We start from the raw sequence: 144,179 nt of genomic DNA, 5'->3' as shown, positions 1-144,179 counted from the left end.
GGGCCATCAGGACAAACCAAAGCGTCGCACTAACGGTGGCCACCAGTTCAACCATAACGATACATGTCGTACAGGCTCCATGGTCTAATGCCACATACCTAAGGTACACTAGATCCGGGTGTAGGATCTTTCACACAACAGAATACCCAAAACATCCTTTAGAATATAAATCAAACAAATCAAACAATTTAAAGTGATCCTAGCTCTAAGGTAACCCCTCTTTTATTCGAAAGCATCCCTAGCAGAGTCGCCAGTTCTATAACACGGTGAACTGACTTTATTTGAAATGTGCGGTAAGCAAGAGTCGCCACCGACTTTTATTTTATCCAATTTTTAGAAAGGCTAAAAGAACCGAAAAAGACCTTTTGAAAAGATTTTGAGTTCGGGGAGTAAGTTATACAAAGGGAAGGTGTAAGGCACCCTTTGCATCCATGGTTATCCATGGGCTCTTAATTGCTTACCTCACTTTGTTTTTAAAATGTTTGAATTGTTTGAAAAGTATGGTGTGAATAAAAAACCTTTGAAGAAGAACTTTAACTTGTAAATAAGCGTAGTCTTTTTGAATTTGATTTTGAAAAGAAGTGAGAAAATATATGATTTTGATTTGAATGGAGCAAGCAATTAAGAGTTACCTACGCTAACTTTTGAAAGATCGTTCTTTTAGCATTTTGGGCGAAAGGGTCTATTCACACCATGAGAAGGCAGGAAGTCTTCCAATTGGATATTGAAGGGTCATCAAGATTATCGTTCGCCATAAGACTGTCCCTACCATAAAGAGGGCAGGTAGTCTAAGGGATGGATAGAATAGTCATTGATTTTTTAGGCATCATGCGAGGATACCTTAGCAATTAGGACAATTATCTTTTACCGAGGCAACTTCGAGGGACTAGATGATTTTTAATCTCTTAAGGCAATCTTACTTTAGGTATCCTCGGAATCGAGGGACTTGACTATTATTTAGTATAATTAGAGGCAACATAATCATAAGGAAACAGGCAACAAAGGCAACAAGAGGGATTACCCTAAAGGTGTGTGGGTGCAACAATCACGTGGTTAACTTCGATGATATTTATCTTGTAAATTAGTGGTCTATATTACACTACGCCAAATTTAAGTTTTAGCAACACCCCTACTAAAGCGCTTCTAGTAAAAAGCGCTGGTATAGGTTGCACTAAAAACAAAATAAAAAAAACACGCTAAAAAAGCGCTCTTAAAGGGGGGGGGGGTAATGAAAGCGCTTTTCAAAAGCGCTCTTATAGGGTGTGGGTATGAAAGCGCTTTCTAAAAGTGCTCTTAAAGTGGGGGGGGTATGACAGCGCTTTTTAGAAGCGCTAGTATAGAGTGGGCTACGAAAGCTCTTTCTAAAGCGCTGCTATAGGGGTAGGCTACGAAAGCGCTTTATTCCTAAAAAGCGCTGGTATAGGGGGTTCTTCTAAAGCGCTTTTCAAAAGCGCCCTCGTAGGTGTTTTAAAATTAAATTAATAAAACTTGCCCCAATTAATTTCTCAGTCTCTCTTCTTCTTCTCGCGACAGAATCCCTAAATCAATTTCTCAGTCTCTCTTCAACCCTCCGCCACGACCTCCAGCCGTCTCCGCCTCTCGTTTTCCGTCTCATCCGCTTCAGTTGCCGTCCCCGCCGCTTCAGTTGCCGTCTCCGCCGCTCGTTTGCTGTTCTTCGTTCTCCCTCCGCCTCTGGTTTGCTGCATGTCCCTTTAGGTAATTTTTATGTCATGTTTGTGTTCTCTTATGCTTCTATGTTGTCTCTTCTGCTTCTTATTCATATTGAATCATCTGGTTCATATCATTATGTATTCTAGTGTTCTCTTTTGCTTCTTATTCATACAACGAAGCTTAATTACTGCATTGGTCTCTTCTGCTTCTTATTCATATATTGTCTCTAATGTTCTGATATCATTGTATGAATTAATGAATTCTAATGTTCAATTGAGTGTATGTGTTTGTGAGTGTATGTGTTGGTAACTTTGATTGCTCGATTGATGCTTTGAGTAGTGTCGGTAGTTTTTTTGAATTTGATTAGGTTTTTGAAAATTCCCGGATTATATTTGGTTTGGAAATTGGATTCTTGTTGAAATATATTCATAAAAGAGTGAAGATAATTTGAGTGATTGTAGGTTATGTGGTGTGTAAATACAACACGACACCGACAAATTAGTGAAGATATTTTGAGTGCTATCTTATTGATTATTAAGATTTAATAGTATCCTTTGAAATTAACGATAGAATAACATTCTTATTTAGATTTTTCCAACTAACATGTATATAAATATTGTTCACATCTTTTTATTGTTAATGAGAAATATTCAATATTCAAGTAAAAAGAAATTAATATCACTGATGTTAGAAGTGACTCTTAAACATAACTTAGGCACTATTTAGATAAACAGTTTAATTAAGTACTATATTACATTAGTGCATATCATATAAGTGCCTATCTATAAGCTATTTATATAACAAAAGATAAAGATAAAGCATCTAGCCAAAACATATTTGAGCATTTCGGTTTTGTAAATTCGGGTGTTTGTAGTTACTAGCTAATTCATAATTGATTTCATATCATTTTAAATAATTGAGTTCTATATTGGGAATATATTCTATTTTCTCTGTGGGAAACCAAACGGAAAAGAAAGAAGTGTTATGCTGCACATATAGAAATTAATGGTCTATTTTGTTTGAGAATATATTCTATTTTCATATTTTGCTTTCAATTTAAACTATAAAATTATAATTTTGTTTTCATTTTATTTACCATTTTAAAATAATTGTACAGGAATCAAGTTTATTGAACAAATAGTTGAATATGCTACAGTTTGCATATACTTCCTCCACTTTTATGATATTTGTATTTAACTGCATCGTGTGTGTGTGTTTAATTTTACAGTTACTTTGAAGTCTCTGGTTTCTACTCGTACAACGCCGATTCAAACCTACCCATCTCCCACATCAAGTCTAACTCAGGTTACTATCCCTTTCTTCTTGCTTATAGTTTGTTATTTTCTACTTATAGTTTATTGTTTATGGTTCTATTTAATATCAATTTAATGTCTCTCAACAAGTTTTTTGGTTTGTGGACTTATATTACCTTGAAATAAGGTAATGTCTTCTTTAAGAAATCGGGTATTCTGATTAGGTATTCTATTATGATGATAGCTATTTATTATCTTGACAAAATTCCTTAGTACCTGATAGAGAAACCAAGAAGCATTTGTTTAGCTTAATTAAGACATGGATAAGACATGGATGAATTCAAACCGATTGTCGAAACAGTACGAGAAAGGGGTATGGGAATTCGTTGAGTTTGCGGTTAAGCACTCCGAAGACCCGCTTCGAATGCCGTGTCCTTGCTTGGGTTGCTGTTATGGGGGTAAGGTTGACGGGGAACAGTTGGGATCCAATTTACTACGGTTTGGAATTGATAGAAGTTATACATGTTGGACAATGCATGGTGAGAAAAGTAACGGGAATGCTGAGTCGAGGTGTAATAGGAAGTATGCTTCAAACGACGATTGCACAGACACATACGATTGCGATCGAGTCGAAGAGATTGCAGAAGCGCTTGAAGAAGATCTTGCGGATTGTCCCAAAATGTTTGAGAGGTTGGTAAGCGATGCAGAGAAACCGTTGTATGATGGTTGTTCAAAATTCACAAGATTGTCTGCGGTGTTAAAGTTGTACAACTTAAAGGCGGACAATGGATGGTCGGATAAAAGTTTCACAGAGTTATTAGCCCTTATGAAAGATATGCTACCAGAGGATAATGTTCTTCCCAGTCGAACGTATGAAGCCAAAAAGATATTGTCCTCTATTGGCATGAGCTATGATAAGATACATGCATGTCCAAACGATTGCGTTTTGTTTCGAAACGAGTATGCAGCGTTGAATGAGTGTCCTAAATGTGGTGCCCCTCGATATAAGAAAAAGTTGTCTCCTGCTAAAGTCTTATGGTATTTTCCTATAATTCTGAGATTTAGACGCATGTATCGTAGTGAGACCGATTCAAGACACTTGACTTGGTATGCAGATGAAAGAATTATTGATGGAAAGTTGCGACATCCGGCAGACTCACCACAATGGATGAAAGTTGATACTGATTATCCTGAATTTGGAAAAGAAGCAAGAAACCTTCGGTTGTCATTGTCTACTGATGGAATGAACCCGCATGGTATTCAAAGTATCTCGCATAGCACATGGCCTGTGATTCTTATGATCTATAACCTACCTCTGTGGCTCTGTATGAAGCGTAAGTACATGATGTTATCTATGCTAATTTCTGGGCCTAAACAACCAGGGAATGACATAGACGTATACTTGGCACCGTTAATCGAAGATTTAAAGTTTTTGTGGGACAACGGTGTGGAGGTTTACGATGGGTATAGGAAGGAAAGTTTCAACTTGAGGGCGATGTTTTTTGGAAAAATTAATGATTTTCCAGCATACGGAAATCTATCTGGGTACAGCAATAAAGGTCAAAAGGCGTGTCCCGTTTGTGAAGATGAAACTGATACGAGACGATTGGAGCCTTGTCAGAAGAATGTCTTTCTCGGCCATCGTAGATTCTTAAATTCTAATCATCACTACCGTGGGTGGAGAAAAGCATTCAACAGAAAGGCCGAACATGGTACAGCCCCGCCTTTTTTGTCAGGTGATCAAATTTTTGAAAAGGTGAAAGATGTGAGCACTCAATTTGGCAAGCCTTTTGCATATTCACTTGTCAAGGGTGGGTGGAAGAAGAAGTCCATTTTTTTTGAACTTCCATATTGGAAGTTGTTGTACGTAAGACATTTCCTGGATGTTATGCATATTGAAAAAAATGTATTTGACAGCGTCATAGGTACGTTACTCAATATACAAGGAAAGTCTAAGGATGGCCTTAACATAAGGAAGGACATGGTAAACATGGGGATGAGAACTGAATTGGGACCCGTGACGAAAGGAAGACGAACATATCTGCCACCTGCTGTTTACACTCTATCTAGAAAGGAGAAGAAAACATTGTGTAAGTTCCTCAGTGAAGTTAAAGTTCCAGAAGGCTACTCTTCAGATATTAGAAGACTTGTGTCCATGAAAGACCTCAAGTTAAAGAGTTTGAAGACGCATGATTGTCATGTTATAATGGAACATTTTTTACCAATAGGTATACGTTCTATTCTGCCAGAAAAAGTAAGAAGCGCAATAACTAAGCTGTGTTTCTTCTTCAGGTCAATTTGCAGTAAGGTGGTCGATCCCGCGATCTTACCAACATTGCAAAAAGAGATAGTTGTTACTTTATGTGATCTTGAAATGTATTTTCCTCCCTCATTTTTTGACATAATGGTTCATCTAGTCGTTCATCTTGTGAAAGAGACACAATTGTGCGGACCAGCTTATATGAGATGGATGTACCCTGCTGAACATTATATGAAAATATTAAAAGGGTACGTGAAAAACAGAAGTCGACCGGAGGGTTGTATTGCCGAACGATACGTTGTTGAAGAAGCGGTTGAGTTTTGTACTGAATATCTGTCAAATGTTCAATCAATTGGACTCCCCAAATCTCATATTGTCGGAAAAAAAGAAGGAAAAAGGCTAATTGGAAATAAAGTTGTGACAGTATCAATGGTCGAACGGGATCAAGCGCACTTGTATGTTCTGCACAATGAGATTGAGGTTGAGCCGTATGTTGAAATGCACAAGGTTGTTCTCCGAGATTTAAATCCAAATAGAAATGAGAACTGGGTAGTACGAGAGCACAATCGAAGTTTCATACCGTGGTTTAGGGATCATATTTATTCAAAGTATCGTTCAGATCCTGCTTCAGTAACAGAAAGGTTGAGATGTTTAGCCTATGGTCCAACTGTAATTGTGCTTTCTTATAGCGCATACGCTATTAATGGATACACATTTTATACCAAAGAACAGGATGATAAAAGTACTATGCAAAATAGTGGTGTTACCTTGGTAGCTGAAGCAATGCACATATCAAGTGCGAATGACTTAAATCCGAAATTTGCAAATTTGTCATATTTTGGGGTTATCGAGCGCATTTTAGTGTTTGATTACGCGAAGTTTCAGATTCCTGTATTTGGTTGTAAGTGGGTTGAAAATAATAGTGGCATACGAATGGATAAGTCAGGATTTTTGCAAGTGGATCTCAATAGGGTAGGGTACAAAGATGAGCCTTTCATTTTAGCCTCTCAAGCTAAACAAGTGTTCTATGTCAATGATCCGACAAGTACGAAATGGTCTATAGTGCTTTTATCTAACAAAATAGTAGATGAAAACATTGAAGATCAAGGTGATATTGGTGTTGGCATTGAATCTTGTACAAGAAACGATCAAAATGAGAATGAATCTTGTACTAGAAATGATCATAATGAGGGTATTTGGATCAATCCAACCGTCCGCGTTGTTAAGAGACGCGTAGAACACAATCCTACCAAGAAAAGAAAGAGACGTTAGTGATAAAGGTAATAGTATACATATTCCGACTAATTTGTTTTATTCAATTTGTACCGACTGTTTTAATCAATAGTATAGTACTTATTCAATTTTGGTGCATATTCTCGTTTTGTACATAACTTTTGAACCATGTATCCGTTTGTCGACTTCTTTACATGTAACTATAATATTTTGACGATTCCGGAGCTGCTCATGCTCTTATCTTTACATTTCGGGACTGTTTTTTTATCGGTTTTGCTTCTGCCCATAATCAAAAGTCGGGCTTAGGGTCTGAATTTCGGAAAACCGACTTTATTTTTGAGTCCGTGGGGACGTTTTACCATAGCCATGTAAATTTTGTTCAATTCCTACAACTTTCTTTTTTGACGCTTATTTTGATTTGTACCGATTTCGTTTCCGATACACTTGTACATGCATGGTTTGACTTCCATTTGACTTGTATAGATTGTTAGCTTATTAATAGTGTACTAATGTGCTTTAGTTTGTTTGATACAGGTTAAATGGCTCCGGATAGAGATGCTCCACCTGAAAACTCACAAGAAAACTCACAAGAAAGAGATGCTCAAGAAAGAGATGCCACGGCTACAAATGCTCCACCTGATACTGAAGCAAAAGAAGTTGCACGAGGCATCACTATAATGAAGGGAATCGTTCGACATAGAGACCAAGGATTAGTATACCGTTTGGATTGGAATTCTGATAAACAAGCAATTGGTCCTAATTATGCAAAGTTGACAAGCTATATTGGTACACTTGTTCGTATGCATATTCCGGTCTCCATAGCTAAATGGAATCTGAAAAGCGAAGAGTTGGATGCGAAAAAAAAAAGCGATTTGGGACGAGCTTCAGGTATATATCATATATATGGTTAATTGTTGTTATTATCTTGACGATAAATTGTTTAAATTACTTATACTAACACACTATGCATATTTTTTTTGCAGAGGACTTTTGAGATACCAGATGATCGTAAACGCTACATACTTAGTTTGGCCGGAAAAAGATATAGAGGGTGGAAAGCCTTTTTGACAAACACCTATCTTAAGGATAAAGATGGAAACTTTCTTGAAGAGGCACCGGGACAGCCAAAAAAGTATGCGATATTCATTGGTGAAAAAGATTGGGCTGAGTTTGTAAATCAAAGAGATGAAGCTTTTCGGAAAAGGAGTGCCACGAATAGTGCGAGAGCATCCAAACCCGCGTATCCATACAAAAAGGGCGTATGGGATATGCACGCTTAGCGGATAAACTTGTAAGTAAATAGAAATGCATTTTAATTAATTGTCTAAATGTGTTTTATTTGACGATTTTATCATTTGTGTCAATGCATAGTTAGAGGAGTCTAAAAGTGAGGACAGCTCACTTCCTGTACATGTGTTGTGGAGGGAAGCTCGTGTGGGCAAGAGTCAAGCTGTCGATCCCGAAGTTCAGAGAGTTTTTACTGAATGTGTAAGTATAATACTGTGTCTTTAATTAAATCAAATGTTTTTTAATATATAAATGATTTTTTAATGTAAATGAATTACAGGAGACCTTGTCGCAATCGGCATCCACCGGTGAGGGGAGCGTACTTAGTAGAGCACTAGATGCTCCTGAGTATCCCGGTCGGGTGAGGGGTAAGGGTCATGGTGTGACTCCAACCTCTTTTTACAAGAGTCCTAGGAGAAGAAATCCTTCAAATGAAGAAGTGTTGCAAAAGTTGGCGGAATTGCAAGCACAAGTCTCTGACTTGCAAAGAGAAAAAGAGATGTATATGAGAGAAAAGTGCAACACTTCATCGGTGAAAGAAACTAGTGATAAGGCTAGTATCAACTATCAAAGGAAATTTCCCGAGGTAATTATAATTTTTTTCCTTTTAAATTGTTTTATTTTATTAATGATAATGACTTTATATTTACTATTGGTTTAGGGCATTTCATCTTGCCAACTATACTTATCGGAACCGAATTATCGACTAGTTGGCAAGGGAAAAGTGCACAACACTTTGGGAGATTTACTTCACAAGAGACCGCTCCCGGATGGACACCTGAAAGTATCGGTGGATGTTGTAGTAGATCATGATGCGATGCTACCGGTACCTGACATGGTCTCAGAGACGACATTGCTGCGAGATGCAATATAGGATCATTTGTTGCATGGCCCTCGGAGCTCATTACCATTAGTGATGAGGTATATTGAAAACGATTATGAATCATTCAGTTTTCGAATGTCAATTCTAAATCGTTTATTAATTATTTTTTACATTTTAATTTTAGACTGCTCCTATAAAACCCACAGTTAAGGGTAAAGGGATTTTACAGGAGGAGGAGTCCGTTGCATCACTAAAAGAGGTACATTTAAAGTGTTAATAATTAATCTGAATCTAAATCTGCATGATTTTATATTTTACCTAACTTATATGATTTTTAGGAATCCACTCGGGAGTCACAACAAGTGACGCAGCAAGTTCGTACCGTACCACCCACTGGTCCTCCGAAGCCAGCGGGAAAAAAAGGCGGTGCTTTTGTGCCTCAGTACCGGTCGACGCTCGCAACAATGGTTGATATGTCCGTTTTGAAGGATGGTGCTTTACGTGAAATCGATATGGATGAAAGTGTCTTCGGTATTGAATTCAAGTCACTTATTACAATTGATGACTTGGAGGAGATTTTTAAGCATGATCAACTAGGCGTCACTAACATGCACTCATACATCCGGTAATATTCACTCATCCGATATATTATTTAATTAGTCCCACAATATAATTTATTTACACATTTCAATGAAAATAATCTAATGTTTATTATGTTTTTATTTAAGGTTGTTGTATGACAGAGTGTTGCGCGGGGATCCATTAATGTCTAACAGATTCCGTTTCGTGTCTTCCGCCTACTGCAGCGGAATGGCAATTGCTACGGAACGGTAATCAGTTAGACAGCGATTAGTCGATAGATTCATGTCCACCGGCAATACAAAAAGTCTGCATCTTTGGGCGTATAATACCCGACCAGTAGGGTTAGTTTCTCATTCTTTGTTCATCTAATCTCTATTTCTTTTGTGTATAGCAAAATTTTCATATAACCTATTGTTTTAATTTATAGAGCACACTGGTTGCTGCTTGCTATCAACCCTATAAGGGAAGTCGTGTATTATCTGAATTCGGTAAATGGTGAATGGACCAATTATCCGGCCATGAAGGACATCGTTGATTTGTAAGTGGGATCGTTCTAAATATATATTCGTGTATATTTATATATTTACTTATTTGTGGGATTGATCTAAACATATGCTTTTATATATTTGTTAATTAGATCAATACAAGTGTTCTGAAGTCAACGGGACGCACAGGTATCCCGAACTAAATCTAACAACATTACTTGGATCCAAGTGCAGGTACATTATTTTTCACAATGTTGCTTATAATATATTTATGCTACTTGATAAAACAAGACAACTATAGAATCTTATTTGTTTTTCTATGTAGTGTCCGCAACAGCGAAACAGTTACGATTGCGGATACTTTGTATTGAGGTTTATGAAAGAAATCCTTCAGGCAAATCAATTAGAGATTCCGCTCACGGTATGAATTTATAACTTAAGATAATTTCATATAATTTATTACATTTAACTAAATGTATCATTCATATTATGTTTTTGTTTTGTAGTACCTTGACGAATTCCGTACTGCTGGGTACCCGAGACTTAAGTTGGAAGAAATAAAAGAGGATTTGTGTCAATTTTATATTAAGCGCTTTTTCATGTAGGATTTGTGTCGATTTGAACTATAATATTATTGATGTTGTAATGATGTATATATATAATTTTGGATATTATAATGGTATTATATTAGTATATATATATTGTCTTACTGATGGCTGAAATAATATCGTCGAAAATAAATTACAGGTCGAAAATATTACAGGTTGAAAACATATTACAGGTCGAAAATATTACAGGTCGACTGGGAGGATTAAATTACAGGCTGCACATTAAAATACCTCATTTACCTACTAAAGCGCTTCTTTGTAAAAGCGCTGCCAAAGATTAATAAAAAAGCAAAAAAAATTAAAAAAAAAGCAACATACTAAAGCGCTTTTGTAAAAGCGCTCTTATAGGGGGGCTATCAGAGCGCTTTTTCTGGAAAAGCGCTTTAGTATGTTGCTTTTTTTTTTATTTTTTACTCTCACAGGGGGCCTATCACAGCGCTTTTCTGGAAAAAGCTCACTTAAAGGGGGGGCTACCAGAGCGCTTTTTCCAGAAAAGCGCTCTTAAAGGGGGGCCTACAAGAGCGCTTTTTCCAGAAAAGCGCTCTTATAGGGGGGCCTACCAGAGCGCTTTCAGAAGCGCTTTTGTTAGCTACGCCAGCGCCAGCTTTCACAGCGCTTTTAAGCGCTTTTAAAGGCTATAAAAAGCGCTTTAAAATCCCTTCCTTGTTGTAGTGTTAATTTGCAGGCTTGCACTCCCTCGGATTACTAACCACGCAGTTTAAAATTGTAGAAATTAAAGGCAGAAAAAATAAAAGTTCCTACGCTATTACAATAAACACCTGCGAGGAAGGGAAATAAAAGCAGAAAATAAGAGGGATAAATAATTAATTTAGATATCTTGAATGTCTTGATCTTCCTCAAAACTTGAAAATTAAAAGGAAAATAAATAAAGGGGTGAGTATAGGAGAGATTCATTGACGATTGAAACAAACTCTATTTTAATTCAAAAGGCAGAAATAAACCAAAATGATATTTAAACAAAAGAAATTAGAAACTTAGCTTTTTCGATCTGGTAAGGCGGCTGAAGAATTTTGGCTAACCCTGAAAAATGAAGAAGAGAAAGGTAGAAAATTTTTTGTGGCAAATAAAAGGCATTGATAAGAAATAAAAGAGGTTCTGAAAAAGACAAAGGTTTTGGAAACATTCAGGGTAAACCCTGATTTTTAGGGAATGAAGATTTTATGAGAAAACTCGACACACTAAGTTAATGGACAACATCTACCTAACAATGATTAGTGGTCATGATGAAAGGCTAAAATAAAATCAGGGTTTAAAGCATAAAAATAAATTTAATTAGCCTAAAATAATTATTATCTTAAAAACCTAAAAAAAATAATTATTTTTAATGTTAAAACTAACTTTAATGAAATTAAAAAACGAGTTTTCGATTAAAATTAATAATTAAAATGAAACATTGTTTTTAGTTAATATATTTTAAAAAAAAAGAAAAAAAATTAATAAGAAAAAAGAAAAGAAGTTAAATAAATAAAAAAGAATTGTGTAATTAAAACAAAAAAAGAAACAAAAAGACTTAGCTTTGATCCTGTGTGGAAGAGCTGGGATGGTCCACCATGAGCTTACATTCTGGGTCTTCTGATTATGTGCCCAGGAGATCCAATGGCATAGATGTGAGGGAGAACCATAGACACTTGCAGTTGCGTGTATCCGATTGGAGATCAAACAAATTGAAAAAAAAATAAAGGTCTTGGACGGTATCGAACCCAGGACTCTAAAGTTGAAAATTCCTTTCTCTTGCCAGTTGTGCCACCTATATATGGTTGTCAAAACTGCAAAACCAAAACAATTAATATTAAAACAAAATTTAATGGTAAATTCAAACACAAACTTAGACATGGGCCCCGGTGTTGCACGCATGAGCCAATGAAAAACAGAGAGAGAATCATCAAAAATTGATTGGCCAATTAAATTGGGAGAGAGGTTTGGAATTCGTGGACCAGCCAATCATTCATTCCCACACTTGGTCAACGAGTCATCACTCCCACGTCATCATCTTCTTCATCCGCCCTTGCGGATTTTCCTGCGGAATCAGGTATGGAATTACCTGCGGATCCTGCTTTGATTTACCATGGTCTCTCAATCGGTTCTTGCACCAACCTGTAGCCAATGGTGTAACCGAGGGAGAACGTTCTGGTATCACCTGAGTTTCACCAACGGTTAGAATGGGCCCCTGGACGTTTGAAGAAGACGACTCAACGCTTGGAACTAGTCGATAATGGCTGCCACGAAAATTATCTCTTACCCTAGTTTCAAATGTATTTGCCTATGTGAACCCCTGTTTCTTCTCTTTATTTTTGTCCTCCAAACCTTGCCTTAGCATCTGAATATGGTGTCTTTATATAATAGTTGAACTAGGTCAATAAATATTGGCCAAATCCAAATGTTTGAAATAAGTGAAATTTGATTTTTCAATCATGAAAATTATGCTATTTTTGGATCTAATCTTGCTCCATTGAGTCTCCACGAAATTGAATCATATTATGGCCCTTTGAGTGATTGAAATTGATTAGAATATAGAACCCAATCAAATCTTTATTATTTCCTTTCAATCATTTGATTTAAATTGCATTTTAAATGAATAAAAATTCAAATAAAAATGAAATAAAATCATATGGGCGTGGGAATGGACTTGGAGATTATTAGCAACCTTAGAAACAAGTTTGGATAAAAAATATTGGGTCCATTTGCATTAAAATCCAATTTGGCCCTTATTTGTTTCATGCACCTCACCCAAAATCGACCAACTTTGACAATGCATATCGCCCTCAATTTTAAAAATATGAAAGAGTTCTAGAACTTTTTGGAAAGCTAAATATGTCCTCTACAAGCCACTTTAGGACATATTTTGAATTTGAATATTTTATCTTGATGATATGGCTCTTGACAAAAAACTGCGTTTTGCAATCTTCAAGAAGGACCTGTAATGTATTGGCTCATATCTCTTATGCGGAAGCATTTCTTGACCTTGGGCCCAACATCAAAGTTGTAGAGAATCAAATTTCCTTGAGAATAAGCTTTGGTTGAGGAATTTCTGATAAAGTATGAGAGAGATATGATCAGTCAAAGTTGGGTTGACTTTCTCCTAGAAACCCTAATTTTGCAACTTAGGTTTTTTTGTGGATCTTTGATCTTTTCTTGATGAGTCATGATCAAACCTTGATCAACTGATGGATCTAACATTAGGATGTTGAAGTTGACCAAAAATCAGGAGTTTTGACTGTGCTTTGACCATAGTTAACTTTTAGGTCAAACTAGTCGACTGTTGTATATTTGAGCAGTTGATTGATCAATCTTGTGAATCAGAGTTTGAAAATTGGCATGAGGATCCTTTGAGGCATATGAGAGACCATGTGTTACATTTGAGGTCTTAGAACTTGATTTTACTTTGAGAAATACAAAACCCTAGTTTAGAGGCTGTTGTTTAGGAGAGAGACTGCATGCTTCCTTCTTGTGTATCTTTGAGCATTTGAAAGTCAGATGGACTGAAATATGATTAAATAAGATGGGAAAATTTTGGGGTATGACAGCAGGTTTGGATTGAAGACTTGGAAGTGATGATGCCTCGAAGACCTTATTAGTTTCATATTCCGCTGTACAGATCCATTGAAGACACCTGTTTTGTAATTGTGAATAGGATTTCATGTTGTGTTGTATTATGGATCTTCTTGTATATTTAGCTTTTGTATGTACTCAATATCAATTTTTAACGTTTCATGCATAATATACTAGTCATTTATGTATGGGGTGTTACAGTTGGTATCAGAGCAGGCCGATTCTCGGCCGAGCCATGAGACATCACTAACAATTCCTTTCCTCCTTAATGTGTGCAATATTTCTAGCCTGATTTTATTGATATCTCATTGAGTCGTTGAACTTGATCAACTCATCGACTAGGTGTGTGACAGTAGAATTACGATAGAGCCGCCACGAGGACTCATAAACCTGTAAGTGTTATGAACCCATGTAGTAAGAGTTGGATGGATGATGGATTGATTGTAGACATAAGCTGGATTTATTGGATAACATAAGTACAAGGGATGTTAGAGTTGTCAAGCTTAAGAGGAGCGTTTGGCGCGAAGTAGTGATAGCTAAACTGTTAAGGTGTGGATTGAGACAACTATAACTCCTAGGGTTTCGATTGGACGAAGTAAAACGTCCTCTAAGTCTCGGTACCAGTGAAGGAAGTCCACGAAGCATCCGAGCAGGAATGTAATAAGAGAAGTTATCCAAAGACGTTGAGATGGGAATTAGTAGGATTTAGTACCGATGAGGATACTGGTGATAGATGTGACTGATGAACGGATGGGACGAAAGGAATTTTGGGAGTGCGGACACAGAAGTCAGACCCTTCTGATTACGCGGGTTCGGACAGTAATTGGATGGGTGGAGTATTAGATCCTAATTCAACTTGGTGTATCTTAAACGAAAGTGGTTACCTAGTTAAGGGTTGGTAGGACGTGCGAATTTGGTAGCTTATGATTGGGTGAATCTTGGATACCTGATTGGTGGGATATGGCATGCATTTCCGTTCTTATCATTTTGTGCTTGAGTTCTAGAACTACGCTAGATGGAAGAAAAAATGATGTAGAAGCGTGAAACGCCGTGAAGGATAGAAAAACACTTAGAAAGGGGGGGTTGAATAAGTGTAGCTTTAAAACTTGTAAGATAAAAACAATTTGCACAATGATTTTTATCCTGGTTCGTTGTTAACTAAACTACTCCAGTCCACCCCCTTGGAGTGATTTACCTCACCTTAGGATTTAGTCCACTAATCACACAAGATTATAATGGTTTTCCACTTAGATAACCTCTAAGTCTTCTAGAGTATTCTGATCACAACCTGATCACTCTAGGAACACAATGCTTAGATACCCTCTAAGACTTTCTAGAGAATCCGATCACAACTTGATCTCCTCTAGTTCTTACAAATGAATGTAAACAAAATTCTTATAAGAGTTACAATGCTTCTTAATAAGCTATTATCACATCTGTGATTTTTCTCTTAAGTTTAAGATTAATCTCACTAAGATATTACAACAGTAATGAAGTGAGGTTGAAGATGAAGTTTGAGAGCTTTTAGAATTTGACAGCATTTCGGTATGTTTGCACAAAATGTTGTATTCAGCTTCTTATCAGAACTTCTATTTATAGGCATTTGAGAAGATGGCTGTTGGGAGCATTTAATGTGTTGCATGATCCGTACAGCATTGCATTTAATGTTTCACTCTTTTGTCAACTACCTCGAGCCTTGCTTTTGCTGTGTCTACTGACGTTGCCTTTAATAGCTTCTAAAGTTCCTTTTATTAGTCAGCATAGCCTGCCATCTTGTACTTGCTTCTGATCTGATCTTTGAGTAAACAACATTTGAATATAATCAGAGTCAAACAGCTTGGTGTAGAGCATCTTCTTGTCTTCTGACTTTGAAGTGCTTCTAGCGTGATACCATGCGAACTTCAGTGCTTCTGCTTCTGATCTCAAGTTCTTCTGATGCTTCAATAGACCATGTTCTGATTCTGCTTGACCATCTTCTGATGTCTTGCGAGAGCATGTTCTGATGTAGCATACTTGAACCTTCTGAGTCAGTGCTTCTTGCGCTGATTTTGTGCATACTCTTTATATATTTCCTGAAATGGAAATTTCATAGGATTAGAGTACCACATTGTCTCAAGCAAAATTCATATACATTGTTATCATCAAAACTAAAAATATTGATCAGAACAAATCTTGTTCTAACAATCTCCCCCCTTTTTGATGATGACAAAAACATATATAAATGATATGAATTTGAAATCAGAATATCAGACTAAAGACAATTACACAGTTATAGCATAAGCATATAAACATTGTGTGTGAATATGTTTCCCCCTGAGATTAACAATCTCCCCCTAAGATAAGTAATCTCCCCCTGAAATAAATACTGGAAGAAATTTATAAATAAAGGACTTCCCTGAGTATTTTCTATTTCAGTTGAGACGATCACATATGCTTAGAACTTCAGAACATTCAGAGCTTCTGCTTCTTGCTTCCATAGGACATCTTCAGAGCTTTGAATTTCTTCTTGAATCATTGCATGCTAGATTGTATCAGAACATTGTTGAATGTACCAGAGCATCATCAGAGCATCTCTACATCCTGAAATGTTTCAGAACAAACTATACAAAAAAAGTCAAAGCATGAATGAATCAGAACATAAAATATGTATCAGAACATATAATATGTATCAGAGCATAAAAACAATATGTATCAGAGCATATAATATGTATCAGAACACATAAAATGCATCAGAACATAAAATATGTATCAGAGCACATAGAAAAAGTGTATCAGAACATATAAGGAATAAGAATGTGTTAGAGCATATTCTGCCACGAGAATATTAGAACATTCTTCCTTCTTGCTTCTGATCTTTGAAGCTTCATAGCACTCGGCTTGCTTCAATTTCCATGAGCTTGTTTCTATATAGAATTGCTTTTCCCCATGTCTTTGCTTCTCATGTTGAGCTTTTTAGAATGTCTTCAATCCTGCAAAACACTCAAAGACATAGAACTTGCAAATTTTGTTAGAAATGTGGAGACTTACTCCCAGCAACTGATAATATAAATCATATCATTTATCACATTTTCTCCCCCTTTTTGTCATAACATCAAAAAGCATAAAAGATTCAGATGAAAAAACAAAAAATATGAGAGAAGATAAAGATTTCATTCATCAGAATTAATCAGAAGATACAACAGTAGATGCACAGAAGCAGATGCAAGAATAAGGAGACCACTAAGACACAAAAGACTATGACTAGCCTAGTTTAGACATAATCTTGGCCAGCATGTCGTGAATCCCAGCATTGCTTTCCTTTTGTTCCTTCATGAAGTTTTTGAACTCTTCATGTGCTACATCATGCTTATCCAGGCGAGAAGCAAGAACATCTTGATTCTGTTGAATAGCCTTGATAGCACTCACAAGGACGAAGGGTTCAGCAAAAGAAGATGGATTGCCATCATTTAGAGGAATAGCATTGCCAGCAGCAACATCCAGAGTGAGAACTTCTCCTTGATTTTCCTGAGTAGGAACTTCTTCAGTAGGATGATTTTCAGCATCTTCCATTTCAACATATGAGTCTGATTCAGAAGTAATCTCAGCATATTCTGGATTCGGAATCACAGAAGCTTCATTCTCCAAAGCTTGAAGAATCTCAGCGAGATTCTTTGGAGGAATGGGAGCAGCAACTTCTGAAGGGTAGACAACTTCAGGAATGACCATATCTGGTGCTTCCTCAAAAGGATTCACCCTTATCCAGTTGAACAACCATTGGAAGTCTCCAGTCAGAACCGGGTATTGAGGCTTCCAAACCACCATAGTTAGGCATGGTTCATCTTCCAACTCATCAGTGAACTTCTTCTCCTCAAGAGTTCTCCTGTTTCTGATTTGATGAGGATACTTACCATCATCAAGATCCAAGCAATAACCAGAAGATCTAGATGCTTCAGCAACACATCTTCTTTGGATGTTCAGTGCATCATTCCAAAATTCCCTTCTGAAAAGATTCCATAGCCTTCGAGTAGCAACATGATCCAGCTTGGAGTCATAAGCAGCTCTCAGAACTTTCATCCTTTTGTTGAACTTTATGTTGAATAGAGCAAGATTAATGGGAATGGTAGGTTTAGGAGCATGATCTAGCTTGGAGTCATAAGCAGCTCTCAGAACTTCCATCCTCTTCATCCAGAGCATCTGTGTGCTACAACCAGCAGCAACATATTCTGCTTCTGTTGTTGAGAGGGAAATGGTAGCTTGCTTCTTGCTGTACCAGGAGATCAGGTGACTTCCAAGAAATTGACAACTTCCAGAAGTGATTTTCCTTTCAACTCTATCTCCAGCATAGTCAGCATCACAAAATCCTACTAAGTTGTACTCTTTAGATCTTCTGTAGACTAAACCAACATTAGTAGTACCTTTCAGATACCTCAGAATTCTCTTAACAGATGTTAGGTGAGATTCTCTAGGATCTAATTGGAATCTTGCACACAAACAAACACTGAATAAAATGTCAGGTCTAGAAGCAGTTAAATATAGAAGAGATCCAATCATAACTCTGTACAACTTCTGATCAACCTTCTTACTTACCTCATCCTTACCTAGGACACATGTTGGATGCATGGGATTTTTGCTTCTTTGCTTTCATACAGATTTAACTTCTTCAGAAGTTCTTTTAACCATTCGTTTAAGAATTCTTATTTTAAAGTCAGCAAATGGCAGTCTCCTCCATTAGAAGACAGTTTGCTCACTTTTTCCTAAGATGGGTCAACGAATGGCAGTCTCTTTCAGCAGAAGACAGTTTGTTCCCTTTGAGATAACGGATGGCAGTCTTCTTCATGAAGACAGTTCGTTTAAGAATTCTAATTCCAAAGTCAGAAAACGGCAGTCTCCTCCATTAGAAGACAGTTTGCTCACTTTTTCCTAAGATGGGTCAACGAATGGCAGTCTCTTTCAGCAGAAGACAGTTCGTTCCGCCTAAGGATTTCTCGACAGGGTCGGCAAATGGCAGTCTCTTTCAGCAGAAGACAGTTTGTTCCCTTTGAGATAACGGATGGCAGTCTTCTTCATGAAGACAGTTCGTTTAAGAATTCTAATTCCAAAGTCAGCAAATGGCAGTCTCCTCCATTAGAAGACAGTTTGCTCACTTTTTCCTAAGATGGGTCAACAAATGGCAGTCTCTTTCAGCAGAAGACAGTTTGTTCCCTTTGAGATAACGGATGGCAGTCTTCTTCATGAAGACAGTTCGTTTAAGAATTCTAATTTTAAAGTCAGCAAATGGCAGTCTCTTCCATTAGAGGACAGTTTGCTCACTTTTCCTAAGATGGGTCAACGAATGGCAGTCTCTTTCAGCAGAAGACAATTTGTTCCGCTTAAGGATTTCTCGACAGGGTCGGCAAATGGCAGTCTCTTTCAGCAGAAGACAGTTTGTTCCCTTTGAGATAACGGATGTCAGTCTTCTTCATGAAGACAGTTCGTTTAAGAATTCTAATTTTAAAGTCAGCAAATGGCAGTCTCCTCCATTAGAAGACAGTTTGCTCACTTTTTCCTAAGATGGGTCAACGAATGGCAGTCTCTTTCAGCAGAAGACAGTTTGTTCCGCTTAAGGATTTCTCGACAGGGTCGGCAAATGGCAGTCTCTTTCAGCAGAAGACAGTTTGTTCCCTTTGAGATAACGAATGGCAGCCTTCTTCGCGAAGACAGTTCGTTTTGCTTAAAGATTCCTCAACAAAGTCTGCAAATGGTAAGTCCCTTCATCAGAAGTGACAGTTTGCATCCAGTTCCTTTTCTCAAACCATGTCCTTGAAGAAGTTGATCCCTATTCTTAGCGGCAACTTATTGTTCTCAGCAGCTTATCGTCAACTATTGAGACGATGATTCAATTTCCTTCTACCTTCAACTATTAAGTTGGTAGCCTATCGTCAACCATTGAGGCGGTAATTCAGTTTCTTTCTACCTTCAACTATTGAGTTGGTAGCTCACCTTCAGTGGAACGTTGGTGTATTTTATATCTTCATCGTCAGTGGAACGAAGGTACATCTCTTCATATCATCAGTGGTACGATGGTGTGTTTTCTGTCAACGGAAGATTGGCATTCTGATTCAAGATGCATACTTTCTCATCCCCGGTGAAAGAGGTTGATCCCCTTTTCTCATCCCCAGTGAAAGAGGATGCTATAACCTCTCTGACGCGAAGTGTTTTCCCCAGAGAAGTTTCTTTTCCCACTAAAGTTCCATCTCTCCAACAAAGTCTTGCCTTCCATAGTGGAGTTTCTAAGATGTTTGTTTCCCCAGCGGAGTTATAGCAAGACATTTGTTTTCCCCAGTGGATTCTGTTACTCCCCAGTGTTGTCATGCTTTATTATCATCACATGCATTCATTAACATTGCATTGCATCTTAGGATCAAAAATTGTGTCTTATATATTTAAGTCTCTTCGATTTTGTCAAAACGAAGATTTCCAATCATCGTATTTCCAAATCGAAGAAACTTAAATAGGGGCATCTGTCATACCCCAATTTTTGACCCTAAGATCCTATATCCTTCATATCCCAATCACTAATCAAGAACTCCACTTGGAAGTTTTGTTTATGGTGTTGCACTCACCTCATCAATAAGAGGGACCATCAAGCGCCAATGATTGTTTATCTTGTATGCATATTATACTAACCCAAATACCAAAAATATTGCTTTGTTTATTTGTAGGCTTTTGTTTTGTAGGTACCAAGCCAAGACATGCAATAAACAAGGCATTTTCCACTTTTCTGATTGATGAAATCGATTTCCCTACTGGGTAAATCGATTTCCCTGCAGCAATCTTCACCAAAATCACATTCTGGACAGCATGAAATCGATTTCCCTCCTGGGTAAATCGATTTCCCTAGTGTATTTTGCGCCAATTTCTCTTCTGGAACAGAGTGAAATCGATTTCACTCCAGGGGAAATCGATTTCCTTAAGGCGAAATTCAAAAAATATAAGGAGGGAAGCTTGACATCATTTTGGCACCTTTTTATTTGATCATTTTACCAATTTTCCACCTCATCAAAATTAACCCCTTCATTAAACCCACTTAAACCTCATTTTACCATTTCTTACCATTTAAATACCACTTTAATCACCAATTAAACACAAGCTAATTACCAAATGCAAAAAGACCAAACTACCACTACTCTTGATCTCATCCTATAAATAGAGCCCTCTACTCTCTCATTTCTCAAGCTTTGAGAGCCAAAAAACCCCTTGCAATTTCTCTCCTCATCCCTACCAAATTCACCAAAGCTCTTTGTTCTTTCATAAAGTTTGTGAGTCACATCTTGAACCTCACAAACTTTGAGCTAAGCCACCATCCATTTCACTCTTTTTTCTTCAATTGTTGAGAGATCAAGATTTGTGTTGGTGATTCTTGAAGTAGATCTAAGTTTTGTTCAAGATTTGGTAATTTTCTTCATCCTTTTTGTATATCACAATGTGATTCTTTGTTGCTTGGTGGAAAATTCGTGCTCCAATTGATGTGTGATCATAAGGTGTTTGTATATTTGTTCAAGTCAAGTTTCATGTCTTTAAATGCTATTTTTGCTGGAATTTACACTGAGGAAATCGATTTCCTTAAGGCTGAAATCGATTTCCTGCTGAACGTAACCTATTTTTTTGAAAATTGCACTATGGAAATCGATTTCCCCCTGCATGAAATCGATTTCCTGCTGGCAGAATGTGGTTTTTTGCCTTTTTTATGCTTGTTTTGGTTTTCTACTTCCTCCACTTCATTAATATCATTGGATCTAGGATGTTGATAGGTTTGAAATGACCTAATCCATAATATTAGATGAATGATATTAATGATAGTGTGAGTTGATTATCTTTTGTGAATTTTATTCTTCTTCCTCCATTTCATTAATATCATTGGATCTAGGATGTTGATAGGTTTGAAAGAACCAAATCCATAATATTAGATGAATGATATTAATGATAGTGTGAGTTGATTATCTTTATGCATTTTATCTTCTCTTTCTCTTTTTTCTTTTGATCGATGAAAGTCTTAATACTTTGAGAATTCTTATGGATTCTTAGTAAAGACTAGATCGTTACCTATTTTCTTTTCGTGCGGTATTGCTTTCGGAAGGCGATCTACATATCGTTCTTCTCGCATGCATTAGCACTTAAAGTTTTGACCGGCCTCGTTGTAGGGTGATTTCTACATAAATCACTTGGAGATCTGCTTAACATAGCGCAATATTTCGCGTCCCGAATAAAAAAGATCAAATATGGAAGAGAATTGTATGCGGTTGATTTAAGACTTGTGGAGGTTTTTATCGTGTAGTCGCTATGATTTTATCAAGCTTCTGATAAACCCCATTGAATTTAAATCCGAGTACATCATTCACTCACCATAGATCTTCCTACTAACTTTGATAACATACTTGACAAGTTTCAAGATGGTTATCTTTAACATCTAACAACTAACTTTAATTTCCGCACCTTTACTATACCGCTCTTTATATTTCTCGCTTTATCGCTTTATTTTATCATTTCATCATATTTACTTTCCGCCATTTTCTCTTTGTCCACTTGGACATATGTTTATGCTTCCGCTATTTTTCTTTTGTCCACTTGGACCATACTTTACTTTTATGTTAAAACACTAATAAACAACCAAAATCTAAAAAACACATAAGGCTCTCTTTGAACTATTGGTTACTATCCTGAGCATTTTGGAGATTCGGACTTATGGACCTAGTACCTCTGGACCCATTCTGTTACTACCCTGTGATTGTTCTGTCTGTCTGGCATTGTACTGTCGTATGTTTATGTGTGCAGGTATTTCCTTGAAAGCCCTTGATGGTTAATTCCAAGGCATTGATATAAGGATTTTACCCGAAAACAGCCGTTACTCTGCCCGATTTTCGTCAGAATCTTAATGTGCTTAATGAAAAGTGGTGATAAGACAATAAGTTCATCTGGATCCCCAAGTGTTAATGTGTTGGTATTGATAAATCCAAAGGATGGGAAAACTACATTGACTCTTAATGTCAAGTGTTGGCTTCTTATTTGGTTAGACCGTTTCTTTCCTTAGCTTTTATTTTATGCACTAGGTTAGCCTCTTCATCTCCTCCTACTTCTTAGATTTTCAAAATCTTCTCTCTTTTTACAAAACCTTCTTATGTTTGCAACCTTTTTAAAAAACCTTTTCTTTTAAAATATCTTTCGCCCTTAGTGGCTTTTTTTTCAAAAGTTTAGACACCGTTAATTGTCGAAACGAGTGGTTATACCCCACGATTTTGAAATTGATTGATAATAACGAGATCTTTTCTGCGTGAGAGAGCTAGTGGCATACTCGTTGATTTTATCCGAGTTGGAGCCCTTCTTTCATTTGCGATGCAAAGAACTTGTTTGTTCTCATGCTCAAGATCAATGGCTGAGTATTTCTCTCCGACGATAACAAAGTGTTTATTCGTTTTAAAACCTTTTTCCCAAAAGCGGAACTACATTAGCTCTGACTTCTCCATTGCACCGAGGAGGTATGTAGGCCCAAAGCTTAACGCTTTGCCGAGCTTATTTTAAAAATAAAACAAACTCTTTTTAGCACACACGACACAGATTTCCAAAAAGGTTCCCGTGGAATACCACGGATATGAGGGGTGCTTTAAACCTTCCCCTCATATAATCAACACCCGTACCTGAGATCTCTTTCTTGTTTTAAAAACAAAACTTTGGGTTTTACGTTCTTTTCCCTTTTCCTTTGAAAAAATAAAGCGCGGTGGCGATTTCAAACGGAATATTGATTCGAGTCAATCCCATGGCTTCGATGTCAGATTTTCCCCGCTACAGAAAAATGGCGACTTTACTGGGGACCCAGTTTTAAGTGTGTTAAGCCTATTTTTGTTTATCTGTGTGTTTTATTTGTATATATTGTTGTGTGCTATGTATGTTTATTTTCTTTTTTCTTTTTGGTGCTCGATGGTTCCTCTGTGATGAGACAAAGTTCTAACCCGAACTTTGATGAGTAACTTGAGATAGGAGGTGGTAAGACCAATAGTTGCATGTCAGGAGCAATCCTTAACATGAGCATCATATGGTGGAACCCCAATCAGTGGAGGCCTCATGGAAGGTAGTAGAGGTTGTTACGAATCATCGTGATAACGCTATTACTTTCAATAGTGAGTGTCCGTAGAAGCTGAATGGCCTAGAACCTTTTTAACCAATCTAAGCCTTTTTAGGATGTAGTGCAGAAACAAGATCAAGTACCAATTTGAGCTTGTTGTCATGCGATACTACGCTCAGACGGGGTCTTTTTAGGCATATTATTGGCGCCCATGAGCAATTGTGCGTGCCGGTAATATCCGATAGAAGATTGAAAACTCTGGGAACCTTTGTAGAACCCGATTGGCAGGTACAAAATTCCCTAGATCATACCTTTTGGGATGGTTAGACCCATGGCTCCATGCTCGTGACGTCGAACTTTTGAACCTGTGAACTATGATCTTATGTAACCTTGCATGCTCTTGATTGTGGTTGATGCATAAAGCATGCATTCATGCATCCATGAAAACTCTTTTTCTTTTGGTTTTCAAGGAACTTAGAGGTCTTTCCTTGTAAACATCATAAGTTTCATCAAACTCAATGGATCTTGGGTGTTGATAGGGTGAAAACTCTAATCCACCAAAATGGATGATTGATTTTGATGATAACTTAATCAAAGCTTTAGTCCAATGTTTGAGTGTTTACAAATTAATATCTTAAGTTCCTTGAAACTCAAAATTAAAATTAAAAAAAAAAACAAATTACTGCATTGCATGCATCATTCTGCATTTGGTCCTGCTTTCTAAAGAAATTCTCCAGAGCCTTATTTCCTTTTTCCTGGTATCATCAGTACAACATTCGTGCTAAGAAGAAATGGAAAGCATTAAACAAGAGATTCGTGAACTCCGCAAAGAGGTGGTTACTTTGAAGGCTGGTATGGAGCATCTGACTGCTCTGGTTGAGGCTTTAGTTGCTGCTCAAGTCAATCCTTCTATGAAGGAAGAAAGGATGGCGAAGGTCTTTCTTGAAACTCTGAACTCATCCTTTCCTAAGGGGATAGTAGTCCATACACCTACTGACTCCCGTGGAGAGGTGGATATGAATGCGCTTCTAGGAAAGGATGTCCGAAAGGAATGTTTGCTTGAAGAAGGTAACTCAGCTGGTAGTGTGAAGAAGTTTGGTAATGACTTTTCAAAGAAGAGAATCAGGGGAGGAAACAATCATCATCAACATCAGCATGTTTCCTATGTCATTCCTATATCCAACTCGGTTCATGCAATTCCAGATTATCAGCAAAGTACTCGTCAACAAGATTCTCCACCGAACGAGCAAAATCAACCTCAAAAGGGGAATTTTGATCCCATCCCCATGACTTACGCAGAATTGTTCCCTGCTCTAATTCATAAGAATTTGGTTCAGACAAGGTCACCATCTCCAATTCCAGAGAAGATTCCTTAGTGGTACAATGCTAATGTCACTTGTGCTTTTCATCAGAATGCTCCTGGACATGACTTAGATAATTGTTGGCCTCTAAAAAATGAAGTTCAAAGATTAATCCATGCTGGTATTTTGACTTTCCATGATGTTGGTTATGATGTTCAAGCCAATTCTTTGCCAAAGCATGATTGAATCACTATTGATGGTAGCTTGAAGCTCGAAAGATGTTTCGTTCAGCATATGCCCAGATAGAAAGAGCCCTCTCATTTTTTTAGTATTCTTACTGTTTGTCCATTTGTAATATTTCTTGTTTTTCAATGCATTGTTTGCATGTAGAAACTTGTTTATTTTTGAATGTTAATGCTAATGCAATAATAATGTTTGTCTTGAAGTAATCCATTCGCTTCACTCATGTTTATTTGTTTTCATGCATTATGATACCAATTGCTTTTGCCAAACTCTTGCTTATGCAAAGATTGGAGCGAGGATGATGATCTGAAAACGCAAAATTTCTGGTTGTATGCTCTTGAATAAAACCCTGCTGATGATGTACAGGCATTGTTTCAAATTCCCAAACACCGGAGATATAAGGAAGATAATCCTTTGTTAACCCCTTTGAGCCTTGAAGTAGGAGTTTCTTTTCTAAACGAAAAAACCCTAATTTTTAACCTGGGGCAGGGTAGTGTTCAGTTGATTTGGCCAAGTTTTCAAATTTAAAAAAGGATTGTGCATCCAAAGGACAAGCATGTCATATCCACATCAAAGGTTGGATTATGTGAAACCACAATGGTTATCCCGCGCATCAAAAGGCTGGAAAATGTGAAACCACAATGATTATCGCTCATCCGCCAAAGAATGAGGCAGTCACAACCCTCTCAACAAGTCAAGAGAAAGTCAATGTCACACGATTTGTTCAAATCAAAAGAATAAAAAGGAAAGAAAAAAGAAAGAAGAAAAAATCTCGCTAAGTCAAAAACTTGAAAACAAGTGACTTAGGCAAAAGTTAGAGCATCCCGCTGGACGACCAATTCAAAAGAATTAGTCCAGGCAAAAGTTAGGGAAAATAAATAAAAAAAAGTGAAAAGTGAAAAGAAAGGACTACAGAGCAAAAGTCCTCAACAATGAACAAATCTGTGTGAATACAAAAAATGAAGACAAAAGGGTGACTGCTATCCCAAGAAAGCTTCATTAGGTCTTTAATGGCACAAAATCCTTTTGAGAGATGAATACTCATGTTGAGTTAACTGAACATAGGACTGGAGAACATCACGAAGATGGGGTGGGCTAAATAAACTTTGAGCCTAAAAATCTTTTTTTTCTGAAAACCGTGAACCAGGCCACGTTACAACCCTCAAAAGTCCTAATTGAAGCAGGGTTTATTTCGAAAGCATACTTAAACAAGAAAGCGTTCCTGACTCCTATCGGTTATGCTGAAAACTTGTGTTGGTATCATATGCATAAAATACAAAAATCAATGTCATCTCTTAACTAGTGATTCATTCACAAAGTTATGCGACATCTTTTCAATAAAACTTCAAGACTTACATAATTGTTGCATTTTCATTATCATTCTCAGAATAAACATTTTTCTGCTTGTAAACATTTGTTTGACATCCAGGAAGTTTACATCTGATCATCAGTAGAAAACTAAAACATTGCCAGGGGCATGTTGTTTTCCCAGTATAATGCTTTTGCAAGTTTGATTACCATCATGGGGAAAATCTCGAAGACTTTGTCGAGTAAAAGAATGTGCCAAGTTTAGTCAATCTGGGGCAGTCACGTCAAGATTTGACAAATCTCTCAAAAAAATCTGTTGATCCGGGGCAGATTATTCCAAGTCTGCATGACGCCAAGGATCTCTATGAACCTTTTTGAGGTAGTTTCCTTTCATAGACCATGTAATCTGGGGCAAGTTGTGAATCCGAAGTTACCTTGATCACCTCATTAGCTTGAAGTACAAAGGTTGTTGCCATGATCAATCCAGAGTATGTCACTCTCTACCAAGAAGTTTTGAGACAACGGTTGACTGTTGGGTTTTCTTTCTCACCTTGTGTTGAGTTTTGAACTAAAATCCCCCGCATGTTAACTTGTTTGCTTTGATGTTAACTTCTTAGTTCCTCTGCAAGTTCGGAATGGTGATTTTCTCCAAAGAAATTTTCTCTGATTTCCCATAATAGAGCTTGATGTGTTGTCCAATCTTTTTGATAAGAAGAAGTTGATCTGTAAATTCCTCACAGAGATTGATTAATCCCCAGTTGAGTTTATTCCTCAAGGGGCAAAGCTTTGTTTGACCGTTTCTATCCAGTTTGTTCTTGGAGTTGAACTTTGGTCTCTTGCAATACTATTTTGAACCTCTCTAGGCTGGGAAACCTAGATTGAGAAGGCATTTATTTTGCACCTCTTGAGGATTTCTTCTTTCCTCAACAATGGAAAATTCATTTGTGATTGATGTTCTTATCAGAGACTGAAATATTTATTTTCCAGCAGTGTTGTTATTGCACTCCCTTGGAATTTGTGCTTGAAAACAAGGGGCAGGTTTTGACTTTAAGCAACTTATGTTATCCCCATCATGTTTTGGCTGACAACAAGCCTCTTTATTTGAGCAAGTTTGTACGTCTCCACATATCAATCTTATCTTCAAAGCAAGCAAAAATCTCCCTCAAAGAGTAAGTTTGTTCACTACTTTTGTTATTCCCAACGGGTCAGTAGACGGCAATCTTCTCCGGAAGATAGTTTGTCCATTTTGGACTTCCCAAGCAGGTCGATAGTAGACAATTTTCTCCAGAAAATAGCTTGTCCGCTTTCAAAGTCCCCCACCAAAGTGAGCAAATGGCACTCTCGTCCATTAGAAGACAGTTTGCTCACTTTTTCCTAAGATGGGTCAACGAATGGCAGTCTCTTTCAGCAGAAGACAGTTCGTTCCGCTTAAGGATTTCTCGTCAGGGTCGGCAAATGGCAGTCTCTTTCAGCAGAAGACAGTTTGTTCCCTTTGAGATAACGGATGGCAGTCTTCTTCATGAAGACAGTTTGTTTAAGAATTCTAATTTTAAAGTCAGCAAATGGCAGTCTCCTCCATTAGAAGACAGTTTGCTCACTTTTTCCTAAGATGGGTCAACGAATGGCAGTCTCTTTCAGCAGAAGACAGTTCGTTCCGCTTAAGGATTTCTCGACAGGGTCGGCAAATGGCAGTCTCTTTCGGCAGAAGACAGTTTGTTCCCTTTGAGATAACGGATGGCAGTCTTCTTCATGAAGACAGTTCGTTTAAGAATTCTAATTTTAAAGTCAGCAAATGGCAGTATCCTCCATTAGAAGACAGTTTGCTCACTTTTTCCTAAGATGGGTCAACGAATGGCAGTCTCTTTCAGCAGAAGACAGTTCGTTCCGCTTAAGGATTTCTCGATAGGGTCTGCAAATGGCAGTCTCTTTCAGCAGAAGACAGTTTGTTCCCTTTGAGATAACGGATGGCAGTCTTCTTCATGAAGACAGTTCGTTTAAGAATTCTAATTTTAAAGTCAGCAAATGGCAGTCTCCTCCATTAGAAGACAGTTTGCTCACTTTTTCCTAAGATGGGTCAACGAATGGCAGTCTCTTTCAGTAGAAGACAGTTCGTTCCGCTTAAGGATTTCTCGACAGGGTCGGCAAATGGCAGTCTCTTTCAGCAGAAGACAGTTTGTTCCCTTTGAGATAACGGATGGCAGTCTTCTTCATGAAGACAGTTCGTTTAAGAATTCTAATTCCAAAGTCAGCAAATGGCAGTCTCCTCCGTTAGAAGACAGTGTGCTCACTTTTTCCTAAGATGGGTCAACGAATGGCAGTCTCTTTCAGCAGAAGACAGTTCGTTCCGCTTAAGGATTTCTCGACAGGGTCGGCAAATGGCAGTCTCTTTCAGCAGAAAACAGTTTGTTTCCCTTTGAGATAACAGATGGCAGTCTTCTTCATGAAGACAGTTCGTTTAAGAATTCTAATTCCAAAGTCAGCAAATGGCAGTCTCCTCCGTTAGAAGACAGTTTGCTCACTTTTTCCTAAGATGGGTCAATGAATGGCAGTCTCTTTCAGCAGAAGACAGTTCGTTCCGCTTAAGGATTTCTCGACAAGGTCGGCAAATGGCAGTCTCTTTCAGCAGAAGACAGTTTGTTCCCTTTGAGATAACGGATGGCAGTCTTCTTCATGAAGACAGTTCGTTTAAAAATTCTTATTTTAAAGTCAGCAAATGGCAGTCTCCTCCATTAGAAGACAGTTTGCTCACTTTTTCCTAAGATGGGTCAACGAATGGCAGTCTCTTTCAGCAAAAGACAGTTCGGTCCGCTTAAGGATTTCTCGACAGGGTCGGCAAATGACAGTCTCTTTCAGCAGAAGACAGTTTGTTCCCTTTGAGATAACGGATGGCAGACTTCTTCATGAAGACAATTCGTTTAAGAATTCTAATTTTAAAGTCAGCAAATGGCAGTCTCTTCCATTAGAGGACAGTTTGCTCACTTTTTCCTAAGATGGGTCAACGAATGGCAGTTTCTTTCAGCAGAAGACAATTCATTCCGCTTAAGGATTTCTCGACAGGGTCGGCAAATGGCAGTCTCTTTCAGCAGAAGACAGTTTGTTCCCTTTGAGATAACGGATGTCAGTCTTCTTCATGAAGACAGTTCGTTTAAGAATTCTAATTTTAAAGTCAGCAAATGGCAGTCTCCTCCATTAGAATACAATTTGCTCCCTTTTTCCTAAGATGGGTCAACGAATGGCAGTCTCTTTCAGCAGAAGACAGTTCGTTCCGCTTAAGGATTTCTTGATAGGGTCTGCAAATGGCAGTCTCTTTCAGCAGAAGACAGTTTGTTCCCTTTGAGATAACGGATGGCAGTCTTCTTCATGAAGACAGTTCGTTTAAGAATTCTAATTTTAAAGTCAGCAAATGACAGTCTCCTCCATTAGAAGACAGTTTGCTCACTTTTTACTAAGATGGGTCAACGAATGGCAGTCTCTTTCAGTAGAAGACAGTTCGTTCCGCTTAAGGATTTCTCGACATGGTCGGCAAATGGCAGTCTCTTTCAGCAGAAGACAGTTTGTTCCCTTTGAGATAACGGATGGCAGTCTTCTTCATGAAGACAGTTCGTTTAAGAATTCTAATTCCAAAGTCAGCAAATGGCAGTCTCCTCCGTTAGAAGACAGTGTGCTCACTTTTTCCTAAGATGGGTCAACGAATGGCAGTCTCTTTCAGCAGAAGACAGTTCGTTCCGCTTAAGGATTTCTCGACAGGGTCGGCAAATGGCAGTCTCTTTCAGCAGAAGACAGTTTGTTTCCCTTTGAGATAACAGATGGCAGTCTTCTTCATGAAGACAGTTCGTTTAAGAATTCTAATTCCAAAGTCAGCAAATGGCAGTCTCCTCCGTTAGAAGACAGTTTGCTCACTTTTTCCTAAGATGGGTCAACGAATGGCAGTCTCTTTTAGCAGAAGACAGTTCGTTCCGCTTAAGGATTTCTCGACAGGGTCGGCAAATGGCAGTCTCTTTCAGCAGAAGACAGTTTGTTCCCTTTGAGATAACGGATGGCAGTCTTCTTCATGAAGACAGTTCGTTTAAAAATTCTTATTTTAAAGTCAGCAAATGGCAATCTCCTCCATTAGAAGACAGTTTGCTCACTTTTTCCTAAGATAGGTCAACGAATGGCAGTCTCTTTCAGCAGAAGACAGTTCGTTCCGCTTACGGATTTCTCGACAGGGTCGGCAAATGACAGTCTCTTTCAGCAGAAGACAGTTTGTTCCCTTTGAGATAACGGATGGCAGTCTTCTTCATGAAGACAGTTCGTTTAAGAATTCTAATCTTAAAGTCAGCAAATGGCAGTCTCTTCCATTAGAGGACAGTTTGCTCACTTTTTCCTAAGATGGGTCAACGAATGGCAGTCTCTTTCAGCAGAAGACAGTTCATTCCGCTTAAGGATTTCTCGACAGGGTCGGCAAATGGCAGTCTCTTTCAGCAGAAGACAGTTTGTTCCCTTTGAGATAACGGATGTCAGTCTTCTTCATGAAGACAGTTCGTTTAAGAATTCTAATTTTAAAGTCAGCAAATGGCAGTCTCCTCCATTAGAAGACAGTTTGCTCACTTTTTCCTAAGATGGGTCAACGAATGGCAGTCTCTTTCAGCAGAAGACAGTTTGTTCCGCTTAAGGATTTCTCGACAGGGTCGGCAAATGGCAGTCTCTTTCAGCAGAAGACAGTTTGTTCCCTTTGAGATAACGAATGGCAGCCTTCTTCGCGAAGACAGTTCGTTTTGCTTAAAGATTCCTCAACAAAGTCTGCAAATGGTAAGTCCCTTCATCAGAAGTGACAGTTTGCATCCAGTTCCTTTTCTCAAACCATGTCCTTGAAGAAGTTGATCCCTATTCTTAGCGGCAACTTATTGTTCTCAGCAGCTTATCGTCAACTATTGAGACGATGATTCAATTTCCTTCTACCTTCAACTATTGAGTTGGTAGCCTATCGTCAACCATTGAGGCGGTAATTCAGTTTCTTTCTACCTTCAACTATTGAGTTGGTAGCTCACCTTCAGTGGAACGTTGGTGTATTTTATATCTTCATCGTCAGTGGAACGAAGGTACATCTCTTCATATCATCAGTGGTACGATGGTGTGTTTTCTGTCAACGGAAGATTGGCATTCTGATTCAAGATGCATACTTTCTCATCCCCAGTGATAGAGGATGATCCCCTTTTCTCATCCCCAGTGAAAGAGGATGCTATAACCTCTCTGACGCGAAGTGTTTTCCCCAGAGAAGTTTCTTTTCCCACTAAAGTTCCGTCTCTCCATCAAAGTCTTGCCTTCCCCAGTGGAGTTTCTAAGACGTTTGTTTCCCCAGCAGAGTTATAGCAAGACATTTGTTTTCCCCAGTGGATCACCTGTTACTCCCCAGTGTTGTCATGCTTTATTATCATCACATGCATTCATTAACATTGCATTGCATTTTAGGATCAAAAATTGTGTCTTATATATTTAAGTCTCTTCGATTTTGTCAAAACAAAGATTTCCAATCATCGTATTTCCAAATCGAAGAAACTTAAATAGGGGCATCTGTCATACCCCAATTTTTTGACCCTAAGATCCTATATCATTCATATCCCAATCACTAATCAAGAGCTCCACTTGGAAGTTTTGTTTATGGTGTTGCACTCACCTCATCAATAAGAGGGACCATCAAGCGCCAATGATTGTTTATCTTGTATGCGTATTATACTAACCCAAATGCCAAAAATATTGCTTTGTTTCTTTGTAGGCTTTTGTTTTGTAGGTACCAAGCCAAGACATGCAATAAACAAGGCATTCTCCACTTTTCTGATTGATGAAATCGATTTCCCTACTGGGTAAATCGATTTCCCTGCAGCAATCTTCACCAAAATCACATTCTGGACAGCATGAAATCGATTTCCCTCCTGGGTGAATCGATTTCCCTAGTGTATTTTGCGCCAATTTCTCTTCTGGAACAGAGTGAAATCGATTTCACTCCTGGGGAAATCGATTTCCTTAAGGCGAAATTCAAAAAATATAAGGTGGGAAGCTTGACATCATTTTGGCACCTTTTTATTTGATCATTTTACCAATTTTCCACCTCATCAAAATTAACCCCTTCATTAAACCCACTTAAACCTCATTTTACCATTTCTTACCATTTAAATACCACTTTAATCACCAATTAAACACAAGCTAATTACCAAATGCAAAAAGACCAAACTACCACTACTCTTGATCTCATCCTATAAATAGAGCCCTCTACTCTCTCATTTCTCAAGCTTTGAGAGCCAAAAAACCCCTTGCAATTTCTCTCCTCATCCCTACCAAATTCACCAAAGCTCTTTGTTCTTTCATAAAGTTTGTGAGTCACATCTTGAACCTCACAAACTTTGAGCTAAACCACCATCCATTTCACTCTTTTTTTTTTCTTCAATTGTTGAGAGATCAAGATTTGTGTTGGTGATTCTTGAAGTAGATCTAAGTTTTGTTCAAGATTTGGTAATTTTCTTCATCTTTATTCATCCATCATGATGTGATTCTTTTGTGTTTGTGTGTGATGCATCTTTGATGCTATATTGGTCCTATTTGATGGTGAATTGATGGAAAATTCGTGTTCCAATTGATGTGTGATCATAAGGTGTTTGTATGTTTGCGTAAGTCAAGTTTTATGCCTCCTAATGCTGATTTTTTGAGTGTTGTGTGCAGGAAATCGATTTCCCTCTGTAGGAAATCGATTTCCACCTTATTTTTTTTCAAAATTTGAACTCCGCACTCAGGAAATCGATTTCCTACAGAGGTAAATCGATTTCCTGCTGGCAGAATGTGTTTTTTTGCCTTTTTTATGCTTGTTTTGGCTTCCTTCTTCCTCCACTTCATTAATATCATTGGATCTAGGATGTTGATAGGTTTGAAATGACCTAATCCATAATATTAGATGAATGATATTAATGATAGTGTGAGTTGATTATCTTTTGTGAACTTTTATTCTTCTTCCTCCACTTCATTAATATCATTGGATCTAGGATGTTAATAGGTTTGAAAGAACCAAATCCATAATATTAGATGAATGATATTAATGATAGTGTGAGTTGATTATCTTTATGCATTTTATCTTCTCCTTCTCCTTTTTTCTTTTGATCGATGAAAGTCTTAATACTTTGAGAATTCTTATGGATTCTTAGTAAAGACTAGATCGTTACCTATTTTCTTTTCGTGCGGTATTGCTTTCGGAAGGCGATCTACATATCGTTCTTCTCGCATGCATTAGCACATAAAATTTTGACCGGCCTCGTTGTAGGGTGATTTCTACATAAATCACTTGGCGATCTACTTAACATAGCGCAATATTTCGTGTCCCGAATAAAAAGATCCAACATGGAAGAGAATTGTATACGGTTGATTTAAGACTTGTGGAGGTTTTTATCGTGTAGTCGCTATGATTTTATCAAGCTTCTGATAAACCCCATTGAATTTAAATCCGAGTACATCATTCACTCACCATAGATCTTCCTACTAACTTTGATAACATACTTGACAAGTTTCAAGATGGTTATCTTTAACATCTAACAACTAACTTTAATTCCCGCACCTTTACTATACCTCTCTTTATATTTCTCGCTTTATCGCTTTATTTTATCATTTCATCATATTTACTTTGCGCCATTTTTTCTTTGTCCACTTGGACATATGTTTATGCTTCTGTTATTTTTCTTTTGTCCACTTGGACCATACTTTACTTCTTTGCTAAAACACTAATAAACAACCGAAAAGCTAAAAAATACATAAGGCTCTCTTTGGACTATCGGTTACTATCCCTAGCATTTTGGAGATTCGGACTTATGGATTTAGTGCCTCTGGACTCATCCTGTTATTACCCTGTGATTGTTCTGTCTGTCTGGCTTTGTATTGTTGTCTGTCTATGTGTGCAGGTATTTCCTTGAAAGCCCTTGATGGTTAATTCCAAGGCATTGATATAAGGATTTTACCCGAAAACAGCCGTTACTCTGAAAACCCACTTTGTACCAATGATGTGAAATCCTTTTGGTCTTGGAACAAGATCCCATACATCATTCCTTGTAAACTGATTTAGTTCTTCTTGCATGGCAATTATCCAGTCTGGATCTTCTAGAGCTTGATCAACAGAAGTTGGCTCGATCAAAGAGACAAGACCTAATTGACATTCTGCAATGTTCTTAAGGAATGCTCTTGTTCTGATAGGATCATCCTTCTTTCCAAGAATGACATCTTCTGAGTGAGCAGAGGTGAGTCTAGAAGATCTTCTGACTGTTGGTTCTTTAGAGATCATGAGATTCTCTAAAGATGCAGCAACCTGATCTTCTGATCCTTTGCTTCTGAGATCTTCAGCTTCTGATACTTTGCTTTTTGGTTCTATAGCTTCTGATATATCAATATATATATCTGCAAAATCCTCAAACTGCTTTGGTTTTTCAAGACCAAGCTTATCATCAAATCTGATATTGATTGATTCTTCTACAACCAATGTTTTAGTATCTTATACTCTGTAGCCTTTAGAGCATTCAGAATATCCAAGAAGGAAACATTTTTGTGCCTTAGAATCAAACTTACCAAGATGATCTTTAGTATTCAGAATGAAACAAACACATCTAAAAGGATAAAAATATGAAATGTTGGGCTTTCTGTTCTTCCACAATTCATAAGGAGTCTTATTTAGAATAGGTCTTATAGAGATTCTATTCTGAATATAACATGCAGTGTTTATTGCTTCTGCCCAGAAGTGCTTAGCCATACTGGTTTCATTGATCATGGTTATGGCCATTTCTTGTAGAGTCCTATTCTTTCGCTCTACAACTCCATTTTGCTATGGAGTTCTAGGACAAGAGAAATCATGGGCAATACCATTTTCTTTGAAGAACTCCTCAAAGAATCTGTTCTCAAATTCACCACCATGATCACTTCTGACCTTTATGATTTTACACTCCTTCTCAGATTGAATCTGAGTGCAGAATTCAAAGAACACTGAATGAGAATCATCCTTGTGTTTTAAGAACTTTACCCATGTCCAGCGGCTATAATCATATACGATGACTAATCCATATTTCTTCCCTCTGAAAGATGTTGTTTTGACTGGTCCAAACATATCAATATGCAGAAGTTCTAACGGCCTAGAGGAAGAGACAACATTCTTAGATTTGAATGCAGGTTTGGAGAAATTTCCCTTCTGACATGCTTCACAAAGAGCATCTGATTTGTATTTCAGATTTGGGAGTCCTCTGACCAGATTTAGTTTGTTAATCTGAGAAATCTTTCTCAAACTAGCATGGCCTAATCTTCTATGCCAGACCCATTGCTCTTCAGAAACAGACATAAGGCAAGTCACCTTCTACTTCTCAAGATCAGAAAGATCAAGCTTATAAATGTTGTTTTTTCTCTTCCTGTAAATAGGATTGAGCCATCCTTCTGACTTACAGCCTTGCAAGACTTTTGATTGAAGATTATGTCATTACCATTGTCACTTAATTGACTTATGGATAATAGGTTATGCGCTAATCCTTCTACAAGAAGTACATTAGATATAGAAGGAGAGTTACCAATACTTATGGTTCCAAAGCCAATTATCTTGCCCTTCTGATCTCCTCCAAACTTGACTTCTCCACCAGACTTAAGCACCAGGTCTTGGAACATAGAACTTCTTCCCGTCATGTGTCGCGAGCACCCAGAGTCCAGGTACCATGACATGTTGTGCTTTGTCTTCTTTGCTGCCAAGGATATCTGCTACAAAAATTATCTTCTCCTTAGGTACCCACAACTTCTTGGGTCCTTTCTTGTTAGTTTTCCTCAAGTTCTGATTGAACTTGGGTTTAGCATAATAAACAACAGGAGGAACAACATGATATTCTTTAGGTTTGGCAGCATGATATTTTCTAGGTTGTGTCACATGCTTCTTAGTGTGTGTAGCATGAAAGCTTTTGGCATGTGAAGTGAGCCTAATATCATGTGAGTGACCATATTTGAACTGATCATACAATGGCTTGTATGTGATTTTCAAATCATCTACAGGTTCAAATTTTTGTGGGATATCACCCTCATAGCCAACGCCAATCCTTTTGTTTCCAGAAATACCATATATTATAGAAGCAAGATGACTTCTGCCAATACTTCTAGATAAAATCTTTCTGAAGCTCGAGTCATATTCTTTCAGAATATGATTGAGACTAGGAATGGATTTTTCTGATTCAGAAGGAGATCCAATATCTTTGGATAATTTTAAAACTTTTTCCTTCAGTTCAGAATTTTACACTTCCAGTTTCTTAGTTTCAGAATCAAATAGCTTTTTTTAGCTTTTTGTATTTGATACTAAGATGAGTCTTGAGTTCCAGAAGTTCTGTTAAACTGGAAATTAACTCTTCTCTAGATAGTTCAGAAAATACCTCGTCAGAATCTGATTCTGATGAGGATTATGATCCATCATCAACTGCGGCCATCAGTGCAATGTTTGCCTGCTCGCCTTCAGAGTCTAATTCTGAATCATCCCACATTGCCATAAGACCTTTCTTCTTATGAAACTGTTTCTTGGGATTCTCCTTCTGAAGTTTTGGACCCTCATTCTTATAGTGACCAGGCTCATAGCATTCATAGCATGTGACCTTCTTCTTGTCAGATCTTTTGCTTCCAGAAGATTCTCCTTTTTCAAGCTTCTTAAAACTTCTGAAGTTCTTGAACTTCCTTTGTTTGCTCTTCCAGAGTTGGTTTACCCTTCTGAAGATCATGGACAGTTCATCTTCTTCTAATTCTGATTCTTCAGAATCTTCTTCTTCATCCTGAAAAGCGTTAGTGCATTTTTTATAATAAAATTTTAATGCAAAAGACTTACCTTTCTTCTGAGGTTTATTAGCATCCAGCTCTATTTCATGACTCCTCAGGGCACTTATCAATTCTTCAAGAGAAACTTCATTCAGATTCTTGGCAATCTTGAATGCAGTCACCATTGGACCTCATCTTCTTGGCAAGCTTCTGATGATCTTCTTGACATGATCAGCCTTGGTGTATCCCTTGTCAAGAACTCTCAATCCAGCAGTTAGCGTTTGAAATCTAGAGAACATTCTCTCAATGTTTTCATCATCCTCCATCTTGAAGGCTTCATATTTCTGGATCAAGGCAAGAGCTTTGGTCTCCTTGACTTGGGAATTTCCTTCATGAGTCATTTTTAATGATTCATATATATCATAGGTAGTTTCCATGTTAGATATCTTCTCATATTCAGCATGAGAGATAGCATTCAACAAAACAGTCCTACACTTATGATGATTTTTGAATTGCTTCTTTTGATCATCACTCATTTCTTATCTTGGAAGCTTTACACCATTAGCTTTAACTGGATGTTTGTAACCATCCACCAGAAGATCCCATAAGTCACCATCTAGACCAAGAAAGTAACTTTCAAGTTTATCTTTCCAATATTCAAATTTTTCGCCATCGAATATTGGTGGTCTAGTATAACCATTGTTACCATTTCCATTATGTTGCTCAGCAGAGCCAGATGTAGATGTAGGTGTTGGATCTTCACCAGCCATCTTGACTTAAGCGTTTTTCTCTTCCTGAATCTTTTCTAAACACGGTTAAGTGCTTGCACCTTAGAACCGGCGCTCTTATGCCAATTGAAGGATAGAAAACACTTAGAAAGGGGGGGGGGGGGTTGAATAAGTGTAGCTTTAAAACTTGTAAGATAAAAACAATTTGCACAATGATTTTTATCCTGGTTCGTTGTTAACTAAACTACTTTAGTCCACCCCCTTGGAGTGATTTACCTCACCTGAGGATTTAATCCACTAATCACACAAGATTACAATGGTTTTCCACTTAGATAACCTCTAAGTCTTCTAGAGTATTCTGATCACAACCTGATCACTCTAGGAACACAATGCTTAGATACCCTTTAAGACTTTCTAGAGAATCCGATCACAACTTGATCTCCTCTAGTTCTAACAAATGAATGTAAACAAAATTCTTATAAGAGTTACAATGCTTCTTATTAAGCTATTATCACAACTGTGATTTTTCTCTTAAGTTTAAGCTTAATCTCACTAAGATATTACAACAGTAATGAAGTGAGGTTGAAGATGAAGTTTGAGAGCTTTTAGAATTTGACAGCAATTTTGTATGTTTTCCAAAAGTGTTGTATTCAGCTTCTCATCAGAACTTCTATTTATAGGCGTTTGAGAAGATGACCGTTGGGAGCATTTAATGCGTTGCATGATCCGTACAACATTGCATTTAATGTTTCACTCTTTTGTCAACTATCTGGAGCCTTGCTTTTGCTGTGTCTACTGACGTTGCTTCTGATCTGATCTTTGAGTAAACAACGTTTGAATATAATCAGAGTCAAACAGCTTGGTGCAGAGCATCTTCTTGTCTTCTGACTTTGAAGTGCTTCTAGCGTGATACCATGAGAACTTCAGTGCTTCTGCTTCTGATCTCAAGTTCTTCTGATGCTTCAATAAACCATGTTCTGATTCTGCTTGACCATCTTCTGATATCTTGGGAGAGCATGTTCTGATGTTGCATACTTGAACCTTCTGAGTCAGTGCTTCTTGCGCTGATTTTGTGCATACTCTTCATATATTTCCTGAAATGGAAATTGCATAGGATTAGAGTACCACATTGTCTCAAGCAAAATTCATATACATTGTTATCATCAAAACTAAGAATATTGATCAGAACAAATCTTGTTCTAACACGCTATAGCCTAAGTTCCTTTCTAGTTATGATTCATCTGACTCCGAGTGCAGCCATAGAACTACGCTTGGCGTTGGGCGTTCAGGTGAGTAAGAACTAGCATCTACCTGGAACATCAGTGGGACAATCATGATAGTGTTGGTTGTTTGGAACAATAGTATTCTTATCCGAATTGGATTATCCTTGGAATATCTTATGCATGCGTTGGACGAGTGAGTACGCGCATGGTAATCTAAACTGGAATCTTAACTCTTTGTTCCTGGCTTATTGCCTTCCGAGTGAGTGAACCCTGAATGTGTAGCACCCTTAGGTTTTAGCATCCTAAGGAGTGTGATTAGAAGGAATCATGTGGCACAAACCATTGGAGACCTGTTCAGAAACTTGTTCTTTGTGACTATAGGGTATGCGTGGAGATCGTTATACGCCACTAAGGTAGGTTACCTGGATACATGGCCTCGGAGATGGACCACCATGTTGGTACCATTAGACAGGTATAACGCTGCAGTATTACTATTGTGCACAAGGTGCGTGAGTCATCCTTTCCGACTCGTGTGGGACAGGGATAAGTTGGAGCTCAAGGTGAGAATCTGGTTTGGTACTCATGAGACATAGATCTAGACTCTCGTAAGGTATGTGAGATAAGGATCCATATATCACGCTCAATAGTAGATGGCTAACTAGACAGGCGATGGTGAAATGGATTAAGATCCGATACTACACTTATGAAGACTCTGAGTGATCGTGATCGCGTGAGTTAGTATCACATTGTACCTTGTGGACGTTCTTGTTTCGTGAAGTGTTAAGTTGCAATTATGCACACATGTTTAGAATGGGACTCCTGTGTGACCATGATTTTCCCGTCAACACATTGAGTGGTTGTTCCTTACATTGGGGAATGTAGCCGAGGAAGTCAGTTTAGTGTCAGGATCAGAAGCGAGAAAGGCATTAGATGACTATGTGAATGTAGTGTGACTGTGGGAGGATCGTTGATTAAGTCCCATGAGTTGTCAGAGGTATTAACACACCAAGAGAATGAAGGTGTATGGTTGGGTAGAAGTTGTGTAAAACTGTTAGAGTTATCATGAGCTACAATATATTTATGAAGGATTCATTATACCGGTTAAGCAACAACACTTGTTGGAAGGGCAGGCATAGCATTTATACACTGAGGAAATCAGTAACGAAGGACAAACCTCCAAGTTAGTGAGTATCCAGTTTTCAATGTCCTGAAATTGAAGCGTGTGCCTAAGTTGTGGTAGATGGATCTAATCTGGAATGGAAGAGTAAGTAGAGACTTGATTATGGAGAATGCGCAACCTCGAAGAGTAGTCGACGATGGGTGGTATGTGAAGTTCCGACCCGTGTTGTAATTGGACACCTGCAAATAAGGAATTATGGTGTATTAATGGGAACTAAGTGAACTATGGATGTAGCGTGACTCAGAAGATTTTGGGACATATGTGATTGGTTAAAATATGAGTAGCGCAATGGATAAAGGAAGAACCAGATATGCCTGGGGTAGGAACGGGCGGACTAATTGTAGGATCTTATTTTGGGATGGAAGTATCTTCCTAAGAGAAACTTGTCGAAGCAGCGTCTCGTTCATTTCAGCCTCTCTCGGGGATCCACCATACTCTCGAGAAGTGTTGTCAATGAGTCAGATTAGGAAGAGACCTTGTAGATGACGTGTGGTCCGATGTTCGTAGAGCATCAGTTGAGCTTATAAGCGCCAAGGATTGAACAGAGTATCGCGACCGCTGAAATGCTGATGGCAAGTGAAGGATTTCAATTACGCAAGTTCTTCTTGGTTATGTTTTGTGTGTTTATGAGAATGTATGAAGATTCAAATCGTGGTTACAGGTTAATCGTTGGAATTCACCTTGTGGGTAAAACCTTATGCAAAGTTGTTGGACATCAAGGTTATGGTTATGGAATGCTACACCATCGTAGATGGTGGGGATGATTGATACGTCTAGGTCTGAGGTGAGAATTAAGTAAGGGGATTCAGTTGCATAAGTAAAGGTAAATTTGGAATGAATCTTCGCAAGCACCAGAGAGTTAAAGGCCAAGACCAAGATATTGGCGATCATCTAAATGACACTGTTTGGACTGATGTAGAACGTAATCCGATGTTTCGTCGCAGAGAGCAACGTTGTAGCCGGAATTCTTTAATGGGAAGTGATTCAAGGAGCTGAGGAAGAATTAGTAACGTATGTTGAGCGAGGATAAGTTCAGCGAAGATTGAAACTAAGGATATCTAGCAAGAGTGGAGTGCTATGGCTTTCAAAGTCATGAAAATCTAGGGCATGACAGTGGATATCAAGAGCATTAGAAGGATCTTTCTCAGGCTAGTTGAGACAATGTTCCAGAAGAGATGTATTGGGTGAGTGCTAGGTTTCCAGTCAGGAGCGTCAAGATGAAGTTTCTGAATAGACGCATTACGTGAAGATTAAGGCTTCTGACCATGATCAGTGGAACACAAGTTGTTGGCGGAATAAGTATCCTCAGATGAAGCGACTCGGGCAGAGTCGTGAGAGTACCCGAAGGAGGGATGTGAGCACATTTCGTTCCCTCGTTAGAAGAGGACGCCAAGAACTCGTTTTCATGGTGATGGTAAGGAATTCGAGGGCGGATTCTATTTAAGGGGGGGAGAATGTAATACCCCGACTATCCGATACCAGTTAATTATCATTTAATTGGTTATAAGGTAATTAAAGGACACATTAGTATTATTCTAAGTAAAGAGGTAGCATGTGTGTCTTTAAAATAATTGGAACAAAAGAGATTGGTAGAGAAATCCAAAGAGATTGGTTAATATTGGACAAGATGGCAAACTAGTAATAATGGTTTAGTTGAGGGGCATTTGGGACCTTAAAGACAAGTTGCATGGAATATTAGTAGTTGGTAGAAGTTGTCATTCCAAATCAGATTTTGGTGAGAAAGAGAAGTGAGAGAGAGCTATTGAAACAAGAGAGAAGGAGGAGAAAGTAGTTCTTCATTTCCATTTTCGCAACTCTTGGTACAGCTCCACTAAAACAGTAATATCTCTCTGCTCACAACTCCGATTGAGACGAATTAGGACTTTTCAGAAAGCTGACGAAATTCTCTTTGATTTGGATATATGGTTTGCATTCGTAGGTGCTGTATTGATGGATTTAAACGAGTTCAAAGTTGAGTGATCCAAGCTGAATGTGTGTAAAGTGCAGCTACGGGTTTGTTGAAGAAGAAGGTGAATCTTTGAACAAGTTAAGAGTTCAATGGTTGCATGATCATCATCTCAACCTCTATTTTAGCAAGGCCAGTTCCATTAGATTAGAAACATTGGGTAGGAATATGGGGAAGTTTGCATGTTAAGGGTTTAGATGAGTTAATGTTATGCATGCTTGATTTAATGCTTAGATTATGTTCATGAGGATAATGTGTACCTTGGATCATTGTTGCATGTTAGAAATTAGTTTGAGATTAAATTATGATGCTTGGATTTGATTTGAAGTGTATGGGACTGGTTTAGAACCCATAAAAATGCAGAAAAACACATTCTGATACAGTGTAACCGGTTACGGGTCTGTGGGTAACTAGTTACGCTGTTGAAAAATGCGTTGTTGGGCATTTTGTATGCCAGTAACTGGTTACTGGCTTCTAGGTAGCCGATTACCCTGGGTATAAATGGAAAATTTGGAAACTTTAGAAATTCATAACTCCTGTCCCGTAGACCCGTTTGACGCGTACTATATACCGTTCGAAAGCTACTTAGATGTACTATCTAATAAAATTGGTCCCTAAACTAAAATGTTTGATTTAATAATATAGGAATCTCTCTTAGTGAGTCTTTTTGGGCGAAGTTTTATGTTACTATTTTCCCCGGGAGCAGTTTTGTTCCGTATAGGGAACTAAATGCCTCCTTAGTCGTGTGAGGCTTGTTTATCTAGTATTTGAACATGCTAATGTTGTATATGATCATGAATGTGTTGATTTTTAATATGTGGATTAATAATTGATGCATTATATTAATATGATATGTGATGAATCATGACTAATTACTAGTACTCGTTGTTTCGGTTAAACATTCAGGATTAATTGTATTATGTGATTTCGACATTATGTCATATTTCCGTATGGTTGAATCGAATTGGCCGGGGGCTAGGTTGGGATGTTACTCCGACTATGTAGTCAATGAGTCTTCCCGGGCTTTGTGGTCCATGGAATAGTCTGATCATGTATATTGATCAAAGGTCACGCACCTGAGCTTTTGCTGCAGTGTGCTTGTGAGGGTCGCGGGGCATTTTACTCACTTGGCGTTAACACACTTGCGTGATCGGTATGGTGGGGTTATGTGGCCACGTAGGCTAACACATAATTGGTAACTCACCTCTAGTGAGGTCAAGTAGACTAACACTAGGCTTTCGCCCGATGGGCTCATGCGTCTAGGTGGCGGTTTGTACTCAGCGTAACCCACTTGCGTGAAGAAGGTTAATGGGACAATGACGCCAATTAGGCTAAAGTCATCTTGCGGCCATTTCGGCTCGTGCGAACCCAATTAACCATCTTGCAGTGAGCTTGTACAAGTCCCTTGACAATAGGCATGGGTGAACTCATCGAGGGTGCGTTCGTTCTATAATCTAGCCGAGGTTTTATTACACTTCTTGATTCCCCATATATGGGCATGGGTTTGCTTACTTGTTTGCATTGATTGAGGACGCCTTTCGAGAGCAGAAAGACAGGTAAACCTGGAAGACCTGACCTCGAGGGTCGTGCCCGACAGGAGGCAGGCAGGTAAACCCGGAAGACCTTTTCTTGAGGAAACTGGTACTCATGATTGTTTGTTGGTCCCATTGGTTAGTCAAGGGGCTTCCCATGTGGATTGTATCCTTGTTGTATGTTTGCACCTGGCCGTAAGGATAAACCCCGAATCAATGGTGGATTCGGTTTGTTAATGCATGTACCCTGTAGAACCGAGTGAACCCGTAAGATAGGGGAACTCACTGAGATTTAGTAATCTCACCCCAATCAACTTATCTTTTTCAGGTGCAGCTTGGTAGTGTTTGGTTAGTGGCAGGTTTGGATTGAAGACTTGGAAGTGATGATGGCTCGAAGACCTTATTAGTTTCATATTCCGCTGTGCAGATCCATTGAAGACACATGCTTTGTAATTGTGAATAGGATTTCATGTTGTATTGTATTATGGATCTTCCTGTATATTTAGCTTTTGTATGTACTCAATATCAATTTTGATTGTTTCATTCATAATATACTAGTCAGTTATGTATGGGGTGTTACACAATTTCTCTAATAGTAATGAAAATATTAAATAAAATATAAAACAATCGTAATTTCATTAAATCATTAGCTTGAAATTTAACTTTGGTACTAATAATATTGTATTAAATTGAAAAAATTTGATATTCTATAACTCTTTGACGAATCCATAATTTTTAATCACTATCATTTTTTTATGTTATAGACTAGTAGAAGACCCGTGCCTCCGCACGGGTAAGTCAAATCTTAAGATGAATAATGTATTACAAACGTAAAAAAAGAAGTTTAAAAATTCGAATGAGCAATATTAATTTAAGATTAACAAAACATAATATAGATGAAATGAATCTATATATAGTTGCTATGTAAAAAAAGTAACATGAAAATGTAATAGTCATTAGATGAGGATGAGGATGAGGATGGGTTGTTGGTGATATACAATTGTTATGATAAAATCACTAATAACTAAAAATATTTAAAAAGAAATATTTATCAAATCACCAACATAATAAATTTAATAGATCTAATAACTATAAATATTTATAAATATGACTAATAACTTACTAATGTCACTGAATAACTATAAAATTTTATAATATTTTTTGTTAAAATAAAAAAGATATTGTGGTGATAGTGTCCCGTAAAAATAGTGAGTTTATGTTAATTATAAATATTTACAATATTTTGTTGATTTAAATAAAAAAATATTGTGGTGTAGTGTACCGTAAAAATTAATAGTTTTAGTAATAATATTCATAGGAGTTGCAATGATAAGTTTATGTTGAACTCTACAAGATGTTATTAATCATCAGATAAAAGTTGTAATAATAAGTTGATGATGGAGAAAAGTTGTAATGATAAGTTGACAATGGACTCTACAACCTCTAATTGAAGGGGTAAATTAGGGAGATACTCTAATAGTGTTAATTCAATTTTATAGTGTCATTCAATAAAATTGTACTTTTTTTGCCACATAAGAATGTTATAATTAAAAATGTGAAAACTTCTTAGATGAATAATTTTCAATTTTAATTGGTGTATAATTTATTTAAATATAATTATAAATATGAATTAATAAATTTTATTGTATAATACATAAATGATATTTCTTTATCAAAGTAATACACTATGATCATATCCAATGTCTTTTTTTTATAACCGTCGTATTTTTTTATTGTAGTCTTAGTTAAACTAAAAATATTAACATTTGAATTAATTATATAATTATATAATTATAAAATTATAAAGAATTTGACGATTCATCCAATCTTTGTCTTTTATTTCATACTCTACAGTTTAGGCTATAAATTATTCCAAACATCTCATATTTTATTCAAATAATAAGAGGAATTGAAAAACTTGAATTTATACATGTTTTAGTTAGAGTGAGTTTAGTGACATTTGAAATAACATGAATATTGATATTTGTATATGTTTTAATTAGAGTGAGTTTAGTGATATTTGTACATCTTTAGTAATATTAGTGATACCAGTGATATTTGTACATGTTTAAATTAGTGTGAGCTTAACATCAGTGATATTTGTAATATTAGTGATATTAGAAAGATTAATGAGTATTGTTAGTATATTTCAAATGGTTAATCTACAGCATCAACTTCAGATAATGAAAGTTACACAAATTACAACTTCGACAGTAACCAAACAAATAGAAATGTCTCAGGTGCATAATTTATTTGATTTCTATGCCAAAAGCATGCAATTTCTTGGTGTTTCTATAAAGTAGCATGTCCAACGAATTGAGAAGAATCTATAATCTAAATCACATTTCTTCCTTTTCTCCACGAGATTGAAGCATTGTCCTGCAATTAATTGATCAGTCAATTTACTCATCAACAAAACTAATATGATATTTATAGATAGAGATATATGTACGTATGCATCGGTAATTTCCAGGAATCTTAGACGTGTTTGAATATTCATCTGCTCCTCAATTAAAGAAGAAATTAGGCCTGCCATGTGTATAAAAATCAAGTTAGGAAGATTATATTTATAAGTTGTAGGGTGAAAGTCAATAGAAGGGTAAATCAATGTTTCTATCAACCAAAGCAAAAACTGCACAGCAGAATAGCATAGATAACATGAACAAATTAACATTTGATAATATGCTTGAGATAGCCGAATAAATTAACATTTGATACGCAGACCTGGAAAATTTCAAACATATCAATGAGAAAGAAGCCAGTGTTGAAGGACATGAGCCCATTACAGGTCCATTGTTGGAAGTTATAGTGAGATATTTGGAACCTATAATAAGTCTCGAAGTTATGCGAGTACATGCTTGCAGATACATATGTTTTAGATATTAAACCGACAGGTGGTTGCGTGTTTAAGGCGGTTTGAAAGAAAGACACCGGAGATGAATAAGCAATGAAAACAAGTGTAATAATTGAAGGTGCTTGAGTTTTTGAACTAACAACAATAACAGCAGCAGTATTTGTTCCACCAGGTGTTGTTTTGAGGACAAGAATAGCATTTCTAGTGCTTCTTTCGGTTGTTCTTTTATATCCAAAATCCCGATTAAGTTCAACCAGTTTGCCCATTTTTTCTTCTGCAAACACAAGTAGGTGAGTTAATTTTCAGTCATAGAAAACATTGTTATTTCTTACATTGATGTCACAAATTATTCATAATTGTATCATATAGAAGAAAAAAATGAAATTAACTAAGACCATAATTGAAAGAATAAACATTACACAGTAGTTAAATTAATCCTATAACATGCAAAATCACTTTTTAAGCTTCAGGATTCTGATCCAATCTTTAACTTATTAGTTACTCCAAGTTAAAGTCTTCGGTATTAATAAATTTGATTACCATAAAGTAAAATTTCAATTATTAAAAAAAAAAAGCACACAAAATTGACAATTTTCTAAGAACAGGAAAATCATAGACATATCCAGAAGAGATAATAAAATAAATAAAGAAGCAAAACATGCTTCATATTCGCAAATATCATGATATCAATTTGCATGTTACCACACAAAATATCCAATGGTTCAATTTACATGTTAACACAAACTTTTAAAGCTGCAGCGGCCCATCAACTTACATCATATGTCTAGGTTGATCACCTGCAGTCACAGCCTATACCCTTTACCAGGGCCAAGCCAGTCTAAATTTTGCATTAAGCAGTGGTTGATGAGACTGTGGAAATGGTTGATGAGGAGGTTCAGGGGGAATAAAAGGCATTCCATGATAGTGACCAGAATTCAGAGATGAATAAATACAAAGTCAGTGCACAAGATGTACCTACTTGTCTAGGATTAAATGGTAACATTGTCTCTTGATATACATATCTTATTCCAGTGGGTAATGGTGGAGCCCGTGGCCCAGGTATGTGCAGGAAAAGAGGTTGTGGACGGTGTTCAGTGAGCAGCCGCAATTCACGAGTGGACTATAACTGTGGAAAATCAATGTGGTAATTTGATATGGTTGTATACATCAGCTGTGCATCGTGTATGATCCTCCATTGAACTCAAATCCATGGTCAAATTGTTGCACATACCTTTCATAGCTTTTGATGTACCAGATCCTTGCGGAAAACTTCACGGTCCTGAGACATTGCCACCCTACTACTCTGCGAGGGCCTACCAACTGATTCCTTCTCTACCCTATTTCTAGCGCTAATGTTAGTTGTCTAGTGTTAGAAGACTCGACCAACACCCTACTGGCATTGTTTAGCGATGATGTATATGTTTTTGATTGTTTTGTTTAGCTTTGTCTATGCATATAGCCATATACCTAAAATCAACCCAAAACCAATGTTAGTATATTACAGGGCAATTATAATATGGGTTGGTAGGATAAGCTCCACCAGAAGGTCAAGTATGATACTTGATATGAATTATGATGGAAGTTAGATTTTAAATCTTAAATTTAAAATCAGAACAAAGTTTTCTACTATGGAGGTAAAACTGACGTGTCATCAATAGATATCATGAAATCAGTCATAAACCCACACATTTCGGAAAGAAACCAAATATGCAGTTCCATTTCTATCACAGTTAATCTCTCACAAAATATCACCAAAAGAAATAAATAAATAAACACAGTGAAATTACCAAATGCATAAGCAGTAGCTGGATTATACTCATTCCTCACAATCTTATCACCATCAGCATATCATGCGATCTCGTCTCCTCTCTTCTCTGATACTCCCTATCACTGCAGCCAAATAACACCATAACCAAAACGAAAATCAAACTACATAATCAAATTTCCTATTAGAAAGTAGAAGAAAAAAAAAACTAAAACCAAACAATGTCAGAGACTAAAAGTTTAGAACATAAAAGTTTATGCTTGAAGTAAAACTAAAAGTGTAGAACATAAAATACCTAATGACATGATCCAAAGTATTTGATACCGAGCAGTATGAAACTCCGTCGTTGCAACTACTTCTCTCAAGATTCTCATCTGAATGATGAAGACACCGTTCTTCATTATTGTTTGCAATGTCAAAGACCAAATTTCCAGTAACAACTCCAATCTCAGTTGAACACTATTAGCTTTATGGGCCTTTACTATATTTTGGGTCTATGGACTATAGATTGTACATTGGGCCCATACACATGTAATACATATATATAGCCCAATACTTGTAATACACATTCATGAATAATACTATTCAGTTTTCGTTTTCCATTTTGAACTTCTTCCCGCAAATGGCTTGCATATTTTCCACATTACACACTACAATATGGTATCAGTGAACAAAACCCTAGATTTCCATTTTCATTCTTCCGCATTCAATTTCGTTTTCATCTTTTCGATTTCATTTCTTCATATTTCATCATGTCTTCGTCTTCTGATGAAGAAAGACCCAAAGTTACAGATCCGCCGTCAAAACCCGACGATCCAAGCCAAAACCCTCGCAATCCCTACTATCTGCATCCTGGAGAAAACCCAGGAGCCACCATTGTTGCACCTCCTTTAGATGACAACAATTATCATAACTGGAGTAAATCTATGCGAAGAGCGCTCACATCCAAGAACAAGATTTCGTTCATCAATGGCACGCTTTCAAGACCGTCTCCAACAAGCACCGATTTCGAGCTTTGGGATCGCGCCAATAGCATGGTTCTTTCTTGGATCAATAGAACCCTCTCGCCACATATTGCTCAAAGCACTATCTGTTTTGATTCTGCTTTCCATCTCTGGGAAGACCTTAAGGAAAGATTCACCAAAGGTAACCATTTCCGTTTCTCCGATCTCTTGCGCGATTTACATTCCATTCAACAAGGGGATCGATCCCTTTCCACATACTTCACCGATCTAAAAATCCTCTGGAATGAGCTTGAAGATCTGCGTCCTACACCTTCTTGCTCATGCCCTACACCTTGCATATGTGATCTTGCCAAGGCTGTGCGTTCCTATAAGCATATGGAATATGTTACCTGCTTTTTGAAAGGATTGAATGACAACTATCACAACATTTGCACCCAAATCCTTCTCCTTGATCCTCTTCCAACCATCAGCAAAGCTTATTCCTTAATTGCCCAGCAACAACCATCTATATCTCCATCCCCATCTTCCACAAATCCCACCATCCTCGCTGCTGCTTCTAACCCTAAAGCCAAAGGCAAAATCTCATCAAAAACCCCCATGCTCTGCACTAATTGCAGCAAAACAAACCACACAATTGAAAACTGCTACTTTAAGCATGGTTTTCCTCTGGGTTACCGCTCCAAGAATACCAAGAACCCTGATTCAAAATCCTCAGCTACACCATAAAAGGAATTGTCTCTCTCCAAAGAAGATTATCAACATTTGCTCCACTTGCTTCAACAGTCACGCAAGGATAGCTCATCTTCAAAGAAAAATCTTTTTGACAATGTTGTGATATCAGGTATAACATCTTCAGGTAACATTTTATATGAACCTTCCACTTGGATATTGGATTTTGGAGCATCTCACCATGTTTGCCCGTTTATTCAAAAAATTTCATCTATTGAATCCATCAAACCTGTTAGTATTAATCTGCCTAATGGGACATCTCTATTTGCTTATTATGCTGGATCCATAATCTTTGATGATAAATTTCAATTGCATAATGTTTTTTATATACCACACTTTACCTTTAGTCTTATCTCCTTATCTAAACTATGCACCTCAACTCCCTTTACCATAACCTTCTCACACAATTCATGCTTCATTCAGGATGTGTCTACCAAGCAACTGACAGGTCATACAGCACCATAACCTCTACATCCTGAAACAATCACCCATACAACATGCTCAGTGTAATTACATTAGTCATAAAGCTCCTTTAGATTGTAATTACCCATTATGGCACCATAGATTAGGACATCCATCTTCTGATGTTTTACATACTATGTCTAAACAGTTTCCTGTTATCAAAAGTAATACAATGTCTGATTGTTCTACTTGTCATTTTGCTAAGCAAACTAAGTTACCTTTTCCTATCAGCACATCTACTACTGCTCATTGCTTTGATCTCATCCATATGGACACATGGGGTCCTATTTCATACCCTTCTATGGATGGCTACCAATATTTTTTAACTATTATAGATGATCATTCTAGGTATACTTGGACTATGCTCATGAATAAAAAAAGTGAAACTAGATTACACATCAGAAATTTTATAACATATTGCCAAACTCAATTTTCTGCTACTATTAAAACCATCAAAAGTGATAATGGCCCTGAGTTTATTATGCCATCATACTATGCTTCTCTTGGTATTATCCACCAAAGAAGTTGTGTGGAAACTCCTCAACAAAACTCCACAGTAGAACGTAAACATAGACACTTACTTAATGTGACAAGGTCTCTTTTATTCCATGCTAATTTTCCTAAATGTTTTTGGTCTTTTGCATTATGCCATGCCACATATCTCATTAATAGACTATGTACTCCTACTCTGCATAATTCCAAACCTTTTTATATACTATTTCAGACTGATCCTTCTTATGCTGAACTAAAGACATTTGGATGTTTAGCCTATGCTTCATCCCTCACTAGAAACAGGGACAAACTTGATCCTAGAGCCCATTAATGCATCTTTCTAGGATTTCCAGTAGGTGTTAAAGGCTTTATTCTATTTGACTTACAAAATAGATCCACTATTATATCCAGAAATTGTTCCTTTAATAAGGAAATCTTCCCTTACACACCCTATCCCAATTCTGACAACTCCATAACTCCACCCCTTGATCCCCACACATCCACTCTTCCTTTCTTATTTGATCACACCCCTCACCAAGACATAACAAAACCACACCAACCTCACAACACCCCTATTGCCACTCATTCCCCTGTTTCTGATTCTTCTTCCCCTATCCACCAGGAATCACCACCTACCATTCATAATCACACTGAACATAGTGAACACCCTGCTGAACCTACCACACACACAATTGAACATTCTACAACTAATAATCCTGCACAAGATCCTGACTTACCCAAAACTAGGACATCCACTCGTATTAGGTCTGCTCCTACTCACTTGAAAGACTTTGATTGTAATGTTGTTTATACTTCTACTTTATATGACATCTCAAAATTTATTTCATACTCCACTTTATCTACTGCATTTCATTCATATATCTCTGCTATTACTACTTCCTTCACTCCTAACAATTACAAACCAGCTAGCCAATATCCTCAATGGATAAAGGCTATGAATGATGAAATATCAGCACTCACTGCCAACAAAACCTGGCAGCTCACTACACTTCCACAAGGTAAGAAGGCCATAGGGTGTAAATGGGTTTACAAGACCAAGTTTCATACTAATGGCACAATAGAAAGACATAAAGCAAGGTTAGTCGCACAAGGATTTAACCAAGTCCAAGGCATAGATTTTTTTGAAACTTTCTCTCCCGTGGCTAAACTCACTACTGTAAGACTCCTTCTATCTCTTGCTTCTACATTAAATCTGCATCTCTTTCAGCTTGATGTTCATAATGCCTTTCTTCATGGCACCTTAGATGAAGAAGTTTACATGTCCAGTCCTAAGGGCATGACTGCTTCTCATCCAAATCAAGTTTGTAAGCTTCTCAAATCAATCTATGGACTTAAACAATCCAGTCGACAATGGTTTGAGAAACTTTCAAATGTTTTAAAGCATAACCACTTAACTCAATGCACCTCTGATCATTCCTTATTCATCCACACATCAAAAAAATTCCATACATTCATACTAATTTATGTGGATGATATTTTAATTGCAGGAAATAATTTAAAGATTATCAACAACATCAAACAAACATTACAACATCACTTCCACATAAAAGACTTGGGACATATGAAGTACTTCTTGGGACTAGAATTGGCTCGCACAACTGAAGGAATTAACATCTGCCAAAGAAAATACACACTTGATTTACTGGACACTGCTGGACTATTAGGCTGCAAACCTTCCTCCACACCTATGGCTCGTGACACACGCCTCAACTCCACGGATGGATCACCTTTACCGGATCCTAAACCTTACAGAAGATTGGTTGGCCAACTTATATATCTCCTCAACACCAGACCGGATATATCGTATGCTGTCCAACAATTGAGTCAACATATGCACTCACCAACAGACATACGCCATTCTGCTGCCATTCGCGCCCTACGATATCTCAAAACATCACCTTCCCAAGGACTTTTTTTTCCAAGCAACAACTCTCTACAACTTAAAGCGTTTTCTGATTCAGATTGGGCTACATGCCCAGAAACAAGGAAATCCGTCACAGGATACTGCATTTACCTCGGAAATTCTCTCATCTCTTGGAAATCCAAGAAACAGCCCACTATCTCTCGCAGCTCTACGAAGCCGAATACCATTCAATGGCATCCACCGTTTGTGAAATACAATGGTTACATAATTTGATCACTGAGCTGCGTGTTCCCTTCAACAAACCATCCCTACTCTACTGTGACAATGCCTCTGCTATCCACATAGCTAACAACTCTTCCTTCCATGAACGCACGAAACATATTGACCTCGACTGCCATTTTGTTCGCGAGAAATTACAACAACAATTGTTCCGTCTCCTACCTGTTTCTACACATCAACAGCTTGCTGACAACTTCGCTAAGCCATTAGACCACAAACCGTTTTATGATAATATCTCTAAACTTGGATTACACTCAATATACCCCAAGTTTAAGGGGGAGTATTAGCTTTATGGGCCTTTACTATATTTTGGGTCTATGGACTATAGATTGTACATTGGGCCCATACACATGTAATACATATATATATATATCCCAATACTTGTAATACACATTCATGAATAATACTATTCAGTTTTCGTTTTCCATTTTGAACTTCTTCTTCCCGCCAATGGCTTGCATATTTTCCACATTACACACTGCAATAAACACTCTTCAGGTTGCATTCCTTATAAGTTCTCTTCCACCAAGGTTTCTTCAGGTGGTTTAATGTTGTTTTGTGTTTTACATTTCTCTGCTGACTTTAAAGCTTCACTATCATATAATTCTCTGTTGAGTTAAAGCTTCACTATTGACATAGCTGCAAGCCTTCAACACAAAAATAGGGGAACTCACTGAGATTTAGTAATCTCACCCCAATCAACTTATCTTTTTCAGGTGCAGCTTGGTAGTGTTTGGTTAGTGGCAGGTTTGGATTGAAGACTTGGAAGTGATGATGGCTCGAAGACCTTATTAGTTTCATATTCCGCTGTGCAAATCCATTGAAGACACCTGTTTTGTAATTGTGAATAGGATTTCATGTTGTATTGTATTATGGATCTTCTTGTATATTTAGCTTTTGTATGTACTCAATATCAATTTTGAACGTTTCATGCATAATATACTAGTCAGTTATGTATGGGGTGTTACACAATTTCTCTAATAGTAATGAAAATATTAAATAAAATATAAAATAATCGTAATTTCATTAAATCATTAGCTTGAAATTTAACTTTGCTACAAATAATATTGTATTAAATTGAAAAAAATTGATATTCTATAACTCTTTGTCGAATCCATAATTTTTAATCACTATCATTTTTTTATGTTATAGATTTCAATAAAATATTTTTATCTAATTTTTTAATACTTTAGAAAAAAATTATTTTAATAATTTAAATTATATGGTCAAAGATGTTGAATGAGTGATTCTCTTCTGACAGTTAAATTAGTAGAACGACTCATTATTTTATAAATAAATTTGAACTTATATTATATTTTATAAAAATAAAATAATTACTCATTGATTAAAGTTTAATATGACGATTTAAAAAAATTATTTATTCAAAACATTGATATTTTCTATATTTTATTATTAGCAGATTTGCATCTAAAATAGATCGTACAGATCTTTTTAATTTTATTTGATATTATTTCTTATATCATAATATTAATATTTTGTTTGGAATTAAAAATAATACTTTTCTATTGACCGGGAAATTAATATTCTTTCAAATCTTTATAATGTGTAAACTAAATTTGTAATTCAAAATATATATGATATAATAAAAAATATAATTACACTTATAATATCTTTTCTTATCTCTTGAATGTTTTGAATTAATTATACAATTTCCATAATTTCATTCAATTATTAATTTGAAATTTAACTCCACTAGAATTAAAATTTAATTAAATTGAAAAATGTTTAAATTCTATGAATATTTCACTATATACCTAATTTTTTATCAATTTCATTTTTCTTTTAAATTTCCGTAAAATAATTTCATTTTATATTTAAATACTTGTAAATTTATTTTTTATTTTAATAATCTAATTTATATGGTCAAAGCTGTCAAATGAGTGGTTATCTTATTACAAATAAAATAGTAGAATGATTCATTGATCTATAATTTAATTTAAATTGTATTTTATAAATAATAGGAAAAAATATATATTTTTGATTAAAAAATAATTTAAAAGTTAACGTATTTTGTACGAACTATTTTACTAAGAGACTTATTTTAGATCTTTATTTTTTTTTTTTTTTTGGAGAAAAAGCATTACTTTATTGTCCAAAAACAATACGTACAACCATTCCGTAGATCCAGGTAAACAAATTCAAATTACCAATCTAAGTATAATTAGCTATAACATAAGCTTTCAAATTCTTATGCACGCTACATCTATCTATAGTGTTGTGTATAATCTCGTCTTTCAACGTAAGGGCCAAAACTTTGTGTGCAAAGATTATCCCATTCCGACTTTTCCATACCTCATGGATTGTTTTTGCCACGACAATTTTCCATACCTATAATTTAAATAATATTTTTAATATTCATTAACTTCTAGATCTTCATCTTTAACTTTTTAGATATTTTTCTTTTTAACTTTCTTTTTATAATTTCATATATCAAAATATTAATATTCTTTCAAATATTTCTTTATAATGTGTAAAATAAAGTTTTAATTTAAAATATATATTATATTTTTTAAAAGAAGTGTAATTTCTTTTTAATAATCTTCGCTTACTCTTGAAAATTTTAATTCAAATGTACAACAATTGGAATTTCATTCAATCACGAGTTTGAAATTAAACTTTGTTACTGATAAATGTTAATTAAAATGATTTTTTTAATTTAAACCGTTAGATTAAACTGTAATCAATGGATAACACGAATAATGGTTTTGACTATTTCAAACAAACAAAAAATTTATATATGAAACTGCAATATACTAGACAATTCAGAAATATACTAAAAAAATCAATCTTATTAATTATAATTATGAAATATGAGATGAATTTATCTCAAATTCAAAATGATTGGTGTAACAATAAAACTACATATTTTAAATTTTAGGGAGTCATATTGCTAGGAGGACTGTGGCGGCTATGGTGTCGTTTTTTTTACCTCCTCGTTTCACTTGGGAGGACGGCACGCTAGACCCTTAACGCGGAATTTGGAAGGAGAATGCGCCCGGGGCGGGATGAATTTTGTTTCAGTTCTTCCTACGATATCACACGAACGTTTTAATTATCCTACGAGTAGGAAAGGGGAAAAAGATCTCAAATAAACCCTAGGAGTTTGCTAAGTGTGGGGATTCACCTAGACTAGAAATTTTGGAGTCCGGGAGGTCGGTTATACATAGGGAAGAGTTTAAGCACCCTACATATCTGTAGTACTCTACGGGAACCTTCTTTGTGTCTATGTGTTTGTGTTTGTTGCTTATTATTGGGAAAGTTTCTCATTTGTGTTAGGAGAAGGAATTGAATTAAATGAAAAGAAAGACAGACTGACTGACTATTTTTGGTATTTTATTAGCTCGCTGAGATTCCTTGTGAACCTCATGCCTACATATCCCTAATGGAAGTCAGAGCTTTTTGTAGTTCGGAGAACTAATTAAGGAAATTAATTATTTTTGGTGCCTTGCTTGATGCTCAAGGTTGAAGCTTGAATGAAATCTCTGTTTACAGTAAAGAGACATGAAATTATCTCTACAGAGAGGTATTTCTACTATTCCACCACAAACATTTAAAAGAGTGACAGAAAAGCTGAATTCATTTCATTAAGAGAGGGAGCCTACTTGGTTGATCAAGTATGACAGCCACATGCCTCTTGAATGAAAGAAGGATTCTCATCCAAATTAGGGAAAGTGTACAAGTCTTGGTTTGTTTGCCTCGGAGCATGCCTTTCAAAGTCCTAAATGGGAGAATGATTGAAATTGAAGTTGAAATTGAAGTTGAAATTGAAATTGAAATGTTTGTTTGAATGTGATGAGATAGGAGAAATATCTCTCTATAGAGATAAGCTATGTCTATCTACTGTATAAAAGTTTTTGTTTTTAGTTGGCTTGTATGAGGCCCAAGCTTGAGGCTTTTGATTGATAAATTATTTTTATTGACTCTAGGAGATAACTCTACTAGAGATTGACTTAAACTAAGAAGTCTTTGTGTTCTATACAAAGCCCAGAATTGAGACAGACTCTTTATTGAGGAATATGTCTTTTACTGACTGAGATTGGTGAGATTATCTTTTTAAAGAATGAATGGAGGCTGACCCTTTCCAGGGATTTTATTACGCTGGAGAATTTATCTTTTGAAAGTTCAATTTTTGGAGGCTAACCCTTTCCAGGGATTTTTGTGAATGATGGCAGAAAGAATAACTAGTTGAGACTTCTTGTTTAAAGCCCGAGATTGAGGCTGACACTGACTGAAGATAAGCAAACATGGATCCTAGACTCTGCTAAGAAAAATTAATGAAGATAAGGGTGACAGAGACTGTCCATGTCTCTCATTCCAAAAGGTGTACTCAATGTGAGATTGAGGCAATCTTGGCTTGTTTAAAGTCTGGTTTTTAAGAATGGAAGAAACTCACCAAGATAGGCTAAAAGGTGACTAAAGACCTGTTCCTATGTTTATAAGAAACCTGATGGGTCCTTGTATACAAGCTCAAAAGGAGCTCGCATAAGCTAACCACCTCCGGCACGTATTCCACTAAAAATTCCAATCATAGAAGAGGTGCCTATTCCACCGAAAATTTCATTCAACGAAGAGTGCTAGTTTTTATACACCCATACATCGAGCAGATTGTAGATGTTGCGGGGGACAGTAATTGCGGTTACCGAGCCATCTCGATGTTGCTTGGTAATGGAGAGGTAGTCATACGATTGTCTCTCATCAACTTATCCAAGAGTTGAAGACGCATAAATAAGTGTACACGCAGTTATATGGAGAGGAAGCTATTTGAAGCGGTTAACGAAGCTCTTGTGTCTTCGATGGGCCCTTACGCACCAGTGTCAAAATGGATGAGATTCTCATAAATGGGACATCTTATTGCATGTGCCTATGATATGATGTGCATTGACTTGATGCATTATGGTTTTTCAGAAACCTTTTTCCCATTCCGCACTGGACCGCCTACAAATTCAAATGCTCGCATCATGTGTATTGGATGGCTTTCAAAAGCAAATCACTTTGTACAAGTTTACTTGAAAGCGGGATTCCCCATACCACCTACGTCACCAGAATGGGTGCTTCATCATATCGAAAATGTCGAGACGTGGCCGAATCTTTTTGCTTATAGGAACCACCAATAGATTTAGGTGTCGGCAATTCTTTTTATGTATTTTCTAGTTTCAAAGTGTAATGTATGCACTCTATAATATTTTGATATAATCAATTTTTGTCAAGTATTAGTTTATGTGTTTATTTATTTTTCCTTCTACTGCTATTATTCTGGTATGTTAAAAAAAAAACAGGGAAACTTCCGTAGATGCATCTATGGAAGACTCTAATTTTGAAAATTATGGATTTTTCCATAGGTACATCTACGGAAGCAAAATATCTAAGATCCTTATGTGGATATACCTACGGAACATTCTAAGACAGCGAATGTGTGGTCCATATTCACCAAGGTTATCTATAAAGTTGGGGTTTCTAGTGTGTTGTATTACACACAAACACAAAAATTTCTCTCTATATTCATGTTCGTGGCATCTTCTAGGCCCTCATCATGGATGAGGTCATCATCCAAGCGACCCGCTCCTGAACAAATTATTTTCAAAAGGGATGGACATGTTGTTTTCTCTCCTCTCAAACGTCTGATGCAGGTGAAATTTTGACACATCCATTCCTCGGACCAACTAAAAAGGTCTATGATGTCTTGGTTAGCGGGGGGGGTACAAACCCGACGAAGTCATCAGAATGATTCAGAGGTTTAGAACAAAGATCACACTTAAGACCGGAAAAACGAAACTTTGGTGGGATGAAGTGGAAAACAACATTGATATCATTTAAATGATGCATGAATCATATGATATTGTTTTGACTGTTGTAATTTCTTAGATGTAATATTTAATTTTCTGTTGAAATATCAATGTAATGCTGATATTAATCAATGAAGGTTGCTTTTCTCGTTACAAATGTTATTTTTCTGGTTTACTAGTTATGGGTTTATTCCGTAGATGTATCTACGGTGTGTTCCGTCTGTACATCTACAGAACATTTTCACGCAAATATAAAAAAAAATTGTGTCCAAAAATACATCTACAGAAACCCCAAAGACATTATTGAAAGCATGATTCCTAAGAGATCTAAGGAGTATAATAAGAGTACTCACAACTAACAACATTATTTCTTTTAAAGTTAAAGGCTCCACACACTACCAATTCAGCCACACTCAACATAATTTTGAGCAACAAACTTTGTCGGAATTACACTATGATTTACTAAAAATATTTAAAAGGTATATATTATTTCCTTTATTCTATGCTCATTTTCCCCTTAATAAGAACTTGCTTTTGTATTGTTATTTAATTTAATAAATCTCAAAGCTCACAAACTCCACATTATCTTGTGAATTCAAAGACTCCTTCAAATTTTCAAGCAGATGCTGAATCCAATTTAGCTTTATATGTCAATATCAACACTGCCAATTACAATCTTAGAGCTGTGGTATGGGTGTCCCCTGGACGCGCCTGGACTACAAATGCCATTTTAAATATTATTTATTTCAAAATTTAAAATAAGTGTTAATTATCTATTAGAATTATTTATTAGTTTAAAAAATCTTTAACACTAATAACTCTATAACATTAACCCTGATATTACATTTCTACATTTATTTTCCTCTTTTACTTCATTTACTTTTCAATTCAAAATATGACAAATATTATATGAAGTTTGCATATTAAACTTATAAATTCATTTTACATATTTATCTATTATTAATAATAATTTGATAACATATTTGTGTGCATCGCACGGATAGATGATTAGTGTGATTATATAAAAGAAAAGTGTCTTATACACTTATGCAGTTATTATTTTGTGCCTGCCTTTTAATTCCTTCCAAACTTCCAGCCGTGTAGAAGTTAGACTGAAAATTAATCAGTTATAATTTGTGAAGTGTAATTAGAGTAACAATTAAAGGGTCCATATAAAAAAAATATAGGTTAGCCTAAACTCTATCCGCTTTATCTATAGTTATAAATACTCTCCAGTTATAGATATTCTTCTTTATCTTTAGTTATAGATATTATATTGGTTCATTTTGCTAAATAAATTGTTTGCTATTTCATAGATAAATCATCCATTTTATTTGATTTAGGTATTCTTAGCATGAAGCCTACTTAAATTATTGCAAAACTAATGGTTTCTTTTTCTATGTAGATAATTCATTCTTTAGAATTTAATGAAAAATACCATAAGGTTTTTAATAGACAATCTCCAGATATTTGCAAAGGCAAATACAATAATAAAAAATTCAAAAAACATATGTCTTATTTCATTTAATTTAAAAATAACAAAAAATAAATAAATTTTATATATAAATTACTAATTACTAACTAAAGAAATTAAAAAGGAAAAAATCTCTCCTTTTAATAAAAAAAAACAAAAAACACTTAATAATTTCAAACACTTTCAAATATTAAAGAAGGAAAGACTTAGTTATCACTTGCTTAAGGGAACCACTAAAGATATTTCTCCTAATAAAAACACTTTCCCTTAGCCTAAGTTAAATTCGCTAACCAATCAAACCCTTTTGCATTAACTTAATCAAACCTTAAGATCATCTTTTTAAAAGGAGTCAATCCGGTCCCTTAAAACGAGAACTAGAAACTAGTTATAAGTCTTTATCGTGTGAGCAAGTATAAGTTTATCGCTTGAAAGTGACCTTACATCATTTCATAAAAAACACTAACCTAACACCTGCGAGCTACGAAGACTCTGATTTCATCCCTTGATGAATACGTATGCATAAGGTGCGATGTCTTAGCGAGTCCACTAACATTGTAAATATTTCCCCCCTTTGTAATAGATTTTAAGTAAGAAACCTTAAATATACACGCCCTTTGATTAGAATAACAAGAATGAATCTCGTTGTGTACAACGGACGTAGGGGTGCTAATACCTTCCCCTTGCGTAATCGAATCCCGAACTTGAATTTGGTTGCGAGACCATTTTCTTTCCCTTTTGAAGTTTTCTCGATGTTCTCCTTTCCTCGTTGGGATAAATAAAGTTCGATGGCGACTCTGTTGTTTATTTTTCGCATAGCGAAACTGACGACTCTATTGGGGAATAACCTAAGCAAGACAGTCCTAGCTCTTGTTTGTTTCTTTTTTTGTGTTGATTTATTTGCTTCACTTGCTTTACTTGTTGCATTTTATTATTTTTCATATTATGGATATTGTTATTTTTTTGTCTCTGTTTGGGTTGGGATGCTACTTTGAGAGATAAGCTCACTACCCCGGCTTGAGTTTATCACATGATTAGAGTGGATTGACATGTTGACTAACATGGCACTTAACACATAATAGTAGACATGAGATCCACACCCAAACGAGGACCTCTTAGGATACCTTTGTCCGACATGCTTATGTACTAGACAAGGTATTTTCATAGAAGTCTGTCCACTTTGGGAACCTTTAGGAACCTCTGTTCGAGATTAGAACCCACATGTGAGAGGGGTTTGGGATGTTTTGACAGGAAACCTTGACCTTCATCTTACCTGGTCTTCTTGTATCCAGAGTGGTTTCGAACCTTTGATCCTGTTATGTTCAGTCTGTGCAGATGATTATACGGCAGTTATTCAAAGTATTGTATGTAGTCCCAAATTTGCTTATTCGTTTGAACCTTTGGTGTAGAATGTCATTGCATTAATCATCATAACAGTTCATATTTGCTTAATCATCCATGCATCATCTTGCATCTCATGCATTTCAACCAGGAGGCAAAATTCATGGTTCTTTTGGTATTTAATCACCTTACACCTTGAATGTTCGAAAGGTTAGCACCAACATCACCTTCAGTTTTAGGATGATCAAATACTAGGGACGATAATCTAGACCAACCTCATGCTTGGAGCAAAATGTCGCACCTATAAAATGTAGATGTGTCTTTCTTTGTGTTTTTACACAAAGAGCTATAGAGATAAGACAAACAAGTCGACCACTAACTAGATTTTCCTATTTTATCTATTTTCTTAATAAGGATAAATATATAACATGCATACTAGAACCATTACCTCCGGGAAATAAGAACAAACCAATTAATAACATAATATAACACCTAGTTTTAATTAATTTCCTTTCTTCGATAGAATTTTTATCTAATTTTAAACTACTATAATAAGTTTTAAGGGATGAAAGTAAGATCATTTGACCTCTCGGGTTATCATTTAACAAGTTGTCGGCCAAAAGTTCACCGCATATTGAATTTGAAAATTTGATTTTCCATTGACTATGTTTCCCTCAATAGGTAGCCCCAATAACATGTACAAGTCCTTTATTGTTATAGTACATTCACCGATTGGAAAAAAAGAAAGTGTGTGTTTCGGATCGCCACCTTTCTTATAAAACGAGTATAAACTTTGCATTGACGGAGTAAGAGATGATTTTGCTAACATGTCCAGCCCCAATATGCTCTATATAAGGTTGAATCAATATTTAGGGGGAGACATTCATGGACATGAGTACGAAAGCGTGGATTGCGATGACAAAGATTGTTGAATTAATGTGTTACATATAAAGTGTTATGTGTGTGTGTGTGTGTGTATATATATATATATATATATATATATATATATATATATATATATATATAGAGAGAGAGAGAGAGAGAGAGAGAGAGAGTGCAATGACAAAGATTGTTAAATTAGTATACAGAAATCGGCATGATTCATACAAATAATTTCGAAAATATTTAGTGGCACTTAAGACATATGCTTCAGGAACTGTCACAATTATGGAGACATTCCCATCATATACGCCAGATAGAAAATGTGTTAGTGGAAATAGAATATTCCATCTACTATTTGGATGTTTCAACCATGCATAAAAGGTTTTGCATTCTTGTTAGAAAGTATAGGATAAGTATTTTTAGTATCGTCTCCTCAGGGATTGATGCGATATTATCGTCGTTCTACAGCTTAGTGTACTTTGATTTAAGGCTTTGGATGTTTTTAGTGTCATGAAAGATAAATAGCATGAAAAGAAATTAAAGACAATAACTTAGGATTTAAAAACGGTTTGGTAAAACTGTGTCAAGATTAGTGTTCATTAGTTTGCTTCATATGTACTCTAATGATTATATATATGAACCTATTCATGATTAATACAATCACGTATCCTCTCGATACCGTTTATCTCTAAAGCAATATCGTGATTATTATCATATTCACCGTCAGATGATCTCTCATGCCGACAATCAACATGATAATCTTAAAAGCTTGATACTTGTGATTATCAACTCACAAATCTATCTCTAGAGTTTGTTTATTGATAGATGAATATCTTTTAGGTCTAGCTTTGAAACATATCTTTCAATAATGATCCAAAACAACAAATGAAACATAAATAACAAGATATTCACCATGTATTAATCATTAACTAAGTTCATACATAATAGATCAAAGAAAGTACATATTTACAAACTAACTACTTCTAATCTTGACACAAGATGAAACTTAGCCCTCCATATCCATGGAAGCTTCAACAACAAGCAACAAACCAAGATTTAGTGACATCAAACTCAAGAAGATCAAAGAAAGATGTTTAGAAATCTTGGTTTTCTCTTAAGGAAAATGGTTTTTCTCTTCTTCTCTTGCCCTAGCTTTTTCTCCAAGTGTATCTTATGATAAAAATCTATCCTAATCCTCTTAATCATCAATTTTATGTGGCTAAGAACAAAAGTTGGAAAAGTAGGTCCGCTGAGCGGAGCAGCCAAAATATCTAATTTGTCTTCAAGGTTCGCTGAGCGGAGCCAACTTTGTTGCTCGTCCCTGCCCATGTCCGCTTCAGCTCCGCTGAGCGGACTTTCTGGTGGAAAAATCTCTGCCTGGGTCCGCTTGCACTCCGCTAAGCGGACCTTCTTGCACAAAACTCCTTCTTTTTGCATTCCACCCTCGTTGCAAGCTTGTTTTGATCATTCTTCTCATTCCACCTTGCCCAAAAGTTGTTAAAACCTAAGGAAAACATTACAAGAGTTAATAAACTAAATTAATTTAGAAAATAAACACAAAGTTATTTATTTACATACTAATATATCAAAAGGTGATCAAATTTGGCACAAGAGTTTAAGAAATACCACAAAACTTATATACAAAATATGCACAAATGGGATTCTAACAACTCTCCCCAACTTTGATCTTTGTTTGTCCTCGAACAAAGCTAGCTCAAAAACATACATCATCAAATCACATAAGGTTAGTAACATCAATTGAATGGTTCAAACTTGAGATACATACCTACAAGATAAGTCTTCCTTGCTTGTACAAGATTCTAACATGACTATGAACCACTTTCTGAACACAAACTTTTCAACACAATTGCATAAAAAAAGATAATGTTCATGAATGAATCACCTAGGTTTCTCTTCACAAAATAATTGAAGGACAATTGCCATGATAGCAAAAGGGACAAATCACACTCACTAGCAATGATGCACATCCAAAACAATTCATATATTCATCTGTATTATGCACATGAGACAATAGAAACAAAGATCACTGAGGACTTCATACGGTTGTAACTTGGCCTGGGTTCCAAACAAGTGATATTATATGTACACGGCCATTGAAACAAAAAGGGTGAATGATCATGGAAAGCATTATTTATGTACAATACTACTAATATGTTACCCTTTTATTTTTCACCATACAATGCATTCTTTCCTTTTCTTTAGATCATTAAAATTTTTTTCTCTTTTATCATATGCTCATTCTTTCTCAAATTTGTTTTTTCATTGATTTTCCTTTTTCAAAGAATGCATTGCACCACCATTTTCTTTCTTTTCTTTATCTTTGAGAAACATCTCTCCCCAACTTTAAACATTTCTATCTATAAAGACATCAATGCTTTCCATTCAAGGTTCAAGTACTATTGGGTTAAGTGTTTGCCAAAGAAATTGTCAACTGAATCACTTCTTCTCTTTATCAAAATTCATTGCGTTTTCCTTTGATTCACTTGACAAAACAAAAATTTAGGCTCAAAATTGGTTACAAAAGATCACACACTCACGGGTAGCCTTGTTTAAGGTGGTTTTTCTCATACTACTCAAAAAAAATTTGCCTCGATCCCTTCTAAGTTCTAATGTCTCATACAAAGCAAGATTAAACATGAATCATTTGAGTTAACATCCATCACTAGAACACTCTTATTTTTGTACACAATAAAAGTCCACTCACTTATCTAGTTTTGTCCTAATTTTGATTCAAACACAAACAAAATTTCTAAGATGCAATGTGACAAAAACTTTGTGTAAAGCCCTTAGTTCATAGTCACCTTATAATCTACAAAGCAACAAAATACTTACCTTGGTATGAACATCATCAAGAATCTTATCATCACCATCCAAATTTTTGATGTTGACACACCTTATCACTTTTTCTTCTTTAGAGCATCACTTCTATTCCAAGACAAACACAAAAGATTATTTACACCTTAACATATAATATATGCACACTATTCTACTACTAAAACACAATATTATAACAACAAGGGCATAAATTGCCCACACAAGCACACATTACTTAAACAAAATACTTAAACAACAAAGGCATAAGTTGCCTACAAAATATGTTCGGGTGGCACCCACGGCCACCAAAGTACAACAAACCTCATCCTCATATGGATGGCACAAAAGTAGTTACTAACAAAAGCAATAGGAAATTATGCTACTAGTTCAACAACAAAAAGTAAAATCAAAGTATTATAGAACTAAACATAAACTAAATAAACAACAATAAAAGTAAAAAATGGATATCCTCAATCCTCCTCATCATCCTGCTCCATGCCATCTCCTTCCTCTTCTTCATCTTCACCATCCCCCTCTCTGAAAAATGGCCTCTCTGCAGGCCATGCACAATGAGCCTCATACTCCTCATTAGTAGGAAAAGAGGGAACATCCGCCGAATTGACTTGGTGGCGATAGAGCTTGCAAAGAGAATCATGAATCATAGCTTGTGATCTTCTGTTGGCATCAAAATACGCCCAATTGTACCTGCAAGCTAATTCCTCATTATACCTACCACCAGCAGGAGGAGCCATGTTCTGTGGCTGAGGATGCTGCTGGACACCTAGCTTAGGAGAGCAATGCCTGTGCACATAGCCGGTGTCCACAACACTAGTGGATTTCATGCTTGCCACATTAGGAAACTCCACACCTGCTTTCCTGCAAAGTCCCATTATCAAACTTGGAAAACCAAGCTGAGCAAAAGGCTTCGTCCCTGACTTGGTACCACTTGAAGCCACGATCCTAATCTCCTCAGAAATTATTTGAGCCACATCCACCTCTCCACCTGTCATAATCCAAAACAAAAGACAAGACATGTCAATGGTCAGGTCAGATGTGTGGCTCCTCGGCATGACATTGTTCAGGAGGAAAACTGTGTATAGTTGCGCCATTTGAGTCATATTCTTCCTGTCCATCTTCTGAATATAACCGGAAGGGTTAAGAGTGAACCCTCGGCGCTCCAAGGATAATAGATCAGCACTCTCCTGCATATTCCAAGTTCTTGCAGCCTTTTTCCTTGCATACTCACACTTATCACCTGCAGCACGAGGAGAAGGTCTTCCCAAAAAAGTGTTAATTGCATCCCTTGAAAAAGAAATTCCCCTACCTCTCACATAGGAGGTGTAAGTGTACACCCTTCCCTCAATCGGAATCGCATTGGCATAAAACTCACGCACGATGTCCGCATTGATTTGAGTATCAGGAGAGATCAAAGCTTCCCACTTGCGTTCCGCAATGTTCTCCAGAAACTGATTAAAGTTACCTCTTTGTGGGAGGTCAAACACCTTTTCAGGCCAAATCTTTCGACCAACCAACATATCAAATCTTGCCTGCTGCTCTGGACCTAGGAACCTATGTGAATCGAAGGGTGGTTGTGGAGCAGTTCCTGAGCTTGAACCTGTCAATTGCCTAGCCCGCTTTCCCCGATCACTTCTTGACGACATCTACAAAAAACACAACATAACATCGAACAAACATCGTCAAACAACATTTATAGAATATAACATATCCATCTGTAGTATTTCCCAAGGCCCTAACCAATTTCACAACCCACAGACAACAGAAGTAAAATTCTGTACTCAACAGGGTCCGCTCAGCGAAGGGGGTCCGCTCAGCGGACCTGCGCAGAAATTCAAAAATCCTGCAGAACACAGGTCTGCAACAGAACAACCATGGGGTTTCAAACCCCACTCCAAAATACATTTAATTCACAAAACATTCCAGAGGATAAAGGATATAGATAGCAAACCCTAAAACCAAAATCCTACTCAAATCTAATCCTAAAATCTACACAATTTCTTACATAAACACAACCTAAAACACAATCTATTAGTAACCCTATCACTAAATCACACCCTAATTCCTAAAAGAAACAAATTTATACAAACCCTAATATACACTAAACACAAAATTATCACATCAAACATCACATACCTTGTTTGGAAATGGTAGAGAACAAAGTGTAGCAACTTGAGTAAACAGATAAAAAATTTGAAGCTTGAAGGTTTAAAAATGGTGAAGAAGGAGGAGAGACCAAATGAGAGGCACAAATGTGGTGAGTTAGGGTTCTGAACCCGCTCAGCCACAGTCTCCTGTCTTAAATGGGCCTTTGGACCAGGTTGGTCCATTGGGCCCCTCTTTTTTTTTCTGGTTTTTAGCAGGTCCGCTCAGCGGAGGGGGGGTCCGCTGAGCGGATGATAGAAAACCTGGTTTTTCAGCAGTCTGCTCCATCCGATTATTTCTCCACCGACTTTTCAAATATCCCAAAACACATAAAACAGAGAATACTTACAACGTTGGGGTGCCTCCCAACTAGCGCTTTGTTTAACGTTGGTTAGCTCGACGGTCCGAGGCGGCTTTACGGATCAAAAATCGGAACGGATTCCGAACTTCGATCGACTTCACCACCAAGATACGGCTTGAGTCTTTGACCATTCACAGTCCAACTTTCATTTGTTGTCGGATTTTCTAACACAATCGCTCCATAGTATTTTACTTCCTTGATTCGGAACGGACCCGACCACTTCGACTTTAATTTGCCCGGAAACAACTTCAACCTTGAATTAAACAATAGAACCATTTGGCCTTCTTTGAACTCCTTCTCCACAATCTTTTTATCATGATATCCCTTCACTTTCTCCTTGTAGATTTTGTTGGATTCATAGGCTTGTAATCGCAATTCTTCCATCTCAAGTAATTGCAATCTTCTTATTTCACCACTTGCCTTAGGATCAAAGTTAAGCAACTTCAAGGCCCAAAATGCCTTATGCTCCAATTCCACAGGTAAATGACAACTCTTCCCGTAAACCATTTGAAACGGAGTAAAACCAATCGGTGCCTTGTATGCCGTACGGTAAGCCCATAAAGCATCATCCAACTTGTGTGACCAATCCTTTCTTGATGAAGAAACAGTTTTTTCCAAGATTCTTTTAATTTCTCGGTTGGAAACTTCGGCTTGACCATTAGCTTGTGGATGATAGGTCGTTGTTACTTTGTGCTTCACACCATATTGTTGTAAGACTTTTTCAAGTTGTGTGTTGCAAAAATGTGAGCCACCATCACTAATGAGAATCCTTGGTGTTCCAAACCTTGTAAAAATGTTTTTCTTCAAGAACTTGATTACGGTCTTTCCATCCGCCTTCGGACATGCTATTGCTTCCACCCACTTTGAAACGTAATCAACCGCAACCAAAATATACTCACAACCAAACGACGAAGGAAATGGTCCTACAAAGTCTATTCCCCAACAATCGAACACTTCCACTTCTAACATGTTTGTCAATGGCATTTCATTCCTTTTGCTCACTCCACCACTTCTTTGACAATTGTCACAACTTTGTGCATGCAAGTAGGCATCTTTGAATAACGTCGGCCAATAGAACCCGGATTGAAGAACTTTTGTCGCCGTTGTTTGTCCACCATAGTGTCCACCATAAGGTGAGTTATGACAATGCCACAAGATTCTCATTGCTTCTTCCCTTGTCACACATCTCCTTAACACACCATCCACACCAATTTTGAACAAGTATGGATCATCCCACACATAAAATTTGGCATCATGAAGGAACTTCTTTGTTGCAATTTTACTCCAATATTCCGGTATCCATCCCGATGCCTTGTGATTAGCCATGCCAGCAAACCACGACCTTTCTTCCACCATGAACAACTTTTCATCCGGGAATGATTCCAAAACCTCTTCTTCTTTGTTTGTTACCTCCTCATTCACCAACCTTGACAAATGATGTACCACCAAGTTTTCCGCTCGTTTCTTGTCTCTAATCTCTAAGTGGAATTCTTGTAGCAACAATATCCACCTGATTAGCCTTTGCTTTGAATCCGGCTTGGTAAGCAAATACTTTATCGCTGCATGGTCAGTGTAAACAACAACTTTCGAATCAATTAAGTAGGACCTAAATTTTTCTAATGCATATACAATAGCTAGTAGCTCTTTTTCGGTTGTTGCATAATTAATTTGTGCTTCATTAAGAACCTTACTAGCATAATGTATAGCATGCAAAATGTTTCCTTTTCTTTGACCCAACACCGCTCCTACCGCATAATCACTAGCGTCACACATTAGTTCAAAATCAAGTTTCCAATCGGGCGCTATGATTATGGGTGCGGTAGTCAATCTTTGTTTCAATTCATTAAAAGCTAAAAGACATGCATTATCAAAAACAAAAGACTTGTCTTTGTTGAGCAAGTTGCTCAAAGGCTTTGCAATCTTTGAGAAGTCCTTGATAAATCTTCTATAGAATCCCGCATGGCCTAAGAAGCTTCGAATTCCTTTGACATTTGTTGGCGGTGGCAACTTTTCAATAACCTCCACTTTTGCTCGGTCGACTTCAATTCATTTGGAAGAAACTTTGTGACCAAGAACTATGCCTTCGGTAACCATGAAATTGCATTTTTCCCAATTGAGGACCAAGTTGGTTTCAACACATCTTTTCAACACGGCATCCAAATTCTTCAAACAAAGATCAAATGAAGCTCCAAAAACGGAGAAGTCATCCATGAAAACTTCCATTGTCTTTTCTATGAAGTCCGAGAAGATAGCTTGCATACATCTTTGGAAAGTGGCCGGTGCATTACACAATCCAAACGGCATTCTCCTATAAGCAAAAATTCCAAAGGGACAAGTGAACGCCGTTTTCTCTTGATCTTCCGGATTGACCGAAATTTGGTTGTATCCGGAGTAGCCATCCAAGAAACAATAAAACTCTTGACCCGATAACCTTTCCAACATTTGGTCCATAAAAAGTAAAGGTAAGTGATCTTTCCTAGTAGCTTGGTTAAGCTTTCGGTAATCAATACACATCCTCCAACCCGTCACGATCCTTGTCGGAATCAACTCATTCTTGTCATTTGTGATCACGGTCATTCCTCCTTTCTTCGGTACCACTTGGACTGGACTCACCCATGCACTATCGGAAATAGGATAAATCATTCCGGCTTCCAATAGTTTCACCACTTCCTTTCTTACAACTTCTTTCATTGTAGGATTCAACCGGCGTTGAGGTTGAGCTACCGGTTTAAAATCCTCCTCCATCATAATTTTATGCATACAATAGGCTGGACTAATTCCTTTTAGATCGGAAAGAACCCATCCTATCGCCTCCTTGTTAGCTTTCAACATATGAATTAATTTCTCTTCCTCCTTCTTTGACAATGAACCACTAATGATCACCGGCTTCTTACCACCTTCTTCAAGAAAAACATATTTCAAATGGGGTGGTAACATCTTCAATTCTAACTTAGTTTCCTCCACCTTTGGCTCATCTTTCAACTCCTCCATCTTTGCTTCAAAAGGACTTATCTCTTCAAAAACATCAAGGTCTCGCAAACACTCTTCAATCTCTTTTTCTTCTTCTTCATAAAAGGTCTTCCTAGTATCAATGGGGTATCAACATCTTCCTCCATATCAATGACAACAAAATCAACTGGAAAAAAGAACTTATCAACTTTCACAAGTAAATCTTCCGCTATCCCAAAAGGCATAGTTGTAGACTTATCGGTTAGTTGAAGTGTCATTCTTGTATTTTTCATATCAACAATGCCTAACCTCTTGACCATGGATAAAGGAATCAAATTGATACTTGAACCCGTGTCAACCAAACCTCTTCCAATATGAATGTCACCAATAGTAACCGGCAAAGTAACTCTTCCCGTATCTCTTTCCTTTCTTGGTAAAGTACTTTGAATGATTGCACTACATTTAGCATCTAGGACAACCGTTTCGGGCTCAGTGTAACTTCTTTTCTTTGTGAGGATGTCCTTCATAAACTTGGAATATTTTGGCATTTGCTCTAAAGCTTCACCAAAAGGAATATTAATTTGCAGTTGCCTAAATATGTCAAGAAAACGAGCATATTGCCTCTCATTATCTTTCTTTGAGGGAGCATGAGGGTAAGGTAAATTACGAACGGGAGGACTCATAACTTTCTTCTTTCCTTCTTGAATCTTTCTCTTTTTCTCTCTATTTTTTTCTTTTTCTTCCTCACTTTTTTCTTCACTCTCATTTTCAACTAAGACTCCCTCATTTTTCTTTGGTTCTACTTCACTTTCTACCTCTTTCTCCTTTTCTATCCTAACTTCCTCCTCCTCAACCTCCTTCTCCACTTCACTTTCAAGCACCCTCCCACTCCTAGTTACAACCGCTTTCCAATGCTCCTTAGGATTGGTTTGAGTGTTTGCCGTGAATGATGGTCGGTTTGCTTCTCGGCTAGTTGTTTCGCAAGTTGGCCGACTTGAGTCTCTAAATTCTTTATTGCTGCTTCATTACTCTTTTGATTCGCCATTGATGCTTGCATGAATTGATTTAGAGTCTCCTCCAACTTTTAAGGCTTGTCTTGAGAAGGTGGTTGTTGTTGATAAGGACTTTGTCTTTGTTGATAATTATCTTGTCTCCACCCTTGGCCATATTGTGGTGCATTAGGCCTTTGTTGATATCCACCTTGGTTTTGGTAAGGAGCTTGTCTTTGTTGATAACCTCCTTGATTTTGATTCGCCATATAATTCACTTTATTCACCGGTGGACAATATCCGGTAGGGTGGTCTCCACTACAAAGCTCAAACGAAGCAACTTGTTTGTTCTTGTTAGGATCATGTATTTCCTTGAGTTGTTGAGGTAACCTTGCCATTTTTTTTGTAAGCTCCTCCACTTGTTGAGAAAGTAGCTTGTTCTGAGCAAGAATAGCATCATTGGTTCCTAATTCAATAAGCCCTATTTTCTTTTGAACAACTCCTTGGTTATGTTGCACCTGATGATCATTTCTGGCCATTTTCTCAATTATCTCTATTGCCTCCTCTGCTGTCTTAGCCATCAAGGAACCTCCAGCTGTAGCATCTAGCAGAAGCTTAGGTTGTGGTTGTAAACCATTACGAAAAATGTGAATCTGAGTAAGTTCATCAAATCCATGACTAGGACACTTTCTCAACATTGACTTATACCTTTCCCATGCCTCATTGAGAGTTTCATTCACACCTTGAGAGAACACTAAAATTGTTGTTTTTGCTTCAAGTAACCGTGACTGAGGGAAGAACCTATCAAGAAACTTTTCTTCTAACTCATTCCAATTTGTCATGGTTTGAGTGGGTTGGTCTAGATACCAATCCTTTGCTTTACCGATCAAGGAGTGAGGGAATAATCTCTTAAACACCTGCTCTTCCTCTCTTTCAAGGCTCCGACTGCTCCAACAATTTTATAAAACTTTGTCAAGTGTGTATATGGGTCCTCATGATCAAGTCCTGCAAAGGGACTAGCATAAAGTAGCTGAAGAATGCCAGTCTTCATTTCAGAATTTCTTGCATTGTTGTCATTTCGTGCAAACTGGGCTGCTCTTCTTGGACTGTTAGCACATGGTGCTCTAGAAGGTGGTGGTGGTGGTGGTGGATCCTGTTCTCCATGCCCTGCCATCTCTTCTTCTATAACTTGTGGTGCTGATGAAGTAGTAGCTTCTTGGGCTAATCTTCGTTCTTTGGCTAGTTTCCTTCTTCTCCTGGTTTTACTGTTCAATCTCCTAGCGGTTCTTTCAATTTCTGGATCAAAAAGAAGCTGATCTGCTGGTACACTCCCACGCATAAACCAGAGCTGAAACACTAACCAAAAAGTGAGCAAAGACAAGGCAATAATAATAATATTTATACTCAAAACACACAAAAACTATTGCTATGCTTATAATATCTTAACGCCAATCCCCGGCAACGGCGCCATTTTGTTAGAAAGTATAGGATAAGTATTTTTAGTATCGTCTCCTCAGGGATTGATGCGATATTATCGCCGTTCTACAGCTTAGTGTATTTTGAGTTAAGGTTTTGGATGTTTTTAGTGTCATGAAAGATAAATAGCATGAAAAGAAATTAAAGACAATAACTTAGGATTTAAAAACGGTTTGGTAAAACTGTGTCAAGATTAGTGTTCATTAGTTTGCTTCATATGTACTCTAATGATTATATATATGAACCTATTCATGATTAATACAATCACGTATCCTCTCGATACCGTTTACCTCTAAAGCAATATCGTGATTATTATCATATTCACCGTCAGATGATCTCTCATGCCGACAATCAACATGATAATCTTAAAAGCTTGATACTTGTGATTATCAACTCACAAATCTATCTCTAGAGTTTGTTTATTGATAGATGAATATCTTTTAGGTCTAGCTTTGAAACATATCTCTCAATAATGATCCATAACAACAAATGAAACATAAATAACAAGATATTCACCATGTATTAATCATTAACTAAGTTCATACATAATAGATCAAAGAAAGTACATATTTACAAACTAACTACTTCTAATCTTGACACAAGATGAAACTTAGCCCTCCATATCCATGGAAGCTTCAACAACAAGCAACAAACCAAGATTTAGTGACATCAAACTCAAGAAGATCAAAGAAAGATGTTTAGAAATCTTGGTTTTCTCTTAAGGAAAATGGTTTTTCTCTTCTTCTCTTGCCCTAGCTTTTTCTCCAAGTGTATCTTATGATAAGAATCTATCCTAATCCTCTTAATCATCAATTTTATGTGGCTAAGAACAAAAGTTGGAAAAGTAGGTCCGCTGAGCGGAGCAGCCAAAATATCTAATTTGTCTTCAAGGTTCGCTGAGCGGAGGGGGTCCGTTGAGCGGAGCCAACTTTGTTGCTCGTCCCTGCCCATGTCCGCTTCAGCTCCGCTGAGCGGACTTTCTGGTGGAAAAATCTCTGCCTAGGTCCGCTTGGACTCCGCTGAGCGGACCTTCTTGCACAAAACTCCTTCTTTTTGCATTCCACCCTCATTGCAAGCTTGTTCTGATCATTCTTCTCATTCCGCCTTGCCCAAAAGTTGTTAAAACCTAAATAAAACATTACAAGAGTTAATAAACTAAATTAATTTAGAAAATAAACACAAAGTTATTTATTTACATACTAATATATCAAAAGGTGATCAAATTTGGCACAAGAGTTTAAGAAATACCACAAAACTTATATACAAAATATGCACAAATGGGATTCTAAAAACTCTCCCCAACTTTGATCTTTGTTTGTCCTCGAACAAAGCTAGCTCAAAAACATACATCATCAAATCACATAAGGTTAGTAACATCAATTGAATGGTTCAAAATTGAGTTACATACCTACAAGATAAGTCTTCCTTGCTTGTACAAGATTCTAACATGACTATGAACCACTTTCTGAACACAAACTTTTCAACACAATTGCATAAAAAAAGATAATGTTCATGAATGAATCACCTAGGTTTCACTTCACAAAATAATTGAAGGACAATTGCCATGATAGCAAAAGGGACAAATCACACTCACTTGCAATGATGCACATCCAAAACAATTCATATATTCATCTGTATTATGCACATGAGACAATAGAAACAAAGATCACTGAGGACTTCATACGGTTGTAACTTGGCCTGGGTTCCAAACAAGTGATATTATATGTACACGGCCATTGAAACAAAAAGGGTGAATGATCATGGAAAGCATTATTTATGTACAATACTACTAATATGTTACCCTTTTGTTTTTCACCATACAATGCATTCTTTCCTTTTCTTTAGATCATTAAAAAAAATTCTCTTTTATCATATGCTCATTCTTTCTCAAATTTTTTTTCATTGATTTTCCTTTTTCAAAGAATGCATTGCACCACCATTTTATTTATTTTCTTTATCTTTGAGAAACATCTCTCCCCAACTTTAAACATTTCTATCTATAAAGACATCAATGCTTTCCATTCAAGGTTCAAGTACTATTGGGTTAAGTGTTTGCCAAAGAAATTGTCAAGTGAATCACTTCTTCTCTTTATCAAAATTCATTGCGTTTTCCTTTGATTCACTTGACAAAACAAAAATTTAGGCTCAAAATTGGTTACAAAAGATCACACACTCACGGGTAGCCTTGTTTAAGGTGGTTTTTCTCATACTACTCAAAAAAAATTTGCCTCGATCCCTTCTAAGTTCTAATGTCTCATACAAAGCAAGATTAAACATGAATCATTTCAGTTAACATCCATCACTAGAACACTCTTATTTTTGTACACAATGGAATTCCACTCACTTATCTAGTTTTGTCCTAATTTTAATTCAAACACAAACAAAATTTCTAAGATGCAATGTGACAAAAACTTTGTGTAAAGCCCTTAGTTCATAGTCACCTTATAATCTACAAAGCAACAAAATACTTACCTTGGTATGAACATCATCAAGAATCTTATCATCACCATCCAAATTTTTGATGTTGACACACCTTATCACTTTTTCTTCTTTAGAGCATCACTTCTATTCCAAGACAAACACAAAAGATTATTTACACCTTAACATATAATATATGCACACTATTCTACTACTAAAACACAATATTATAACAACAAGGGCATAAATTGCCCACACAAGCACACATTACTTAAACAAAATACTTAAACAACAAAGGCATAAGTTGCCTACAAAATATGTTCGGGTGGCACCCACGGCCACCAAAGTACAACAAATCTCATCCTCATATGGATGGCACAAAAGTAGTTACTAACAAAAGCAATAGGAAATTATGCTACTAGTTCAACAACAAAAAGTAAAATCAAAGTATTATAGAACTAAACATAAACTAAATAAACAACAATAAAAATCAACATTGGATATCCTCAATCCTCCTCTTCATCCTGCTCCATGCCATCTCCTTCTTCTTCTTCATCTTCACCATGTCAATGGAAGCTTCAACAACAAGCAACAAACCAAGATTTAGTGACATCAAACTCAAGAAGATCAAAGAAAGATGTTTAGAAATCTTGGTTTTCTCTTAAGGAAAATGGTTTTTCTCTTCTTCTCTTGCCCTAGCTTTTTCTCCAAGTGTATCTTATGATAAGAAACTATCCTAATCCTCTTAATCATCAATTTTATGTGGCTAAGAACAAAAGTTGGAAAAGTAGGTCCGCTGAGCGGAGCAGCCAAAATATCTAATTTGTCTTCAAGGTCCGCTGAGCGAAGCCAACTTTGTTGCTCGTCCCTGCCCATGTCCGCTTCAGCTCCGCTGAGCGGACTTTCTGGTGGAAAAATCTCTGCCTGGGTCCGCTTGGACTCCGCTGAGCGGACCTTCTTGCACAAAACTCATTCTTTTTGCATTCCACCCTCATTGCAAGCTTGTTTTGATCATTCTTCTCATTCCATCTTGCCCAAAAGTTGTTAAAACCTAAAGAAAACATTACAAGAGTTAATAAACTAAATTAATTTAGAAAATAAACACAAAGTTATTTATTTACATACTAATATATCAAAAGGTGATCAAATTTGGCACAATAGTTTAAGAAATACCACAAAACTTATATACAAAATATGCACAAATGGGATTCTAACAATTCTGCAACCCTATTATTCAAATTGATGGAACATGATTGTACGGGAAATACAACGGAACGTTACGTATGGAAGAAACTATTAAAGTTAGCACACATACGGTTACAATCTTTGAACGTCATACACACTTTCAATTTAAAGGAAACAAAGGAACACAATGAGGGGAGGCCGAATGAATATGATGCATCCGCAAGTGCACGGATATATCAAAGTAGTATAAAAGATTGTCGAACCCACAGAGACCAATGTCAACCTATTGTAATCTATCGTTGCTTTGTAAAGTTAAGGCTAATATTTTAGTTTGATTTTAGGGAAATAATAGGGACAAAATGGGAAATACTTAAATTCTAGTTTGAAATATTAATTAAAGGGATAGTGGTATGTAATTCGTCAAACTTAGAAAATCCGAAGTTTCGTTGGTCACTTTCATTTAACAAAAGGTATTTTCAATAGTTCCTATTAATTTAAAAATCTTTATCTCACACTTCTGTGTTTATTGAATTAGACTATGATCCTAGATCATAGCGTATGCTTCCGCTATCTCGTCAGGTTTAAAAACACTTTTTAAAAACAATATAATCTAATTAGTTTTAATACGCTTCCGCTATCCTTAAAACTAATGTTAAGTGTCCACTATCTGGTTAAAATCCTCAAACTTCTGTTCTTATTGTTTCTAACCTTTGTCCGTTTTTACTTCTGTAACAAACCGTTTTAATATTAATTATTGGAAACATAAACCGAAAAAGTGATATCTCATAAAATGTAATTAGGCCAACTTATTTTGGATCCCTTTAGTTCAATTAATTTACATACTGATATCAAAATGGTTAAGCTAGACATGGAATTAATTTCGAACGCAATAAACATGGTAAACATAATTAAAGATAACATGCTTGACAATTATAAAATAAACCAACAATAATAAAACAATAAATAAGAACCTGAAGAAGAAAGAAATAAAGGAACTAGAATTAACTTCAGAAATGCCGACAATATTTTTATCCAAGTGTTACTCAAATTACAGGCCTAAGACTAATGGTGTGAGAATTCCTCAATGTGAGAAACTACCACTTTTACAAATGTAATCTCTACCTAAATCTACGAACAGCGCTTCCGCGCATAAACTTGGATACTGGTTCTAACTGATTACGGCCTATATATAGTGTTAGAAACTGCTAAAAAGTGCCCTTCCAAAAATGTAGGAGTAGTGGAGAAAAATATGGAAGTGCTCCACAAATGTAGGAGTAGTGGAATGAGTCACTGCCGTTTCGTTTGCTGAGAGGAACTTGGGCTGGGCTGAATTCGTGGAGGAAAAATAGGAATAGACTCAACTTTTGTGTGCAGTGCCGAGGGGCACTCCCTCATTTTTCCACAGTGCCGAGCGGCACTCACTTTGTGTCGAGGAGCACATTGCTGAATTGCGTGCAGCTTCTCTTCTGGGCCTCTTCTTCATTTTCTTTGGTTTGCTTGGCCCTTTTACTTATTTTTACCTCCATATTTGATCTAATTACCAACAAGTCTTTTATTATCTTGATTTCCTGAAACACAACAAAATACCAGCATAATACCATAATAAAACATAATTATAATAAAATAACAAAATGATTTATGTTATAATCGAGCCAAATATACGATACAATTACGTGTTATCAGAATACTTTCAAGTCGAACTAAATAGGAGTTGGTGCGACTTTGGCGAGTTTCAAGCCTTTTGTATGCCTTGCTCTCATGTCATTACGGCATGTTCATATGCTTGCCCAAACACTTCGAAGAATCTATCCCAAGTTAACAAAGTCATAAACGTATTTAATGTGTACAACTATAGCTTCTTAGTGGTAGCAAATGAGGATTATTTGCCTACATATCAGTGAGACATAATTTGGCACAACAAAAATACGCGAAGAAAGAAAAAGGATCGCTCCAACAGCATGCATATTAGAACGTAAATGGATATGACTGATAAAATGGTAAGATTATGTAGTATATTCCGTCTTCTCGGACGCAACCGGAAAAATTGTCTCAAAGTTGAAACAAGCTCTGTATGATAATTTTTTTTCTTAAAAATTTTGTAACCTTGTTATTTAATATATATATATATATATATATATATATATATATATATATATATATATATATATATATATATATATATATATATATATATATATAACATCTTTTTGGCACAACAAAATTAACATAAACACCACTAAAACAAATTGAACATGAACATAAGCATGCCTAAAACAACAATACAAACAACAAATAAAAACACTTAACACCACATCATGTCTAAGAGATTACAACAATTAAAACAATATCATTTGGTGCAAACATTGCATCCCTAACATCATTGTCATCTTTAACTCTCAGTCACATACGCTGCATAGCATTATTGTCATCTGCATTTGAGATGTACCAAACAAGCCTCTCGATGCTTCTAACTCATTTCCCATCATTAATCTTGAGAATCTCTAACCCCGCCCCTTGGGCCTATCTTCCATCATGCGAGTTGCCTAAAATACCCCCTACTTCCGTAGATGTACCTCTAAAAGCACCCTTTTTTTGTTTAACGTTGTTTTGTTTCATAGATGCACATACGGAACATTTCGTAGATACATCTACGGAACAATTTCATGTTAAACTCATGCCAAACTCTTCCCCTCCCTCATTCTTCACTTTTCTCTTTTCAAGACTTTCAAACTCTCCAAACCTCAAAAATCAAACTTCCACAAAACTTGTTTTTTTCTCTCGAGTTCGGCCGTTAACGTTTACATCAACTATCAACACATTCCAACAACTTCAAAACTCAATTTAATCTATAAGTTTTCAACTTTTTTATTTATTTGAGTATTTCCCATAATAGAGTTTTCGACTTTCTCTCTAACCAACTTTTCAAACTCCTTTCAAAATACTCGAAATTTTAGATGTTTCAAAAATACATTCTCATAAATACATTCTCATCGGAAAATTCGTTCTCTAATAATATACATGTATAGTTCTTGTAACTATCATGATACAGCTAGTTAAGAAAAGATAAGAAGAATGTGAAAAAGGCGTGGAGTAAACGGTACCTCTATTTATACTAAGAAAAAAAACATGAAACACTAAGTAGTCAATTGATTTGGCAATTCATCCGACAACATCTCTCCGTTTCAAAAAAAATTTGAAAGTTAATTTGAAAAATATGTGAAAAAAAAAGGTGATTATTATAGAATTTTATTTAAAAATATTGATTATTTGTAGAAAAATTTCAATTGTTTGCTCATAAATTTATAATGGGATAATGTTACAAATAAATTATTTACTACCATAGCCACAGCACAGGGCCTCATAACATGAAGGGCCTCATAGATGTAGCTTATATTAATAACTACCATACTTAAACACTTTTATGCTTTATGTTCATAGCTTAACTACTATAGTTTTATTTTGGATAATAACTACGTTTTTATGAGATTTTATGTACCTTCTATTTATTTATTAATTTTTTTTCTTAGCTTCACACCCAATGTCAATGTGGTTGTCTTTAAATATTTGGATATTTTAAACAAATTTATAAGAAAGTAATAATAAGTTAGATTGTTATGTTCCCTTCAATATAACTTGCTTACAAAAAAAAAAAAGTTAGATTGTTATGTTTATATTTTAAAATTAAAAAATTATTTAAAATAATAAAATGTATTATATATATATATATATATATATATATATATATATATATATATATATATATATATATATATATATATATATTAAAAAAGCAGTATTATTATTAATGATATTTACCAATTTTTTACATTAGTTATGATTTAAATAAATTGATTTTATTTTTGAATTTATATATATATATATATATATATATATATATATATATATATATATATATATATATATATATATATATATATATATATATATTTTATTAGAGTCTAATATTTTAAATTAGAACCGGACCTCCGTATTGTTTGGGCCTGCAAATAATTATTCATAAAAAATTTGACAATAATTTTAAATTATTTATATATTTATGAATTTCATATTCTTTTTAATCGCGCCATTAGATTTTTTAAAACACAATATCCAACTTTAAAATTATTACTATTTTATATTTATTAAATATTTAAATAATTAAAATTTTAGTGCATATCACGAGTTCAAAAACTATTTTACTTTTTAAAGTATATCTATTACTAATTTTAATATTCACCATTCTAATCAAATAATTAACATTCTATGACATATCATCAAACTAAACTCAATTAGGTCTTACCAAGCTCTATGAAATTCAAGTTATATTCTCAGGGTTGTAATTTCTATCTCATAAAATGATGATATGAGGTTTTTCTTCATTGTCGAAAATATTATGGCAAATATAAGCATATAAATTATAAAAGATAAGAATTCACCAAATTGGTTAATTAATAAGTTATGGTAAAAATAAAAAAGACTGCCACGTGTATGGATGAGTGCACATAGGTGTCAACAGAGGAATGAGTTCATGTATGATTTTACTTTTCCACTGTATGAAAGTTAGTAGTACTCTTTCTCCATTTCAACAAATCCACCAGAACATGGAATGCAATGATGAGGTGGTGAAGATGATAGTTCCATCATCACAACTCAACAATGTTGATGTTTCCGGCAACGGCGACAAGGAGTACTCTTTTCCGGAAGAGATAGAGACTTTCTACGTCAAACTCACCGACTTGTTAAACTCTTCTGGACTCACTCTCATGTCAGTATTTTCTCAATACATATTTTTCCCATTCTCTTTACTTCTTTGTTTTGGTTGCGTAAAAATTACATGCATGCAGAATTTGTCAAATACAATTTTTCACATGTACAAGAATGTAGAGAGAGAGACAGTGCCTTCTCTCTAGTATTTAGAAACAAAAAACAAAGGAGATTAAAGCATGGATAGAGATGGCTGGTCAGTGGTACGTAATAAAAATAAGAAGTATTCCAGGATTGGAGGATCAACGTGGGTGGCTAGAAGGGGTAAGGAGGATCATCAAGATGTTGTGTCTTCATTCTTTTTTACGGAGTTCCCAGAGGGTATGGAAGCAAAAGAACTCTTTGACATATTCAAAGAGTTTGGCTTGGTGGTGGAGGTTGTAATCCCAAGTAGAAGGGACAAACGAGGTAGAAGGTATGGTTTTGTGAGATTTAGAAAAGTCAGCTGTGATAGAAGCTTGGCAACAAAGCTCGATAATATCTTCATCAAGGGAAGAAAACTGTACGCAAACATCCCTAGGTTTAACAGGGCTAGGGATGAGGTAAGAGGTGGAGGGGGAAATTTGGTCCTGAAGATGAATGAAAAAACAGACAACGATCCAAAAGGGATTCAAAGGAGCTATGGCCCTAGCAAAGATGGTAGATCATATGCTAATGTGGTTAGGAAGAAGGTGGATGTGCATGGTGGAAAAATCAGTGGGGGGGAATGGAACCAAAACAATACAAGAAGGAGAGGAAACCTAGGCTGGGGTAACAAGGAGCAGAAACCTAAGTTTGCACATCTAGAATTCAATGTGGAAGAGACGGAGATGGCTAGATTTGAGAAGGCCTTCGTAGGGGTAGTAGAGACGCCGGGGATGAGTTACAACATTCAAGAAGCGTTCCACTCGGAAGGATATTTTAGGGTCAAAGTTACTCCACTTGGTGCAAACCTATGTCTTTTGGAAGAAGAAGAAGTTGGCATAATCAAGGCGTTGGTGGAAGAAGCGAAAGACTGGATTGGTCTATGGTTCTCTGATATTCACCCATGGTCACTGGAAGATGTGGATAATGAGAGAATCACTTGGTTAAGGTGTTATGGTTTGCCTTGTCATGCATGGAACCCGAGATTCTTTAAATTCCTCTCGGGTCTTGTTGGAGATTTCGTTTGTTTGGATGATGAAACTCGTGACCATGCAAAACTAGATGTTGCCAGGTTCATGATCAGAACCAAATCGTCAATGGTTCTTAATGAATCGTTCAACGTGGAGATCAATGGCCATGTTTATGGAATCAAATTAGTAGAAGATATGCATGGGCCAAAACGGTTAGTTGTACCAAAAATGTCCAAGGATGATGATTCTTCAGTGTGCTCCTCAACGGAGGATGGTGATGAAGATGAAGATGAAGGCGCGTGGAGTGCAGATGATAATCCGGAAGGGAAGAAGAGTGAGGAGGCAGAAGATATGGAGGAGTACATGTCCTCTCACTCACGCGTTGGCGGCGGATCACTTGGGTGTGGAGACAGTTTGGTAGCGGATACATATGTTATGTCAGAAGTTGGTGGGGAGTATGGGACTTCCAAGAAAGGTGGAGCAGAAAAAGGTGTTTTTATCGTGGGGGAGAAGTCAACATTTAATGCTGAGGGTGATGGGGTTGTCAAGAGAAATACTAAGGAAACTAGGTCAATAAAGTTGTTAGTTGGTGAAAAGGGGCCAAACTCTGGGAAAGTTATTGTTGAAACGGATCCGCTATTGGGCCAAAATTCTCAATCTTCTGACCCAATTACTTGTAGTAATTTGGGCTTGAGAGGCCCATTACGCCAAAGAAAGCCTAGCAAGAAAAAAGCTTTGGGGGACATTTACGAAGCCCTCAAAATACCTTACACGCCTTCGTATTTCACAGCTTTGTTGCATTCTCAAATCAATCCTAATTTGGACCTGCCTCCATCTCACATTTCTACTCAAAATAATAGCGATAATCCTAATGGTCCTCAGAGAAACCAACCTGCTTCCGCTTTACAGGGGGAATCGGTCTCGGATTCGGGGTTTCATAGGGGAAATCACAGATTATGGAAGGCGTTAGAAAGTGTTCCTAGGAAAGTCTGGAGTTCAATCAAGGAAATGGGAATTGAAGGGGAGGAAGATGATGAGGTTTTTGAAGGTATTATCAGAGATTTGGAGGAAAGAGATAGGAAGTTGGGGGATGATTTGAAGGAGGTTGCTAAAGAGGTACCATGATCATTGGAACCTTTAACATACGTGGGAGTGGCAATTCAACAAAGAGAAGAAGAATTGCGCAAATAGTAAGGAACCGTAATCCGGAGGTGATGTTCTTTCAAGAGACTAAAGTTATAAATATGGAGGAGAAGGTGGTGGCAGGAATCTCGGGCATGAAGGATATAGATTGGTCTGCGAAGGATGCAATTGGAAGATCTGGCGGTATACTTACAGTGTGGAGAAAAGATGCGTTCTCTGCAGAATTAACATTCTCAGGCAAGGGATTCTTGGGGGTAAAGGTAATTAGCAAAGGTCAGATAATCTACCTAGTTAATGTCTATTCCTCCTGTCTATTGCTTGAAAAAAGGGAGTTGTGGGCTGAACTGCTAGTGTGGAAGAATAAGATGGAAAAAGGTGAATGGGTGGTGGGTGGGGATTTCAATTCAGTTAAGTGCAGGGAGGAGAGGAGGGGTAAGGAGAATACGTTTCGAGCAACTGAAATGGCAGAATTTGGTTGCTTCATTGATAACATGGAGTTGGTTGATGTTCAAGTGATTGGTAGTATTTTCACTTGGGTAAAACCAAATGGTATGGCAGGGAGCAGACTTGACAGATTGTTACTCTCAGAAAGCTTGATATCAAAATGGGGGGTGGTGGCTCAAGAGGGAGGAGTTAGGGACATATCGGATCATAAACCGGTTTGGTTGAAAGCTGGTAGAATGGATTGGGGACCTAAAGTGTTCAAGGTTAACTACTGTTGGCTTGAGCATAAGGACTTTTCCAAGTTTGTGCAGAATGAATGGGGTCAAATCCAGGTAAAGGGTAGCAAGGTGCATATTATGAAGGAAAAGCTTAAAACTATGAGGGAAAGATTGAGATGGTGGAATAGAAATGTCTTTGGGTGGGTAGATTTGAAGATCGAGGAAGATGTGGATGCGTTGAACAGATTAGAGGAACAAATGTTGCAGCCAAACATCCAAGGGTCAAATGATGAAATTGAAGCTAGGAGGAAGCTTCAGGATTCGTTTTGGCAAAATCTTCGTCGTAAAGAAAGTATGCTGTGTCAAAAATCAAGGTTTAGGTGGTTGAAGGAGGGTGATAATAATACAAGATTTTTCCACTCTGTTATGAATGCACGGTACCGCAGGAACTCTATCATATCTCTCATGAATGAATCTGATGTTGTCCTGGAGGATGTTAATGATATCAAGGCAGAAATAAAAAACCATTTTGCCAGAAGATTCCTTGGTAGTTCGGGTCCAAGACCGCTTTTTCAAAACTTCAGCTGTGTACAATTGAATAGGGCTGATGTTATGTTACTTGAAGCTGAGTTTACTGATGACGAAATCAAGGAGGTTGTATTTGATGGGGATGGTGCCAAGAGCCCAGGGCCAGATGGGTTTAGTTTCCAGTTTTTAAGGGGTTGTTGGGAGGTGGTTGGTAAGGATGTGGTGGGGTTTGTTAAGGAGTTTCATAAGGGAGGGAGGCTACCTAAGGCTGTTACTGCATCATTTTTAGCTCTTGTTCCCAAGTGTGAGTTTCCACAAAAGCTTGATGATTACAGGCCTATCTGTTTGATTGGTATTTTGCAAAAAATCGTATCTAAACTGTTGGCTGCAAGATTAAGGAGAGTGATAGGCAAATTGATATCTAGTACCCAGTCGGCGTTTATACCAGGTAGACAAATTCTTGACGGTGTCCTTGTCACCAATGAGGTTATCGATTTTGCAAAGAGGAACAAGAGGTCGTGTATGGTGTTCAAAGTGGATTTCGCACAAGCATATGATTGCGTGGATTGGAATTTCTTAAGGTTCTTGTTAAGAAAGATGGGCTTTGGTTGCAAATGGTTGAAATGGATGGAGGCCACAGTTTTTTCTAGTTCAATGTCTGTTTTGGTTAACGGGAGTCCTACAGAGGATTTTGTAGTCACAAGAGGCTTACGTCAGGGCGACCCACTCTCCCCTTTTTTATTCTCAATTGTAGCCGAAGGCTTTGCAGGTTTAGTAAAAAAGGCAAGCAATTTAGGTCTCTATACAGGGTTTAAATTATCTAATCAGGTGGAGTATAACTTGCTCCAGTTCGCCGATGACACGATTCTGTTCGGGGAGGCTGTTTGGTCAAATCTTTGGGCTATAAAGGCATTATTAAGAGGGTTTGAAATGGTCTCAGGGCTGAGGATTAATCTGAGCAAAAGTAAACTATATGGCATAGGTTGTTCGCCCTATTTTCTGGATGCAGCTGCGCAATTCTTGGGTTGCAGAATAGATAAATTTCCGTTCAAATTTTTGGGCTTTTTGGTGGGTGGAAATCAGAGATCTATTTCATTTTGGAAGCCGGTTGTTGATTCTTTGAGGACTAAACTGTCGTCTTGGAAGGGGAGGTCCTTATCCATTGGAGGCAGAGTTACTTTATTAAACAGTGTGCTTTCTAATTTACCTTGCTATCAACTTTCCTTCTATAAGATTCCAAGTAAAGTATTGAAGGTTATGAGGGAAATACAGAGAAAGTTTTTATGGCACGGATTGGTAGAGAAGAATGGTATTGCATGGGTTAGATGGGATAAAATATGCCAGTCAAAACAAGAGGGTGGATTGGGGGTAAAAGACATATACTTATTTAATAATGCTTTGCTATTCAAGTGGATATGGCGGTTTCTGGTGGAAGAAGATTCAATTTGGGGAGGAGTCATGAGGGTGAGATATGGCGATCTAAGGAAAAGGATATGGGATAGAGGCGTACAATTATCCAACGCTAGGGATTCACTATGGTGGAGGGATTTGTTGTTGTTGTATGATAAAACTGTTGGTGTTATGGAAAAGATAACGGTTAAAGTGGGTAATGGTCACCTAGCTATGTTCTGGAAATGTCGTTGGTTAGGTCCTGTAACGTTGGCAGATTTGTTTCCGAATCTGTTTACGGAAATTTTGGCAAAGGATGGAAGTGTGGCAAGTATGGGGAATTGGAGTGGAGCTGTTTGGGAGTGGAATATCAGGTCCGCGAGCGAGGTTTTGGGCCTTGAAGCAACTAGGGAACATGAAGAGCTGGAAATTTTGATACATGACATTAGGCTGGTAGAGAATATTAATGACCAAGTTGTTTGGCCATATGATAAGTATAAAAAATATTCTGTAGCATCTGCTTATGACTTAATGCTGAAGGCCCGTGTGGATGAGCCGACAGATGTAGTGTTGGGAGCAGGAAACCAGCTTTGTTGGGGGGCTTGTGTTCCTTCGAAACTCAAGATATTTGGCTGGAGAGTCCTTCAGGATAGGTTGCCTACCAAAAAACAATTATTCTCTAGAGGCATAATTACACAAATCCAAGATACCCTTTGCATTGTGTGTCAACAAGAGGTGGAGGACATTACTCACCTACTGTTTCAGTGTGGAAATTTGCAGAATGTTTGGAGAAGAATCCATATCTGGTTGGAAATTAATACGGTCCCAATTGGTGACTGTTGCAACAACTTTCTGAGTTTTGTAACAGGGTTAGCAGGGAGGATGTCTCCTAGAAGGGCTGCTGCAATCTGGTTGACTTGTTGCTGGTGTATATGGATGCAACGCAATGATATAATATTTAATGATGCTGAGTTCGATTCGGAAGAATTGTTTTTTAGGATCCTCTGGCAATCGTGGTGGTGGCTTGCCTTGGAAGCCAAAGATAGAATTGCTTGTAATTTCTATGAGTGGTTTCAAAACCCACACCTATGTGCATAGTTAGTTGGCTGTTTTTGGTTTGCTCTGTTTTCTCTTGTAAGGGTTAGAGTACCCCTAGTACTCTCTTAATCTATTACATGAGCTGCTTATAAAAAAAAAAACATGCATGCATCAAACTCATGTTTTTTTCCCCTTTCGTGCTTTTTTTCTTTGTAGTCTAATCGCAATCGCATAACTCAAATGGGTTGTTATTGTTGCTCTTTATATGTTTCAATTCTACTTGACAGTTTAAATGTCCGAGAAACATCCTTAGACTTGTTCAAGTTTTACTTGGAGGTTGTTAGAAGAGGAGGTTATAAACAGGTACTTGTCATGTTATCTACACAATCTCGTTTTATAAAACGGTTTGCGTTGCAGTCTTGTAAAGACTTTTGTGATTTTGGTCGGTGTCGGTGTCGTGACAGTATCAATATTCAATAGCATCGGCATATGCAGAAATTGATTTGTTGTAACAATGGTTTTGCTTGCAGAACCATTTTTATAACCCTTCACATGAATGCATGATTTATCTCTCAATCCAAATATGAATTATTTGTCTTGGATATTCAAATTGAAAGGATTGATTCACTTGAATGTTTCCAGGTTGGTAAACAAAAGCAATGGGGTGAAGTTGTTTCAGCTTTAAAACTGGAAGGAAACAATGCAATGTTACTATCTCAAATTAAAAAGCTCTATGCAAATCTTCTATACAAATTTGAGAAAATTTACTTCTACCGGTTTCGAGCAACTCAAACTACAACTGACACCACTATAGGTTAAACTAAAAGATTAATTTCTGCTTATTTTAACTTGTTTCTTTTTTATATTAAATTGAAATTAGTAAGGTTCCAACACATATTTTTTACAAATGCAGCATTACATGAAGGGCTTCTACAAGCATCGTCGAATGACAAAGAAAAGAAGAAGTCGCGAGGTGTTCCAAGGGGAGCTAATGGATATCAAATATTCCTCAAGCACGAATGTGCCCGATTAAAAGCTTGTCGTCAGGACATATATGGCAAAGCAATCCTGCACGCGGCTGTCAAAGGATGGAATAATTTGTCAGTCATTGATAAACAGGTACAAAAATGAAATAGACACAACAATGTCCAAAGGTTTAATGTTTTTGTTTCGAAATTACCACTTTTAAATACTTTTACATGTAGCCATATGTGGAGGAAAGCAAGAAGCTAAAGGAAGCAATGATTGTTAATGATAATAAACATAAGATCACTCAAGATCTTAAAGGGAAAGAAAAGATGCCTAGTATTTGTGGTGATTACACTTGTGTAACTTCACAACCTCAAGAAAGTTACTCTTATGGTAATGATGCAGCATTGGACTTGGCTTTTAAGATTACAGAAAAGACATCCATGGATCCCTTCTTTCTATGTGATTTGGATGCTTATCGTTCGGGTGATTTGCTAACTGTAATACCCACTGGAGAATCCAAATGACTATACTAGTTATTGGCAAGTCTTTTTTGGTTTTTGAGGCAATGCTATTGCCTATGCATCTAATGCCAAGCTGCTATATGTATATATTGTTTTGAAACAGCAGCAACCAATGTTTGTACTATTATGTATATAAACCAAATGTATATAAAAAAGTGTTGTCTATTTTGTTGTACTATTCTAATTCAGATTCATCTCATTGATCTCATAGATCTCAATAGGGGTGTACATGGTACCCAAACCATAAGAACCAATCCATTTTAATAGTTCTGGTTTCAAAACCAAACCACTTTTAATAAAAACCAGTTTCAAAATAGAAAATGGTTCCAATCCGGTTCTAAAGGTTTTTAAATAAAAGCAAATTACAAATACATTTTATTTTATTGGGGTAAATATGTTTATGGTCTCTATAAATAACTCAAAATCTAGTTTTAGTCCCTATAAAAGTTTTGTTTAAAGAATGGTCCTTATAAAGTTTTCTGTCTTCAATTTTGGTCCCTACCGTCAAATTTTATTAACGGAAGCTGACGTGACACGCCACGTAGAAGACAGCTTGACAAACATTTTAAAACGCAGCAAATTGAGGGGGTTTTAAACCTCCTCTAAAAAAACCAAGCAATGTATGTAAGACAGCAACGGTCGACTGTTTTGCCACTTTTTCGAGCACTCAACCTTGTCGTGCGTCTCCCTATGGTATCTATTTTATATAATCCAAAGTGAAATTAATTTTAATTGCTAAACAGTTAGTTATGATAAACATTTCATTAGAATGATTGTGTAACCAAAACTAGATGATTAACGTGTGAGCATATAGAAAAATACTTCGACATTTATTTTTATGAAAACAACTCACTTACCTCTAGATAAACTTTCACCCATTCTACCAAAATAAATAGGTACTTAACATGACTTCCCGTGTATATTTGTTGTTCTGATTGTGGCACATCATTTTGGTGATTCAGACTAACTAGCATTAGATTCTCTCTTGTGTCTACTAAAAATAATTCAAAATCAAGATGTATGAAAAATCCAGATAAATGGAAGAACCTGAGCCAACAAAAATTCCACACCTGTTTCAAATTGTACAAACTCTTTGGCTTTACTATAACTGTATTTGTTTTGGTTGACTACATTGGAGTTATCAAGTATTTGTTTCTTAGCTTGTGAATTTCTACTTTTTCGAACAACACTCGATCTTTTGCACTTCAAAATGGTGTTTATTATACATAATCCAAAGTCAAAATATTTTTTTAATTGCTACAAAAGGTTTTAGAGATTATCAAAAATGAGAATGATACAAAAAATGTGTAATAATCTAATCTAATACATACACACGTAAACAAATCACTGTCATCTAGCGAACCTGCCCAATCACTGTCGGTGTAGCCAAGTAATTCTAAGTTGGTTTCGGTAGTATACCATATATCGAGCTCTTTTGTTCCTTGTAGATACCTCAAAATTCTTTTTCATGCTCCAAACTGTATTTGACTTGGGCTTTGCATGAATCTTGATAGAAGACTTGTAGCATACATTATGTCTGGTCGTGTAACAGTTAAATATAGAAGACTTCCAGTTAGACTTATGTATTTGGATGCATCAGCTTTTGGTGCTTCATTATTCTTTTGTAGTTTCTCATTTGTTATGAGTGGAGTAGCGACAGATTTGAAACCGTACATATTGAATTTCTTAAGTAAGCCTTCTGTGTATTTCTTTTGCGAGATGAATATCCCTTCATTTATTTGACTTACCTCTATACCGAGGAAGTAACTCATTAAACCAAGGTCGTTCATCTCAAAGGTGTTCACCATGTCTTCTTTAAACTCCATCATCATCTCAGTATTGTTTCCCGTGTATATAAGGTCATTTACATATAGAGAGAGTAAGAAAGTGTACTGACCTTGGGACTTGATGTAAAGTGTAGGCTCACTCTTGCTCCTCCAAAATCCTAGATCCATGAAATACTGATCGATTCTGCTATACTATGCTCGAGGTGCTTGCATCAAACCGTAGAGTGCTTTTCTTTGTCTTAACACTTTGCTTTCTTCACCTTCAGATATGAATCCTTATGGCTGCTCCACATAGATCTCTTCTTCAAGTACTCCATTAAGGAAGGCAGATTTCACATATAGTGTATGGATATTCCATCCTTTTTGTGCCGCAAGAGCTATTAGAGCTCTTATGGTATAAAGACGAGCTACTGGTGCAAATGTCTCATTGTAGTCAATCCCAGGTTGTTGTGAGTAAACCTTAGCTACTAGCCTCGCCTTGTGTTTCTGTATGGTGCCATCAGGGTTGAGCTTGGTCTTATAGACCCACATAACCCCAATGGTATCTTTTCCATGGAGACAATTTACTAACTCCCATGTGTTGTTTTTCTCGATCATCTTTATCTCTTCTTCCATTGCCTTGACCCGTACTTCCTCCTTGATGCTTCTTCAAAGCTTCTAGGTTCAAGTATGGCCATGTTGCAGATTTCATATATGTCCACCAAAGATCTTACTCATCTTAAAGTAGACTCTGGTGATGATAATTCTTGTTGTTGTTGTTGTGGTAGAGGCGAAAGAGGTTCACCTGATTCTTCGTCCTCAGGTTCTTCATCCCCGGGTTCTTCTTGAGGTAGTTGAGGTGGTATAAGGATGTTCTTCTCCACTTTTTCTTCATCCCAATTCCAAGAATCATTCTCATCAACTTCAACATCTCGACTGATGATGAGTTTTTTAATTTGCAAGTTGTAGACACGGTAGCCCTTAGAGATTCTGTTATACCTCAGGAAGATACCTCGTATACTCTTGTCTTCAAGCTTATGCCTCTTCACGTCTGAAATATGAATGTAGCATATAGATCCAAAGACCCTTAGGTGCTTTGCTGATGGCTTCTTCCCGTTCCAGGCTTAAATTGGAGTCTTATCTTGTACTGCCTTAGTTGGACATCTATTGAGTATGTAAACAGCAGTGTATACTGCTTCAGCCCAGAAAGTGTTAGGCAATCCCTTCTCCTTGAGCATCGATCTAGACATCAACATAACTGTGCGATTATTTCTATCAGACACACCATTTTGTTGAGGTGAATATGCGACTGTAAGTTATTGATCTATGCCTCCATCCTCGCAAAAAATTTTAAACTCGCGAGAGGTGTACTCTTTGCCATGATCACTTAGTACTTTTATCCGTTTTCCACTTTGATTTTCCGCAAGGGCCTTGAATTTTTTGAATACTCCAAAGACTTCTGATTTTTCTTTTAGGAAATAGACCCATGTACTTCTAGAGAAGTCGTCAATGAAGAGTATAAAGTATCTATTGTTCTAATGTGATGGCGTCCTCATCGGTCCACATACGCCAGTATGTATCAGCTCCAACGTGTTTTTCGCTCTCCATGTTCCACCTGTTGAAAATGGAAATTGGTGTTGCTTACCGAGGAGACGCCCTTCACACACTTCATTGTTCTCCTTTATGCTTGGAAGACCTCTCATCATGTTCTTCTCATGTAACAACTTTAAGGCATGTGTGTTGAAGTGGCCAAATCTTCGATGCCAGAGCCATGAATCGTCAACTTGTACTTTCATGGCAATGTTAGTTGCATATTTTAAATTTAGCGGGAAGCTTATATTGCTTTTATTCATCTTCACTTGGGCAATCTCGGCCCTTTTATTTTTGTTGTCTAATATTTTGCATACACCTCCATCAAAGTGAAGTGTATAGCCTCTCTCCATCATTTGACCAATGCTTAGAAGATTTTCTTTTAGGCTGGGAACTAGTAAGACATCATGGATGAGTTGCGTACCTTTATCAGTGTCCACCATGACAATAACTTTTCCTTTTGATTCAACCACACTTCCATTTCCCAGTCGGACTTTCACTTTGACAGACTCGTCATTGCTTTTGAAAATAGTTTCATCCTTGGCCATCTGATTGCTACATCCACTATCCAAGTACCAACTTTCTCCTTTTTCTTTCATTGAGTCTTGAGTGGCATAGAACATACATTGTTCTTGATCACGCTCCTTTGTTATATTAGCTTGATGCCTATCTTTGTTGCGACAAATTTTCTTTATGTGCCCGAACTTCTTGCAATGGTTGCATTGTGGCATATTACGGTACCAACAATTTTTCTCTGTGTGGCCTGGTCTTTTGCATATATTGCATGAAGGATATTTATCTGGCTTGTTCTTAAAGAAATTTCTAGAAGCTTCTCTTCTTCTAGAAGTTTCTCCATAACTCTTTTTTCCTTCATCTTCTTTATTTTAGGGCCAAACTTTGAGCTTTGATCGGAAGGAATTTTCAAGCGTATATTCTTTATGCCTATTCAGTCTTTGCTCATATGCTTCAAGAGAGCCCAGTAATTCTGATAAAGGTACAGTGGACAAATCTTTTGTTTCCTCAATCATTGTCACGATTGGGTCAAACTTTGGGGGCATAGTAATTAGAATTTTCTCAACAATTTTCTTGTCAAGAATATCATCCCCAAAAGCTCTCATTTGATTAACTATTTCTTTTACTTTAGAATAGTAATCTTTAATTGTCTCAAAATCATTCATCTTCAATAGTTCAAAATCTCTTCTTAGAGATTGAAGTTTAACGGCACGTAACTTATCACTTCCTTGAAACTCCTTCAATGTGTTCCATGCATCTTTTCCAATCTTAGCTCCCATACTTCTTAGAAAAATTGCATCAGTCACGGCTTGTTATAAAGTGAACAACGCCTTTGAATTTTTCTGTTTATTTTTCTTCAACTCCTTTTCTTGAGTTGCATTAAGAGTTGAAGTATCTGCGGGAACAGTGAAACCTTCTTCTACTATGTCCCATAACTCTTAAGATGAAATAAATGTTTCCATTTTAACACGTCTGAAATCATAATTTTCACCATTGAAAATAGGGACAGAAATAGATGATGATTGAGTGGTGTTATCCATAGCTTATAAATTGTTTTTGGATTGGGTTAATAGTACAAAGGAAATTTTTGAAGTAGTTGGGAGGATTTTGGAATGATAGGTAGGTAATATAACTACGCCCAATGTATGACCGAACGTAGCTTTGATAACACTGTTAGTAGTTGATTAGTTCATAGTTGATAAAAGGTAGTTTTAGAGAGATGTTTAGAAAGAAGACTATGTCATTGATTTCTTGGATGATCAATTACAAGATATCATTTGCCTATTTATAAGCTCAAGTTCTCAATTTTGGTGAATATTTCTATATCTCCTTAGTTCTTTCTAGAATTCTCGTGATAGATTAGTATCATGATGGTTCTAGGTTATTCTATATTTTACATACACTTACAATTCTAGATTGATCTACCATGTCCATTAACACTATAGTTCTAGATTATTCTACCACATTCTTATACACTATAATTCTAGGATATTCTACCATTTTCATACATATTATATTTAGAATATTCTAGAAATTTGTAGCAATTTCAACAGAAATAAAAGAGCTAAAATTTAGTGAAAGATAAATAAAAAGTAAAAAGATCCCCTATAATATTTTTTAACCAGGTATTATTATTGTAAAAAATAAATAAATATGCAATTAAATTTTTATTTTGATCAAAGTAAACAATTTATTTAAAAATAATAATAAAAAAATAGTAAATTAAAAATTACAATCTATATGTAATCTATCCTATATAAATTGGCACCCTTTCCTTCCACCGCTCGCGCTCATAAAACACAACAATAGGACTCCTCACTTGATATTTACCATCGCCCCATGTCAAAGAAGCTGAGCCAATTGACTTCTTCAATTTCCCATTTATAGTAATAAAATTTTGTTTTTCTCCCAATGGTGTGAATGATAAAACGTTGGCGGTCACTGAAATGTTAAGTTCTTTTGGAGCGGTTACAAATGCTCTATATGTAGACATAGGTAACCCTACATCTGTAACTATTCTTTTGAAGCGTGCATTCAAGTGATGTTTAATCCGGGGGACTTTGAAAGCAAAAGAAGGATAATTTAAGTTTCTTGGTGTCATATGTCCTCTCTCAGGGCAATCGACTATACTCTCTGTGATTTGGAGTAACATAGACATATTTAAACCTTGATCACATAAAAACTTAATGTAGTCTTCTTCATTTGCATCATACACTAAACCAGGATATAAAGCCTTTATAGGGTTAATTTGTCCGGCTCCATACGCAAATTCTGCGTCACAGTCTGGGCTCATTTGTTTTGCTGCAACACAATTTTTTTATATTAGTTTCGTTAGTTTAAAACATACCAAGTACATTTTTCTCACCAATAATGAAATAAACCTAAATCATGGCATATTCTTTTTTCCAGAGGTAGTTTCTCAATTGTTTATCATTTTAAATAAACCAATTTAGTTCTATTAAAATACTAATTAAATCTAAGCATGTGCTAAGTTTTCTTTTTTCTTGATACACAGTATATTGATTGAGGTGACACTAGTACAAAAATGTTAATTTACACCTGTTTTTTATTAAATTTACACTCATTATTTATAAAAAAAATCGGGTGTATATCTATCGGGTGAGAAATGTCTAACGAATTTATACCCGTTTAAAACGAGTGTAAATACTTTCTTAATTACATCTTATTTTAATTAAAATCGGGTGTAAATACGTTCTTAATTACACCCCATTTTAAATATATTTGGTGTAAATATGTTCTACGTTACACCTTATTTTAACAAAAATCGGGTGTAATTACATTTTTAATTACATCCTGTTTTAATAAAAATCGGGTGTAAATACACTCTTAATTACACCATGTTTTAATAAAAATAGGATGTAAATACGTTCTTAATAACACCCTGTTTTAATAAAAATCCGGTGTAATTACGTTCTTAATTACACCCAATTTTAATAAAAATCGGGTGTAAATACGTTCTTAATTACAACATATTGTAATAAAAATCGGGTATAGATACTTTCTTTATTACACTCTATTTTAATAAAAATCGAGTGTAAATACATTCTTAGTTACACCCTTTTTAAATATAATTTACACCCTTTATGAATGAACAAATTATATTATATTTAATTTCATTTATACCCTATTTCATATGCTAGATTACACCCAATTTTAGTTATCACATTTCTTCTTATTTCTTGTACTAAGAATAATATTTTAAATACTATAAAATCTTACACAAAAAAATAAGGAAGAATTATGTAGTAATCAAGAAAAGAATATCAACATACAACCCATAAATGTATTCACTAGTTGACAACAACTAACAAAACTGATTAGATATTTGAAGCAAAGAACAATTAACAAAATCATATACTTTACATGAAGTCCAAACAAATTCACAAAAACCATTTAACTCAAAATCCTGAAGTCAAGAAGAGGCCGAACAAGCTTGTTGTGTTCCAATGACAACTCCACCAATTCCACACATTGTCTTTGTTCCACTGCTCTATCCCTACGGTACTACTTGAACTTACAATTTATGGCATTTCAGAGCAGCCTGCGTAATGTCTTCAAAACTTTCGGTTGGCATTCCTGTAAGGCGACCCGACCAAGTTCACTTTCATTAGGACTAAAAATATCAATAAAATCCAGTAATTCTTGTAGAATTGGTGCATCGATTCCCCCAGCATCAAATATTACTAGGACAAAGTATTCACTGGCATTAAGAATATAAAGCCACTCAGCCTAAACGAAAGTTTAACAAAACATAAATTTTATCTCTCTCGGCAAGTTTGAATCCTTATTTACATATTATGATATCATTCAGGTAAAATAGTTGATTTCTCAAATATTTAATGGAGTTTCTAAGCCTCATACATTGCAGCATGACAAGGTTATGAAAGTCAACCCCCCAAAAATACATATACTAGAATTCAATTGAATATAAACTATGTAGAAATTCATGTTTCCTATCAGAAACAAAATTTACAACTACAAAGAACTGAACTATTTTAATATGGACATCATCAAAATATACAATACCTTTGCAACAACAACCCAAAATTGACTCTTTGCACTCTAAATAGCGACTTTGTTATTACCCAGCATTCTTGCCATTGTTTTTCTTGCTACATTTAAAACACCGATTCCAGCACTGCAGAAATACAGATATAACCGATGAGACAACACACTGAATGTGAATATCCTAAGTGACTATGAACTCAACAAAGGCTTCTAATTGCAACAACTATTCAATTCAAATCTTTCATTAACAAGCCTAACAGACTTGATAAAGGGAACGAAAATAAAATACTCAGTATGGATTTGGAACTTGGAAATCATGTGACTGAACTATTGCTTTTGTAAAAACAAAATACTAAGGATTTCTTCTAGAAACAATGTCATAGTGGTTGAACTTAAACAGGGAGAAGCTTAAATAAGAAATAATATGAAAAGGAGTGGAAGGTATGTACTAGGAGTGAAAAGATATGAAATTCCTATTTTACTTTCTCTCTATTAACTTAATAGATAGATATTAACACAGGCAGGCTATTATTAGGCCTGTAAAATATAATATAGTTAAGGGCAGGAGTCGGTGAGGGAAACTACGGTTATCATCTATTTAGCGCACGTTGTAGAGATAGCAATTATGATTATTCATATAGGTTAATTGAACTACTCATTAATAAAGGTTTAGATTAAAGCAGAATGAGCAGAAGGACACATTGAGCTGCAGAGGATCCAAATGCTGTTATGGGAGACATTTTTAAGAGAGGGAGAGAGTGAAGTGTTGGAGAGAGAAAAGTTGAATATATAGGGTGAAATAATGTCGTTGATAGTAGGGTTTATGGAAAAATGGTGAGCTTTAATGGAGAAAAGATACAATTGGGGAATTTGAAAACCATCGTTTTGTATTCTCGAAACAATTGAATTTTGGTTTCTGGAGAGTCTGTTGAATTCAACGATATGCGAATTGTTTTAGTCCTGTTTAGAAGTCACATTATTAGGGAGAGAAGATGAAAAGTTTAGGGTTTTTAGTGTGTAATATTTTAACCATTCAATTCAAAGGAAATAAAAAAATAAATCGGACATAATATATAATATATATATATATAATATTATGGAAAGTTGTAAAAAAAATGTTGTAAAAATGTATTTTATGTATTTAGCTGCGGGTTCGAGTTTGGGTGAAAAAACCCGAACCCAACGGGTGTGAGCGTGAGTGTTATTATGCCACCCGAACAACATTAGGTTTGGGTTCGGGTGCCGATTTCGGCTACGGGTGCCAGAAAAATTATAAAGCTTGGCCAAAATTTTAAATAGCGCAAATTTATTGTATATAATATATAAATAGTCATCAAACAGAATAAAAGAGATGAAAGGTAACCTTACAACGAGGCAAATGTTCTTTCCGAGACTTCTTTGCCGTGAATGTTTGAATAATATCAATATCATAAGTGACTTGAATATCTCCCTCTACCATCAAGTCATTGAACCACACATCGTTGATCTTAATGCGTAATTTAGACTTGATAATCGTCATTGTTGAAAAGGCTCTTTCAACGGATGTTGTCGACACTGGTAATATCAAAGCTAATTCAATAAGTTTGTAAACCAATGGAAATACCAAATGTTTCTCAATTTGAACCATCTTCATAGCCAAACATTGAACATCTTTACAAGTGGAAAATGAAGCATTTCTTTTCACTTGAAGAACATAAATTTCTAATTGATCCCTTATTGTTCCACAATCATCATCACAAAATCTTCATAGCGAGCAAGGTTATCAACATCAAACTTGGGAAAAAGTTTTCAGTAAGACATGAGAAGAATCAAATAACTTAATAAAGTTAATAAAATAAAACTAATAACTCAAATAAAGTAACTAAATTAAAAGAAAGAAAGTGAACTAATGGATTGGGGGTGCTAAAAGAGATGGAGTGGCCCATGGCCCAAATCTACCCTAAAATTCTAATTTCTTAATAATTATATAATTAATTAAAAATTAGATTAAACAAAGAAAACACGCACCAAGACAAGTTGGGGCGGTGGATGCTCTCTAGTTTATAAAACAACATCAAGAAGAACTTTGATTCAATCAACATCCCCAAATACCACAAAACACACCACAGACCCTTCTTTTTTCTTCATTTTCAAAGAAAACGAAAACTCTATTCTTTTCATTCACATGCTTAACTTCAAACACTAACAACAAATACATAGATCCATAAGCAAATAATAAACAAAGGATCAGAATAATCTCCATTTCGTCACTTCTCACCACAATGAAATCAAAAGCAAGAAAAGAAGAACTCACCCTATGAAATACAACAACACAAAAAATCTTCAAACATAAATATCATACGAGAGCTATATTTAAAAATGTGAAAGAGGCGGCATGTGACGGTGAAGTATGGAAGGTCGTTGACTGTGGTGTATTCTTGCGGAAGAGTTTGTGATTTTTTTCTTTCTAATATACGTTTTTTCATTTTATTTTTTTAAATTTTAAATTTTGTTTTTTTAGACATATTGGCTTAAAAGATTGGACCCGAGCCTGGACAAGCGTCCATCGGACCCTAGCGTCGCTATATATAAGAGTAAGTGTTCAATACTTACTCCAAATTAATCTTAAGATTTTCATTAATTTAACGGTTTTAATTTAATGATAATCAATAGTTATGATTTGGAGTAAGTGTTGAACACTTACTCTTGGAGTCAATATAACCCTACTCATATATATATATATAGGAGGGATCAAATTATACCTGAAGAGTTACACCACGAGTTACACTCGTTCAATAACTACATCTCGAATTAATATTTTTTAAATTTAACCGTTGGATTGAAACATAATATCATATAGATCATATCTATAAAGTTTGAGCTTAATCTATAATGATTTACTATGTCATTGAATTACATCAAAATTAATATATATATATATATATATATATATATATATATATATATATATATATATATATATATATATATATATATATATATATATATTGATTCTTCGTCCTCAGGTTCTTCATCCCCGGGTTCTTCTTGAGGTAGTTGAGGTGGTATAAGGATGTTCTTCTCCACTTTTTCTTCATCCCAATTCCAAGAATCATTCTCATCAACTTCAACATCTCGACTGATGATGAGTTTTTTAATTTGCAAGTTGTAGACACGGTAGCCCTTAGAGATTCTGCTATACCTCAGGAAGATACCTCGTATACTCTTGTCTTCAAGCTTATGCCTCTTCACGTCTGAAATATGAATGTAGCATATAGATCCAAAGACCCTTAGGTGCTTTGCTGATGGCTTCTTCCCGTTCCAGGCTTAAATTGGAGTCTTATCTTGTACTGCCTTAGTTGGACATCTATTGAGTATGTAAACAGCAGTGTATACTGCTTCAGCCCAGAAAGTGTTAGGCAATCCCTTCTCCTTGAGCATCGATCTAGACATCAACATAACTGTGCGATTATTTCTATCAGACACACCATTTTGTTGAGGTGAATATGCGACTGTAAGTTATTGATCTATGCCTCCATCCTCGCAAAAAATTTTAAACTCGCGAGAGGTGTACTCTTTGCCATGATCACTTAGTACTTTTATCCGTTTTCCACTTTGATTTTCCGCAAGGGCCTTGAATTTTTTGAATACTCCAAAGACTTCTGATTTTTCTTTTAGGAAATAGACCCATGTACTTCTAGAGAAGTCGTCAATGAAGAGTATAAAGTATCTATTGTTCTAATGTGATGGCGTCCTCATCGGTCCACATACGCCAGTATGTATCAGCTCCAACGTGTTTTTCGCTCTCCATGTTCCACCTGTTGAAAATGGAAATTGGTGTTGCTTACCGAGGAGACGCCCTTCACACACTTCATTGTTCTCCTTTATGCTTGGAAGACCTCTCATCATGTTCTTCTCATGTAACAACTTTAAGGCATGTGTGTTGAAGTGGCCAAATCTTCGATGCCAGAGCCATGAATCGTCAACTTGTACTTTCATGGCAATGTTAGTTGCATATTTTAAATTTAGCGGGAAGCTTATATTGCTTTTATTCATCTTCACTTGGGCAATCTCGGCCCTTTTATTTTTGTTGTCTAATATTTTGCATACACCTCCATCAAAGTGAAGTGTATAGCCTCTCTCCATCATTTGACCAATGCTTAGAAGATTTTCTTTTAGGCTGGGAACTAGTAAGACATCATGGATGAGTTGCGTACCTTTATCAGTGTCCACCATGACAATAACTTTTCCTTTTGATTCAACCACACTTCCATTTCCCAGTCGGACTTTCACTTTGACAGACTCGTCATTGCTTTTGAAAATAGTTTCATCCTTGGCCATCTGATTGCTACATCCACTATCCAAGTACCAACTTTCTCCTTTTTCTTTCATTGAGTCTTGAGTGGCATAGAACATACATTGTTCTTGATCACGCTCCTTTGTTATATTAGCTTGATGCCTATCTTTGTTGCGACAAATTTTCTTTATGTGCCCGAACTTCTTGCAATGGTTGCATTGTGGCATATTACGGTACCAACAATTTTTCTCTGTGTGGCCTGGTCTTTTGCATATATTGCATGAAGGATATTTATCTGGCTTGTTCTTAAAGAAATTTCTAGAAGCTTCTCTTCTTCTAGAAGTTTCTCCATAACTCTTTTTTCCTTCATCTTCTTTATTTTAGGGCCAAACTTTGAGCTTTGATCGGAAGGAATTTTCAAGCGTATATTCTTTATGCCTATTCAGTCTTTGCTCATATGCTTCAAGAGAGCCCAGTAATTCTGATAAAGGTACAGTGGACAAATCTTTTGTTTCCTCAATCATTGTCACGATTGGGTCAAACTTTGGGGGCATAGTAATTAGAATTTTCTCAACAATTTTCTTGTCAAGAATATCATCCCCAAAAGCTCTCATTTGATTAACTATTTCTTTTACTTTAGAATAGTAATCTTTAATTGTCTCAAAATCATTCATCTTCAATAGTTCAAAATCTCTTCTTAGAGATTGAAGTTTAACGGCACGTAACTTATCACTTCCTTGAAACTCCTTCAATGTGTTCCATGCATCTTTTCCAATCTTAGCTCCCATACTTCTTAGAAAAATTGCATCAGTCACGGCTTGTTATAAAGTGAACAACGCCTTTGAATTTTTCTGTTTATTTTTCTTCAACTCCTTTTCTTGAGTTGCATTAAGAGTTGAAGTATCTGCGGGAACAGTGAAACCTTCTTCTACTATGTCCCATAACTCTTAAGATGAAATAAATGTTTCCATTTTAACACGTCTGAAATCATAATTTTCACCATTGAAAATAGGGACAGAAATAGATGATGATTGAGTGGTGTTATCCATAGCTTATAAATTGTTTTTGGATTGGGTTAATAGTACAAAGGAAATTTTTGAAGTAGTTGGGAGGATTTTGGAATGATAGGTAGGTAATATAACTACGCCCAATGTATGACCGAACGTAGCTTTGATAACACTGTTAGTAGTTGATTAGTTCATAGTTGATAAAAGGTAGTTTTAGAGAGATGTTTAGAAAGAAGACTATGTCATTGATTTCTTGGATGATCAATTACAAGATATCATTTGCCTATTTATAAGCTCAAGTTCTCAATTTTGGTGAATATTTCTATATCTCCTTAGTTCTTTCTAGAATTCTCGTGATAGATTAGTATCATGATGGTTCTAGGTTATTCTATATTTTACATACACTTACAATTCTAGATTGATCTACCATGTCCATTAACACTATAGTTCTAGATTATTCTACCACATTCTTATACACTATAATTCTAGGATATTCTACCATTTTCATACATATTATATTTAGAATATTCTAGAAATTTGTAGCAATTTCAACAGAAATAAAAGAGCTAAAATTTAGTGAAAGATAAATAAAAAGTAAAAAGATCCCCTATAATATTTTTTAACCAGGTATTATTATTGTAAAAAATAAATAAATATGCAATTAAATTTTTATTTTGATCAAAGTAAACAATTTATTTAAAAATAATAATAAAAAAATAGTAAATTAAAAATTACAATCTATATGTAATCTATCCTATATAAATTGGCACCCTTTCCTTCCACCGCTCGCGCTCATAAAACACAACAATAGGACTCCTCACTTGATATTTACCATCGCCCCATGTCAAAGAAGCTGAGCCAATTGACTTCTTCAATTTCCCATTTATAGTAATAAAATTTTGTTTTTCTCCCAATGGTGTGAATGATAAAACGTTGGCGGTCACTGAAATGTTAAGTTCTTTTGGAGCGGTTACAAATGCTCTATATGTAGACATAGGTAACCCTACATCTGTAACTATTCTTTTGAAGCGTGCATTCAAGTGATGTTTAATCCGGGGGACTTTGAAAGCAAAAGAAGGATAATTTAAGTTTCTTGGTGTCATATGTCCTCTCTCAGGGCAATCGACTATACTCTCTGTGATTTGGAGTAACATAGACATATTTAAACCTTGATCACATAAAAACTTAATGTAGTCTTCTTCATTTGCATCATACACTAAACCAGGATATAAAGCCTTTATAGGGTTAATTTGTCCGGCTCCATACGCAAATTCTGCGTCACAGTCTGGGCTCATTTGTTTTGCTGCAACACAATTTTTTTATATTAGTTTCGTTAGTTTAAAACATACCAAGTACATTTTTCTCACCAATAATGAAATAAACCTAAATCATGGCATATTCTTTTTTCCAGAGGTAGTTTCTCAATTGTTTATCATTTTAAATAAACCAATTTAGTTCTATTAAAATACTAATTAAATCTAAGCATGTGCTAAGTTTTCTTTTTTCTTGATACACAGTATATTGATTGAGGTGACACTAGTACAAAAATGTTAATTTACACCTGTTTTTTATTAAATTTACACTCATTATTTATAAAAAAAATCGGGTGTATATCTATCGGGTGAGAAATGTCTAACGAATTTATACCCGTTTAAAACGAGTGTAAATACTTTCTTAATTACATCTTATTTTAATTAAAATCGGGTGTAAATACGTTCTTAATTACACCCCATTTTAAATATATTTGGTGTAAATATGTTCTACGTTACACCTTATTTTAACAAAAATCGGGTGTAATTACATTTTTAATTACATCCTGTTTTAATAAAAATCGGGTGTAAATACACTCTTAATTACACCATGTTTTAATAAAAATAGGATGTAAATACGTTCTTAATAACACCCTGTTTTAATAAAAATCCGGTGTAATTACGTTCTTAATTACACCCAATTTTAATAAAAATCGGGTGTAAATACGTTCTTAATTACAACATATTGTAATAAAAATCGGGTATAGATACTTTCTTTATTACACTCTATTTTAATAAAAATCGAGTGTAAATACATTCTTAGTTACACCCTTTTTAAATATAATTTACACCCTTTATGAATGAACAAATTATATTATATTTAATTTCATTTATACCCTATTTCATATGCTAGATTACACCCAATTTTAGTTATCACATTTCTTCTTATTTCTTGTACTAAGAATAATATTTTAAATACTATAAAATCTTACACAAAAAAATAAGGAAGAATTATGTAGTAATCAAGAAAAGAATATCAACATACAACCCATAAATGTATTCACTAGTTGACAACAACTAACAAAACTGATTAGATATTTGAAGCAAAGAACAATTAACAAAATCATATACTTTACATGAAGTCCAAACAAATTCACAAAAACCATTTAACTCAAAATCCTGAAGTCAAGAAGAGGCCGAACAAGCTTGTTGTGTTCCAATGACAACTCCACCAATTCCACACATTGTCTTTGTTCCACTGCTCTATCCCTACGGTACTACTTGAACTTACAATTTATGGCATTTCAGAGCAGCCTGCGTAATGTCTTCAAAACTTTCGGTTGGCATTCCTGTAAGGCGACCCGACCAAGTTCACTTTCATTAGGACTAAAAATATCAATAAAATCCAGTAATTCTTGTAGAATTGGTGCATCGATTCCCCCAGCATCAAATATTACTAGGACAAAGTATTCACTGGCATTAAGAATATAAAGCCACTCAGCCTAAACGAAAGTTTAACAAAACATAAATTTTATCTCTCTCGGCAAGTTTGAATCCTTATTTACATATTATGATATCATTCAGGTAAAATAGTTGATTTCTCAAATATTTAATGGAGTTTCTAAGCCTCATACATTGCAGCATGACAAGGTTATGAAAGTCAACCCCCCAAAAATACATATACTAGAATTCAATTGAATATAAACTATGTAGAAATTCATGTTTCCTATCAGAAACAAAATTTACAACTACAAAGAACTGAACTATTTTAATATGGACATCATCAAAATATACAATACCTTTGCAACAACAACCCAAAATTGACTCTTTGCACTCTAAATAGCGACTTTGTTATTACCCAGCATTCTTGCCATTGTTTTTCTTGCTACATTTAAAACACCGATTCCAGCACTGCAGAAATACAGATATAACCGATGAGACAACACACTGAATGTGAATATCCTAAGTGACTATGAACTCAACAAAGGCTTCTAATTGCAACAACTATTCAATTCAAATCTTTCATTAACAAGCCTAACAGACTTGATAAAGGGAACGAAAATAAAATACTCAGTATGGATTTGGAACTTGGAAATCATGTGACTGAACTATTGCTTTTGTAAAAACAAAATACTAAGGATTTCTTCTAGAAACAATGTCATAGTGGTTGAACTTAAACAGGGAGAAGCTTAAATAAGAAATAATATGAAAAGGAGTGGAAGGTATGTACTAGGAGTGAAAAGATATGAAATTCCTATTTTACTTTCTCTCTATTAACTTAATAGATAGATATTAACACAGGCAGGCTATTATTAGGCCTGTAAAATATAATATAGTTAAGGGCAGGAGTCGGTGAGGGAAACTACGGTTATCATCTATTTAGCGCACGTTGTAGAGATAGCAATTATGATTATTCATATAGGTTAATTGAACTACTCATTAATAAAGGTTTAGATTAAAGCAGAATGAGCAGAAGGACACATTGAGCTGCAGAGGATCCAAATGCTGTTATGGGAGACATTTTTAAGAGAGGGAGAGAGTGAAGTGTTGGAGAGAGAAAAGTTGAATATATAGGGTGAAATAATGTCGTTGATAGTAGGGTTTATGGAAAAATGGTGAGCTTTAATGGAGAAAAGATACAATTGGGGAATTTGAAAACCATCGTTTTGTATTCTCGAAACAATTGAATTTTGGTTTCTGGAGAGTCTGTTGAATTCAACGATATGCGAATTGTTTTAGTCCTGTTTAGAAGTCACATTATTAGGGAGAGAAGATGAAAAGTTTAGGGTTTTTAGTGTGTAATATTTTAACCATTCAATTCAAAGGAAATAAAAAAATAAATCGGACATAATATATAATATATATATATATAATATTATGGAAAGTTGTAAAAAAAATGTTGTAAAAATGTATTTTATGTATTTAGCTGCGGGTTCGAGTTTGGGTGAAAAAACCCGAACCCAACGGGTGTGAGCGTGAGTGTTATTATGCCACCCGAACAACATTAGGTTTGGGTTCGGGTGCCGATTTCGGCTACGGGTGCCAGAAAAATTATAAAGCTTGGCCAAAATTTTAAATAGCGCAAATTTATTGTATATAATATATAAATAGTCATCAAACAGAATAAAAGAGATGAAAGGTAACCTTACAACGAGGCAAATGTTCTTTCCAAGACTTCTTTGCCGTGAATGTTTGAATAATATCAATATCATAAGTGACTTGAATATCTCCCTCTACCATCAAGTCATTGAACCACACATCGTTGATCTTAATGCGTAATTTAGACTTGATAATCGTCATTGTTGAAAAGGCTCTTTCAACGGATGTTGTCGACACTGGTAATATCAAAGCTAATTCAATAAGTTTGTAAACCAATGGAAATACCAAATGTTTCTCAATTTGAACCATCTTCATAGCCAAACATTGAACATCTTTACAAGTGGAAAATGAAGCATTTCTTTTCACTTGAAGAACATAAATTTCTAATTGATCCCTTATTGTTCCACAATCATCATCACAAAATCTTCATAGCGAGCAAGGTTATCAACATCAAACTTGGGAAAAAGTTTTCAGTAAGACATGAGAAGAATCAAATAACTTAATAAAGTTAATAAAATAAAACTAATAACTCAAATAAAGTAACTAAATTAAAAGAAAGAAAGTGAACTAATGGATTGGGGGTGCTAAAAGAGATGGAGTGGCCCATGGCCCAAATCTACCCTAAAATTCTAATTTCTTAATAATTATATAATTAATTAAAAATTAGATTAAACAAAGAAAACACGCACCAAGACAAGTTGGGGCGGTGGATGCTCTCTAGTTTATAAAACAACATCAAGAAGAACTTTGATTCAATCAACATCCCCAAATACCACAAAACACACCACAGACCCTTCTTTTTTCTTCATTTTCAAAGAAAACGAAAACTCTATTCTTTTCATTCACATGCTTAACTTCAAACACTAACAACAAATACATAGATCCATAAGCAAATAATAAACAAAGGATCAGAATAATCTCCATTTCGTCACTTCTCACCACAATGAAATCAAAAGCAAGAAAAGAAGAACTCACCCTATGAAATACAACAACACAAAAAATCTTCAAACATAAATATCATACGAGAGCTATATTTAAAAATGTGAAAGAGGCGGCATGTGACGGTGAAGTATGGAAGGTCGTTGACTGTGGTGTATTCTTGCGGAAGAGTTTGTGATTTTTTTCTTTCTAATATACGTTTTTTCATTTTATTTTTTTAAATTTTAAATTTTGTTTTTTTAGACATATTGGCTTAAAAGATTGGACCCGAGCCTGGACAAGCGTCCATCGGACCCTAGCGTCGCTATATATAAGAGTAAGTGTTCAATACTTACTCCAAATTAATCTTAAGATTTTCATTAATTTAACGGTTTTAATTTAATGATAATCAATAGTTATGATTTGGAGTAAGTGTTGAACACTTACTCTTGGAGTCAATATAACCCTACTCATATATATATATATATAGGAGGGATCAAATTATACCTGAAGAGTTACACCACGAGTTACACTCGTTCAATAACTACATCTCGAATTAATATTTTTTAAATTTAACCGTTGGATTGAAACATAATATCATATAGATCATATCTATAAAGTTTGAGCTTAATCTATAATGATTTACTATGTCATTGAATTACATCAAAATTAACGTTATATGAAAGCTCATTTTAACGTTAATCTTTGGATATCTTGATGATATAGTAAATCATTACAGATTAAGTTCAAACTTTACAGGTCTAAATAAATATTTTATCTATTTTTGTGTGTAAGAGAATTTCATAATAGAATGCATCAACATTCATTCCACTTTAGTGGTATTGTTTTAGTTTCACATAGATAATAAAGTATATAAACCAAATTAAATATTTTAATAAATTTGAAATTTTAGATATCATATTCTAAATAATTAATAAATAAAGTAAATATTTGAATTCATTAGGATTAATTATTTCTTTTATATTCTATATTAAAAATTTTGTTTGAGACTTATTAAACAAGGACTATATTCTTTAGTAACAAATATGTTATATTCAATTGAATTGAAATATCCCTAAATAATACTATTAATATATTAGATATTATTTTAATAATTCAAAATAGTTATAAAAGTAATGTTGATTTTTGGTTATGTAAAAATTAATAGTTGTAAATGATTAAGGAAATAATATATTTTTACAATTAATAAGTTTTTTTATTATAAAATATAATAAATGTATACAAAAAATTTATGGTCAATAAACTTATTTGATTTATTATTGATTTGAAAAATATATATATTTATAATGTCATTCAATTGTTTCAATTAAACTCACATATATAAGTGTAAACTAGGGATGGCAATGGGCAAGGTATGGGTAGGGTATTATAGTTTTCATCCCCATACCCGCGGTTGGAAAAAATCCCCGTACCCGAGCCCATACCCACTTGGGTAACAACTTTGGCACCCGTACCCGTGCCCTTTGGATATGTAAGTACCCATACCCGTATCCATTACCCGCATTTCTAATAAGAAATAAATATATCAACTATAAAATATCATATCATTTTAAGTTTTTAGTAACATTTAAATGTTTTCAAAAAACTTATTGTAAAATTATGAAATAAACGAACACTTATGTTACATATGTAATGGTTTAACATCCATGTATTTTTGAAAATTGATACATTTATTTTAATTTAATAATATAAATCAAAATATATATATATATATATATATATATATATATATATATATATATATATATATATATATATATATATATATATATATATATATATATATATATATATATATATATATATATATATATATATATATATTGTGTGGGTATGAGGCGGGCTGGATACTATGTTGCTCATACCCGCACCCATACACGCTTATTTAAGTGAGTAATTACCCGTGCCAGTGTCCGTACCCATTAGTGCGGGTTTTTACCCTATCCATTGTGGATATTTTTGTGGGTACCCACTAGGGATGAGCCAAATTGCCATCCCTAGTGTAAACTTAGCAATATAATTAAATATAGTACTTATAAATAAAGTTTTAATAAAATACCTAAAAAATAATTTAATTATTCTAAATATTATTAATCTTCGATCTACTTCAAATGATTTTTAAGTACCAACCCCATATTAAGAAAAACCTTTATTATTATTCCAATACAACTAATTAACATCATAAAGAATCATAAAAAAGTATATGTTAAAAAAACGCATTTATATATCTAAATTATTTGATATAATTTTATAAAATTTAAATAAAAAAAATATTTAAATTAATGCTAAATTACAAAAAAAAAATGTGAAAACATCCATTCCAATTATGTGTTAGGTTTTTAGTTCGATAAAGTGTATGATTACGAAAATTATAATTTTTAGTTTATACTAAAATATTTAATTATGGTATTAAATAAAGAGTTATATTGATTTAATTTTATTGGATAGAACAACCTTGCTTTATATAAAAAGTTATGTAATCAATTCCTTCTTTAATTATAGATTTTGTATTTAATAAATTAATATTATTAAATTTCATTTATTTTGATTTACCAAAAATCACATTAATTCTTATTTATCATTATTCTCATTAATCTCATTCATTGGTACTTGGCATTTACATGGCCTATGTGGCTTGTGTCTAAACTAAATAGATAAATATATCTATCTACTATGTGAAATATAGGATGTGACAATAGTAAGAGAAGTCTAAACTAAATAGATAAATATATCTATGTACTATGTGAAGAGTAGGTTGTGACAATAGTAAGATAAGTGCCAACAATAATTTTTTAAAATGAAACAAAAATTGTAAACTGTATTTCCTACAAAATAAAATAAAATAGGAAGAACATGAGATTTTACTTATTTTATATGCAATAGAAAATTATCAATTCAACTAAACAACATTCAGTGTCTAAATAAAATCAAATATCACATAGTTTTCAATGCATTGATAAAATACACGTTGTGTGTGATTGTGTCGGGTATTGACTTAATTATTTTTTTGAAAATATTCAATGTCATTCAACAAGTAAGTCAATATTTTCAGAGTTGGTTTTTCTCATCAATAACAACATCAAAACAAAACTCGTGCTTCTCTCGACATAAGTTGTGGAATCAACAACCTTTTCAATATAGAACAAAAAATTAGATATGACAGCAATCTTTTAATTTCTTTTATAGAGAACTCAAGCAACTTGACTGCAATCTTCTAATCTATACACAATACCCATCTATATTAATGAAATTTTGTATCGAATAACACCCAAGTGCTTATTCTTCATATAAAAAACTAACTTAAAATTAATATTATATGTTGTCAACTTTGCTGCAAAGACACCAAATGAGTAACTCTTGACAGTTCCTGTCTTGACCAAGCAAGGTAGCTGGTGGGTGCATATTAGTTCCCATACCAAGTCTCTTCCTAGTCTTCTTTGCTATGAAAAGTTGATCAGCTTAAAAACAGAATAAAAGAACAAATATTAATTTGCCGATGATTGATAACAAATTCTTTTTCCAGCCTGCATAAGTCCAAAAAAAATTTATGATTGATGAAAAAATGCTACTCTTCATAAATGCTACTCTTCACAAAATGTAAAATAATCAGCTTATAATCTACTGCACTGAAAAGATGAATATAAAGGTGTTACCTTTGAAAGAGTCGGGGACTGAAGAGATGGAAGATTCATTGAGGGAAGATGAGTAACTCCTTCGCTGCCGCCATGGACGACAAAGGCGTTGCCTTTGACGGAAATTTTTTTGATTTTGTGTTTGTAAACAGAAGCTTGAGTTTGGAGAGATGTGGTGAGGAAGAAAATGGTTAGGAGAGTAGTTATAGGAGATATGGATCTCCTCATGCCTTTTGTCTCCAGCCACCTCTCATGTGCAATGTTTGACCATTGAATTTAAATAAAGTGGCTTATATTCTTTTTACTTTTCCTTTCTCTCTCTCTTGTCATTAGAAGAATCTAAAGGTTTAGATTAAAGCAGAAATGAGTAGAAGGACACATTGAGCTGCAGAGAATCCAAATGCAGTTATGGGAGACATTTTTAAGAGAGGGAGAGAGGGAGAGAGAAAAGTTGAATATATAGGGTGAAATAATGTCGTTGATAGTAGGGTTTATGAAAAAATGGTGAGCTTTAATGGAGATAAGATACAATTGGGGAATTTGAAACCCATCGTTTTGTATTCTCGAAACAATTGAATTTTGGTTTCTGGAGAGTCTGTTGAGTTGAAGGATATGCGATGGATAGAGAAGTTGTCCCCTTATTTACGTTATGTTTAGAAACCACATTATTAGGGAGAGAAGATGAAAAGTTTAGGATTTTTAGTGTTTAATATTATAACCATTCAATTTAAAAAAATAAATCGGACATAATATATATATATATATATATATATATATATATATATATATATATATATATATATATATATATATTTTGTGGAAAGTTGCAAAAAAAATTATAGAAAAAACTAATAATAATATTAATAATAATAATAATAATAATATGAATAATAGTAATAATAATAGTAATAATAATAATTGTGATAAAAGTAATAATAATAGTAATAATAATAATTGTGATAAAAGTAATAATAATAATAATAATAATAATAATAATAATAATATAGATAAGAAAATTGAATGAAACTATGAACATAAAATGTGGTGTAGTGGAAAATGGTTATTGCTTATAAGCTAATTGGGTTGGATTCAAATCTTGACAAAAGTTTTAGACTGTTTTTTCAGAATTTTAATGAATTTGAAGATGAATGCCTATGACTCAACGCCACGCCTTTAACAAAAATTGGACGGAGATCTTTTTGAATAATTAAAGAACCACTAAGGAACTTTTTAAAGATAAGGGAACAAAATGGACCCGTGTTAAACTTAAGGGACTAAAAAGGGTAGTTAGCCTAGTTGACGCTATTAACAAAAATTGGACCGTGACCTTTTTGAACAATTAAACGATCACTTTAGAACTTTTTAAAGATAAGGGACTAGAATGAAACTTTTTAAAGATAAGGGACCAGAATAAAACACGTGATAAACTTAAGGAATAAAAAAGTGTATTTAACATATTTTTTAAATGAAAGCGCACAACATCTCTATGTTTCAATTTTTTGTTTAAGGTACATTAGTTTGAAAAATATGTGGAAAAGGTGGTTATTATGAAATTTTATTTGAAAATGTTATTTGCATAAAAATTTCAATTGTTTACTCATATAAATATATAATAAGATAATGCTGTAAATTATTATTCATTAAAAATTTCACGCCTTACATGTCAATAATTTAAAATTATTTATAGAGTTGTGAATTTCATATTCTATTTAAGTAATTCAATTTTAGTGGATATGCACGAGTTCAAATACTAATTTGTTCTATTTTAGTTTTTAAAATATATCATTTCCTAATTTTAATTTTCTCTATTCTAATCAAATAAATAACATACTATGACCTATCATCAAACTACACTCAGTTAGCTCTTATCAAGCTCTATGAAATTCAAGTTATATTCTCACGGTTGTTTTCATCTCATAAAATAATGATATGGTTTTTCTTCTCGGTAAGGATTAAGAATTCCAAATATAGAAAATATTCTTTAGTTAAATCAATTATTTAAACTTGCAATGCATTGAGTACAAGTGTTTTTAAGAAAAATAAACCTTTTATGTTTACAATAGTCAATTATTTTAATTTTCACTTCATTTAATAAAAATATTTAATAAACAAAATATATCATTTTAAACTCTTAACTAGTGTCTCTCAGCCACTCGTTAGCATTACCAAAAAAACTGACGCATGTATGGAGGAGTGTGCATAGGTGTCAACCGAAGAACGAGTTCATGTATGAATTTAGTTTTTCGGTGTGTGAAAGTTAATACACTTTCTCCATTTCAACATGTCCACCAGAACATGGAATGCAATGATGAGGTGGTGAAGATGATAGTTCCATCATCCCAGCCACAAACTCAACACACCATTGTTGAAGTGTCCGGCGACGGAGAGAAACAATACTGTTTTCCGGAAGAGATAGAGACTTTCTATGTCAAACTCCCCGACTTGTTAAACTCCTCTGGACTCACTCTCATGTCAGTGTTTCTGAATACATATTCTTGCCATTTTCTTTACTTCTCTTAACCTAAAAATTGCATGCATGCATAAAACTCATGTCTTTTTTCTGTTTCGTGCTTTCTTTCTTTCTATTGAGGACTTCGGTCGCTACCGAAATCGCATAACTGAAATGGTTTGTTATTGTTGTTCTTTATATGTTTAGTATAAAAAATCACTCATATATGTTTCCATTCAACTTGACAATTTAAATGTCCGAGAAACATCCTTTAACTTGTTCAAGTTTTACTTGGAGGTTGTTAGAAGAGGAGGTTATAAACAGGTACTTGTCAAGTTATATAAATAATCAAGTTTTTTAAAACCGCCGTGGTAACGTTACTACGGTCGTGTAAAGGCTTTTGCATTTTCAGTTGGTACGATTATTGCAAATTACTTTCCTTTTTTCTTTAATACAATTTCAGTCGGTACGATTATTGCTTTTACTCCAAGATACCCTTCCCCCTTGAAACTATGAATAACCTCCACTGCATCATTTTTCCAAAGCATTATAAGCCCTCCCGATAAACCAATAGAATTAAAATAAGAAAAACCAATATTCGTGTTACTCCACATACTTTGCGCGCAATACTCTTGCATATTTGCTAACTTCGTTTCTTGAATCAAAAACACATCCGCCCCACCTTTTTTAATTAAAGAGCTAAGTCTTCTCCTTTTAAGAGCATTGGCTCCCCCCCTTATATTCAACATGCCAATAATCATAAACACCGATTCGAAGTCTCCATCCCTCCATCCTTAATCACGTTCTCTTTAAAGATAACCTCCTCCCTACCCACTACTCCCAAAGCAATAATAGACTCCTTCAATTTGCCTCCCCTATCATCTTCTATTAACCCCCACTGTTTTTTATTGTTCCTAGAAATTGCAGAATTTTCTGCATGATCCCCGTATAATAATTCAGTTCTCCCACTGCTAACTGCCAGCAAGTCAGAACAGGAGCTATAAATTATAGTCCCTTTCCTTTTGATCTTCCTGAATTTATTTGCAGCAGCTAAAAATTTGACAGAACCCAAATCTGAAATGCTTTTCATTCTAATCTTTTTTGATTTCCTGCCTAGAGCCACCTCCCTGCTACCGCCATTGTCCCTAGATAAAAAGTTACTGACAGGTTCAGCAATGGGCACCGCTAACCGCTTTGCTTCGAGAGACATGATCTAGCCAGATTCCTCAAAACGTTCCACTCCTCCAATAAAACTACTACGCCCTTAAAAAGCCGCTGCTCCAGACTCAGCAGCCGTAGAAGCAAAACACCGGCCCAATAAAACAGTCCCTAGATTGTCAATGCCATCGGAGCCAAGAACTGCTACCTTCGGTTTCACAGCCAACACAGCCCTATCGTAACGTCCCGAGTCGGAGTGACCGCTACCCAACGGAGAACAAGGTTGTTGAAGCGGTATAGCGGCAAGCAACAAAAGATTTGGAAATATTTATCCGGGATTTATCGTATCCACAGAGATTGGTGATACCGAACTGCCGTTCGACGGATTCTTAGCTCTTGAGTTTGGGTTAAATGGGTTTAAAGTAAACAGGAAAAATATAACATATGAACATAAAATAAATTCATTCTTGATAGAGAATAGCTTATCTGGTTTGAATCTAAACTACTCCTCACAAACTTAGATTTATCACTCCGCCGTACTCAATCTACAATACTCGTCAGAATCACCACATATCCCTCACATCAATGTCCATTTCTGCAACATCGACGGAAATTCAACTATATTGCTCTTTCGACGATGTCTCAACCGATCAAACAACACAGAGACATTAAACTCAGATATTATGTGGATGTTAACCGCAATCCTATGTCTAGAATCAAAAGCTAACAGATATCCCCCTAATCAAGATTTGTGATGTCTATGTCTACAACAAGACAAATCCAGAGCATTTAAACAAAAAGATCAAGGAAACACCGATTAAGATTTGTAAAGCAAATATATTATACAACTAGTACAAAGAGTAACATACATCCATGTGTTTAGAGTAAACTTACAAACAAACCCAACAAAAGTGGTTACAAAGAGAAGAGGAGGAGAAGAAAACCAAATCTTTCGCGATGTCAATCACGATCAATCGAGCTCCCGACCAAGAATCTTCCGATTACAAGCCACAAATGTTGTTTTCTAAGCTCAATCTACCAAAAATTGAAGGTTGATGAGTTGGGGTTCAAAAATACCCAAAACATACCTAAAAAAATATGATTTTACAACATATATACCAAAACTGAAGTCGCAGACCGCGCTAAGCGGGCTGTTTTTTATTGGTCTTAAGCCGCCAGACCGCGCTTAGCGCCAAAAACCCGCGCTAAGCGCCCAACTTTCTGCCAAACGGGTCAAAAATGCTCCCAGACCGCGCTTAGCGCGGTCAAGCCCGCTTAGCCCGCTCAACAGAACAACAAATCTTGTTTTGGTCATATCTTGAGAACCGTAACTCTGATTTGCCCGGTTCGAAGCGTTGGAAAGCTTATTTCATGCTCTATCTAACAATCAATAAATATCAATAAAATTGATGATTTCTATCATCCTTATTTTGAGCCTTGTCCGCCGATGAATTGGTAAAATTGCGTGTTTGCCGCCGTGTCTTCGACACTTTATTCTTCAAAGCTTCGAACACGCATAAATACCTACAAAAAGACAACAAAACTATCAAACGGTATACATTTACACGAAAATGTTACAAAACACAAATGATACAAATATACACAAAAACGGGGAATTATTCAAACGGTATTAACAAAAAGTATCGATAAGTGCCACTATTTACAAACACAAAATAACTACATTTTGGCACTTAACAACTCTCCCCAACTTGAATTTGTTTGTCCTCAAACAAGGCCAAACACTCAAATCGCAAAAGTAAAAATCCAAAGAATCAAGAATCAACAAAGTTTAGAAAAACGAAACAATTGTACAGTTCAAACAAAAACGTACGAACAAAGTAAATACTTACCACAATCCTACAACGAACATGAAAATGAAACGAATCCTAAGTACAAGAATCATACAAAACATTCTAAAACAAAACAAGCTCAATCACGAATCACGCCTAGCAACAATTCATCGGTAGATGAAAAACACCGAAAGGTGAGGACTTTGACACACACCCGACAAACTTGCAAACAATAGACAAAATTATGCGTTCATCCAAAAATAGTATTGAAAACGCAACGACACGAATCACAAGGGCTTTAAAGGTTGTAATGTGGCTCGGTTAACAAACAAGTGATAATTCCTAAAGCTAATCAAAACAAAAACTTGCCTAAACCTAAGGGAGTAATTACTTCCACAAAGTTTCAAACAATACAATTCCAATCCAACTTTCTTCTTCATCATACGTATCACACCAAACACAATACTTATTAGCACACTCTTATTCCAAACTCTTTTTGTTCTTTTCTTTTTCAAACTTTTTTCTCTCTTTTTTTTTCTTTTTCTTTTCTTTCTTTTTCACATGTTTTTTTTTTCTTTTTCTTTTATTTTCACAACCATGTACCAACCACATCATAAAGAGGCAAACATCCTCTCCCCAACTTGAATCCAACCACAATATACATTGAATACTCCCTACTTTCTAAGGCAAGGTAAGAATTCAAACTTTAAATCATAGTTGAGGGTTCAAGAAACAAAAGAATCAACATCCAAACACAATTGAAAACCAAACGCTCATAGACAAGCATTAAGCAAAAACAATATGGATATTGACAAAAAAAGCTCAAAGGGGGTTACTAATGCTCACACACTCACAAGGTGAATTGATATTTGGCTATGGTAGTTGTGCTCAAAATCAAACAAGTGCCTTGATCACTTTCGTGCATTCATAAAATCAATACAGACGAAAGATTAAACATAATAATATCCAGTTAAAACAAGAATTTTCGGTCACTCGCATATGTACACAATGGAAAGCCACCTCACATTTATGGTAAAAAGGGGGAACTAATGTGATTCAAGTCATGAACAAGTTATGCAAAAAGAATGAGTAATATGAAATTTGTACAAATGAAAAGTCTCATAAACATGTTAAGCTATAGAAAGCAATAAACGAGTACCTTGCTATGTACAAATTCGAACAATCATTACCGCATAATTGGCATGTTAAATCAATCAAAATTGAAGAATTACCAAATGCGACTTCAAGTAATCGAGCCAAAATTTGAGTCTAAACAACAACAAAAGAATTAAAATTATAACTATAAAATACAATACTATAAAGCCTTGGTGTAAGTGGGAAAAAGGCGAGCCGAGTGAACCATTGAAAAGAGTTCACTAGACAAAACTCCCAGGCCGCGCTAAGCGCGCTACACCAGAAAAACCAGAAAACCAGAATTTCCAATGCAACCTCCACTTAGCACCTACACTACTCATTTACAGAAAAAACAGAAAAATAAAACCGTTGGGGTGCCTCTCAACAAGCGCTCATTTTACGTCGTTAGCTCGGCGCCTTTTATTGTGCACGGTAGTAGATTTCTTCACGACACGCCAACGCTTTCGCCCAAACGTGAACCTAAAGAAAGTATCCTAACCACACACAAACAAACATTACAAAACAAGAGAATATACAACAATACGTAAACAACACGTATTTACAAACACGTAACGATAAGTAAAAATACTATTTTTACAAAAGTTTGGTGAAATTAACTAAACAAGTTGAAAAGTGAAGATTTGAAATTAAAGAAATATCCGAGTTCAACTTGTTTAATAAGTCCACCAAACAAAATTAAAACATGTATCTATACAATAGACTATACAAAAGTATACAAGTATAAGGAAATTCACAAATATACGATATTCACAAAACTCAAAAACAAAGAAACTATCGCAATGCGAATTCAATAAAAACACCAATCCCCGGCAACGGCGCCATTTTGTTGAAGCGGTATAGCGGCAAGCAACAAAAGATTTGGAAATATTTATCCGGGATTTATCGTATCCACAGAGATTGGTGATACCGAACTGCCGTTCGACGGATTCTTAGCTCTTGAGTTTGGGTTAAATGGGTTTAAAGTAAACAGGAAAAATATAACATATGAACATAAAATAAATTCATTCTTGATAGAGAATAGCTTATCTGGTTTGAATCTAAACTACTCCTCACAAACTTAGATTTATCACTCCGCCATACTCAATCTACAATACTCGTCAGAATCACCACATATCCCTCACATCAATGTCCATTTCTGCAACATCGACGGAAATTCAACTATATTGCTCTTTCAACGATGTCTCAACCGATCAAACAACACAGAGACATTAAACTCAGATATTATGTGGAGGTTAACCCCAATCCTATGACTAGAATCAAAAGCTAACAGATATCCCCCTAATCAAGATTTGTGATGTCTATGTCTACAACAACACAAATCCAGAGCATTTAAGCAAAAAGATCAAGGAAACACCGATTAAGATTTGTAAAGCAAATATATTATACAACTAGTACAAAGAGTAACAAACATCCATGTGTTTAGAGTAAACTTACAAACAAACCCAACAAAAGTGGTTACAAAGAGAAGAGGAGGAGAAGAAAACCAAATCTTTCGCGGTGTCAATCACGATCAATCGAGCTCCCGACCAAGAATCTTTCGATTACAAGCCATAATTGTTGTTTTCTAAGCTCAATCTACCAAAAATTGAAGGTTGATGAGTTGGGGTTCAAAAATACCCAAAACATACCTAAAAAATATGATTTTACAACATATATACCAAAACTGAAGTCGCAGACCGCGCTAAGCGGGCAGCTTTTTATTGGTCTTAAGCCGCCAGACCGCGCTTAGCGCCAAAAACCCGCGCTAAGCGCCCAACTTTCTGTCAAACGGGTTAAAAATGCTCTCAGACCGCGCTTAGCGCGGTCAAGCCCGCTTAGCCCGCTCAACAGAACAACAAATCTTGTTTTGGTCATATCTTGAGAACCTTAACTCCGATTTGCGCCCGGTTCGAAGCGTTGGAAAGCTTATTTCATGCTCTATCTAACAATGAATAAATATCAATAAAATTGATTATTTTTATCATCCTTATTTTGAGCCTTGTCCGCCGATGAATTGGTAAAATTGCGTGTTTGCCGCCGTGTCTTCGACACTTTATTCTTCAAAGCTTCGAACACGCATAAATACCTACAAAAAGACAACAAAACTATCAAACGGTATACATTTACACGAAAATGTAACAAAACACAAACGATACAAATATACACAAAAACGGGGAATTATTCAAACGGTATTAACAAAAAGTATCGATAAGTGCCACTATTTACAAACACAAAATAACTACATTTTGGCACTTAACAAAGGTTCCAACACAGAATTATTCACAACCGAACTGGAATGTCCCGTTTCAGAGCAACAAGTATTACTGGCAGCCAAAGAATTCCGGGGCGAGAATTCCTCGATGGGGTCAGAAGCTGAAGCCTTTTGATTGTCTTCCCTGTAATCATCCGAGCCAATAGACCAAACCTCCTCCGAATCCACGAAATCCGACGACAAAGAATCAGATATAGAAGAAGTTAGAGATACAGAATTACTAAACTGATATGCAGATTCTTCCACAACATATAGAGAAAAAGAACAGCCATCGATTTCGGTCAACACAGTTTGTCGCTGAACGAAGTCAAGTTTCACCTTCATCGTTATCCTAGCAAAATCAAAGCAGCTGCCTTCGCACGTGCTTCTGTCCAAGTTGATGAACGTTCCCAAAGAATTCGCCAACGACATGAAAAACTCAGAATTCCACGCGTAACAAGGAATTCCGAACACCCTAATCTTAACGATCCGCTCCGTGTCAACAACTTCCGGGGACCATTTTCTGATCACAGAAAACCACTTCTTCCAATTGGACAAACCATCCTCCATCAAAATCTCCAGAGCTCCTTGTTCCACCTCTTCGAGTAAGCATAAGTTTGGCCCTAACACTGACACCTTAATCGAATGGAAACCATCAGCATCCATCAGCGTTTGAATTCTATGTGTCGAGCCCGCTATCAGAACCTCTCCCACCATAGCATTTGCGAATCTGTTCCTATCTTCCTCCTTCGAAATGTGCCTCAACACTACTGCAGATTGATGTCTAGGAACACACGGAACAGAAGATGAAGTTGCACGACCTAATACTCCTGCCACCGCTCCTGCGTAAGACACCCCCTCCCTTCTATTTCTATTGTTGAATCGACCAGCTTCACGCTCCCTACGTTTAACCTCGACCAACCCATTACCTCCCCGCACCCTGTTCTGAAGCACCAAATCTCTACTCTTTATTCTGTCAAACCTTGCAATATTGGCATGGATCTTCTTCCCCTCCATAATGACGTTGTCTAACTTCACTGCCAAAATCCTCGCATCTTCCACCTCCACGAATCTTGCGAAACCAAATTTCTTTCCGAACTTATTTCTTCTAGGTGAAATTGACACTTCGACCACTTCCCCTATGCACCCAAACAACTCGAAGAACTCCTTGGCCGTGTACCTGTCCGGAAAAGCAGAGAAGTAGAAAGAGACTACATTTTCCTCCCTTCCACGCTTCAGCTTGAAATCCAAAGGGAAAGAGTCCCAAACTGGCGCTCTTCGAACACCCTGGTATCTCCTGATCTCCGTCCATCCATCTGGACGTTGCCGGAAGCCGTCGCGCATGGAAGAAGAAACCCTAAATCCCCAAATCGCCCTCCCTTGATTAGAGCGACTTTTTTTATCAAAAACTTATTTTGATTTTGGGTTTATGCTTTTACCTTTGTCAAGTTATATAAATAATCAAGTTTTTTAAAACCGCCGTGGTAACGTTACTACGGTCGTGTAACGGCTTTTGCAATTTCAGTTGGTACGATTATTGCAAATTACTTCAATTTTTTCTTTAATATAAAAATGGTGATGCTGATTTCGGTATCGGCACCTGCCCACTTGTTCAAACAGTTTCTTAAAACCCTTCATATGATTCTATTTATTCATATGTTCATTTCCCATATAACTGCATGATTCATATCTCAATCCAAATATGAATTATTTGTCTTGGATGTTCAAATTGAATGGATTGAATTCACTTGAATGTTTCCAGGTTGGTAAACAAAAGCAATGGGGTGAAGTTGTTTCAGCTCTAAAACTGGAAGGAAGCAATGCAAAGTTACCATCTCAAATTAAAAAGCTCTATGCAAATCTTCTATACAAATTTGAGAAAATTTACTTCTACCGGTTTCGAGCAACTCAAACTGCAACAGACACCACTATAGGTTAAACTAAAAGAATAATTTCTGCTTATTTTAACTTGTTTCTTTTTGATATTAAATTGAAATTAATAAGGTTCCAACATATATTATTTACAAATGCAGCATTACATGAAGGGCTTCTACAAGCACCCTCCAATGACAAAGAAAAGAAGAAGTCGCCAGGTGTTCCAAGGGGAGCTAATGGATATCAAATATTCCTCAAGCACGAATGTGCCCGATTAAAAGCTGTCGTCAGGACATATATGGCAAAGCAATCCTGCACGCGGCTGTCAAAGGATGGAATAATTTGTCAGTCATTGATAAACAGGTACAAAAATGAAATAGACACAACAATGTCCAAAGGTTTAATGTTTTTGTTTCGAAATTACCACTTGTAAATACTTTTTCATGTAGCCATATGTGGAGGAAAGCAAGAAGCTAAAGGAAGCAATGATCATTGACAATAATAAACATAAGACCACTCAAGATCTTAAGGGGAAAGAAAAGATGCCTAGTATTTATGGTGATTACTACTGTGTAACTCCGCAGCCTCGAGCAAATTACTCTTATGGTAACAATGCAGCAGTGGAGATGGCTTTTAAGATTACAGAAAAAACATCAATGGATCCCTGCTTCTTCCTATGTGATTTGGATGCTTATCGTTCGGTAGATTTACCAACCGTGATACCAATTGAAGAATCCAAATGACTAAACTAGTTATTCGGTAAATCTTTTTTGGTTTTTGAGGCAATGCTTTGCCTATGCATCTAACGCTAAGCTTCTATGTATATATTGTTTTGAAACAGCAGCAACTAATGTTTGCACTAGTATGTATATAAACCAAATGTATATAAAGAAGTGTTGTTTATTTTGTTGTACTATTCTAATTTAGATTCATCTCATTGATCTCATAGATCTCAAGAGAATCATGGTAAATATTCAAGATTCTAACATGGTATCAAATGAGCCTTGTACCGGTATCTTCTCCGGTGTCACCAAGTTTAACCAGTCATCAAAGCTCACAAACTCCTTACAAATTTTTAACAAAATCCAATTTAGTTTTATAGGTCAGCATCATACTTGTTGTATTGCAGACTTTTCACTTGCTTCATTTTGAATGATTTTCATTCCTCAACTTATTTTGTACTATATTTTCAGCTTCACCTGTTTTCATACAAGTCATAAGTTGTTTTCAAAAAAAAATTGAAAATATACTAAGATAAGTTTTTTTTCTAGAGTCTCTCAAATTATATATCATAATTTATGTGTACATATGTTTTAAAACCCAAATCAAAGAGCCTTGATTAAGATTATTAAATTTTATCAAAACTCTCTTTTAGCAGTTGATAGTTAAGCAAATGTGACCCAAAATAATATTGGACTAGACTCGTGTTTTTGTGGAAGTTACATCGCCGAATTTTTCTCATTCCTATATTAACCCAATATATATAATTTCATTTTTATTATAAACTAAATAAAACTATATAAAGATCAAATTAAAGATAGGAAGAGAAGAGAACAACCATCATAGTATTATATTCTTATCAAGGATGAACTTTACATTGTAACATGAGTCTTATTTATAGGACCCAAGGGATGTAGGAAATTAAGTACATTAAAGTGGAATAGGAAGATGAAGAATAAGAAGAGGGATGGACATCCACTAGTATAAATGTTTATAACACTCCCCCTTGGATGTCCATTGAGGATATGCCTCGTTAAAACCTTACTAGAAAAAACCCAGTGGGAAAAAATCTAGTGAAGGAAAAAGAGTACAATATCCTTTCATTTCCCCCCCTCAGTTGAACAGTCATTTCTTCGATGAAGACCAATCTTGTGTACTAGTTGATTAAAAATTCTGCTTGGGAGTGACTTTGTGAAAAGGTCTGCAAGGTTATCACATGAACAGATTTGTTGGATGCTTATATCACCGTTCTTTTGGAGATCATGAGTAAAGAAGAACTTTGGGGAAATGTGTTTTGTCCGGTCTCCTTTAATGTAACCATCTTTCAATTGAGCGATACATGCGGTATTATCTTCATATATGATCGTTGTATTTAATTTTTCAAAAGATAAACCACAAGTATTCTTGATGTGCTGAATTAAGGATCTCAACCAAACACATTCTCGACTTGCCTCATGTAATGCTAAAAGTTCTGCATGATTAGATGATGTTGCTGCTATGGTTTGTTTCACCGAATAAACAAAAATAATTCTTTCATGCTTTTAATCCTTTGACACAATTAAATTTATTTGTGCATTATCCATCAAAATTGGAATCATTGTAAAGCCACATGTGTTATCCACAACCTCAACAACATCAACCCATCTTACTTAAAGTTGAGTTGCTACCTGAGAATATTTTTTTTATATAATATTCTTTAACATACATCAATTCTATGATAAATAAAATTAGAATAAAATTACATAATCTTAACCATAAAATTACAAAAAAAAAAAAAACATTGATTAATAAAATTACAAAATTTTAAATGTCCTAATATGATTATATTTACTGAATATCATAAAAAAATAAAAACAATAATCTCCTCCAAATCATACCTGAGAGCGTCGTGCTGAAAACGTATTATAAACTAAATGAAACTATATAGAGATCAAAAGAAAGGAAGAGAAGAGAACAACCATCATAGTATTATATTCTTATCAAGGATGAACTTTACATTGTAACATGAGTCTTATTTATAGGACCCAAGGGATGTAGGAAATTAAGTACATTAAAGTGGAATAGGAAGATGAAGAATAAGAAGAGGGATGGACATCCACTAGTATAAATGTTTATAACAATTTTGTTATTTGAAACATGAATGATTTGAAGAGATTGTTGGGTTTTCCTGTGCATGAATGGTTTAATAACTAACTGAATGAGTAGTATTCTCTACCTTTAAATCTTTAGGATGTTTTTGTTGGTGTCAATGTGTATACCATTTAAATGTACTGTGTCATTATGTGTTACAGCAATTCTATGTGTACACTAAAGTGTACACCTACACCGTATTGGTGTATGTATAGACGGCACTGTTCATGCACGGACGGTACTATTCACCGTCAGTACATGAACAGTGCAATATTATATTAATATTTTTATGTTTTTTATTTATTTTTTTAAATTTTTATTTTTATTTTTAAAAAAAATATTTGACAATACCTGCAGATTTACTTCTGGATTTACCTGCATCTGAAATTACCTGCGAATTTACCTAAATTCGTATGTAAATTCGCAAGTAAATCCGCAGGTATTGTCAAATTCGTAGGTAAATCTGCAAATAAATCCGCAGGTATTGTCAAATCCGTAGGTAAATCCGCAAGTAAAATTCGCAGGTATTATCAAATCCGTAGGTAAATCCGGAAATAAATCCGCATGTATTGTCAAATATTTTTTAAAAAAAACATAAAAAAAATTAAAAAAAAAATTTTAAAAAAAATGTAAAAAAAAAAATAATTAATATAATATTGCACTGTTCATGTACGAACGGTGAATAGTATCGTCCATACATGAACAGTGACGTCCGTACATACGGCGTAGGTGTACACTTTGGTGTATAAATAGCATTATTGTTATGTGTTATTCACTTCGTAGTGTGAATTTTTTTTGAAGTTCAAATAAAATTAATCAATTTTTATTTGTAGGAGGGAAATGAAAACGCCATAAACTATGTGGCGGTTATGGTTATCTTATTAGCAGTAATTTATTTTTGTCTGCACATATAAAGGATGCAATTCTGTACTGTTTTTTCAAGTGTATTTTTGGAGATACATCTTCGAACTAAATTAAAAAAAATTCAGAGACATATCTCTTAACTAAATTTTAATTAAAAAAGATTTGGTGCATCTAAAGATGTATCTTTAAAAAATATAAAATATTTTTTACATATTGGCAAATATATGAGAGAAGGAATAAAGATGCAATGAAATTTTTTTTAAAATTGGGCTTAATTTGAAGAGACTATGGCCCAAAAGGTCCCCTACGTTTTCTTAGTTCTTAATTCTTTGAAGCAATGTCATTATAAATCAAAACGATTTTTCCCTCAACCACATTCCATGCAAGCTAGTCTTTCGCGATCACCGACCAAATGGTCCCTACATTTCTACATTATATATATATATATATATATATATATATATATATATATATATATATATATATATATATATATATATATATATATATATATATATATATATATATATATATATATAGCAGGGATCAAATTACACCCGAAGAGTTACACCACGAGTTACACTCGTTCAATAACTATATCTCGAAATAATATTTTTTAAATTCAACCGTTGGATTGAAACATAATATCATATAGACTATACCTATAAAGTTTGAGCTTAATCTATAATGATTTACTATATCATCAAGATATCCAAAAATTAACGTCAAAATGAGCTTTCATATAACGTTAATTTTGATGTTATTCAATGACATAGTAAATCATTATAGATTAAGCTCAAACTTTATAGAAATGATCTATATGATATTATGTTTCAATCCAACGGTTGAATTTAAAAAATATTATTTCGAGATGTAATTATTGAACGAGTGTAACTTGTGGTGTAACTCTTCGGGTGTAATTTGATCCCTCCTCATATATATATATATATATATATATATATATATATATATATATATATATATATATATATATATATATATATATATATATATATATATAATTTCTTTGCCAACCTCCCTACCTTCTAGTCCACCTCTGGTGAAAACCTCATACTACCCCTGACTTCGGAAATGTATTTTCGAAATGCAAGAAAAATGTGTTTTCGGAGATGCATCTCCGAAAACGCCTTTTTTTTTGGAAAAATTATCTTATTTCGGAAGTTCATTTCCGAAAACATCATTTCGGAAATGAACTTCCGAAATACTGCGCGTTCTGCAGATTTATCAAAACACTTCCCCTCCCCCATTCATTTACCCTAACTCAAATCAAAAACAAGCAAAGGCGAAAATTTGTGCAAACACACTTCCAAGGCTGCATCAAGGCTCCAATCACATTGCTATACAACATTCAAAAGCCCACAAATCACTCAATTTGTAAGTTTTAAATTTGTTAGATTCATTATTCAAATGCATTTTATTTAGGGTTTCAATTGCATAAATGATATATGGACTGGTTGTTAGTAGTATTTAGGTTGTTTAGAAGCTTTTTGAATTGGTTTTATGTTTGATTTTGGGGTTTGCCATGGAAGTTTCAGAAAACTCCATCGCAGGGATGTTTCGGAAGTTCATTTCCGAAAACACCTCCATCCTAGTTTTCGGAAATGAACTTCCGAATTGTATCAGAAGTTCAAATTTTTTAGTTTTTTATTTTGTCTCGCATATTAATCGATTTCAATTGTTTACAGGAACATGTCAGGCAACCAACCAGCACACATCAGACAGGGTAGGGAGACCCAGACTGCGTCGGCTAGACAGGGTAGGGAGTGTCCGTTTTAATTTGCAAGTACTTTATTTTTAACGCCTTTGTTTATTGTGCCTGTTTCTTTGAAGTTTGTGTGCATGCGTTCTGACTTCTTTGACGGCGTGTCGCTGGTTTCCAACGTCTTTGTTCTTTAATGACTTGTCCGTTTCCCAAGCGTTTTTGTCCCCTTTCTTCTTTTATAAAAGGAGGTCTCATGGACCTTTATTTCTTCATTTTTACGCAGGAATGGGTGGCGCTAAGGGAAAAAAGGGTTCTTCAACCTCGTGCTCTCGCGGAGTGAAGGAGGTGAAGGAGAAGAAGAAGGTTTCGACCGGCTCTACTTCTCGTTCCCAGGGGGCCCGGGGCCCGGATGCTCAAGCTCAACTATCTGGCGTGAGAGTCGTGGTTGATGCTGATGGTTCTGAGACTGAGTGGGATGAGGATTGGTATCAGTATCTTCATTCGGAGGAGTTCGTTCGTCGGGCAGAATAACGTATTTTTCTTCTTGTTTGATGTGTATTTTGTAACGCTCGTCGGGCAGAATAACGTGTTTTTGTTTTGTTTGACGTGTTTTGTTTTGTTTTGTTTTGATTTCGGATTGTATCTTTCGCACAGTGTTTGGATAGGATTTATCATATTAGTATTTTCAGTTTATCTGTTGCTTATTTTATTTGGCGTTTGCGTTTAATTAAAATGCGAGACTGTTGTTTAAGAAAAAACATTAAAAAAAACACAGTTTCTGCATAATTCGGAAGTTCATTTCCGAAGACACCCCTCATGAGGTGTTTTCGGAAGTTCATCTCCGAAGACACCTCCATGAGGTGTTTTCGGAGATGCACTTCCGAATTGTGGAAATTTTTTAAAAAAAACAGCGCTTCGGAAGTTCATTTTCGAAGCAGGAGTATTTTGAGATTTTCGCTGGGGTGACCCCATAGGGAAGTGGCTAAAGAAATTTTCTATATATATATATATATATATATATATATATATATATATATATATATATATATATATATATATATATATATATATATATATATATATATATATATACTCCCTACGTGTCACCTTTGGTTTCCCTTTATGCGTTCCTCATACTCATAATTTGATTATTACTTCTATTTGAGCTATTAGTGAATACTCATAATTTAATTGTGAATAAGGCTAGTGAAGACTCATAACTTAATTGTGAATAAGGCTACAAGTCCTTCCCCATAAACCTAAACCTGGACAAGACCTTTGATAAGGTGAAATGGAGGGACAGGATTGAAGGTTGATGAAAAGTTTGAATTGGTGAGATATTTGTTTTCTAATGCATGAAGATAAACGTGACCTCTCTTTGTTGGGAAACTTGAAACGTGAGATGCCTTTGAAGTGGTCCCACATGGATTTTCTTGGCTTACGGATTATGGTTTAGGATTTTCTTGGCTTACGGATTATGGTTCAAAACTGACATGGGCTTAATTGCTTGACAATTTTTGACTTGGACCAAAAACACAGGCCTTGCAAACTTGAATTAATTGGACCTCTCTCTTTATATTTACACCTATTAAAAAAATTAAAATAGTAATAACAAAATAATATGATAAAAAACAAATTGATTTGATTCTTTAATAAAAATTCAAAATTGATAACTGATCTTACCGAGCAGATCAGATGGCCAGCAACGGTGAAGGCTTGGAATCCGAAGCGGTTCGAAGGGAAAAAAATGGTTGTACCTGTAAGGCACTCTGATGCCAAAGTAAGTGGTTGAACAACAAGGTACAAAAAAGTGAGAGATTTTGGGTAAGAAAAAGATTACCTTGCGCTCTAGGGCTAGAGGGCTATTTATAGGATCATCCTATGCGGAGAAAGCTCCTACTTCCCAGGACCCGTGCGAAGCGTTAGGCTGGAAATATGCGAGCTAGCGGTTACCGAGAACGAGGCTTCGGTGTGATCGGTTAGGTTTGATATTTGCCCGGAGCAGGCTGGGGAATGCTGTAGCGCGCGTGGGCTAGCGTGCCTTGGGCTAAAGAGGAGATTGGCCCAATTTAGATAATTGGGTCGGTCCAGAACAATAACTAAATTGAATTTCCATTAAAAAATATAAATCATAAATGGTTAGTAGAAATTGGTTTTAAAAACTATTAATTAAATGGAGACAAATATATATATGTGTGTATATATATATATATATATATATATATATATATATATATATATATATATATATATATATATATATATATATATATATATATATATATATATATATATATATATATATATATATATATATATATATATATATATATATATATATATATATATATATATATATGGTTTAATCTTAATACTGTTGTTGTTTAAACAGATTTATGTTGTAGGTTTAGTGTTGTTGTTGTTCTTGAGACCTGTTGTTAAGAAATTAAATCCTAGAGATTTAGGGCCTGTTTGAAAGGCTTTTTAAAAACTCTATTTTAGTTTTTGAAAATTTAAAAACTAAAAACTTGTTTGATTATAATATTTTACAAATGTGTTTTTAAAAACTCTTCACAATTTTTCAGTTTTTAAAAGTAAAAAACTGAAATGGCTAAATTGTGTTTTGATTTTTACTTTTCAATTTTTAAAAACTAAAAACAAAAACTATTTCAAACAGGCCCTTAGTTTTGGTGTTTTTGTTTAAATAACTTTATGTTATATGTTTAATGATGATGCGTTAGTTTTATTGGGAGATTTTTTTTAGTTGTTGTTTAATGTAAGTTGTTGTTTTTTGAGTTACTGATGTAATTGTTGTTGTTGTTGTTCAGTTGTTCTATTATTCAAAGTTATGAAAATATATAATTTGTAGTTTGGTTGTTTTTATTGAGTTTGAGATAGATATTGACATTTATATTATGTTTTTTTAGTAATTTTTTAAGCAGCTCACATCTTGTTCCGTCAAGTTGAGTTTATTATATAGAATGTTGATTTTTTATTTCACTAACCACTCTTTGAACATATAACCTATTAAATAGATTTTGGAAATAATCATATGAAAAATATATTGTATTTGAATCATATCTTAAACTAACTAAGGTTTATAGAGAATTCTAAAATAATTATAGTTTTTGTTCAACTTTATTCATTATTTGATCATTTTTCAAAGGATTAAATTTTATGCATTCAAGAATGAATTAGTTGAAAATAAAGTGTTGAATAAAGAACTTGAAGTATTAAATAGATTTTAACCATCTAATTAAGAGATATTGAATAAAGCAAAATAAACCATAAAAACATGAAAAATACTTAAATTTCAAAAATGAACAAAATAGTTTGAACGATTCAAATTAAAAATATATATATACCTATAAAAAATAAGATTGAGACTAGTAAAAAAACTAAATATTGAAACTTAAAAAGAGTAAAATTTATGATTATTCGACTTTCAGCTGACAAACTTGTCACATGTGCGAGTTGAGAAACTTTTGAGTCAATGAGAAGAAGGAATCCTTCACACAAAATCATAAAATAAGAATCATGAACGGAAATTTTTAGAATACTGACACATCCATGAGAAATTGATATTGGCAACAATGTCAAAATATTTATCAAATTTAAAAACCTAAACAAATTGAAAAAAAAATTGTTAAATTACATAAGTATGCAAAGAAAAGGATTAAACGAGTTCAACGAGAATGAGAAAAGGATGAAAACGGCTACGCTATAAAAAGGGACGCGAAGATTATACAAAAGGAGGAGGAATAACAAAAAAAAAAAGTGGAAAACCTTGAACATCCCAACAATGATTGTTTTCCTCCGCTAATTATTACTATTTTTTCTTTAGATGAACCCATATGTGACTCAGATGCTAACACTAAGGTAAATAAATATCATATTTGTTTTTCGGTGCATGACTTTTAAAAACAACATAAAGTAATGGATAATATCAACTAAATTTCAAGTTATACGAGTGTTCACTTAGCAGAGACATGGTTGATGGTTTTTATAATTTTCATAGTTTATGTTTTAGTCATTTTATTCCGTTAAAATAAGTTCTTTTTTTTTGTTATAATAAATATTTATTTTGTGATTCAAAATGCAGATTTATATCGTCTATACCAGAGATACCTTCGTTGATGAAGTTTATTCCTTGATTTAATATAATTATTTGATACATCAAACTACAAATAGATTACATAATTTTTTTCAATATTTATTCACTTATAGTGGAATATTAAATAAGAATAAGAGTGTTTAAAATCTAAATCTTTCGGATGACTCATCCTCGCTTAAGCTTGGTTTGTCTTAAAAATAAAGACTAGTTTATATGTTGTGATATGTTTGGAATAAATTCAGGTAAAATAAAATGTTATATATATATATATATATATATATATATATATATATATGTATGTATATATATATATATATATATGTACACTTAAACTTTGATATATTTGACTTATATGCTTCATCTCATATTGCAATTTTTGGTAACTTTGATTACATGAAATTCACCTACTCATATTTTATATCAAAACACTTTATTATATAGAGATTGGAGAGGGACAAACAATTCTAATATAAGTGTATATGCTTTTTCAGTAGGATAGTTGGACCAAAGTTCTATCCACCACACCACCATAATGCCTTAAGCCCAAAAGATATCGAATCTCCTAGAGATTAAAGTGGTCATGGTACACATACAACATCAACGGTGCAAGGAAATTCGGTTAGTATGGAAAGTATGATAGGCCTTGCATAAGAAACGGCTAAAAGGAGAGTTCCGTCAGTATGCATTGCCGAATATAAAGTGTGTTGGTCTGATGGATGCAATGAAGCAATTATTCTTGTCACATTTGATAATGCAATTAAAGATTAAGTTGATATATTATCTGTATCAATTAGTGAAAGTGTTTCAAAAAAGAATATACATTTTAAAGATGTATTATTGGTCGGATCTTTCCATGCCATAAAGCACAGTGTGCTAACATTATTTTCAGCCGAGATCATAGGTCCATATCCTAAATCCTTACAAAATTATTAACCTTGGGCAATTATTTTTGGTGCTAACACCTTGGATATGAAGTTTGTAACCAAAGTTATAACAAGAAACAATATAACTTATGAGGTACAATTTTTTTAGTTTTTTTCCGTATGGATTTCTTAATTCATGATATTAAGATAGACATTGGTTTAAATTTTTATTTCAATATAATGTTATTCATTTTGTAAATTATTTATGCTTTTTTTAATACAATAGTAACATTAATATATCAATATCTTGTTTAGGGTGTTTCTTTGAATGCATTTAACCCTAGAGATTTAGTTTTAGTGCTTTTTTAAAACAAATTTATGTTATATGTTTAATGATAATGATGCGTTAGTTTTATTTGGAGAATATTTTTTAATTGTTGTTTAATGTAAGTTGTTGTTTTTGAGTTGTTTATGTAATTGTTTTTTTTTTTGTTGTTCAGTTGTTCTATTGTTCAAAGTTATGAAAATATACATGTTGTAGTTTAGTTGTTTTTATTGAGTTTCAGATATATATTGACATTTAGATTATGTTTTTTGTAATTTTTTATGCAACTCACATCTTGTTCCGTCAAGTTGAGTTTATTATATAGAATGTCAATTTTTTATTTCACTAACCCCTCTTTGAACATATAACTTATTCAATAGGTTTTGTAAATAATGATATGGAAAAATATATTGTATTTGAAACATATCTTACACTAACTAAGGTTTTTCTAGAATTCTGAAACTCATCATTCATCTCATATTCTTGTATGGTTAAAATCTCTCAAATAATTATAGTTTTTGTTCAACTTTCTTCATTATTTGATCATTTTTCAAAGAATCAAATTTTATGCTTTCAAGAATTAATTAGTAGAAAATGACGTTTTGAATAAAGAATTTGAAGTATTGAATAGATTTTAACCATTAAAGTACGTGAGATGGATGATAAGTTGCTCAATGCTAGAAAAGTATTAATTAGTGTAAGTTGTTCTTCTAATTAAACACAGTTGTGCGTATAATTATTTTTCTAACCAATTTTGAGAAGTTATATGTTAAGTTAGAATTTAGTGATATAAATAATCCGCAATAGATTTAACAAACTCAATCATGTTTTACGCTTTTTATTGAATGTCAAAACCGATGCGAAAGGTGTTATACCCATCGGCAGAATATCAAAAATGAGGGAAATTTTGCTTTTTCCATTTAAAAATTCCAAAAAAGATCTCCCAAGGGATCAAACCCATAACCTTTAAACATTACCCATTGGTTGTGTTCACTCGAGAGATAAAGTGGCGAATTTTTTATGGCGCCATTCGTTACCTCGTATATGAAACCGAGGTAAAACCTCTTTTCAACCGTGGTAAAAAAACATTTTTTATGGTAGTGAAAATAATAAAATTCAACTAAAACAAAGAAATGAAGAAAAAAACATGAAGTATTACAAGCGCATCTCTAGCGCTCGTACAAAACGTATCCCTGTACTAATACCTTATCATTTTAGTGCTCATACTTGAAATACAAGAACTATCTTTAAACTATCTAAATAAGAGATATTGGATAAAGCAATATAAACCATAAAAACATGAAAATACTTAAATTCCTAAATTGAACAAAATAGTTTGAACAATTCGAATTAAAAAAATAGATACATATAAAAAAAAATAAGATTGAAACTAGTCAAAACAATTTAAATATTGAAACTTAAAAGGAGAAAAATTTATGATTATTTGACTTTGAGCTGACAAACTTGTCACATGTGCGAGTTGAGAACTTTTGAGTCGATGAGAAGAAGGAGTCCTTCACAAAAAATCATAAAATAAAAAACATTAACGAAAATTTTTAGAATAGTGACACATCCATGAGAAATTGATATTGGCAACAATATCAAAATATTTATCAAAATTAAAAACCTAAACAAATTGGAAAAAAAAAAGTTGTTAAATTACATAAGTATTTATAGAGAAGGAAAAAACGGGTTCAACGAGAAGAAAAATAGATAAAAACGGATACGCTATAAAAAGTGAATGAAGGTTGTACAAAAGGAAGAACAATAACAGAAAAAGGAGAAAACATGGAAAACCTTGAACATCCCAAGAATGACTGCTTACCTCTGCTAAGTATTAATATTTTTTCTTTATATGAACCCATATGTGACTCAGATGCTAATATTAAGGTAAATAAATATCATATTTGTTTTCCCGTGCATGATTTTTAAAAACAACTTAAAGTGATGAATAATATCAACTAAATTTCAAGTTATAAGAGTGTTCACTTAACAAATGCATGGTTGATAGTTTTTAAAATTTTCATAATTCATGTTTTTTGTCATTTTATTTAGTTAAAATAAGTTCATCTTTTTTTTTATAATAAATTTTTATTTTTTATTCAAAATGCAAATACATATCGTTTATACTTGTGATGCCTTCAATGACGAAGCTTCTTCCTTGATGCAATATAATTATTTGTTACAACAGGCTATAGACAGATTACATTTTTTTTTTCAATTTTTAACCACTCATAGTGGAATATTAAATAAGGATAAGAATTTTAAAAATCTAAATCTTTCGAATGAATCATCCTCGCTTAAGCTTATACAAAATGTTGAAACACAAAATTATGAAAGTGATGTTATAGTTGGAATAATTGATTCTAGAATTCGGCCAAGTCAAAAAGTGTCAATGATACAGGGTTGAGTCCACCGCCTGCCAAATGGAAGGGTTCCTACCAAGCATATGATTTTACATGCAATAAGTTATATTCTCTAACTTTTTATTAGATTCTTTTTCTCTAAAGTTACAAAATGTTTGTCACCACTGTAAATGAATGATGAATGTTGGGTGGAAATAAAATGTCCCCTATTTAGTTAACATCATAAAAATTGATTTAAAATAACACTTAAACTTTGATCTATTTGATAATTATGCTACATCTCATAGAGATAAGAGAGGGACAAACAATTTTAATATAAGTGTATATTATTTTTCAATAAGATAATTGGATCAAACTTTTATCACCCACACCACCATAATGCCTTAAGCCCAAAAGGTATCGAATCTCCTAGATATTCAAGTTGTCATGGTACGCATACAACATCAACGGTGGCTGGAAATTCAGTAGTATGGCCAGCATGTTAGGTAGGGGTGGGAATAGGCTAGGCCGAGCTAGGCTTTGCCAAGCCTGAGCCTGGCCTGCTATAATATTCAAAGCCTAAGCCTGGCATGTAGCCTATCATAGGCTTATTTTTTTGGCCTGGGCCTGGCCTTTTTGAAGGCCTGATTGGCCTATTAGCCTACTTAAAAGCCTATTTCATTTGAACATTTGTAAATAAGTCATTCAACTCATCTTTATATAGACTAACAAATTAAAAGATCAATGAGATTAAATGTTTGTTTGCATTAGTTTACTTGAGTTTACCTAGTAGCATAAATTTTGTGATATTATTTGTTTGAGAGAACTTATCGAAACAACTTATGACATTGTTCATAAGATTCATCTCATCTTATTTTCATAATTTCTTCAAGATAAATAAAATTTATTTTTATATTTTTAATTCAAAGTAAAAAATATAGTATAATAATAGTAAAATTATTCATATGTATTTAAATAGGCCGGCCTCTTAGGCTTAAAAGGCTTTTTATGTGGCCTGTGGCCTAGCCTTTTTAGCTAAATAGGCTTATAAAAAAGCCTAGGCCTTTTCTATTTATCTAAAAGGCCTGACCTGACCTAGGCCTATGTAGGCTGGGCCGTAGGCCCCTGTTAGTCGGCCTGGCCTATTCCCACCCCTAATGTTAGGCCTTACACAAGTAACCGCTAGAGGGGGAGTTCCGTCAATACGCATTGCCGTATATAAAGTGTGTTGGTCTGGTGGATGCAAAGAAGCAAGTATTCTTGTCGCATTTGATAATGCAACTAAAGATTTAGTTCATATATTATCTGTATCAATTAGTGAAAGTGTTTCAAAAAAGAATATATATTTTAAAGATGTATTATCGGTTGGATCTTTCCATGCCATGAAACACGGTGTGTTGACAGTATTTTCATTCGGGAACGCAGGTCCATATCCTAAATCCTTACAAAATTATCAACCTTGGACAATTATTGTTGGTTCTATCACCTGGGATATGAAGTTTGTAACCAAAGTTAAAACAGGAAACAATATAACTTATGAGGTACACTTTTGTTTTTGGTTTTTTTTCATATGTATTTCTTAATTCATAATATTGAGATAAGCATTGGTTTCATTTTTTATTTAAATATAAGGTTATTCATTTTGTAAATTATAAACATTTTTTAATATAATAGTAACATTAATATATCGATATCATATTTAGGGTATTTCTATGAATACATTTGACCTTCAAGAAAAACTTTATCAGATTGTTTATGGTGGGGATGTATCAAATTAAAAAGAAGGTTTTTATCAACAATCTTCAAGGGAATTATAGAATTCATATCTTTAAAGTATCAAACAATTTAAAGGACTAATGGTACGGAAAATAATGAAGGAAAATTTGTGTATTGAGTCCTTATAATTCAGATCATGCAATTCAAAATTCAACTTTAGTGTTATATAGATTATTCACTTGTACTGCTTATATTTAACCATAAATAATCCATAGATAAAAAACACTTTTTTATGTATATATTTTTGAAGTACTACATAATGATAATATCTTTATAGTTAAAAAAGAAACTCGTAATTTAATAAGAAAAGACAGCATATTTAAATTAATATTGCAAATATTTTATGTCCTCTAAAATTCCATTAGTAAATATTAAAAAACATTTCAAAATTAATGATTCATAAATGAAATTATTTTAAAACGTAGGAATTGTCAGACCAACTCTTTGGATGATAAGCTAGTAAACGGAAAAATTGTTTTATGGGAAGGAGATATAGGAGTCGCAGAAGCCTTTAGGGTAGGTATAGTTGGTGGCTTGATGCAAGAGCAAGCTTATATTGATATCGTTGTCTCTTTTACGTTGCCAACATGTTATCTTCAATTAAAAGATGTCGCAGAAATACATTGGTACATACGTTCTACAAGATATCAAGTGAAAGTTTCATAGGTACAAACAATAATCTTAAAAACATTTATAAAAAATTTATGATATTTTTAAATTTACAGCTTTCCTACTGCAACCATATTTAAGACCATTGAGCTAAAGGATAGTTTGACATCTGTTGTTGCCTCTTTTTCATCAAGGGGTCCAGACAACACTACACCTGAAATTTTGAAGTTTGTTTTTTCTATCTGAACAATTTAAATATAATATTATCATTTTAACAATACTTATAATTATTTTTTTATTTGTTTAATATTGTAGCGCGACTTAATTGCTCCTACAGTTGACATCATGGCTAGTTGGTCTCAAATTTCTGATAGTAATGGTGAGACCAAAAAGTTTATGTTCAACATTATATTGGGAACATCAATGGCATGCCCTCATGTATCCGGAGCAACGACAAATATAAAGTCATTCCATCCTACATGGTCACTTGTTGCTATTTGGTCAGCTCTTATTACAACAGGTGGTAGGATGCTTAACTGAAACATTCTTAAAACATTGAAAAGTTATCTTAGAATCACTCATCGCCCTTTTGTTTTATATATTGAAACACATACTTTCTTGAAAACAAATATGCATTATATTTCATATCATTTAAATAGATTCAAAATGGTGTGTATGCTTATATATGCTTTATTGTCAATATCATTAGTGTATTCTATTAAATTCATTATATCAACTACAACATAAAAAATTATTAAAAAAAAGATTTTGAAAAACTATTAAAATATTATATTTAAAATAATGAAACGTTATTATATCGTCAAAATTTATAAAATTCATGATAAATTATTCAAAATTACTATTAAAGTTATCTTGATAATGATAAATTATAAATTAAGTAATATTGATATCTTAAAAAATAATTGTTGAAAATGTTGCATCGCATATTTATTGTGTACAATAAAATTACTTAAATATGTTTTGAACTAGTATAAATAATTTTGAGCATTTGTTGTGTTGTAGTTGCACCTATCAGTTCAAAAAATAACCAAGATGCAGAATTTGCTTATGGAGCTGGCCAAATTGACCCTGTCAAAGTTGTTAATCCGGGTCTAATATAAGATGTTGATGAAGGGAATATGTCAGGTTTTTATGTGGACAGGGCTTCAACACAACTGATCGACGACAAGTCACATGGGATGACAATATATGCTCTAACACGTCTTACCCATCTGCACGGGAATTAAACTACCCTTCTTTTGCTCTAAAAGTCGAAAGTTCCAAACACCATTTTAGAAAAATCTTCGAGAGGACCATCATAAATGTTGTAAGACCAAATTCTACCTACACAATAAATGTAATAGCCCCCTAGAGAGCTTTGTAAATCAGTGAGTCCTGCAATTTTGTCATTCACTTTAATGGGTGAAAAACAGGCATATATTCTCACCTTAGATGGAAAAATGAAGAAGATTACTATGTCATGAGCTTCTTTTATATGGAATGATGGCAATTTTAAAGTGAGGAGTCCAATAATTGATTTTGTTGAAAGAGCTGCAAAAGTCACATGCTCTTCAAATTTGTATATTGTTATTGTTGCGGTTATTAATTTATTTTTATTCTTCTTATTTGTATAAGGAACGGATATCGATAAATGTATTTTTTTTAAATGAAAATAGAGATTCCATTTAACAATTTTGATGGAAGAGTAGAAATGCAAGGTTTTCAATTTACATTGTAAAGTACCTATACATCGATAAAATATGACAACAAATTTTGGTAGCCCCTTTTTATCTTTACTTGGCAGAACCTGCCATTAAACTGAAGCCAAAAGTGTTATTATGAAGTAAGCAACTTGATATTGCATTAAATTTGCCAAAATAGTGTTATTTTTTTTATATTAGTTATATGATATATAAATATGATGGAGGATATAAATAGGGTAAGTTGGTATTCATGGTTTAACATCAGATGAAGAGATGGAGTTAATAAGGATGAGAGAGACTTTGTATGTGGATGAAAAGTCTTGTGTATTGAGAAAGAAAGACATGGCTAGCCAAAATCCATTACTATATTTAATTTCCATGTTTAATATGATGGATTAAGCATGATCCTAGTTTATAGTAGGAGATCTTCACTTCTCATATCATTTCAATTACATAAATATTTGTAAAAACACATAATGTCAAGTAAAAATCTAAGAAACTGTAAAGTAATAAAAATTCATAAAGTACAAAGCAAAATAAAAATATAGAAAAATCCAAAGTGAAAACTGATGGTAAACTAATTCAGGAAACATATTACGAATTCCAGTAGCTTCTTATTATGTTTTTATTTCATTAAAAGTGGCGTCATCTTGAATTTTTTTTTAATCTAAAAATAAGCCACTTTTCACCTCAATTTTGTTTTTCAACTAAGGTGAATTTGTTTCTCTGATATATATAGCTTAGGTTGTAGCATTCAGTTTCACTTGGTTGAAACAACATGAACGGAACCGTAACAAATAGCCCTAAACAAGAGAGCAAACAAGAGATCCTTAGACAACAAGATCCATAAACACATATCATCCTAAATTTGAAGTTGATATGTGTTTTGGACTCTCGTTTCTTTTTCAGAGATCCAAAAAAAATTCACTTCTTCTTCAATGATTTGGTAGGTAAAACATTGTTATTCATGTTATTGTTATTGTTGTTTGTTGAGACCCAAAACCCTAGATATTTAATTTTGTTGTTGTTTAAACAAATTTATGTTATATGTTTATAGATGTTGTTGTTGTTGTTTGTTGAGACCCATTGTTGAGGCCCTTAACCCCAAAGGTTTAATCTTAATATTGTTGTTGTTTAAACATATTTATGTTGTAGGTTTAGTGATGTTGTTCTTCTTGAGACCTGTTGTTAAGACATTAAATCCTAGAGATTTAGTTTTGGTGTTTTTGTTTAAACAAATTTATGTTATATGTTTAATGATGATGATGCGTTAGTTTTATTGGGAGATTATTTTTTAAGTTGTTGTTTAATATAAGTTGTTGTTTTTGAGTTGTTGATGTAACTGTTGTTGTTGTTGCTCAATTGTTCTATTATTCAAAGTTATGAAAATATATATTTTGTAGTTTAGTTGTTTTTATTGAGTTTGAGATAGATGTTGACATTTATATTATGTTTTTTTTTTTGTAATTGTTTATGCACTCACATCTTGTTCCGTCAAGTTGAGTTTATTATATAGAATGTCGGTTTTTTATTTCACTAACCCCTCTTTGAATATATAACCTATTAAATATATTTTGGAAATAATCATGTAAAAAATTATATTGTATTTGAATCATATCTTAAACTAACTAAGGTTTATAGAGAATTCTAAAACTCTTTATTCATCTCATATTCTTGTATGGTTAACATCTCTCAAATAATTATAGTTTTTGTTCAACTTTATTCATTATTTGGTCATTTTTCAAAGGATCAAATTTAATGCATTCAAGAATGAATTATTTGAAAATGAAGTGTTGAATAAAGAACTTGAAGTATTGAATAGATTTTAACCATTAAAGTACGTGAGATGGATGATAAGTTGCACAATGCTAGAAAAATATTAATTAATGTAAATTGGTCTTCTAATATAACACAAGTATTCCTATAATTATTTTCCTAATCAATTTTGAGAAGTTATATGTTCAGTTAAAATTTAGTGATAGAAACAATCCGCAATAGATTTAATAAACTCAATCGTGTTTTACGTGTTGCTTGAATGTCAAAATCGATATAAAAAGTGTTATACCCGTCGGTAGAATTTCAAAAACGAGGGAAAATTTGTTTTCACCGTTTAAAAATTCCAAAAAGGATATCCCTAGGGATCAAAACCAAGACCTTTACACATTGTCCATTGGTTGTGTTCAACCCGAGAGATAAAGTGGCGAACCTTTTATAACGCCATTCGTTACCTCGTATATTAAATAGAGGTAAAACCTCTTTTCAATTATGGTAAAAATCATTTTTCGTGATAGTGAAAATAATAAGTTTCAACTAAAACAAAGAAATGAAGAAAAACATGAAGTATTACAAGCGCATCTCTAGCGGTCGTACAAAACATATCCCATGTACTAATCCTTCATCATTTTAGTGCTCATACTTGAAATACAAGAACTATCTTTAAACTATCTCAATAAGAGATATTGGATCAAGCAAAATAAACCATAAAAAGCATGAACATACTTAAATTCACAAATTGAACAAAATAGTTTAAACAATTAGAATTAAAAAAGTATATAAATAAAAAAATAGATTGAAACTAGTAAAAATAAATTAAATTTTGAAACTTAAAAAGAGAAAAATTTATGATTATTCAACTTTGAGCTAACAATCTTGTCACATGTGCGAGTTGAGAAACTTTTGAGTCAATGAGAAGAATGAATTCTTCACAGAAAATCATAAAATAAAAATCATGAACGGAAATTTTTAGAATAGGGACACGTCCATGAGAAATTGATATTGGCAACAATATCAAAATATTTATCAAAATTAAAAACCTAAACAAATTGAAAAATAAAAAGTTGTTAAATTACATAAGTATTCAAAGAGAAGAAATAAACGAGTTCAACGAGAATAAGAAAAAGATGAAAAACGGATACACTATAAAAAGGGAAGCGAAGGTTATATAAAAGGAGGAGGAATAACAGAAAGAAAAAGAAGAAAACGTGGAAAAGCTTGAACATCCCAACAATGATTGTTTTCCTCCGCTAATTATTACTATTTTTTCTTTAGATGAACCCATATGTGACTCAGATGCTAACACTAAGGTAAATAAATATCATATTTTTTTCGGTGCATGACTTTTAAAAATAACATAAAGTGATGAATAATATCAACTAAATTTCAAGTTATAAGAGTGTTCACTTAACAAATGCATGGTTGATAGTTTTTATAATTTTCATAGTTCATGTTTTTAGTCATTTTATTCCGTTAAAATAAGTACATTTTTTTGTTATAATAAATATTTTTTGATTCAAAATGCGGATTTATATCGTCTATACCAGAGATACCTTAAATGATGAAGCTTCTTCCTTGATTTAATATAATTATTTGCTACAGCAAACTACAAATAGGTTACATAATTTTTTCAATTTTTAACCACTTATAGTGGAATATTAAATAAGAATAAAAGTGTTTAAAATCTAAATCTTTCGAATGACTCATCCTCAATTAAGCTTGGTTTGTCTTGAAAATAAATACTAGTTCATATGTTGTAATATGTTTGGAATAAATTTAGGTAAAATAACATGTTATATATATATATATATATATATATATATATATATATATATATATATATATATATATATATATATATATATATATATATATATATATATATATAAGTATTCAGTGAAAACTAATATCTATTGTGAGAAACTAGAACAGTTGTTATAAATCGTCAGATTTAATTAACGTTTAAGATTTAAAAATTCCATATCAAAAAACACCTTTTTGGATTATTTTTGTTAAGCTTAATATGAAATAATTCCATAAAAATAGATTCTTACTCAAAATAATTATGATTATTAAATATTTTTCAACTATGTTTAATATTTAAAAATTTTATAACAAATAATCTTATAAAAATAATTTCCTATTTGTTATAATTATATTTAATATTATAAAATTGAAATTTAAAACTAATGATAATTCAATGCAAATAGCTATTTATCTTACGTTAATTTCTTACTTAGTAATTTTTAGTGCAATGATTAAATTGTTAATAAATATACTTTATTGTTAATGCCGTAGTTTTAGTGGATTTGTGGTGAAGCTATAACAAACCAAAAAAAAATGATAGAATGGAAGGTGTGTTTTAGTAACTAATTTTTTATTCAATATTTACATGTTCTCTAAATGACAATAAGTAATATTCTAACTTTTCATTAGATTCTTTTTTTTTTCCTAAAGTTGTGAATACAAGATCACAATCACAAAGATGTTTTTGATTCATGGCAAACTCAATAAGCATACAAGCAACAAGGCACAAGCATAAGAAAATTTTTGTTGTTTGTCCTTGTGATGAATAGAAAAAAACTCAAGCAAGCAAAGTCTTATCAAAGAGTGGTAACATCAAAGTTTGATGGTGATGATAATGCTCTTGATGCGGTGCATGCTAAGGTAACGATTTTCTTGCTTTGTAGATATTAGTGTGAATATGATTTAGGTGCTTTATACAAAAACTTGTCATCACTTTGCATGTGAAAGATTTTGTTCATATTTGAATCTAGTTAGGACATAACTACATAAGTGAGAGGACTTTCCATTGTGTACTATAGACTTTTGTGTGTGCTAGCAATTGATGTTAACTGGGACGATTCATGCTTAATCTGCTTTGTTTAAAGTGTTAGAACTTAGAAGTGATCGAGGCAATTTTTTTTTTGTGTAATACGAGAAAAACCACCTTCCAAAAGGC

At 34.7% G+C, this 144,179-nt stretch overlaps 7 protein-coding genes and 1 long non-coding RNA gene across 9 annotated transcripts; 3 read left to right on the top strand and 5 right to left on the bottom strand.

The window, feature by feature from the left end:
- The first annotated feature begins 49,472 nt into the window (after positions 1–49,472).
- On the top strand, positions 49,473–50,411 carry LOC131619465 (uncharacterized). Its single transcript, XM_058890555.1, has one exon. It carries the CDS (start codon positions 49,473–49,475, stop codon positions 50,409–50,411), a length of 939 nt encoding a protein of 312 aa, XP_058746538.1.
- Positions 50,412–81,993: 31,582 nt separating this feature from the next.
- On the top strand, positions 81,994–89,675 carry LOC131617596 (uncharacterized). Its single transcript, XM_058888861.1, has 5 exons — positions 81,994–82,168; positions 88,309–88,384; positions 88,664–88,835; positions 88,935–89,140; positions 89,227–89,675. Exons 1-5 carry the CDS (start codon positions 82,005–82,007, stop codon positions 89,515–89,517), a joined length of 909 nt encoding a protein of 302 aa, XP_058744844.1. The 5' UTR covers positions 81,994–82,004; the 3' UTR covers positions 89,518–89,675.
- A 1,305-nt stretch (positions 89,676–90,980) lies between these two features.
- LOC131619464 (uncharacterized mitochondrial protein AtMg00810-like) lies at positions 90,981–91,469 on the bottom strand. Its single transcript, XM_058890554.1, has one exon. It carries the CDS (start codon positions 91,467–91,469, stop codon positions 90,981–90,983), a length of 489 nt encoding a protein of 162 aa, XP_058746537.1.
- A 3,661-nt stretch (positions 91,470–95,130) lies between these two features.
- LOC131619463 (cucumisin-like) lies at positions 95,131–96,683 on the bottom strand. Its single transcript, XM_058890553.1, has 2 exons — positions 96,677–96,683; positions 95,131–95,684 (listed from the first exon to the last, which is right to left on the bottom strand). The coding sequence occupies exons 1-2, from the start codon at positions 96,681–96,683 to the stop codon at positions 95,131–95,133; spliced, it is 561 nt and encodes a 186-aa protein (XP_058746536.1).
- A 3-nt stretch (positions 96,684–96,686) lies between these two features.
- On the bottom strand, positions 96,687–99,819 carry LOC131617594 (uncharacterized). Of its 2 annotated transcripts, none has more exons than XR_009288628.1 (4): positions 99,706–99,819; positions 98,776–98,966; positions 97,431–97,542; positions 96,687–97,104 (listed from the first exon to the last, which is right to left on the bottom strand). It is a non-coding gene; the product is annotated as an uncharacterized LOC131617594 (long non-coding RNA). The 2 variants fall into 2 exon arrangements; XR_009288629.1 differs by having other exon boundaries at positions 98,781–98,966.
- A 3,625-nt stretch (positions 99,820–103,444) lies between these two features.
- On the bottom strand, positions 103,445–105,819 carry LOC131619462 (cucumisin-like). The gene is made up of 2 exons (XM_058890552.1): positions 105,804–105,819; positions 103,445–103,998 (listed from the first exon to the last, which is right to left on the bottom strand). Exons 1-2 carry the CDS (start codon positions 105,817–105,819, stop codon positions 103,445–103,447), a joined length of 570 nt encoding a protein of 189 aa, XP_058746535.1.
- Positions 105,820–120,385: 14,566 nt separating this feature from the next.
- LOC131619461 (uncharacterized) lies at positions 120,386–121,741 on the bottom strand. Its single transcript, XM_058890551.1, has one exon. The coding sequence runs from the start codon at positions 121,739–121,741 to the stop codon at positions 120,386–120,388; it is 1,356 nt and encodes a 451-aa protein (XP_058746534.1).
- A 14,772-nt stretch (positions 121,742–136,513) lies between these two features.
- Positions 136,514–138,862, top strand: LOC131619460 (cucumisin-like). Its single transcript, XM_058890550.1, has 5 exons — positions 136,514–136,897; positions 137,568–137,758; positions 137,858–137,972; positions 138,057–138,261; positions 138,765–138,862. The coding sequence occupies exons 1-5, from the start codon at positions 136,514–136,516 to the stop codon at positions 138,860–138,862; spliced, it is 993 nt and encodes a 330-aa protein (XP_058746533.1).
- The last annotated feature ends 5,317 nt before the right edge of the window (positions 138,863–144,179 follow it).

Source organism: Vicia villosa, linkage group LG7 (assembly GCF_029867415.1).
Source record: "Vicia villosa cultivar HV-30 ecotype Madison, WI linkage group LG7, Vvil1.0, whole genome shotgun sequence".
Classification (NCBI taxonomy): Eukaryota; Viridiplantae; Streptophyta; class Magnoliopsida; order Fabales; family Fabaceae; genus Vicia; species Vicia villosa.
Note: the sequence above shows the minus strand (reverse complement) of the source record. Positions and strands in the feature narration are given on the sequence as shown.

What these genes read in the sequence shown, in the direction of transcription:
- LOC131619465 (XM_058890555.1), top strand. Translation starts at nt 49,473, where the DNA reads ATGTCTTCGTCTTCTGATGAAGAAAGACCCAAAGTTACAGATCCGCCG.
- LOC131617596 (XM_058888861.1), top strand. Translation starts at nt 82,005, where the DNA reads ATGGAATGCAATGATGAGGTGGTGAAGATGATAGTTCCATCATCACAA. An exon ending in TCTTCTGGACTCACTCTCAT is followed by an intron (nt 82,169 to 88,308) that starts GTCAGTATTTTC and finishes TCTACTTGACAG; the next exon opens with TTTAAATGTCCGAGAAACAT. An exon ending in TGTCAGTCATTGATAAACAG is followed by an intron (nt 89,141 to 89,226) that starts GTACAAAAATGA and finishes TTTTACATGTAG; the next exon opens with CCATATGTGGAGGAAAGCAA.
- LOC131619464 (XM_058890554.1), bottom strand. Translation starts at nt 91,469, where the DNA reads ATGGATCTAGGATTTTGGAGGAGCAAGAGTGAGCCTACACTTTACATC.
- LOC131619461 (XM_058890551.1), bottom strand. Translation starts at nt 121,741, where the DNA reads ATGCGCGACGGCTTCCGGCAACGTCCAGATGGATGGACGGAGATCAGG.
- LOC131619460 (XM_058890550.1), top strand. Translation starts at nt 136,514, where the DNA reads ATGTTAGGCCTTACACAAGTAACCGCTAGAGGGGGAGTTCCGTCAATA. An exon ending in GATGTCGCAGAAATACATTG is followed by an intron (nt 137,759 to 137,857) that starts GTACATACGTTC and finishes TTAAATTTACAG; the next exon opens with CTTTCCTACTGCAACCATAT. An exon ending in CACCTGAAATTTTGAAGTTT is followed by an intron (nt 137,973 to 138,056) that starts GTTTTTTCTATC and finishes TTAATATTGTAG; the next exon opens with CGCGACTTAATTGCTCCTAC.